This window comes from Eptesicus fuscus, chromosome 22, assembly GCF_027574615.1.
Source record: "Eptesicus fuscus isolate TK198812 chromosome 22, DD_ASM_mEF_20220401, whole genome shotgun sequence".
NCBI classification, from domain to species: domain Eukaryota; kingdom Metazoa; phylum Chordata; class Mammalia; order Chiroptera; family Vespertilionidae; genus Eptesicus; species Eptesicus fuscus.
The window spans coordinates 38,351,600-38,495,778 of record NC_072494.1 but is presented as its reverse complement, the minus strand read 5'-3'; the positions used below and the strand labels follow the sequence as shown (position 1 = coordinate 38,495,778).

At 40.9% G+C, this 144,179-nt stretch overlaps 3 protein-coding genes and 1 pseudogene across 6 annotated transcripts; 1 reads left to right on the top strand and 3 right to left on the bottom strand.

Moving 5' to 3' along the window:
- Window positions 1–31,898: 31,898 nt before the first annotated feature.
- On the bottom strand, window positions 31,899–45,851 carry LOC103304872 (olfactory receptor 10J1-like). Its single transcript, XM_054711979.1, has 2 exons — window positions 45,366–45,851; window positions 31,899–32,846 (listed from the first exon to the last, which is right to left on the bottom strand). Exons 1-2 carry the CDS (start codon window positions 45,849–45,851, stop codon window positions 31,899–31,901), a joined length of 1,434 nt encoding a protein of 477 aa, XP_054567954.1.
- Window positions 45,852–57,545: 11,694 nt separating this feature from the next.
- LOC103297540 (olfactory receptor 10J3) lies at window positions 57,546–83,080 on the bottom strand. Of its 2 annotated transcripts, XM_054711630.1 has the most exons (2): window positions 82,592–83,080; window positions 57,546–58,493 (listed from the first exon to the last, which is right to left on the bottom strand). In XM_054711630.1, the coding sequence occupies exons 1-2, from the start codon at window positions 83,078–83,080 to the stop codon at window positions 57,546–57,548; spliced, it is 1,437 nt and encodes a 478-aa protein (XP_054567605.1). The 2 variants fall into 2 exon arrangements, with proteins under 2 accessions (XP_054567605.1, XP_008152486.2); XM_008154264.2 differs by lacking the exon at window positions 57,546–58,493 and having other exon boundaries at window positions 82,139–83,080.
- FCER1A (Fc epsilon receptor Ia) lies at window positions 73,028–78,920 on the top strand. 3 transcript variants are annotated; one of them, XM_028129384.2, is made up of 5 exons: window positions 73,028–73,132; window positions 73,568–73,588; window positions 74,642–74,896; window positions 76,424–76,681; window positions 78,423–78,920. In XM_028129384.2, exons 1-5 carry the CDS (start codon window positions 73,078–73,080, stop codon window positions 78,620–78,622), a joined length of 789 nt encoding a protein of 262 aa, XP_027985185.2. In that variant the 5' UTR covers window positions 73,028–73,077; the 3' UTR covers window positions 78,623–78,920. The 3 variants fall into 3 exon arrangements, with proteins under 3 accessions (XP_027985185.2, XP_054567606.1, XP_054567607.1); XM_054711632.1 differs by lacking the exon at window positions 73,028–73,132 and adding an exon at window positions 74,442–74,500; XM_054711631.1 differs by lacking the exon at window positions 73,568–73,588.
- Window positions 83,081–134,260: 51,180 nt separating the features above from the next.
- Window positions 134,261–136,197, bottom strand: LOC103297582 (pre-B-cell leukemia transcription factor 3-like; annotated as a pseudogene).
- Window positions 136,198–144,179: the final 7,982 nt, after the last annotated feature.

Below are 144,179 nucleotides of genomic sequence, written 5' to 3'. Positions count from 1 at the left end.
AAATCCTCTCACCTGTTCTCATAGACCCACTTTTCCTACTATTTGGCTCACAGTAGGTTCTTCCCAACATCTTTTTCATGGGGCAGAGGCTCAGAAAGATCCAGAGGGGAGTCTATGCCAGTGGTCGGCAAACCGCGGCTCGCGAGCCACATGCGGCTCTTTGGCCCCTTGAGTTTTTAGCAAAGGCCAGCTTAGGAGTACCCTAATTAAGTTAATAACAATGTACCTACCTATATAGTTTAAGTTTAAAAAAATTTGGCTCTCAAAAGAAATTTCAATCGTTGTACTGTTGATATTTGGCTCTGTTGACTAATGAGTTTGCCAACCACTGGTCTATGCAGTCTTTCAGGCTGTAAGACCGTCTGCAGGCACAGGCCGGAGGTGGAGAACATAAAGGAGGGGGTCCCTGATGTTCTCCCCGGCGTGGAGACGAGAGTCTGAAGTACTAGAACATCAGTGTTTTTCTTCTTCGGGTTGTTAAGTTGGAGGAAAGACCCTCATTGCTGGTGATTCTTGGGAGTTTGAATACTCAGCAAGTAAGTTAAAGGAGAGAACTATTTTAGCAATTTTATTGATTCCTATTTTCCTATACTAATTTGCCGATCAACTAATGGACCAATAAATATCTTCTGTGTGCCCCAGTTAGCCCTGAGCCTACTAGCTGGACCATAGCAGGCATTCAATAAATACTTGCTAATTTTGTGGATGCAGTAGAGGTGCTGTATTAATTGTGATCATGGGATTCAGAAATTGAACATGTACAGGCCCTTCTGAGGTATTTTAGTAACAAGATAGGAACATTCCTTGGCAAATAGAGTGTGGGAACTGAGACAGGTAGCTGAACACACTGGCTGAGCAATTTACAGCAGATGCAGAAGGTCACCTCCCTAAAGGCAACATCTAGGCCTCAGATCTATTTCAGCTCCAGGCCCAGAAAGGCAGCAAAACCAAGTGGGTGACGCCCGGACCAGCTGCAATGACTAATGACCCCCTTGGCACTGACCGATCCTTGGAGACCACAAGGCTGAAAGGGCACACCTGGAAAACCGACGAATATTCTGCTAAAGGCCTCCCCTGAGACCTACCCTAAGATCCCTGCCTGCAAGAAAGATAAAAAACCCTCAAAACAAAGTGCTCTGTCTCCCACCTTTCCCTTCTCCCTCTTCTTCCCCCACAGGTGCGCACCTCCTAAACTCTAAGGGTCCCCACAGACTCACAACCAGGGGAGCATCGGGCAGCAGCAGCTCGTCTTGGGCTAACCTGAACCTGTCTCTGGACCCCTTTGCTCTGGCTTCCCAGTGAGCTAGAGCAGCACCCCCCCTCCCCCAAGGTCGCTCCTGTTGCTTCTTCTAGGCTGGGCCCTTCCTTGTCTCACTGCCCCAGCTTTAATAGACGCTCAACCACTGGGCTCACCTTGTGAAATGTTTCCTGCAGGAAGCCAAGAGCCCACACACGACTGGCCGGCCCTGGGCAGACCTGCTCAGAGCCAGGTCCCCTGTCTGGTAACACTGGTACCTCGGGGCTCAGAGACTGTAAAGAGATTTGAGATATTTTATTAGCATTTAATAACCGAAGGAATGTAATACAATTGTTGAGAGCACAGGCATTGAAGTCCAAGATCAAAGTTGAACTCCCAGCTGTGTGACCAGGGACAAGTCACAGAACTTCGCCGAGTCTCAGTTCCCACGGAGAGTGGGTTAGTAAGTACCTGTTACACAGGGTTATTTGGAAGATTAAATTGGCTCACATGTAAAGAACTTAACACATTGCTGAGGAAGACGTCAAGATGTTAGCTAAAATACACGGAAGGCATAATTAGGTACCGAAATACATGATTTAGAGTTGCACAGCTTTTAGAACGAGATAGAACCTCAGACACCCTCTATTCCAATGTTTCCCAAATAATGCTCTCTGGATTACTGCCAGTTTGTGCGGAATTTTTTTTTTTTTTTTTTTATCAGTTTGTAGCAAAATGTAGAAAGAAAAATATAGTGTAGTAGTCGACTATTTTTTTTCTTAGGTTTGCAGTTTCCCTTCTTCAATGGGCTGGTAAAAGACAGATGGTAAGAGTGTTAATACTGCCGGAACCGGTTTGGTCAGTGGATAGAGCATCAGCCTGTGGACTGAAGGGTCCCGGGTTCGATTCCGGTCAAGGGCATGTACCTTGGTTGCGGGCACATCCCCAGTAGGGGAGGTGTGCAGGAGGCGGCTGATTGATGTTTCTCTCTCATCGATGTTTCTAACTCTCTCTCCCTCTCCCTTCCTCTCTGTAAAAAATCAATAAAAAAATATATATATTTTAAAAAAGAGTGTTAATCCTATGCCAGTCCTCCACTTATTACTGTTCTGTTCATGCCGTTGAAGTCTGAGGACTGCTGTTTTATCAGACCAACCTCCCATCAGCAGAGCAACCTCACATGCCAATGTCTCGGTCCCACTGGAACAATTTCAGGGCCGGGGTACTGTCCTGCTGGAAAACCCCCGCCCCTCCCCCCCCCCCCCCCGCTTTAGACCCAGATAGAGCGAACAGAACAAATCTAATCCCTGATCTACACGTTTGCACTTGAGAAGGCGGAGGCAGCAGCCACTCAGGAGCCTGGAACAGTGAGCAGAGCGTTTGCTTTATGCTCGGTTCCAGTTCTGAGCATGTTGGTTTCTGCCTTTCAACTTCGGATAAACAGGCTCAGGAGCATCTCCTGCTGACGAGTACTGTGGGGATCTAGGAATATAATCCAGAACTGAGAACAATGCAGGCAACTCTGAGGAAAAGTGAGACAAAGCTGGGCTGGATGGCCTTAAGGGGTTTGGGTTTTCTGATTCTCACTCCTTTACCCTCACAGCACAATCGTGTCTTGTTTCTCTCTGGCCGCTTAGCATTTCCAGAATCCTAGGGCAGCTATTATTTTGGAACAGCTAGAAGCTTTTCCTTTCACTTTGGCTCCAGTAATACAGCAGTGTTTATAATTTATTCTTTTTAACTAAACAATCTTCTCCTTGGAGAAAATGGCACCAAAATAAGATATTAAAAGGACTGCCTTTCCTTTGACATCTGTTCCCATTTTATTACCTCTATTACGCCCATTATTACCTCCTTCTTCTTTTTTCATGGAATATTCACTTTAAAAGCCACATGCGGACCTGTGCATTCTGCTCGTTAACCTGCAGATAGAAGTAGAGCATGGAGGTTAAGAGCATCCACTCCGGAGCCAGCTTGCTTAAATTCAAATACTGACTCTGCTACTTGCTGGGGGTTTTTTGTTTGTTTTTTGTTTTTGTTTTTGGAACCTGGGTCAGTACTGAACCAGTTTGTTTCTTAGATTCTTCACCTGTATAAACAATTTTATACTTACTTCATATTGTCCTTCTGAGGAATCAATGAGTTAATGTGTGTGAAGTGCTGGGAACAGTACCTGGCACACAGTGAATCCTCAGTAAATGTGGGGCATTAATGTTATGACTGTTCCTATAAAACCATGTGAACTTTTGGATTTGTTGTGAGTTACGCTTTTCTTATTGTATCTCTTATGCATGTCTTTATTCAATCTAAGATCATCTAAGAGCTCTTCATGAGGTCCCATAGGTTTTGTTTGCTGCCTTCTCTCTCTCTCTCTTTAAAATCAGGATGACTGAATAATTTTATTTGAATTTCATTTTTAAAAGAAATGCCGAGTCCATTGAAGAGTGAAGCTCCATCACTATTTTGCATCATGGGTCACAAGATCATAATCCTTTTCTCTGAACTTTTAGAAATCTGCTCATCTGGTGTATGAAGGACACTGATTTAAATACTTTAATTTATTTATTCATACATTACCTGTTTTCCAAACAGAATTGAGATGGTTGCCATATCTATACTAATAAAAGGGTAATATGCTAATTAGACCGGGAGACCTTCCGGACAAAGCCATGGTGGTGGGGGGCCGAGGCTAAGGCAGTTAGGGGCGATCAGGCCGGTGGGGGGTGGCAGTTGGGAACAAGCAGGCCCGCAGGGGGGGGGGCAAGCAGGCTGGTGGAGGGGGGGGATTGGGGTTGAGCAGGCTGGCGGAAAGGGGCAGTTGGGGACGATAAGGCCAGCAGGGGGAGCAGTTGGGGGCAAGCAGGCTGGCAGGTAGAGTGGTTAGGAGCCAGTGGTCCTGGATTGCAAGAGGGATGTCTGACTGCCAGTTTAGCTGCCAGTCGGACATCCTCCGAGGGGTCCCAGGCCAGGCTGAGGAACACCTCCCCCCCCCCCCGTGCACGAATTTCATGCACCAGCCCACTAGTTTTATTATAATAAGAGGCCACCCTATAATTTGTTAATAGTTTTTAGCCCAACCAGTGTGGCTCAGTGGTTGAGTGTCAACCTATAAACCAGGAGGTCATGATTTGATTCCTGGTCAGGGCACATGCTCAGGTTGTGAGCTCGATATCCAGTGTGGGGTATGCAGGAGGCAGCCAATCAATGAATCTCTCTCCTCATTGATGTTTCTATCTCTTTCTCTCCCTCTCCCTTCCTCTCTGAAATCAATAAAAAATATACTTAAAAAGATAATTTTCAGAAGTGCCATGGTCACTTTCTTGTTTCCTACACCACACACGCCATTATCCAGGTCTCCCTCACTGGTCATAATTAAGTCCTGATTAGCAGTTTCCCTCATTGCTTTTCCTACCTACTGAGAGATTAAGTTGTCAGCAAGGCAAGGCAAGAATTCTTCAGATGCGTGAGACTTCCAGCAAGTGTCCTGCTGGTTGAAGTCCCTCATCACCTCTAGGTCTTGCCTCTCTGCCAAATGTTGCAATTTGGAGAAAAGAGGTTACAGATATCTCCATGCCAGTTGCACATGTGCCCACCTCATCTCCTCCGTAAGAATGGCAGTTCTCAGAAGCCTCTATTCAAAACACCCTTTATGCATTCCTAAGACTCTGATAGATTTTTTAAAATCAACGCTTATCTAGATTTTAGGATTTTCCCTCAGCATGAAGCCACTTTGAAAGAAGTGCCTGTTAAACACTCGTTTGGTATCTCACTCTGTGTTCTGTGGGTCACAGTACATGCCACCCCTCCACAATCTGTGTACCTCATGTAGAACCCTGAAAAAACGTATAACACCTGAGCTCCTGGTGGATGTTCTGTCATAGGTCTCTGACCAATGCTGAATCATCACAGCTGGCCGTTCAGTTGATCTGAGCTATTGGTTGTTGGTTTGCTCCATGTGTTTCTATATGTCTTCCTTCTGGATCGTAATTCTTGGTGCCTCATCTACCCCTCCTCTCAGGAAAAGATCACACTCTTCATAGTAGTAACAGTCAAGGTTGAGCTAGATATAAGTTCCTTGAGGGCAGATGTTAGCTCTCCCGTTTACTTCAGATATCAGAGGAGATCTGTGAAATGCAGTAAAACAACAATAATCCTTTATTGAGTATCTCCTCTGTGTCAGACACCGTTGTTGGGATGAAAAATACAAAACTTAATAAGACATAGCCCCTGCTCTCAGAAACACATAAGCATGGTGGAGATAGCGATATAAACAGATCTTTGCAACACAGTGCAGTGAGCGCAGTGATAGAGCTGTTGCCCTGCCTATTGCAGGGCACAGGGGAGCAGCACCCGGCCCAGCCTGAATGGAGTGGGAGGGATGCTGCTTGTACTAGTAAGAGTGGCTTCTGATCAGCAGTGATGTTGATCTAAGTCTTAAAGCTTAGCAAAACTCCCGGGTGTAAATGTCATCGATTTCTTTTTAATCAGAGAGATCTATAGCTGTGGCATAAAATAAACCCCTTTGCGTTTGAAGGCTGGACAAGAGACATGGCCAGGTATCTGTAGATGGCCCATAGGCTTTGGGGGCAATGTTTGGGCCCTGACAGGCCAATATTCCTATTATGGAAGGAAGGTGGAATCAGACATTGTTGGAGAAGACTTGGGAGAAGAGATGATGAGAGAACCTGAGGGAGACACAAGCAAGAGAAGTGTCGGGGTACCAAGTCCCTGATAGAATAGTTTCTAGAACCTGGATATGAGGCCAGAAAAGGTAAGGTTAGGGGACAAGAGAGCAGGCATCCTAGAAGTAGTGCCTGCTGGGGGCAATCCTCCCAGAAGGGCAGCTGGCCTGACCTCTCTGGAACCTGACTATTCTTGTTCCCCGAGGATTCAGAGTCACTGTGTGCACTCTGGTCTCTGCCTCAGAGATGTCACCCACAGTTCCTCCGTCACTGCAACGGATCCAGCAATGCTGTGGACTCCCTGACGTGACTCACCTAAGCAATGCTACTGGAGACGTCAAACCTTTAGAAACTCTGCTCACCTAATGAGGTGGTGGTAGGGTTGTTTGTTCTATGGCCTTCCATTGGGTAAGGAGCTCAAGAACCTGTACTCAAGGGATGGACTGACACAACCTGGAGACAGAGTGAAATAAATCTCTGTTACCAAAGGCCAGATAGAGAGACCCACCAGGTGAGAGAAGGGGGGTGGGGGCTGCAGGCAGAGAGGAGAATGTGAGCCTGCACAAGGAGGAAGGACATCAAGGCCTGAGCAGAAAATGGAGAGCAGGTGTGCATTGCTGTAGCACAAAGTGGGAGGCAGGGAGTGACCAAAAAATGAGGAGGAGTTAGATCGTGGAGAACTTTGTAGAACAAGTTAGAGAGCTTTCATTTTACCTGGTAGACAATGTGGACTCATGGGTACAGTTTAAGCAGAGAAATGTGATGAACTCGTTTGTTTTTTAGATATTGCAGGCAAATCACTTTGGAGGGGATAGGAAGCAGCTCTAATCAGCTAGATAAGAGCTGAGATAGCCTGAGCTCAGAAAGTGATGGAAGGGATGAGAAGGGGATGGGCCTGAGGAGTATCTGGGCAGTAAAGTCAGTGGGACATGATGGGAAAGGGAGCAGAAGGAGGAGACTGAGCAGAGGATGCCTGGGTCTGTAGCTTGGGTGAAAAGTCATTTTCACAGTGTCTGCCACACAATGGGTGCTTGGTAAATATGTTCACTGTTATGATGATTGCTGTTTCTATCGTTAGTACTATTATAAAATGTACTCTTAATAGGAAATCAAGAGATTAAGATTCTAGTCTTAGTTCACTCACTGTGTGATGTTGAGAAAGTCACACTGTGTATCCTATAAAATGAAAGGGTTTGACCAGATAAATTCTGAAGTCCTTTTCATCTATGAATTTTCTAGCAAAATATAGTGGACAAATATTGGAAACAGACCATATTCTATATAATAAAAGCCCAGCAACCTAACAGTGGAACGACCAGAATGACCAGAGACCAGAACAACTGCCACCCCTTACCCCGGCCGGCCCCGCTCCCCAGCGGGTACCCCCACCCCAATCGGGGTCATGGCTGGCCTGCTAACTACCCGTGGCCCCTTGCCTCAGCTGGCCCTGTCCCCCAGTGGGGACCCCCACCCCGATCCGGGGCCCCCATCAGGGCAGGCTGGCCAGCCCCCACCGGTGCACTGGGCCTTTATCTTATATAATAAAAGGGTAATATGCAAATCGACCCTACCGGCTGAATGACCAGAACAACTGCTTGACCAGTTCACTATGAGGCACACTGACCACCTCTCGGTTCCTTTCCCTGGCCAGCAGGCTCCAATCGCCCAATGGTGAATGGGGAACCATGGGTGGGTGGCGGGGGATGCAGGTGGTGCCAGGCCAAGGCCCCCACCCCACCAGTTGCCCCCCACACAGAGGAAAACCCGCGGTGGGGGTGGGGATGGCGAGCAGGCGGAATGGCCGACCTTTCAGTTCCTCTCCCGGCCGGCAGGCTCTGATCACCTGATGGCGAATGGGGAACTGGGGGTGGGTGGCGGCAGGGTGCGGGGTCAGCTTCGTGCAGCCGGGGAAGATGGCCCTGATCACAGGCCAGGCCTAAGGACCGTACCCGTGCATGAATTTCGTGCGCCGGACCTCTAATTTTGTGATAATGTTTTCATACGTGAATGTACTCCAAATCCCAAATAACTAACTTAAAATGAATTTTTGGAAACCCCTTCTAATTTAAGGACTGCCAGTACTCTTTTATATCATTTTCTTTTTTCCCCCTGAGGTATAATTTCTTCATGAATATATGTCTTGCCTGTCCAAAAGTGTTTAAGAGACTATGACATATGTTTTAGATCACCTATTATATATGGCTCAGCGCCAGGTACATTTTTACCATGCAAACTTTACTTGAGTAGAATTAAATCATGTTTCTCTGAAGGGGCTTGCTTCTGATCTCAAATACTTCACTACTTTAAATATTACATTCATTCATTCATCCATCTAGTTCATCAACAAATACTTATAGAGTACATAATCAGATTCAAAAAGAATAAGACAGCAATAGTTTACTCAAGGAGCGAGCATGTAGCAGAATAGATAAGATATTTGTGCAGGATTCCACAACTGTCCTGGGAAGTGAATGATGCTTTATAGAGGAGGTACATGCAAACTGATATGACGATTTATAAGAAAAGACTAATTTCTTCCACTGAAAACAGAGTAAAAGCAGCTGTCTGGGAGGTACTACACTAGCTTGGTACATGGAAAATTGTATGGCTATTTGTCCTGGTTGCAGGCCCTCAAGTGAGAGCTTTGAGATGGCTGGTGGGGGCTGGCTGTGCCTTCAGACCTAGTAGGCAGATTCTGTTGGAATGAAGCTCATAAGAGCAGCCAAAGGTCAGACTCTAGCCCTTGGTTTCACCTGGAAGGCAGAGTATGTAGAGAGATTACTAGACTGGAAACTAGAATGCCGGGTCTTCTCTCATCACCAGACACTTCTGAATTGGGTCACCTTTGGCAATTTCCTCTAGTTGTTTCACCTTGAGGGCTCACTGGAAATGTCTGTTTACCCTTATGAAAATAAATGGACATGATGATAGTAATTAGCATTTATAGCGAATGGTCACTAAGTACTTCCTATGGCTGTGCAACTGTCTGAAGCATCTTAAAGTATTCATTCACTTAATCCAGTAGTAACCCATTAAGTGAGCATTCCTGCATTCCTTTTTATACAGTGACACCACCGAGGCACCAGTAACTGTCCCGAGAACATACAACTATGAAGTAGTGAGAAGGTACAAACCCAGGCAACATGACTCCTGAATTCACACTCTGATCATTATGCCTTAGTGCCTGTCTTCCAGCAGAAAGCACTCTGTCAACTGTGATATGACATTCATTGTGAATGGTAATACTGTGTTAGTGATATAGGCTAGTGAGCCCAGAACAAAGAGATAAACAGAGGCAGTAACTTGGTTAAATGTGTCACAGGCACATTACCTAAACCTTGATATTTGGAACTAGTCTACTTATACTCTCTTCTTGATGGGTTGCTGTCTTAGGAGGTAAAATTACAAATGATATTAATTTACATAAACACTTAGCACTTGAAAGTCCTGTGGTGATTATCTAGTCTAACCTTTTCACTGAATGTTTAAAGCTATGCCCAGAAATTTAAGTGACTTGGCTAAGGTCACACAGTTGGTAAAATAGAGAATTTTCAAACTACTTGGTGATTATAGAATTTAAAAAGTGTGGGATGTTCTTACATGCTAATGCTACATTTCTGGTGATTGGTGAACTGACCTCTTGTGAAGGGATATTTATCAAGAATTGAATAATCCAACTGTTTCTCTAAGTCGACATTCAAGACATATACCCTTCACTTGTAATGCTTCTTGTAGAAGATAACCTAGAGTAGAACCTGTATTTGTATTATATCACTTGCCTTGTGACTTGGATAGTCTACGAATTTATCTTCTTTCACATTCACAGCATTTAAAGGTGCTACTTCTTCCAAGTTATAAGAATAAACTCCATATCCTATGGATAAATTGTTGTTTTCTCATTACAGTCATTCAAGGGATTTGTCTTTTTTTTTAAACTAGGGAATTTGAGCCTCTTGCAAGCAATTCTTTGAATGCTCTTCACTTTAGGAGCTAGGAAAACATGTTCTATTTACTGGGTTTCTCTGTTCCGCTACTTGGGTCTTCGTTCGGCGATTAGAGCCGATCTGATAAACTAATCTAAACTGTGTTCTTGAGAAGGGCTTCTGTGTGGTTTTGGTAAGCCCTTCTGTGTTCTTGAGAAGGGCTTCTGTGTGCTTCCACAGGAGTTTCCCCAAAGGAAGGGAGTGTCCCGGGACAGGACCCGCAGAAGTGGGGATCCAGGGAAGGGTTTGTAAAGTAAAACAATCATAAATGAAAAAGAGTAAGAAAAACATAGGCAAAACTAAATGCTTGATCTGTGCCAGGAACATGGATTCTGAAGAGGATTTCCTTAAAGAAATAAAAAGAGAGTGAACTAAAGATCAGACCATTTTTTTTCCTGACTTTCATTATTTTCTGTTGTTAGAGTATGTTTGTATGCAACCTGGAGATAAGACTGGGCCACCTAAGGCTCCAGGATTTGTACATATTATTTTCAATTTCTCAAAATGAGTTTGGGAGAAAAGGGAACTTTGACTTTGGGTGGGCCAGCGTTAACATAGACCTAAGTCTTACAAAAGCCAAAAGTTAGGTTTAGTAGCCATCTTTTAATTAATTAACTAATCAATGAGTCAACTCTTTCAACAAATACTTATTATGCATTTTCAAGATACCAGAAACTGAAGAAGATTTGTTCAAAAGAAGACTAAGTCCATTTTCTGGGTTGGAGGCTATACTGGTTCAGCCCCAGATAGACCTCAGAAAAGGGAGGTATTGGTTTTCCCCCACAAGTGTCTGAGCTGTGGCCCCTCTCCACACAGAGAGAGCAGAGTCAAGGGCATGGAAAAATGCTTTTGTTCAATGGCAGGGCTCAGACCCACAGCTATGCGTTAGTCAGGACATAGCCCTTAGGCAACTGCTCGATGCCAACAAATTTAGGACGTTGGCACAGATCATCCATCTGGGCTGGTAGCATCCATTTGGGCTGGTGAAAGTACATGATCTCTTGAGCATGTGATAAAGCAGGTGCCCAGAGCGGCTCCCCAGCAGCAGGCTCTTGTGGCCACTTTTGCTGCCAAGTACATTTCCACTGACTGACACCACAAAAGGCGAGAGGGAGTTGCTTCTCCAAAGGTCAGGCCTCAGAACCCACATCCTTTCCCCTTCACTCCTCCTGCCTACTCCTCCCCCAAGGCTGTTCCAGAGTACATACACTTTGGTGCAATATACAAAGCTCTCAGGACACAAACGACATCTGAGAGAATCATTAGAAGTACAGTTTTATTACTTTAGCTTGGCATTTGCTGAAACATAAAGAAAGTCTTCATTGTCATCTCCATACTGCTTTCTAATTTTATCCGTTGTTCTCCCCTCACATCCCTCCCCCCTCCAGGCTCCAATCCCAGAGTTATTTTCTTTGCTTCCCAGGATCACTGAAGAAACAATGGCCTTTCCATCTTGCCCTCAGGTCCACACCACAGGGCGAAGCCAAAGCTTTCATCCTTATTTATAGATTCCAACCTAGTAAGCCCACCCTTTCTACCCTCAGATTCCCTGGGAAAAGTTGCTAAATGGCACATTTGGTAAAGCTTTAGGGGTCTGGCAAACACAATATGAGTAAGTCCTGATTAGATGACAAAAATAACCATGCAAAAGGGAGGTGGCCAGTCTTTATAATATCTCATTGATTGTATCTTATTTGAAATGTTGGTTAACTGTGGGGAACAATAAAACTGGTAAGTATGGAGAGTTAGGGACAGGAATAGTGAGGGTCTGGAACCACATACTTAAAAAAATACTTATTACAGACCTCTCTGTTAATAACAGCTGATAGCAATAGGCATTTCTGAGTGCTTAATGTGTGCCAGGCATTATGCTAAACACTGTCTATGTTTAGATCATCTGATTTGATCTTCACAATGACCATATGAGAGAGGAATTAGTCTCATTTTTATTAAAAAATAAGGAAATCAAGAGTTATGGAAATTAGGTGGCTTTCCAAGGTCAGAGAGCCTGTATATATTTAAGCCAGAATTTGAACTCCAATTGTGTGGCATTAGAATCTATGTATGTACTTAATACCAGGTACAAGGTCATATGCTTTGTGCTGGGCATTAAAAAATAAATTAACAAACAAGACAGATATTGTTTCTGCTTTCATGGAGTTTACAGCCTAATTGTGCATGTAAACAAATAAGTTAATGTTGCACATTGTGGTAAGGGCCTGTGGGAGAACATCACTCGTGTTTTTGCTCTCTGCTTCTTTCCCCTCTTCGCCATTATGTAAATGAATACCAAATTAATCTTCCTGAGAAACTGCATCTTCATACTTATCAGACTACAGTAGCCTAAACCCTCCTCAACTGGAACATGTTTTGGCAAGAACTAAAAAGGTGACTCTATGAAAGAGAACTCTCAAGGAGACCACAGTAGTTATGTTTACAGGCTGAAGGAGCTAGCTTATGGAGAAGCAAGAATCAATGGCCAAATAATTCCCAACACGAGTCCTTAGCCTAGAGTGCCTACCATATGCCAGGGATTATGCTTGGCTCTGAGGATACTGAAAAGAATCCTAAAAGGATACTAAGAAGTATGAAAGGCACACCTGAAAACTATCAACTATTAAACTAAATGGTTTTCACACACTAGGGAAAGATCAATAATCTCTTTGAGAGAAGTGAATTGGGAGATACGGTGGGTACAAAGAATCATGGAACCATGAAGAGAAAGGCAACCAAGAAATAACTGGATCTAGGGCATCTGAAACAAACAAATACTGTTTTGTTGTTGTTTGGGGATTCCCCCTCCCCCTCCCCCCCCCCCCCGCCGAAAGTTAGGTTTTGGACTCAGTCCTTCCAGGCTTCAAAATCTGCTTCAGTTGCTTGCTAGGTGTGTGATCTTGCAAAAGAGACTTCAACTCTGTGAGCAGACATTTTCTCATTCATAACTATGAGGATAATAATTCACATCTCAAATGAATTAATTAAACAACAAAGGATGTGATAAAACTTTTATATCTGGGGGTGGAGGGGAACCCTCAGTATGTCATTGTTAGCTTTATTCACTCTTTTATTCAGTGTCACAGAGGCATGTATGAGGAAGACATGTTGAAAATGCTGAAGTAAATTTACATAAAAGAATAAGACCAGAGTCAGGTGGGAGGAAGGAGGTGCATTATTGGAAGCATTTTGGTTATAAATGACAGAAGTTTTACCTGAATTAGATACAAGAACAAACGAACAAATAAAACAAGAATGAAATTGTTCAGATAACTCAAAATTCCATAGTAGCTGAGCCTGGATAGAGGGGCTCAAATGACATCGTCAGATGCCTTCCTCTTCATCTCCTGGCTCTTATTCTTCTGTGTTTCCTTTTTGTCTTAGCCATTCTCTTGTTTGTAGCAAAAGTATCTGAGAGCATCTCTATGCTTACATGGTCTCTCCTGCCTACAATTTAAAGTAGGAATATCTCAGAGATCATATGATCTCTGAAAAGCCCTCTCTGCTGGGGCCACATGCCTACCTCTGAACTAATCATCATGTCTGCAGTAGGGATGGCAACTCTGATAGATCAATGTGAACAGCATGCTCAACATGGTTGTAGGATCCCATCTCTCCCAAGGCTGTGTTGGGCAGATAATGCAGGTTGAGCAACCAGAATATTTACCCCCTGAGTACAGCCCAGAGTTGGGGGGGTGTGGTTCCTAGAAAAGTAGAATTTTATTACCACAGGCAGAGAAAAAGGTAAAGAAAACAAGCTTAAAAAGAAAACAACTAATGTGTACAACTGGAAAGGAGATTGAAATTCAAGATATATAATAAGGCTGTTCATGTTTTAGCTGTCAGTTGAGGTAAAAACCAACAAGAGCTTGGCTTCTCATCACTAATACCCAGGCTAATAAGCTAAACCAAATATTTAAGACAACCATTAGTGTCAGTAACACTTTGATTCTGGAAAAGGGATTTTGTCCTGGTTCTCACATTTTAGAGGTACTCATATCAGAAACACAGCAAAAATAAATTTATTTAAAAACACAATGGTGTTTCTGCCCCGGAGAGCCAGTGTCCAGTGATGGACAAAGGACATGCAATCCGAAATCTGCTCTAATAACTAATAACTTTAACTCTCCCAGAGAAATGCTTTTCCATGTCTCTTGTCCTTTGTCCTCAGAACTAAAGCCAATTGTGTCTTACTGTTGCCAGTGGAAATGGGGTCCTTTTACGGAGTCATAAGGAAAGCATTTCTGGGGACCCACCCATGGGAAGATGAGGTTTAGTGGTAAGATTTATGGGGATTAAAATAAATAGCTGTGCCCAGGTTCCTGATGCCTCCTTTCTGTCCATCCCGCTATGGAAAAAGTGCAACCTTGTCTTCATCAGGCCCAGAACAAAGACCAGTGTCCAAAAATTCCATGTCATGCCAAAGCTTAGTCCAGGTTTGCCTCTGTCCTTGTCCGGCTAGCATCGCCTCTGTTCCCAGCGGGGCACCGGCTGGCACTGCCTCACTGTACCCAGGCTCACACTTGGAGCCCGGCTTGGAGTCTGTGCAGCTGCCAGGCACCAGGTGGTTGCCGGCCCCATGGCTATTGTGGGGGAGTGTATGTTACCAGGCAAGAGGGAGAGCGAGCTTTGTTAAGCTTGAATTATATTATCTCGGGCTTGGGAAGGACCAGGTGTCCTTTCAAACTAACCAATCAACTATCCAATCTTTTGCAGGCTTGCGATGGGTACTCCTCCTAACCTATCCATTTCCTAGGTGTTCTGGGGTTCTGTGTCCCTTATCCAATCTGAGCCTTTTCCCAGGCCTGGCTCCACCCATTATGGTTGCCGTCTTAGTTCCTGCTGCTTATTGTCTGACTCAGCTCCCTTGTTTTCTATCTATCTATATATAAAAGGCTAATATGCAAAGTGTCCCCGTGAAAGTTTGACTGGGAGACTGGGAGTTCTATTGTTTGCTATGACGTGCGCTGACCACCAGGGGGCATCTTGGAATGAAGAAAGGCCCTGGACGACAGCCAGAAGGAAGACCCTGATCGGCCCTGATCACTGGCCAGGCCTAGGGACACTGACTGTGCACGATATTCGTGCACTGGGCCTCTAGTGTTTAATAATGTCTGACTCCCTTTGCCACCTTCCTTTACTAATGTATAGCTACCGATGCTAACATCAATACATTAAATGGGTGGATTGTGTCACGTTGAGGTAGATACTGGGTAGCATGAGAAGAGGTTTCAGTGGCAGACCTCTTAGGACAGAAAACAACAAAATTAATTAATTTGTCAAATTTGTCGCCTCTGATAAAATGAATGCAATCAGTTCTTGTATAAAAGATTATCATTTCCCAATTGTGTCAATTGTCCATTTTCTTGCTCCTCTTTGCATTTCAATTTGGAGTTCCACAGAGACTCACCAACTAGCACAGGTTACACAGGACAGATGAGAAATGTTTTGCTGTGTTAAACAATACACATTATTTTTAAGTTTAGATACATGTAGCTAACATAACATGCATAATATTCAAATAGCATGGCATCGATTCCTTACACTGGCAAGTAAACATACATTGAACTTTAGAATTGTAGATACCTTAATTTTTATAAAAATACTCAGTGTGATTTAAATAAAGTTTCAAATATTTATTAAAATTTTCAGCTTAAAATATTTAAATTACATTTTCATATTCATTAATTATAATTTATGTTTGCCTTATAATTTTTAACATGTTTAAATGCTTTAGAAGAAAAACAAAAAGTGTATACTTTGATTTTATATACACAGGCACCCACACATGCACAATGCCATGAGAAAGACAGGAATCCTGCTATTTGCAACAATTAAATGAAATTTGAGAGGATTATGCTAAGTAAAATAAATCAGGCAGAGAAAGACAAATACTGTGTAAAATATTTTTAAAAACTGAACTCACACAAACAGAACAGATTGGAAATTGCCAAGCACTGGGGCAGGTTGTGGGGGAGGGAATAAGGAGATTGGTCAAAGGGTTCAAACTTGCAGTTATAAGATGAATAAGTTCTAGGATCTAATGTATGTCATGGGAATTATAGTTAATAATACTGTATTATATATTTGAGAGTTGCTAAGAGAGTAGATGTTAATGTTCTCATCACACACACAAAAAAGATAATTATTTGTGTCAATGTAAGAAACATTCAAACCTGTAAGAATTTTTATGAGTTTATTAGATCCAAACTGACAACAATTTGCTGGGAAGCAAAATCTCAAGAGATTGAGAAAATGCTTATAAAAAATGGTAGTTTACCACTTATTTTATGCATCCAAACCAAAGGGGCAGAGTAAGGGTGTTTAATGAACTCTATTGGTGATAGATTGGGCAGGCAGGAGAAAGCAAAGTCGGGGGGAGGTGGCGAGGAGAATCTCTAGGATTAGATGAAAGTAAGATGAATAGTCATTACCAGAACATAATCGTCTCAGCCAATCTTGCCCAGCCCCATATGTACCCCATACTCAAGAAGAAACTTTCCCTTAATCCTCTGTGTTTGGAATCAACCCCAGCCAGCCTCAGCTCATCCATAAAATTCTGGATCCTTTAGCCTATTTTTTTTCTATTTCCTACTCTGTAAAGCTCTTGTTAGGATATTCCAGCAAGAAAATTATATTACTTTTCTAAATCTGTTGTAACAAATCATCATAATCTGAGTGGCTTAAAACAACAGAGATATATTCTGCCACAGTTGTGGCGGCTAGAAATCGGAAGTCAAGGTGCTACATGCAATGCCACGCTCCAACAGAAAGCTCTAAGGGGGCACTCCTCTGTCCCTCTGCTCTGGGGGACCCTGGTCTGCCCTGACTGTGGCAGCATACATCTAATCTGCACCTTTGTCTTCATACAGCCTTCTTCTCCTGTGTGTAACTTGTCTTGTCCTTTTTTTTCTATTTTCTTTCCTTTTCTTTTATTTGTTAATCCTCACCCAAAGATATTTTTCCATTGATTTGTAGGGAGAGTGGAAAAGAGAGGGAAAGAGAGAGAAACATCAATGTGAGAGAAACATATTGATTGGTTGCCTCCTGCAAGAGCCCCGACCAGGGCCTGGGCCCGGGGAGGAGCCTGCAACCAAGGTATGTGCCCTTGACCTGAATTGAACCCAAGACCCTTTGGTCTGCAGGCTAACACTCTATCCACTGAGCCAAACCGGCTAGGGCTGTAATTTTATTTATTAAATTGATTGGGGTGACATTGGTCCACATGAACATATAGGTTTCATGTGTGACTTTCTTGTCCTTTTCTGTCTATTGTAATGACACATCATTAGATTTACCTTTATGGTAGGATAAATCCCATTCCATGATCCTTACCTTAATTATAATGGAAAAAACCCTTATTCCAAATAAGCATATTTTGAGATTCTGGGTGGCCATATCTTTTGGGTGAGCACCATTCAATCCACTATAGTAATCAGTATAAGTTCTGTCTCTGAGCTTACAATCATTTTGCCTGCGGAAGACCAAATATATTATTTTATATATCTCAAATGTCCTAAAAGAAGTTGTATTTTTACCTTCTGTAAAGTAGTATAGGTTTATGACATGTCAACGTTCATTGTTTTTGCTTAGAATTACTTCAGTTAAGTTTGGTAGCACTTGTTTGGAAGCCTTTGATTTCTTTTTAATGAGAATGAGTTATTTAAGAAAGAAAATTTATTTGGCAAAAGAAACTTATTTTCTGTAGGAAATAATAAAACTGGCCCTTTCTAAAGGTAGTAAATTGAATATCCTAATCTGATAAGCATTCTATCTATCTATCTATCTATCTATCTATCTATCTATCCATCATCTACCTATAATATCACCAACTCTTAACATCTAATGCTTTTTATAAGTGTGCTATCTATATCATACTCTTCTGATAAGCATTAATTAGTATACTTTTCTTAAAAACATGTTATCTATTTTATACCCTTGTGATAATCCTTCCTATAACCATGCAGTATTTATTATATTATCAACACTTAACATCTAGCTCTTTTTATTAATATAAATAAACAGAAGGGAACTCCCCCTAAAATAAAACCAGCCACCTCACACAATTGGAGCTGCTTTATTTTAACTGCAAACCTGAATGAAAAAAGATTTGTTTAATCAGAAATTCCTAGAAATTTTGTTCTAACAAATGGAAAGCCATCAGCAGTGTGTTTGCCTACTATATTGAATAGTTTCTGATCCTTCCTCCCCACCCCCTGCCAATAAAAGTCAATAAACTAATTTGAAACAAACAAAAAATGGGTAGGAGTTTTTGGATAATTAAGAGAAGTAGTGATCTCAAGTTTGGTAGCTTCCCAGCCAAAGGGAGTTGGTGGCAATAGGCATCATCCATTAGGACTTAATTAGGGTGAAGAATCAGGAAGACCCTGGGGGATTGTTATTCTGTCTAGATAGCAGAGGAAGTCATATTGAGGGTAATCAAGGAGAATTCTTTAGGGGAAGGAAAAAGGGCAATGCTTCTTGAATGGCAATGGAAACCAGGCCATGATGTAGAGTTACTAAGCCATAGCTATGATCAAGAGCATTTGTTGATGACTCAGATAATAAACCATATGCCCCAAGCAAAACAAAACAAAACAAAAAGTGGGTGTCCTGTAAGAAAGAGAAATGGAAGGGTTTAGTCCTTGAATTAGTCCAATGAATAGAATTCATTGAAGAGCGGACACTTGAGCCAAAACTCCTCCCCTGCCACCCTCCCCCTCCCTGGCCCCAGCTCTACACACGGTATTTCGTTCACTGCTGTAGGTTTCCATGCTGTACGTCTATTTCTAACTTTCTCAAAAGGGAAACCAACTGGAGGCATACATGGATTAAGGATGCAAGTTTCCCCTCCCCTTAATGGCCATTGTACCCCACCCCCATTACCTCAGGGAAGGTAATCTAAATATTTACTAAAAATATTCTGGTTGTCAAATGTTTGCTGATTTTTTTTCACATACATAATTATCCCAGATGTCAGTTAAGGTCAACCCATTTTTTGATATATATATTTGAATTTGATTCAAAACCATCATTCTATATTTGTCGGAAAATCTAAAACCCTCTTATAATTTCTGCAAATTCGTCAGGATTTTTATTTTCATGCTTGTTTCTAATTTATTGATTCCATTTGATCTTCTTGCCCTTATTTACTGTGAATATTGTCTTTTCTTGATCCCACACCAACACAGAAGAGGAATCCAGCCACAAAGTAGTAATCAGCCAGATATTTGTTCTTGAAGCAGAACTAATAGCATGAGGGAATGGAGACAGGTTACATTATAGCACTTCATTGCAAACTGCTACAATTTTAATACCTTATCATTTTTCTTAAAATTCTTCAACAATCTCCATTCCAAACAATCTTTCATTGTGCTGTATTTCCCTTTAAAAATCCTTACCTGAGGATATGTTTATTGATTTTAGAGAGAGGAAAGGGGTGGGGGGAGAGAGATGAAATAAGATAGAAACATGATTGGTTGCCTCTTGCACTCACCTCAACCAGGGACTGAACCAAAACCTAGCTATGTGCCCTGACTGGGAATCAAACCCAAGACCTTTCCATGTACAGGACAACACTCCAACCAACTGAACCACACAGACCAGGGCTCATAGGTCATCATATATGCCATATTGCTCACCTCTTTCTACACCTTCTCTCTGTTCTCTTCTGTTTCCAGAGAGCCACAATAAGTCAGGTCATTTCTCATAAACAACAGCTTATTTGTCCTGCTCCAGACAATGACCTGCAGTGTCCAGGAAGAAAGAGAAAGTTGGAGCTCAACATTGTGGCATAAAGAGGCCTAAAAAGGCTTTAAAAATTTTTTTTTTATTGAAAAGAACATCTCTGCTTTAGATAGAAGGGAACAAGTGAGTAAAGAAAGTGTTGACAGTCTTTGTAGGTATTTGGGGACTTTGAAAGACTTATTCTCCACCTGGCACAGTGTCTCCAATCTTTATACCACCTGGTAAAGAAAGGTCATGTGTGAGAAAGGGGATAAGGGTAACAAGCCTCTTTTGAGAAGGCAAATTGCTAGGGAAGTGGATTAAAGCTCTAGGCATCTCCCAAGCAGGGCTACCATTGGATTTAGGTGTGTCTGTGACTCCCGAAGGCGTTCGGTGGGGACTGTGGCAGAGACAACAGAAGAAGAAAGTACCCCTAGGATTTTGGTCCCGGCTCTGGAAGGAAACAGGCACCCAAAATGCCCCATATGGCAGCAGCTCCTAGCAGTGCACACAGCGCTCCTTCAGGTAGAGCTTCTCCTGAGGAACAGCAAAGCAGGGTGAGAACTTTTCTTTCCATCAAAGAACGGGTTGAAAACAATCTCCCACTGCCCAAGCTGGTTTGGCTCAGTGGATAGAGCGTCAGCCTGCGGACTGAAGGGTCCTGAGTTCAATTCCAGTCAAGGGCACATGATGGGGTTGTGGGCTTGGTCGCCAGTAGAGGGAGTGTAATAGGCAGCCGATCAATGATTCTCTCTCTCCCTTCCTCTCTGAAATCAATAAAAATATATTAAGAAAAGAAAACCATCTTCCACCGACCCACCTCTGCCATGGTTCACCTTCCTATTGTGACGAAGTGCATGCCCACTCGCTGCACAGGAGCACAGTTCATCAGCTCACTCTGTCTGAACATGCAGGTGCTGCTGGGCTCAGTAGTGTATGTAGATCCTTCAGATGCCCCACTCCTATTCTTTTTTTGTTTTTAATTTTTTTATTGATTTTTTTACAGAGAGGAAGGGAGAGGAATAGAGAGTAAGAACTATCAATGAGAGAGAAACATCGATCAGCTGCCTCTTGCATACCTCCTACTGGGGATGTGCCCGCAACCAAGGTACATGCCCTTGACCGGAATCGAACCTGGGACTCTTCAGTCCGCAGGCCGACGCTTTATCCACTGAGCCAAACCGGCTAGGTTCCCACTCCTATTCTTGTAGCAACCCCTGGGACCTGTAGAGAGAGCGCGGGGAACATTCCTGTTGATGCCTCCAGTTCAGATTCCTGGAAACAGGATGAACTGCAGCAGCCAGTGGGCGGAATTCAGTGCCCTGCACTTGGGACTGTTTGGCTGGTAATTAATTACTCATGAGCCCTGGCACACAGTCATGTTGGGAGCGAGGAGGTGGAAAACTTTTCCCTGTCAAGCTTTCGGGTCAGTAATGGGAGTCCCTGAGACTCGAGCCCCCCCTGAGCCTCCTCCCTGTCATGTCAGGACCCATAATCCGGGTGCCCTGAGGTTTTTAAAAAACTATAAATTTCATCTCTGGGCTGTTTTATTTCATGGACCAAACAGACCAGAAGGGAACACTGTGTGTGTTTCCTGTTCAGTGTGTGTGGTCAGAGGCAAAAAGGGCCTCTTTTGTTTTCTTTAATGAGTGAGATTCTTAAAAGGCAGAAGGAAGGAATACCCCTGCTGAGTAACTCAAACATGGCACTTTCATTATTCCCTTGCTGGGGAAATCCAAGTTGAGAGATGTGAAAGTATACAATTTTCAAACTACCCACCATTTTAGTCAAAGCCAAACAATTTTACATTTAAGATGTTTTACTTAGTCATTATCAAAGGCACACGATCTGATAGGCCTGACCTCAGACTTCAGCTATAAGCCAGGCATCCTGGGAGCCCAGGCCTGGTTCCTAGATCTACTGCTCAAATACATTTATCTCAAGTTCCGTTTGCTCTAACCACTCTATGGCATAAGCTTCGACTCATAAATGTAACCAACACAAGCAGAATGCCCACAGACTTAACTGTGGGGTGGTGATTTCCATTATCCTGGTGTAGTAGAGAGGTGGGAATATTCGGCAAATTGACAACCCTCAACACCACTGTGTGTCTTCCTTTCCCTCCTAGCTTTCTGGACAAGATTGATGTCATCAAGCAGCAGGTTGACTATGTCTCCAGCGATCAGGTATGCAGAAGTCCTCAAGCTTGTCAAGAGTTTTACTCTAGACTGGTGATTTTGGTGAGAGTTTTACTCTAGATCGGTTGGTTTTGGTGAGATCCATTGACCTTGATTATGTTTTAGGGCCTGCTTTGCTGCCATGTGTTGACTTCTGGAATCTTTGAGACCAAGTTCCAGGTGGACAAAGTCAACTTCCATTGACAATTAGGCTGTTCTAAAGAGATTAACCCTATGGCTTGGACAATGGGAAGCCAAGAGGTGGATGACAATGAATAAACCCTTGTGGGGTCAGGATATATGGAAAGATATTTGAGATTTTCCTGCAAAAGTCTGAGGCAATCCTCACTGTTTTCCATGTCCCAGCTCATAAGTCGCTGACAATCAGGAAGTTGATTCCCTAGCAACTGACTCTTCAATAGATACAGCAGATTGGGTGCATATCTTAGCATTCATATTGCCAAAGATGCTGTATTGCCCTTGAAATACAGTGACTTGATTAATGCAGTAAAAACATGTCTTATGTTTTCTAAGCAACACTTAAGGCAATTGCCAAAGGAGTCTGGAGCCATTCACCCAGGAGCCATTCACCAGCCATTACCTGGTGAGGATTGGTAAATTGATTGCATTGGTACCCTATCTTCAAGTGAGGCTCCCTAAATATGCCTTTGTTGTGCACACACCATGTCTGGTGTAACCCAAGTTCTCCCTGCTATGGAGCAAACCAGGCTGATACCATTAGGGGGTTAGAGGAGCTGAGTACCATGTAGTGCCATATATGGACAGCCTCCTCAATTAGATAGTGATTGACCAGGGACAGGGAAGTCACATTTTAACGGTCTTGATGTGTAAGACTGGTCAAAAGAACGTGACACTGAATTGAGTTCCCATCTCCCTATAACCCACAAGCATTCGGGTGGATGGAAACAGAATGGAATTTTAAAGCAGCATATTAAATTACTAACAGATAAAACCACCTTGGCTGGGTAGACTGAAATACTGTCCCAGGCTTTAATACCTCTTTATGGACAACCAGTAGGGTGTGTTGTCCCACATTCCAGACTGGGTATGTCTGCTGACCCAGTACCATATTATATGGAAGTCTTGGGAGACAGCCATTGCCCTGACTCTCACTGTAGACCAATATGCTATACTGATGAGAACACCAAGCCCCATCATTCCTGAAAGAGGTGTTATCTACTGGAATTTTCAATGAGATGTCTCACTAGGATGGGTGAGTTACTTTACACCCCTGGAAAACTACTCAATCTCCACTGAGATTCCTTTGTCCGGACATAAACTAGACTTGTTGAAACATACCATACTTGTAATGGAACATATAACATTGAAAGAGGAGAGAATGTGGAGGCTCTGGTCTGGCATGCTGTCTTCCCTGGCCAACATGTATGACATATACAACCAGCTCAAGTTCCTAAAGTTGCCAACCTCCCTCTCCTCACGAGAGGTGGAGCACATTCTCCTTTCCATTGGTATGATCATGTGTCCCCTCCAATGTCCTGGGAGACTTTATAACACACATAGAAGCGCTTACGAAATTCTCCTAGCAAGCCTTAAATGACAGCCAGCAAAGCCAGTCCTTACTAAACTCTGAAATGTGTCTAATGAGAAAATGGACATTATTACTGCCTCACAAGGAGGAAGCTGTGCCATTGCTCAAACAGAGTGCTGTGTGCTCATACTTGATGAGTCTGCTAGTATATCATCGAGTTTATTAAATCCCATGAGGACACAAGTGAACACCCTGAGTGATCCGACCTCTGGCCTACTGGACTTAAATCAGTGGTCGGATCATGGGGCTTTTGATAGGGAAAAAAAGTCACTTACTTGGGAATCATTGTCTTAATCTATTTTCTCTTGCATGCCCCTGTATTGTTCCTGTGGCGTCTGCTGCTAGTGTAGCCAGAGAGCAGCCAAACCAGCCACCTTCATTCTAGTGAAACCTCTTGCTGACAGCCAAGGGTATTGTGGAAGAGGGGGGCATGGAAGATTATACGAGCCAGTCATACGGGGAGGAATATTGAAGGAGGTAATTGAGGGAAGTCATGAGCTGAACCTGGGCAATCAGAAGCTCCTCATTTCCTCTCTTGTCCTTGGAATGTGTACTCTGTTACCATTCACACAATGGGAATTGTTCCAGGGACATAGCCAGGAGAGGGTAAGGTGTTGTTGAGACCATCTGGCCAGTATAGATGATTGAACCCAGTTAAAACCACGAAACTTTTAAAATTCTGATGGGTAGCGCAGAGACCCACCCAAGACAAGCCTCATATGTAAGTTGCTTATTAAATCTGCCACCTACCACCAATCTGGAGTGGTCTGCTTCTTTCTTTGGTGTCTCCTTGCCTTCTGTGTACAGAGGACAGTTGATGAACCAACAAGGCCCCAAACCATTTCTCATTCTCTTAAACTAGAGGTAACAGTGTTCCCATCTAGTAACCAAGCCGACTCTCCTTTCTCTGGCCCTAGGAATCCCTGGTGCTTGAAAAATCATTTCTCCAATTTTTCTACCACCTCTTCCTTTCTTCACCCCAACTCTCTCCTCCTTTAAAAGACACCCTGTCTCTCCCCGTTTCTATTGGTTGCAATATTTCACCCAACTAGGCCTCTCTCTTATGTGAATACCGAGAACTGAAAATAGTCTCAAGGACTGGAGAGGTTCCAGCAAAGGGGAGAAACTCACACCTGACTTCTTACCCTCTTCTTTCAAGGACAAGGTCTTTTTTTCTAGCTAACAGGGGTTAAATTTAGATGATCAAAATATGTAAATATAAAGAAAGAACGCTTTTTACTCCTTGATCTCTCCTTTCACCTGTTGTGGTTGCCCCAATCTCCCATAACTTCCAATTTCCTACTTTTATCTGAGGAAGCTTGGACATGTTAGACAAGGAAGCAGGCGCCATGTCTTCATGAGGGTACAGGCTCTTTGACATTTACTATCTGTGTTTCCAGGTCTTGGGATAATGTCAAAATATGAAGGACTGGTATCTTATCAGAAAACTGAAATCATGTACTATGCAGGTCAGCTGTCCGTTCTGAAATGGAAGCTGGGGGAGGGGAGAGGAAGCCCTCTATTTCTTGACCATGTTCCTTTAAAATAGAACTCACAGTGGAAATCAATTGAGCAGGTCTGATACTTAGTGGAAGTCAGAAGTGCCTGCTTTTGACTCAACCACTCCAAGAGTTTATCACTGCAAACCAAGTTGGTGGTTTTTACTGTTGCACCATTTTACATTTTTTCCCCTTAGTCATACATTTGCTTCATTTATAATTATAAGTCATTAGTTAAAGTTATGGATCATAATGAGCATTCATGTTGAAATATAACACGTTAATGAGGAACAAAAAATGATCACTCAGAATTCACCTGGAGATTACTTTTAAAAATAATGAGTGTGAAAATTTTAAATTTATAAGTCAGTAGAGAAAAGTTATAAATTATATATCAATTACCATGCATTTGCCATGCCAATTTGTCATAACTGTTTCCTATCTCTGTTTTTAAAATAACAACATTTATGGAGACAATCAGAAACACACACCCATCCTTTCCCTTTCCTTACGTTCTCCTTCCTCAGAGGTCAACAGTCTATTGAGTACATATGTATTATTCTTTTACATGTTTATACATTAATACATATGTCTGTATTTATAAACATAGGGTATTATTTTAAATTTACATGTTCTCGATTTCTGAATTTTATTCATATTGGTTGTCCAAGAGATCCCAATCTAATAAATATTCTATAGCACATCAAGATATCTTTAGCACTTAATTAGACTCTGAAAAATAATTACTTGGAAACTAAGCATGGATATTATTTACAAAACAGTTGTGTGTGTGTGTGTGTGTGTGTGTGTATGGGGGGGGGGTAGATTCTCTATATCAGAAACACAATTCAAATCATTAGATATTTTTGTATATTTCTGATATAACAAAAATAGTTTCATTTCTATCTTTATTTTAATGAATATATATTTATCCTAAGTGAAATGTGGTTTTTAAAATGCCATTTGAATATGTCCATAAATTATATTCTGTCATAGTTATTTTAATTCAATAATGTGGAGCACTTACTAAATGTGGATATGTCAAATTTGTCTTCTTAAGGTATGTGTTATGGATATTATTAAAGACTTTAATAAAATTAACTTACCTGGAGCTGTAATATATCAATATAAAGTAAAATATTTTATGGAAAATAACTTATTTATTTAGTATTATACAAAATGCACTGTGAAAATGATTTGAAGATATTCCTTAGGAAATTTTTGATGTTATGTTATTATAAAGTTTTAAAATTAAAAATGAAAAATCAAGATTGATTTAGGCCAATTTAAAATTATACAAGCAAGACAAGGATCTTAAAATGCTTTAATTCCCATCACCCCATTTCTGACTCATATTATGTTATTGTCCAAAAGCTAACTGACTTGCTGTTAATCACCCTCTGAAATCAAAACAATCACTAAGCCCAAAGCAACCCACAGACTCATGAACTAAATAGATGTTTACTGTTTAAAAAACTGAATTTTGAGGTGGTTTATCATGCAGCATAGTTAAGTGGATATAGACTACTACAATTACCTACAGTGGCTTTGGTTGTTTGCAACTGGGAGACTTAACTCACACAACTTTATTAATTCTAATCAAGTTGAAAAAACCCAGGTTACTTCATTCCATAAGTAGTTTTAGGGCTGTTACTATAAATTAATCACAGTGATAGCTGACGGAGAATCAGCTATGAGGGTGAAATATACATGACCCCTATGTTCTTGAACATTAAAGTCTTCTAATGTGTAATAAATAAAAATGGAAGAACGGATACAGCAACTTACAAAGTTTTTATTGGAGACAAAGAAACAAATACCTGGATATCATGTTTATAAACAGTCAGGCCTGGCTGGTGTAGCTCAGTGGTTGAGTGTTGACCTATGAACCAGGAGGTCATGGTTCGAACCCGATCAGGGCACATGCCTGGGTTTCGGGCTCAATACCCTGTGTAGAGTATGCAGGAGGCAGCCGATCAGTGATTCTCTCTCATCATTGATGTTTCTATCTCTCTCTCTCTCTCCCTCTCCCTTCCTCTCTGAAATCAACAAAAATATATTTAAAGATAAATAAATAAGTAGTCAGGTTTGTAAATCATAAATTGAGGTGATAACATAGTATCCAAGCACTTTTCCATGTCCCACTGAGAAGGGCTCAGCTATTCATCTTCACAAACACATTCGTTGAGCTCTTAATGTCCTAACCATGTCCTGTTTCCAAATGAAGGGCTTCATCTTAACCCAACATCCAGAAGCTCCTTACAGGGAATTTTGCAACTTCATCCTCAAGATCACGAGAGCTAGCTCTCCACTCTGTCTTGAGCCACAGAGTCTTCATCTCACTATTTTGAAGTAGATAGCCCTCTGAAGCAGTGAATGTGCTTAGTGTACTGGAGATACCCCAGCCTCTAAACATGGGAAGAAATGGTTCCTGCAGCAGCTAGCTCTACAAAATGTGCTCAAATGGCCAAGACATGGAAACACCCCAAGTGCCCATTAATGACGAATGGATAAAAAAGCTATGGTACATTGACACATAGAATACTATATGGAATACTATATAGCAGTGAAAAGGAAGGATTTCTTACCCTTTGAGGCAGCCTGGAGGGACTTGGTGAGTATTATGCTAAGTGAAATAAGCCAGTTAGAGAAAGACAAGTATCACATGATCTCACTTGTATGTGGAATCTAATGAACAAAATAAACTGATGAACAAAATAGATCCAGAGACATGGAAGCATGGAACAGACTGACAGATCTCAGAGGGAAGGGAGAGGGATGGAAGGAAGAGATTAACCAAATAACCTATATGCATATATGCATAACCCATGAACAGAAGGCCTGGGGAGGGGGCAGGAGTGGGATGGAGGTGGTCAATGGGGGGAAAGGGGAACATCTGTAATACTTTCAATAATGACAATAAATAAAAACAAACAAAAACAAGACATAGGTAGGCCTTTCGGATTCATTCCGTATTGTGTAAACATTACTTTGGGTAGATTATGCCATTATTTTCTGCATTACCTAACTGTAGGATCAGAGGGGAACACACTGCTTTCCATATGGGTGCCAATCTTATAACACCCTGTACAACTGCAGGAGGTTTATAGGGTTCTGTATGCAACAAATCAACAATCTATAAAAATAGCATCACTGTGGGCAGAGGCTTTCAGGAATAGGTTACTGTAGTCGGCAGGACTCCCAAAGCCAGAATCTCAAATGGGGCTTTATCAGAAGTAGGGTTGTAAGAGTTTTTCCCTTGAACCTACCAAGAAAAGATGCAGAAGTGTTCCCAGGGAACGCAGATAAAGGCAACATAAAGCTTTCCAAAAGGTCCTCTTCACACTCACTCTCAAGTTGCTCTCTTGGAGATAGCTGTTCTGAGGAGGTAAATCTTTTTTTCAAGGCAATGCTCCATAAACATGAATAGTTGCCTTATTGGCCCTTCTACTATCAGGGATTCCCAAGTCCTGGGTTTGACATGTACTTTCAATGCAGGTTTGGACTGTCTTTAAGCAGGAGAAGGATGATGAGTGGCAGTACAGATTATTATTAGTATTATTTTTAAACACCAGCCCTTTATGTACCAGCAGTCATTTGGCAAGTTCTGCCTCACTTGACTCAAGGCCAAATAATCCTAAAGCCTTTAACATTTTTCACATATCAGTACAATTTTCCCCTTTAGAAAGCAAAAACAAGACGAATTGAGAGATTCTCAGACTTGTTTAGACCAAGTGTTTAAACTGTGAGTTTAACCTAGGTATCCAACTGTTCACAGAAAATGAGTCCAGTTATGTAGAAATGACGAGGGTCAAGGCAAGACAAGGGTACCAGCTCAGGTTCCACATAGGAAAGACTGAAAGTCATGGGCTAATTTTCAAATCTGAGACAGCCAGAGCTGGTTGAGAGGTGGAATTAATTAATTTACTAATTTTAAAAACATATCTTCAGATCTCTCTACACTGTGAGTACAGAAGAGCATATGCATCACTTGGTACAAAGCATATATAACTGCAGAGAAATTCAGTGGCTGGATGTAACAAGTTACTTACAAACATGTATATATATAAGACTCACCAAGGAAATAGCTCTAATATGAGCTTCATCAAAATTGGTAACCTGTTCCATCTAATAAAGAGGAATATGCTAATTGACCATTACACCCTCACAAAGATGGTGGCACCCACAGCCACAAGATGGTGGTGTCCAGTCCCCTCAGCCCCGCCTCACCCAGTCCCTGCAGCATCCAGCCTCATCCAGCTGGAGTCCCCCAGTCCCCTTAGCCCTAAAGGGTAAGGCAGTTGGAGGCAATCATGCCAGCAGGGGAGAAGTTAGGCATCAATCAGGCCGGCAGGGGAGTGGTTAGAGGGCTATCAGGCTGGCATGCAGAGTGGTTAGGGCAGCGGTTCTCAACCTGTGGGTCGCGACCCCTTTGGGGGTCGAACGACCCTTTCACAGGGGTCACCTAAGACATCCTGCATATCAGATATTTACATTACAATTTATAACAGTAGCAAAATTACAGTTATGAAGTAGTAACGAAAATAATTTTATGGTTGGTGGTCACCACAACATCAGGAACTGTATTAAAGGGCCGCGGCATTAGGAAGGTTGAGAACCACTGGGTTAGGGACAATCAGGCAGGTAGGCAGGCGAGTGGTTAGGAGCCAGCAGTCCCGGATTGTGAGAGGGATGTCCAACTATTCTGATAGGTGTGCAGTGATTTCTATTGTGGTTTTAATGTACATTTCTCTGATGATTATTGATATTGAGCAACTTTTTATGTTTATTGACCATCTGTATGTCCTCTTTGAGAAATGTCTATTCAGTTCCTCTACCCATTTTTAAATTGGATTGCTTATTAATTCATTCATTAATTCATTTACTTATTGCTGTTACATTGTATGAGTTCTTTTTACATATTGAATATTAATTCCATCACTGGTAAATATTTGTATCACTGGCAAATATTTTCTTCCATTCAGTAGGTAGCCTTTTCATTTTATTGATGGTTTCCTTTGTTGTGCAAAAACTTTTTAGTTTGATGTAGTCTAATGTGTTTATTTCACTTTTGTTTCCCTTGCCTGAGGAAACATCCAAAAAAATATATATTACTGACAGCTTTGTCAGAAAGTTTACTGTTTTCTTCTAAGGGTTTTATGGTTTGGGGTCATATATTTAAATCTTTAATCCATTTTGAGTTTATTCTTGTAATGGTGTAAGAAAGTGGTCTAGCAGAATACAAAATTAATCTTCAGAAATTAGTTGAATTTTTTTTGTTAATCCTCATCCAAGGATATCTTTCCATTGATTTCGATAAAGAATGAGAAAGGGAGAAACAGAGAGTTTCTGTTTGCTTAATTGGTTGCTTCCCTCACATACCTCAACCAGGCCCGGGGATCAAGCCTGCAACCGAGGTATGTGCCTTTGACCAGAATCGAAACCTGGACCCTTCAGTCTGTGGGCTGATGCTCTATCCACTGAGCCAAACTGGCTAAGGCTGGTTGCATTTTTAACACTAATAACCATCAGAAAGAGAAATTAAGAAAACAATCACTTTTCCAATTGCAACAAGAAATACCTAGAAATATATCTAACCAAGAAAGTAAAAGATCTGTATTCAGAACATTATAAGACATTGAAGAAATAAATGGAAGAAGAAACAAACAAATGGAAGTATATACCATGCACACAGATAAAAAGAATTAACATGGTTAAAATATCCTTATTACCAAAAGCAATCTATAGATTCAATGCAATCTCTATCGAAATAACTTTGGAATTTTTCAGAGAACTACAACAAGTGATCTTAAAAGTTACATGGAGGTCTGGGAGAGGCCAAGCGTCCCTGGGTCCGGGAGAGACCATGTGTCCCTGGATCCAGGTGAGGCCTTGTGCAACTAAGCCCGGGTGAGGCCACGTGCCCCTGGGTCTGGGAGAGGCCAAGCGTCCCTGGGTACGGGTGAAGCCAGATCCTGGGTCCGGGTGAGGCCGTGCACCCCTGGATCCATCCGGGTGAGGCTGGGTCCCAGGCCCGGGTGAGACCACGCGCCCCTTGGGTATGGGTGAGGCCACGTGCCCCTTAGTCCGGGTGACGCCGTGCCCCTGGGTTCGGCCGAGACCAAACCAGAGGGAGTCGGACCTCCATTACCACCATTTGTCCACCATCCAGAGCTGAGGGGTCAGTGCTGACATGTACACATAAGGAACTACTGGACATCGAAATTGGGTCTCAAAAGAACTGTTGGTCCAGGGGGAAGCTCGCTACAGATTGATTCATTTGCCTGTCAGCATAAATATTATTGCTCGTCTCACATTCAGTTCTTATTAGTATATATCTAGTGACATATGATCTCGTTCATCTAGAGGAAATGATGAACAACATAGACTGAGGAACAAGAACAGAACCAGAAGCAAGGAGGCATCGATCGGACTATCGGGCCTCAGAGGGAGGATAGGGGAGGGGAGGGGGAGGGTGGGGGGAGGGGGAGAGTTCAACCAAAGGACCTGTATGCATGCATATAAGCCTATCCAACGGTTAAGTTCAACAGGGGATTGGGGCATGCGTGGGGAGAGGGGTGGGATGGGAATGGGGGGATGAGGACAAATATGTGACACCTTAATCAATAAAGAAATTTAAAAAAAAAAAAAAAGTTACATGGAAACACAAAAGACCCTGAATAGCACAGCAGTATTGAGAAAGAACAACAAAATTGGAGGTATGATGTTACCTGATCTCAAATTCACTACAAGGCCATAGTAATCAAAACATCATGGTACTGGCATGAAAACGAACACATTGATCAATGGACCAGAATAGAGAGCCCAGAAGAAAAAACACCACACACCTATATGGTCAATTAATCTCTGACAAAGGATGCAAGAATATACAATTAGGTAAACAGTCTTTTCAACAAATGGTGATGGGAAAACTGGACAAATGCACACAAAAATTAAAATAAGATAATTTTTTTTCAGATTGCAAAAATACCCTGACTATGATAGGTTATATGCCAAACTACCTAAGATCCTAGGCAGGAGGTTTTCTGCTGATAGCACGGTGAAGGGCATTCTTGACCTCCTTGTTTCTCAGAGTATAGACCACAGGGTTCAGGAGAGGAGTAAAGATGGTGTAGGCCACTGAGATCAGCTGATCCTGGTCTTTGGTGTTCTCCGACTCAGGCTTGAGGTAGGCAACGGAGGCACAGCCATAGTGGACAATGACCACAATGAGGTGGGAGGCACAAGTTGCAAAAGCCTTCTTTTGGCCCTCACTTGAGGCAATCTTGAGGATGGTGGAGATGATAAGGATGTAGGAGATGAAGACCAAACCCATGGGCACCAAAATGACAAGTGAGCTGATGATTAAAGTAATTATGTCATGTAGATTGGTGTCAGCACAGGAGAGTTTCATAACTGGGCGGATGTCACAGAAATAATGGGCCACCTCTTTACCACAAAAGGGCTGACTGAACACAGAGGAAATCTGAATTATGGCCACAAGCAGGCCAATGCTGCAGGCCCCCCAAACCAGCTGGGCACACACCTTCCTGTTCATGATGACTGTGTACCTCAAAGGTTTGCAGATGGCGACATAGCGGTCATACCCCATTGCTGTGAGGAGAAAGCAGTTGTTGATGGCCAAAGTGATAAAAAAGAACATCTGGGTGGCACAGCCAGCCAAGGAGATGGACTGGCTTTGTCCGATGAGGCTGGAGAGCATCTGTGGTACAATGACCAATGTGTACATCGTTTCTGAGGTTGAAAGCATACTGAGAAAGAAGTACATGGGGGTGTGAAGGTGACGATCAATACTGATAATTGTCACAATGATGACATTGCCAGCCAGGGTTAAAACATACAAGGTGAGAAATATTGCAAATAGAGTAAGCTTGTGTTCATGAAAGCTGGAAAAACCCTGGAAAAAAAATTCACTCACCACTGTGTAGTTCTCTCTCTTCATCGATAAATTCCACGTCTGAAAGCTGCAGACTTAGGCCAATCAGTCAGAATACATCCGTGCCCGATGCTTTGAGCAGGAGAACTCTAGAAGTAGATAGATAATAAGGACCTGTTTCTGGATGGATGCCGGGTAAATGGAGACCACTGCTCACTAATAGGTGAAGACAGAAAAACACAATCAGGAAGTAATTCCATGTATGCAGATGTATGTACAACAGTAAAGAAGAATACACAGAGTTGTGACAAGGTAGAAGGAAGGATAACTGGGCAAGTTTAGAACAGATTTCCTGATGAGTGAGAACACAGGTGTTAGGGAAATACTGAGGCTAAAGAAATAGAAAATGCATAGTTAAGGTTTAAAAGCATTTTCTCCTGGATTACAGTTGCATGGTTTTGTTTACCTAAAACAAGCAATCTATTCTACTTTGTTTAATGCACAATTTTGATCTTAAACATCTTCCCTTCTAAACTGCCAAGCAACAGATAAGTGTTTGCTTTCTCCCTGTTCCACTTGTCTGCATCTTCCATGAATATTTTCACAAATCATTCAATAGCCTCAAACCTGACTGCCGTCCCCATTCTGAAAAAAAGTTTTTATTGGGGCAACCTTGGTGAATAAAATTATTTAGGTTTCAGGTGTACAATTCTACAGAATATCATCTGTATATTGTGTTGTGTATTTACCACCCAAGACAAGTCTCCTTCCATCTTCATTTAATCTCCCCTTTACCCTCTTTACCTCCTTCCAACCCCCTTTCACTCTGGTGATTTACCATACTGTTGTCTGTGTCTATGACGTTGTGTGTGTGTGTGTGTGTGTGTGTGTGTGTGTGTGTGTGTGTGTGTGTATTTCTTAATCTCTTGCATTGGTTTTTAATGAAGCATGTATTTCTCTTTAGTCAATACTTTACTCAAGTCTCCTCTTGCACAGAAAGACTTCTCAAACCTATCAATCCAAGCCCTTTCCAATTGCTAGTGTTGCTCTGTAACTAATTCTCACAAAATGTGTGTTATTTTTCTGTGTTTTTTAGCTTGTACTTGCATATGAGTTTTTACAGGTCGTCTGACTCACTACTCTACTCTGAACTCTCTTTTCTAATTTCTTCAGCATTATGAACTGGGTATCTGGGGAAACCAGGTTGCACATATCTCCTATTTTCTATTTGAGGGGTAATTGGGGATCACAAAGTTCTCATTTAAAAAAATTAATAACGATAACAACAAAAATAATAGTCCCTTATTGCAGTTTTTAGTTTATAAAGCATATTCATATATATTATTTAACAGTATAACCATCCCATGTGATAAGTAATTATTATCTTCATCTTGCAGTTGGAAAATCTAAGACACCTAGGATTAGGTGATTTGTCTAAAATTTAAAAAATCATGGATTCAATCTATTAATTCTAAGGCCAGTGTGAACAGATAAAAAAAGAAGGCTATTTTGGTGTCTATTAACAAGTATTAATACATTTGCCTTACTCTAGGAATGAGATTACATTGAGGAGTAAATTGGAAAAGTTGAAAATCATTAGGAAAACTGAAAAATTTTTAGGGTTATCTGGTTAAGTAGGTAAAATATTATTGTATTAATTATAACACATACCCATTCTCCTTGGCTTAATATTTTCACTTCCAATTATTTACTTTAAAGAAATAATCCAAGACATATATCAGGATGCATGTGTAAGAGGGTTTTATAATATCATCTATAATAATAAAAATGTAATATGCTAATTAGAATGGACAGCCTTCCAGACAACCTTCTGGACGATGCTGGGGCTGCGAGGGCCGAGGCAAGCTACAGCAGTTTTGAGGGCCAAGCCCCTTGCACAGATTTTGAGCATCAGGCCTCTAGTTTATAATAATAAAGACCAAAACCAATGTAAATAAAAAAGGAATGATTAAATAAATTATATCATATTCATTTAATGGGAACTATGCACCATACATACATAGTTACATAAATACATAGGTAGATACAAAGATACCATAATTTTGTAAAAGTAATACAAAGAAAAGAAAACGAAGGAAGAAAGAAATGAAGGTAATGCATTCAATGGCACACCTGCCATGAAAAAAGGACTGGAAAGAATGTACCAAAATGCTAAAAATAATTTTTTCTAGGTAGTAAATGGAGAATCTTAACTTATCTTTCTCTATATATAATACATATTTTCTTCTTAATTATTATCTTCTAAACACAGCCAAATTCTGTAGTTCTGCTACAAAAAGGAACTCTATAACGAGATTGCAGAGAGGCCTGAGGAGAACAGGTGAAAGTAGGGGGTTAATTTACGGCCAAGACAGGAAAGCTGACAGAATGGGCATTTTATAGCCATTGGAGCACCTCAGCACCACATCTGGAGGAAATGAACTCCAATTTGTAAAGGAAGATGGTGGTTGGCAGAGAGAAAGCCTTTCTGAGAAGTGCTGGAAGTACAGGGCGGTGAGTGAGGCGCTGGTCTTGGGTGCAAAAGTTAAGGGAGCCCCAAAAAAGTCAATAATCAAGATGAATACAAGTTTAATGCAATAGTTTTTAAACCTTAATGCAAAAATCCATGATGAAAAAATACTAAAATTTTTAATAACCACAGGGTCAAACCGGGTATTAGTACAGTGAAATGTAAATAGTTGGGTGAGGTCAGATTTTGAAATTTTCTTATTGTGGATTTTTAAGAACAAAAAAATATAAAATATTTCAAAATTTAGAGAAGAATATACAGTACAATATGCATGTGTTAATTTTCCTCTGGCATGTGGGAATAAGCTAGTCCTTAAGCATTCCTGTTTTACTGTGGTTCCTAATTTAGTATGGAACAAAACTCAGATCTATGGAAGAGGAAAATCAATCCTACCTACACTAAACGGAACAGAAAAACTCAGCCAGGCTATGGAAGAGAAAAGACTGAACTGTGCTTGTGCATCACTGCAATCACGTTCCCTCTCTCATCACCCCCCAGGAAGACAATGACTCCTCCAATGGCGAAGACCTGATGGGTGATAGCACCAGGACTGCAATATGGTCATGATCCCTGAGACCACATAGCAGCCTCCGCCTGGGAAACCATGTCACTGAGAAACGCAGCATTTGACACCATTTTGTTTCTTTATATTCTGGGTCTTTAGTCTAAAACATCTCTCCACAGTTTAAAAAATGAGAAATTACTACCTTCTAGAGAAATCATTTTCTGCTGAGACCTGACAAGCAATCCTGGGCAAGGGGTTCATCTAATCCATTTCGTTATTCAGATCTTTCCAGTTGGAAGCAAGCTGGAAAAACTCACATTCTTTGTAGCTTTAAGTTCCTTCATTAGAACTGAATCATAGAACTTAGAGTTAGGCTGTAACATTAAAAGCCCAGCATTGCTCACAAATAGTTCACCAAATTCTGCTTCAGTGCTTCCAACGATAGGAAATTTATTATCTTACAAGTTAGCACTCCTCTTTTTTTTATTTTTTAAGATACTAAGTTTACTTAAAAATATAAAAGTAGGCTTTTTTTGTTGTAAAAATGCTTAAGGGGGAAAAAGCCATCTGTAAAGTAGAGTATAAATGGGAAAGGTAGTTTTCGCCTTCTGTAATTTGCATTCTTTAGTCCAGAAGTAAACATAATTCATGTTTGTTTTTTAAATTTCTTTATTTCTGCCTAGAAATTTTGTATGTACAATTATGCATATTTCCGTATCATTTCAATTTTATACAAATAAAATTTTATGGGACACACCAATTCACAAATAGTTTTTTTCACTTAAATATTATTTCTTATATAATAACATTATTATATTATAGCATTATTTCGTAAATGTTATTTCCATAACAGTACTATAAATCCACATCACACTTTATTTTCAATGGTGCATAATATTCCATTTATATTCGTATAAATATACTGTCATTAATTATATTTTTGAGTGACCTTAATTCTTAGAAAATGTTACATTATATTGATTCAATATCTGTCTGCCTGCAACTTTCCACCTCCCCACAGTAGCCTACCTTCTGTTTCCTTTCCAGCCAGATAGTATTTAAAATATTTGAAGGTCATTATCATATCTGCTAAATTTCATGTCCTTGAATCCATTACCACAGCAAGATGAGCATAAAGAAATAGAATATCAATGGATATGAGAATCAATACAAGCAAACCAATACTGAAAACCATAGAGGGAAAAGAATAAGATTTTGAAAAATATACATGGCATTCCATTTTCATTTCGTTCTGCCAACAGCAACTCACTGCTTCTGACCTTGGCAATAGGAAGGAGCCTCTTTCCAGATAGTGATCTTTCAAAGGAATGGAAGGGGCCGAATCTATTCAGAGGAAGCCTAGGAAAACACTTTGTTGTGGAAGCCAAAACCAAGAAAGCAAGGGAAAGTCAGCTTTCTCTGGTATCAGAGAGAAGTTCAAGTAACTGCTGAAATCCTTGAGGCTGGGGCATTGGCTTCTTTGGCTGGGGAAGTGGCACAGGAAAATTGCCATCTCTTAAACTCCAGATTTCAAGGAGCTTTGGATATTTATTTTCCCCAAGAGGAGAAAATCCCTTTGCCTCTAGCCTCCTGGGAACACGCCTTTGAAAATCCCTCGGGGTACTAAGAGGTAGAATGCAAGGATCCTAGAACATGTCTCAAAGGTTTCATTAGGAGCCCAGGAAGCAGATGAGAGAGAGGTTGCCATGTGTTTACTCACTATTGGGGATTGTTGATGCTTCAGAAACTTATACTGCCTTGAGTTTTAATCAAGAAAACCTCTAAGAATACTTAGTAAGCTTACACCGAGAAAACCCCATATTTTAGATTGTTTAGGATTTGAGAGAAACCAACTTCCCGTAACTTATTCAAATAAGATGAGGCGCCCTGGCTGGGTGGCTCCATTGGTTGGAGCATCAATTAAATGTTGCCTGTTCCCTTCCTGGTCAGGGCACATACCTAGGTTGCAGGTTTGATCCCTGGTTGGGAGCATATGAGAGATTGCTGATTGATGTTTATATTTCTCTCTCTCTCTCTCTCTCTTCTCTCTCTCTCTCTTCTCTCTCTCTCCTTCTCCCTTCCTCTCTGAAATCAACAAAAATATATTTAAAAATAAATAAATAAATAGTCAGTTTTGTAAATCATAAATTGAGGTGATAACATAGTATCCAAGCACTTTTCCATGCCCCCCTGAGAAGGGCTCAGCTCTCCATCTTCACAGACACACTCGTTGAGCTCTTAATGTCCTAACCATGTCCTGTTTACAAACGAAGGGCTTCATCTTAACCCAACATCCAGAAGCTCCTTACAGGCAATTTTGCAACTTCATCCTCAAGATCACGAGAGCTAGCTCTCCACTCTGCCTTGAGCCACGGAGTCATCTCACACTATTTTGAAGTAGATAGCCCTCTGAAGCAGTGAATGTGCTTAGTGTACTGGAGATACCCCAGCCTCTAAACATGGGAAGAAATGGTTCCTGCAGCAGCTAGCTCTACAAAATGTGCTCAAATGGCCAAGACATGGAAACACCCCAAGTGCCCATTTAATAGATGAATCGATAAAAAAGCTATGGTACATTGACACATAGAATACTATATGGAATACTATATAGCAGTGAAAAGGAAGGATTTCTTACCCTTTGAGGCAGCCTGGAGGAACTTGGTGAGTATTATGCTAAGTGAAATAAGCCAGTTAGAGAAAGACAAGTATCACATGATCTCACTTGTATGTGGAATCTAATGAACAAAATAAACTGATGAACAAAATAGATCCAGAGACATGGAAGCATGGAACAGACTGACAGATGTCAGAGGGAAGGGGGAGGGATGGAAAGGAAGAGATTAACCAAATAACCTACATGCATATATGCATAACCCATGAACAGAAGGCCTGGGGAGGGGGCAGGAGTGGGATGGAAGTCGTCAATGGGGGGAAAGGGGAACATCTGTAATACTTTCAATAATGACAACAAACAAAAACAAGACATAGGTAGGCCTTTCGGATTCAATCCATATTGTGTAAACATTACTTTGGGTAGATTATGCCATTATTTTCTGCATTACCTAACTGTAGGATCAGAGGGGAACACACTGCTTTCCATATGGGTGGTAATCTTATAACGCCCTGTACAACTGCAGGAGGTCTCATAGGGTTCTGTATGCAACAAATCAACAATCTATAAAAATAGCATCACTGTGGGCAGAGGCTTTCAGGAATAGGTTACTGTAGTCGGCAGGACTCCCAAAGCCAGAATCTCAAATGGGGCTTTATCAGAAGTAGGGTTGTAAGAGTATTTTCCTTGAATCTACCAAGAAAAGATGCAGAAGTGTTCCCAGGGAACGCAGATAAAGGCAACAGAAAACTTTCCAAAAGGTCCTCTTCACACTCACTCTCAGGTTGCTCTCTTGGAGATAGCTGTTCTGAGTGGGCAAACCTTTTCTTCAAGGCAATGCTCCATAAACATGAATATTCCCCTTATTGGCCCTTCTACTATCAGGGATTCCCAAGACCTGGTTTTGACATGTACTTTCAATGCACCTTTCAATGCAGGTTTCGACTGTCTTTAAGCAGGAGAACGATGATGCATGGCAGATAGGAATTATTATTAGTACTAGAGGCCCGGTGCACAAAATTCATGCACGGGGTGTGGGGGGTTATGTCCCTCAGCCCAGCCTGCATCCTCTCCAATCTGGGACCCCTCCGGGGTTGTGTGGCTGCCGGTTTAGCCCCGATCCCAACATCCCCCTCACAATCCGGGACTGCTGGCTCCCAACAGCTTGCCTGCCTGCCTGCCTGATTGGCCCTAACCACTTCTGCCTGTCAGCCTGATCACCCCCTAAACACTCCTCTGAAAGCCTGATCGATGCCTAACTGCTCCCCTGCCAGCCCGATTGCCCCCAACTGCCGTCCCCTGCCAGCCATCTTGTGATGACATGGGGGCAGTCATCTGTGATGACATGGGGCGGCCATCTTGTAGGAGGATGTGATGGTAAATTTGCATAATACCTCTTTATTATATAGGATTATTTTTAAACATCAGCCCTTTAGGTACCAGTAATCACTTGGCAAGTTCTTCCTCATTTTACTCAAGTCCAAATAATTACAAAGCCTTAAACATTTTCCACATATCATTACAATTTTTCCCTTTAGAAAGCAGAAACAAGAGGAATTGGGAGGTTTCCAGACTTGTTTAGATAAGTGTTTAAACTGTGAGTTTAAACTAGGCACCCAACTGTTCACAGAAAATGAGTCCAATTATGTAGAAACTAGCAGGCCAGTGCACAAACTTGTACACGGGTGGGGTCCAGCCAGCCCGGTCCCAATCAGGGAAGACCAGGGCTGCGCCTGTCAGGAGGAGGAGATGGAGGGAGGTTGGCCAGCCAGCCCACCCGCCCCAATCGAGGCCCAATTAGGGCTGGACCAGCTGGGGGGGAGGGCGGCTGCGGGCGATTGGCAGGTGGGCCCCACCCGCGATTGGGGTTGGAGGGCTTATTGGGGACAGGGCCAGCCATGGGGAGGGCCTGTTGGTGGTGGGCCAGCCAGCTTCACCCCAGAATGGAGTACAGTGCTGACCGGGGCCAGCAGCTGGGGAAGGGGTCATGCATGGTTGGTCATTCGTCCCTGACCCTGATCGGGGTGGGGGGCCAATCTGGAGTGGAAATGGGTTGAGGGAGAGGCTGTGGGCCTATCATGGTGGTGGGGTCCCATCAGGGGCAGGGCCAGCCAGGGGGAGGGGCTGCAGGAAGTTGGCAAGCTAGCCCTGCCCCCTATTGGGGTGGGGGTGCGATCAGGGGCAGGGAAGCTTGGGGGTGGGGCTGCAGGAAGTTGGCCGGCCAGCCCTTCCCCCTATTTGGGTTGGGGGGCCAATTGGGGGCTGGGATGGCCTCGGGGAGGGGCCCTGGGATGTTGGCCAGCTGGCCCTGCCCCTGATCAGGGTGAGGGAGCCAATCTGGGGTGGGGCCAGGTGTGGGGAGGGGCTATGGGCCTATCATGGTGGGGCAGGCTGATCAGGGTCAGCTAGCTGGGACAAGGGGCCGCAGGAGGTTGGCCAGCCGGCCCCACCCCCTGATCAGGCCAGTTCACTGGCCACAGTGGGCATCATAGCGACTGGTCATTGGTCGTTCCGGTCATTATGGATGCTGGCTTTTTATATATATAGACTAGTGGCCTGGTGCACGAAATTTGTGCGGGGGGGGGGGGGGTTGTTCCTCAGCCTGGCCTGCACCCTCTCCAATCTGGGACCCCTTGAAGGATGTCCGACTGCCGGTTTATAGGGATTGGGCCTAAACCTGCAGTCAGACATCTCTCTCGCTATCCAGGACTGCTGGCTCCTAAAGACTCACCTGCCTGCCTGCCTGCCTGATTGTTCCTAACCACTCTGCCTGCCGGCCTGCTCGCCCTCAACTGCCCCCTGCCGCTGGCCTGCTTGCCCCCAAATGCCCCCCCTGCCAGCCTGATCACCCCCAACCATCCCCCGTGCCAGTGTGCTCACCCCCAACTGCCTCCCCTGACAGTCTGCTCACCCCCAACTGCCCTCCTGCTGGCCCCCTGCTGGCCTGCCCACTCCAAACTGCCCCACCCTGCTGTCCTGATCACCTCCAACTGACCCCCACTGATGGCCTGCTTGACCCCAACTGGCCCCCCTGCTGGTCTGCTTACCCCCAATGGCCCCGCCCCCCACCAGCCTGACAACCCACAATTGCCATCCCCTCTTGGCCTCTAACTGCCTCTACCTCGGCCCGCCACCATGGCTTTGTCCAGAAGAACATCCTGGAAGGTCTCCTAGTCTAATTAGCATATTACCCTTTTATTAGTATAGATAGAGGCCTGGTGCATGGGTGGGGGCTGCCTGGTTTGCCCTGAAGGGTGTCGCGGATCAGGGTGGGGGTCTCACTGGGGTGCCTGGCCAGCCTGGGTGAGGGGCTGAGGGCTGTTTTCAGGCTGGCTACATCCCCTTCAGGGTGTGGGTCCCCACTGAGGTGCCTGGCCAGCCTGGGTGAGGGGCTGATGGTTCCCAGCCCCTCCTTTTTTTCTTTTCTTTTTTTTTTTTTCAGTGCCTCCTTGAGTGGAGGCCAGGGCCAGCTGGAAGCAGGTATCTGGGATTTATTTATCTTTTATAATTGAAACTTTGTAGCCTTGAGCGGAGGCCAGCACCAGCCAGGGCGTGCGGGAAGCTTGGCTTCCTCCATCACCAGGGAAAACCCAAGCTTCCTGGTCGCTCCAGCTCCATGGCTGCCGCCATGTTGGTTGGGTTAATTTGCATACTTGCTCCTGATTGGTTGGTGGGCATAACGGAGGTATGATCAATTTGCATGTTTCTCTTTTATTAGATAGGATGATGAGGGTCAAGGCAAGACAAGGGTACCAGCTCAGGTTCCACAAAGGAAAGACCGAAAGTCATGGGCTAATTTTCAAATCTGAGCCAGCCAGAGCTAGTTGAGAGGTGGAATTAATAAATTTACTAATTTAAAAACATATCTTCAGATCTCTCTATACTGTGAGTACAGAAGAGCATATGCATCACTCGGTACAAAGCATATATAACTGCAGAGAAATTCAGTTGCTGGATGTAACAAGTTACTTACAAACATGTAAACATACAAGACTTGCCAAGGAAATAGCTCTAATATGAGCTTCAACAAAATTGGTAACCTATGTGATTAATAAAAAGCTTAGGAGAGTGTTGATAAAAAAATTCAAGTCAGGGACACTCTTGATTCTTTAATGCAGTCTTACCACCAAATTTTGCAGCTGTATTATTGGTAGAGAATCTATTTTTTAAAAACTTTTTTCTATTACAGTTGGCATTCAATGTTATATTAGTTTCAGGTGCACAGCATAGTGGTTAGACATTTATGTACTATGTGAAGTGATTCCCTCTAATAAGGTTAATGCCTGCCTGACACCAAACAGTTATTACAAGATTATTGACTATATTCTATATGCTGTCCTTTACAACCCAGTAACTATTTTGTAATTGCCAATTTGTACTTTTAATCCCTTCACCTTTTCACCCCGCCCTCCAACCCTCCTCCCCTCTGGCAATCATTAGTTTGTTCTCTGTATCTATGATTTTCTCTTTCATTTGTTTGTTTCTTTGTTTATTTATTTAGATTCCACATATAAGTGAAATCATATGGTATTTGTATTTCTCTCTCTGACTTATTTCACTTAGTATATTACCCTCTAGATTCATCCATTTGGGCTAAGTATTATTCCATTTCATATATGTACCACTTCTTTATCCATTCATCTATTAATGGGCACTAGAGTTGCTTATATATTTTGGCTATTGTAAATAATGCTTCAGTGAACATAGGGATGAATATGTTTTTTCAAATCAGTGTTTTGGATTTCTTCAAATAAACACCCAGAAGTATAATTGCTGGGTTATAAGGTGGTTCAATTTTTAATTTTCAAGGAACAGCCAAACTGTTTTCTATAGAGACTGTACCATTTGCAAATCCATCAACAGTGGATGAGGGTTCCTTTTCTCCACATCTTCACCAATACTTATTGTTTGTTGATTTATTGATAATAACTATTCTGATAGGTGTGCAGTGATTTCCCATTGTTGTTTTAATGTACATTTCTCTGATGATTATTGTATTGAGCATCTTTTCATATGTTATTGACCATCTGTTTGTCCTCTTTGAGGAATGTCTATTCAGTTCCTCTACCCATTTTTAAATTGGATTGTTTATTAATTCATTAATTTATTGCTGTTATAGTGTATGAGTTCTTTTTTCATATTGAATATGAATATCATCACTGGCAAATATTTGTATCACTGACACATATTTTCTTCCATGTAGTAGGTTGCCTTTTCATTTTGTTGATGGTTTCCTTTGTTGTGCAAAATCTTCTTAGTTTGATGTATTTATTTTATTTTTGTGTTTATTATATTTTTGTTTCCATTGACTGAGGAAACATATCCAAAAAAATATTACTGACAGCTATGTCAGAAAGTTTACTCTTTTCTTCTAAGGATTTTATGGTTTGGGGTCATACATTTAAGTCTTTAATCTATTTTGAGTTTATTCTTATAATGGTGTAAGAAAGTGGCCTAGCAGAATACAACATTAACCCTTTGCACTCGCTAACCCTTTGCTACCGATGCTAACCGTGTCGAGTCACACTCGACATCCGAGTGCAAAAGGTTAATATTCAGAAATTAGTTGAATTTTTTTTGTTAATCCTCACCCAAGGATATCTTTCTATTGATTTCTAGAAAGAATGGAAGGGAGAGGGAGAAACAGAGAAAGAGAAATATCAATGCGAGAGAGACACACTAATTGGTTGCCTCCTACACATGCCCCAACCAGGGCCAGGGATCGAGCCTTCAACTGAGGTATGTGCCCTTAACTGGACTGGAACCTGGGACCCTTCAGTCTGTGCGCTATGAACTGAGCCAAACCGGCTAAGGCTGGATGCATTTTTATACACCAATAACAATTGGAAAGAAAAATGAATAAAAACAATCACTTTTCCAACTGCACCAAAAAATACCTGGAAATACATCTAACCAAGAAAGTAAAAGACCTGTATTCAGAACATTATAAGACATTGAAGAAATAAATTGAAGAACATACAAACAAATGCAAGTATATACCATGCCCACAGATAAAAAGAATTAACATGGTTAAAATATCCTTATTACCAAAAGCAATCTATAGATTCAATGCAATCTCTATCGAAATACCTATGGAATTTTTCACAGAACTACAACAAATGATCTTAAAATTTACATGGAAACACAAAAGACTCTGAATAGCAGAGCAGTATTGAGAAAGAAGAACAAAATTGGAGGTATGATGTTGCCTGATCTCAAATTACACTACAAGGCCATAGTAATCAAAACATCATGGTACTGGCATGAAAACGAACACATTGATCAATGGACCAGAATAGAGAGCCCAGAAGAAAAAACACCACACACCTATATGGTCAATTAATCTCTGACAAAGGATGCAAGAATATACAATTGGGTAAACAGTCTTTTCAACAAATGGTGATGGGAAAACTGGACAAATGCATACAAAAATTAAAATAAGGTATTTTTTTCAGATTGCAAAAATACCCAGAGTATGATAGGTTATATGTCAAACTACCTAAGATCCTAGGCAAGAGGTTTTCTGCTGATAGCACGGTGAAGGGCATTCTTGACCTCCTTGTTTCTCAGAGTATAGACCACAGGGTTCAGGAGAGGAGTAAAGATGGTGTAGGCCACTGAGATCAGCTGATCCTGGTCTTTGGTGTTCTCCGACTTAGGCCTGAGATAGGCAATGGAGGCACAGCCATAGTGGACAATGACCACAATGAGGTGGGAGGCACAAGTTGCAAAAGCCTTCTTTTGGCCCTCACTTGAGGCAATCTTGAGGATGGTGGAGATGATAAGGATGTAGGAGATGAAGACCAAACCCATGGGCAACACAATGACAAGTGAGCTGATGATAAAATTAATTATGTCATGTAGATTGGTGTCAGCACAGGAGAGTTTCATAACTGGGAGGACGTCACAGAAATAATGGGCCACCTCTTTACCACAAAAGGGCTGACTGAACACAGAGGAAATCTGAATTATGGCCACAAGCAGGCCAATGCTGCAGGCCCCCCAAACCAGCTGGGCACACACCTTCCTGTTCATGATGACTGTGTACCTCAAAGGTTTGCAGATGGCGACATAGCGGTCATACCCCATTGCTGTGAGTAGAAAGCAGTTGTTGATGGCCAAAGTGATAAAAAAGAACATCTGGGTGGCACAGCCAGCCAAGGAGATGGACTGGCTTTGTCCGATGAGGCTGGAGAGCATCTGTGGTACAATGACCAACGTGTACATCGTTTCTGAGGTTGAAAGCATACTGAGAAAGAAGTACATGGGGGTGTGAAGGTGACGATCAATACTGATAATTGTCACAATGATGACATTGCCAGCCAGGGTTAAAACATACAAGGTGAGAAATATTGCAAATAGAGTAAGCTTGTGTTCATGAAAGCTGGAAAAACCCTGGAAAAAAAATTCACTTACCACTGTGTAGTTCTCTCTCCTCATCGATAAATTCCACATTTGAAAGCTGGAGACTTAGGCCAATCAGTCAGAATACATTGGTGACCGATGCTTTGAGCAGCAGAACTCTAGAAGCTGATAATAAGGACCTGTTTCTGGATGGATGCCGGGTAAATGGAGACCACTGCTCACTAATAGGTGAAGACAGAAAAACACAATCAGGAAGTAATTCCATGTATGCAGACGTATGTACAACAGTAAAGAAGAATACACGGAGTGGTGACAAGGTAGAAGGAAGGATAACTGGGCAAGTTTAGAACAGATTTCCTGATGAGTGAGAACACAGGTGTTAGGGAAATACTGAGGCTAAAGAAATAGAAAATGCATAGTTAAGGTTTAAAAGCATTTTCTCCTGGATTACAGTTGCATGGTTTTGTTTACCTAAAACAAATTTGCCAATCTATTCTACTTTGTTTAAAGCACAATTTTAATCTTAAACATCTTCCCTTCTAAACTGCCAAGCAACAGATAAGTGTTTGCTTTCCACTTGTTCCACTTGTCTGCATCTTTCATAAACCATTTTCACAAATGATTCAATAGCCTCAAACATGACTGCCCTCCCCATTTTGAAAAAAAAGTTTTTATTGAGTTTATTGGTGAATAAAATTGTATAGGTTTAAAGTGTACAATTCTACAGAACATCATCTGTATATTGTATTGTGTATTTAGCACCCAAGTCAAGTCTCCATTCATATTCAGTTAATCTCCACTTTACCCTCTTTATCTCCTTCCAACCCCCTTTCACTCTGGTGATTTACCATACTGTTGTCTGTGTCTATGAGGGTGTGTGTGTGTGTGTGTGTGTGTGTGTGTGTGTGTTTTAAGCTCTTGCATTGGTTTTTAATGAAGCATGTATTTCTCTTTAGTCAATACTTTACTCAAGTCTCCTCTTGCACAGAAAGACTTCTCAAACCTATCAATCCAAGCCCTTTCCAATTGCTAGTGTTGCTCTGTAACTAATTCTCATAAAATGTGTGTTATTTCTCTGTGTTTTGTAGCTTGTGCTTGCATATGAGTTTTTATAGGTCGTCTGACTCACTACTCTACTCTGAACTCTCTTTTCTAATTTCTTCAGCATTATGAACTGGGTATCTGGGGAAACCAGGTTGCACATATCTCCTATTTTCTATTTGAGGGGTAATTGGGGATCACAATGTTCTCATTTAAAAAAATAATAACAATAACAACAGCAAAAATAATAGTCCCTTATTGCAGTTTTTAGTTTATAAAGCATTTTTACATATATTATTTAAGAGTATAACAGTCCCACATGTTAGGTAATTACTATTTTCATCTTGCAGATGGAAAATCTAAAACACCTAGGATTAGGTGATTTGTCCAAAATTTTAAAAATCATAGATTCAATCTTTTAATTCTAAGGCCAGTGTGAATAGATGAAAAAAGAAGGCTATTTTGGTGACTATTAACAAGTATTAATACATTTGCCTTACTCTGGAAATGAGATTACATTGAGGAATACATTGGAAAAATTGAAAATCATTAGGAAAACTGGAAAATTTTTAGGATTATTGAGAGAAGTAGGTAAAATATTATTGTATTAATTATAACACATGCCCATTTTCCTTGGCTTAATATTTTCACTTCCAATTATTTATTTTAAAGAAATAATCAGAGATATGTATCAGGATGCATGTGTAAGAGGGTTTTATAATATCATCTATAATAATAAAAGCATAATATGCTAATTAGACCAGACAGCCAAATGACCAGACGTCCTTCCACACGGCCTTCTGGACGAAGTCAGGGCTGTGAGAGCCGAGGCAAGCCTCCACAACTGGGAGGGCCGAGGCATGCTGCCAAGGCTTCAAGGGCCAAGCCCCTTGCACGAATTTTGTGCATCAGGCCTCTAGTTTGTAATAATGAAGACCAAAAACAATGTAAATGAAAAAAGGAATGATTAAATAAATTATATCGTATTCATTTAATGGGAACTATGCACCATACATACACAGTTACATAGATACATAGGTAGATACAAAGATACAAGACAGACCATAATTTTGTAAAAATAATACAAAGAAAAGAAAAAGAAGGAAGAAAGAAATGAAGGTAATGCATTCAATGGCACACCTGCCACTAAAAAGGACTGGAAAGAATTTACCAAAATGCTAAAAATAATTTTTTCTAGGTAGTAAATGGAGAATCTTAAGTTATCTTTCTCTATATATAATACATATATTAATCTTAATTACTATCTTCTAAAGACAGCCAAATTCTATAATTCTGCTACAAAAAGGAACTCTATTATGAGATTGCAGAGAGGACTGAGGAGAACAGGTGAAAGTAGGGGGTTAATTTACGGCCAAGACAGGAAAGCTGACAGAACGGGCATTTTATAGCCATTGGAGCACCTCAGCACCACATCTGGAGGAAATGAACTCCAATTTGTAAAGGAAGATGGTGGTTGGCAGAGAGAAAGCCTTTCTGAGAAGTGCTGGAAGTACAGGGCGGTGAGTGAGGCGCTGGTCTTGGGTGCAAAAGTTAAGGGAGCCCCAAAAAAGTCAATAATGGAGATGAATACAAGTTTAATGCAATAGTTTTTAAACCTTAATGCAAAAATCCATGATGAAAAAATACTAAAATTGTTAATAACCACAGGGTCAAACCGGGTATCAGTACAGTGAGATGTAAATAGCTGGGTGAGGTCAGATTTTGAAATTTCCTTATTATAGATTTTTAAGAACAATAAAGAAGAAAATATTTCAAAATTTAGAGAAGAATATACAGTACAATATGCATGTGTTAATTTTCCTCTGGCATGTGGGAACAAGCTTGTCCTTAAGCAATTCTGTTTTACTGTGGTTCCTAATTTAGTATGGAACAAAACTCAGATCTATGGAAGAGGAAACTCAATCCTACCTACACTAAACGGAACAGAAAAACTCAGCCAGGCTATGGAAGAGAAAAGACTGAACTGTGCTTGTGCATCACTGCAATCACGTTCCCTCTCTCATCACCCCCCAGGAAAACAATGACTCCTCCAATGGTGAAGACCTGATGGGTGATAGCACCAGGACTGCAATATGATCATGATCCCTGAGACCACATAGCAGCCTCCGCCTGGGAAACCATGTCACTGAGAAACGCAGCATTTGACACCATTTTCTGTTTCTTTATATTCTGGGTCTTTAGTCTAAAACATCTCTCCACAGTTTAAAAATTACTACCTTCTAGAGAAATCATTTTCTGCTGAGACCTGACAAGCAATCCTGGGCAAGGGGTTCATCTAATCCATTTCGTTATTCAAATCTTTCCAGTTGGAAGCAAGCTGGAAAAACTCACATTCTTTGTAGCTTTAAGTTCCTTCATTAGAACTGAATCATAGAAACTTAAAGTTAGGCTGTCACATTAAAAGCCCAGCATTGCTCACAAATAGTTCACCAAATTCTGCTTCAGTGCTTACATCGATTGGAAATTTATTATCTTACAAGTTAGCACCCCCTCTTTTTTTTTTTTAAGATACTAAGTTTACTTAAAAATATAAAAGTAGGCTTTTTTGTTGTAAAAATGCTTAAGGGGGAAAAAGCCATCTGTAAAGTAGAGTATAAATGGGAAAGGTAGTTTTCTCTTTCTGTAATTTGCATTCTTTAGTCCAGAAAAAAACATAATTCATATTTGTTTTTTAAATTTATTTATTTCTGTTTAGCAATTTTCTATGCACAATTATGCATATTTTCATATCATTTTATACAAATGAAATTATATGCAACACACCAATTCACAAGTAGTCTTTTCACTCAAATATTATTTCTTGAATACTTTCCATAATAGTACTATAAATCCATCTTACACTTTATTTTCAATGGTGCATAAATTCTATTTATAGATCCATATAGATATACTGTCATTAATTCTATTTTTGGATGACCTTAATTCTTAGAAAATGTTACATTATATTGATTCAATATCTGTCTGCCTACAATTTTCCACCTCCCCACAGTATCCTACCTTCTGTTTCCTTTCCAGCCAGATAGTATTTAAAATATTTGAAGATCATTATTATGTCTGCTAAATTTCATGTCCTTGAATCCATTACCACAGCAAGATGAGCATAAAGAAATAGAATATCCATGGACATGAGAATCAATACAAGCAAACCAATACTGAAAATCATAGAGGGAAAAGAATAAGATTTTGAAAAATATACATGGCATTCCATTTTCATTTAGTTGTGCCAATAGCAATTCACTGCTTCTGACCTTGGCAATAGGAAGGAGCCTCTTTCCAGATAGTGATCTTTCAAAGGAATGGAAGGGGCCGAATCTATTCAGAGGAAGCCTAGGAAAACACTTTGTTGTGGAAGCCAAAACCAAGAAAGCAATGGAAAGTCAGCTTTCTCTGGTATTAGAGAGAACTTCAAATTATTGCTGAGCTCCTTGAGGCTGGGGCATTGGCTTCTTTGGCTGGGGAAGTGGCACAGGAAAAATGCCATCTCTTAAACTCCAGATTTCAAGGAGCTTTGGATATTTATTTTCCCCAAGAGGAGAAAATCCCTGTGCCTCCAGCCTCCTGGGAACACACCTTTGAAAATTCCTCGGGGTTCTAAGAAGTAGAATGCAAGGATCCTAGAGCATGTCTCAAAGGTTTCATTAGGAACCCAGGAAGCAGATGAGAGAGAGGTTGCCATGTGTTTACTCACTATTGGGGATTGTTGATGCTTCAGAAACTCATACTGCTTTGATTTTTAATGAAGAAAACCTCTAGGAATACTTAGTAAGCTTACACAGAGAAAACCCCAAATTTCAGTATTTTTAGGATTCAAGAGAAACCCACTTCCTGAGACTTATTCAAATAAGATGAGGCGCCCTGGCTGGGTGGCTCAGTTGGTTGGGGCATCATTAAAAAGTTCCCTGTTCCCTTCCTGCTCAGGACACATACCTAGGTTGCAGGTTTGATCCCTGGTCGGGAGCATATGACTGATGTTTCTCTCTCTCTCTCTCTCTCTCTCTCTCTCTCTCTCTCTCTCTCTCTGCCCCCTCTTTCTCTCAGAAATCAACAAAAGTATATTTAAAAATAAATAAATAAGTAGTCAGGTTTGTAAATCATAAATTGAGGTGATAACATAATATCCAAGCACTTTTCCATGCCCCCCTGAGAAGGGCTCAGCTCTCCATCTTCACAGACACATTCGTTGAGCTCTTAATGTCCTAACCATGTCCTGTTTCCAAATGAAGGGCTTCATCTTAACCCAACATCCAGAAGCTCCTTTACAGACAATTTTGCAACTTCATCCTCAAGATCCCGAGAGCTAGCTCTCCACTCTGCCTTGAGCCATGGAATCTTCATCTCACTATTTTGAAGTAGATAGCTCTCTGAAGCAGTGAATGTGCTTAGTGTACTGGAGATACCCCAGCCTCTAAACATGGGAAGAAATGGTTCCTGCAGCAGCTAGCTCTACAAAATGTGCTCAAATGCCCAACACATGGAAACAGCCCAAGTGCCCATTTAATAGATGAATCGATAAAAAAGCTATGGTACATTGACACATAGAATACTATATGGAATACTATATAGCAGTGAAAAAGGATTTCTTACCCTTTAAGGCAGCCTGGAGGGACTTGGTGAGTATTATGCTAAGTGAAATAAGCCAGTTAGAGAAAGACAAGTATCACATGATCTCACTTGTATGTGGAATCTAATGAACAAAATAAACTGATGAACAAAATAGATCCAGAGACATGGAAGCATGGAACAGACTGACAGATGTCAGAGGGAAGGGGGAGGGATGGAAGGAAGAGATTAACCAAATAACCTATATGCATATATGCATAACCCATGAACAGAAGGCCTGGGGAGGGGGCAGGAGTGGGATGGAAGTCGTCAATGGGGGTGAAAGGCGAACATCTGTTATACTTTCAATAATTACAATAAATAAAAACAAACAAAAACAAGACATAGGTAGGCCTTTTGATTCATTTGGGTGAATCATGCCATAATTTTCTGCATTATCAAACTATAGGATCTGAGGGGAACACACTGCTTTCCATATGGGTGGTAATCTTAAAATGCCCTGTACAACTGTAGGAGGTCTTATAGGGTTCTTTATGCAACAATTCAACAATCTATAATAATAGCATCATTGTGGGCAGAGGCTTTCTGGAATATGTTAAGGTAGTCGGCAGGACTCCCAAAGCCAGAATCTCAAATGGGGCTTTATCAGAAGTAGGGTTGTAAGAGTGTTTCCCTTGAACCTACCAAGAAAAGATGCAGAAGTGTTTTCAGGGAACGCAGATAAAGGCAGCAGAAAACTTTCTGAAAGGTCCTCTTCACACTCTCAGATGTGTGGGGACAGGTTTGGAATTGAAATGGGGGGATGAGGACAAATATGTAATACCTTAATAAATAAAGAAATTAAATAAAGACACACACACACACACACACACACACACACACACACACACACACACACATGAGATAGAGTTAGAAACATCGATGAGAAAGAAACATCAATCAGCTACCTCCTGCACACCTCCAACTGGGGATGTGCCCACAACCAAGGTAAATGCCCTTGACCGGAATCGAACCTGGGACCTTTTAGTCCACAGGCCGATGCTCTATCCACTGAGCAAAACTGGTTAGGGCTAAATTTACTAATTTCTAAAACAAATCTTCAGATCTCTCTACACTGTGAGTACAGAACAGCATATGCATCACTCGGTACAAAGCATATATAATTGCAGAGAAATTAAGTTACTGGATGTAACAAGTTACTTACTCACATGTAAACATACAAGACTCACCAAGGAAATAGCTCTAATATGAGCTTCAACAAAATTGGTAACCTATCCAATATAATAAAGAAGGAATATGCTAATTGACCATCACACTCTCACAAGATGGTGGCACCCACAGCCACAAGATGGTGGTGCACAGTCGCCTCAGCCCCACCTCATGTTCATCCTGCTGGAGTCCCCGAGTCCCCTCAGCCCCACCTCACCCAGTCCCTGCAGCATCCAGCCTCATCCAGCTAGAGTCTCCCAGTCCCCTCAGCCCCACAGGGGAAGGCATTTGGACGTGATCAGGCTGGCAAGGGAGAGCAGTTGGGGACAATAATGCCAGTAGGGGAGCATTTAGAGGGATATCAGGCTGAGTGGTTAGGGGCAATCAGGCAGGCAGGCAGTCAAGTGGTTAGGAGCCAGCAGTCCTGGATTGTGAGAGGGATGTACAACTGCAGTCAGACATTCCTAAGGGGTCCCAGATTGGAGAGGGTGCAGGCTGGGCTGAGGGACATCCCCTCTCCCCCATGCACGAATTTCATGCACCAGGCCTCTAGAAAGATTAATAAAAGTCTTAGGATAGTTATGATAAAAAAAATTCAAGTCAGGGACACTCTTGATTCTTTAATGCAGTCTTACCACCAAATTTTGCAACTGTCCTTTTGGTAGAGAATCTATTTTTTAAAATTTCTTTTTTCAATTACAGTTGGCATACAATATTATATTAGTTTCAGGACTCCAGCCTAGTGGTTAGACATTTATATACTTTGTGAAGTGATTCTCTCTAATAAGGTTAATGCCTGCCTGACACTACACAGTTATTACAAAATTATTGACTATATTCTCTATGCTGTCCTTTACAACCCAGTGACTATTTTGTAATTGCCAATTTGTACTTTTATTTATTTATTTATTTGTATTTTTTAATTTAATAAATCTTTATTGTTCAAATTATTACAATTGTTCCTCTTTTTTCCCCCCATAGCTCCCCTCCACCAGGTTCCTACCCCACCCTCTGCCCTTAAACCCCCCCCCCACTGTCCTCATCCATAGGTGTACGCTTTTTGTACAGTCTCTTCCCGCACCTCCACTCCCCTTTCCCCCCAAGAATTGTCAGTCCACTCCCTTTATATGCCCCTGATTCTATTATATTCACCAGTTAATACTGTTCATCAGATTTTTTATTTCCTTGGTTTTAAGATTCACTTGTTGATAGATATGTATTTGTTGTTCATAATTTTATCTTTTTCTTTTTCTTCTTCTTCCTCTTCTTAAAGAATACCTTTCAGCATTTCATATAGTTCTGGTTTGGTGGTGATGAACTCCTTTACCTTTTTCTTATCTGTGAAGCTCTTTATCTGACCTTCAATTCTGAATGATAGCTTTGCTGGGTAGAGTAATTTTGGTAGTAGTTTCTTGCTATTCATCACTTCGAATATTTCCTGCCATTCCCGTCTGGCCTGCATAGTTTCTGTTGAGAAATCAGCTGACAATCGTATGGGTGCTCCCTTGTAGGTAATTAACTGTTTTTCTCTTGCTACTTTTAATATTCTCTCTTTGTCTTTTGCTCTTGGCATTTTTATTACGATGTATCTTGGTGTGGTCCTCTTTGGATTCCTTTTGTTTGGGGTCCTGTGTGCTTCCTGGACTTGTAAGACTATTTTTTTCACCAGGTGGGGGAAGTTTTCAGTCACCATTTCTTCAAATAGGTTTTCAGTATCTTGCTCTCTCTCTTTCTGGACCCCCATAATTCTGATGTTGGTATGCTTGAAGTTGTCCCAGAGGCTTCTTATAACATCTTCAACTTTTTGAGTTCTTTTTTCTTTTTGCTTTTCCGGAGGAATGTTTTTTGCTTCTTTGTATTCCAAATCTTTGACTTGATTCTTGTGATCCTCTAGTCTGCTTTTAGGTCTCTGTATAATATTTTTTATTTCAGTCAGTGTATGCTTAATTTCTAGTTGATCCTTTTTCATATCCTCGAGGGTCTCATTAAATTTATCAGTCTTTTCTAGGAAATTTTTGAAAAACCTTATAACCGTGGTTTTGAACTCTATACTTAGTCTTTTGCTTTCCTCCATTTCCTTCATTTGTGGCCTGCCTCTTTGTCTCTGCATTTTAGCTGCTTCCCTGAGTTGATGGAGTGGCTTTGTGTGCTAGGTGTCCTAGCAGGGCCCTGTAGCTCAGCTTCCCTAGTTACCTGAGGTAGACACTCCTGGTGCACCCCTTTGTGGGCTGTGTGTGCAGTCTTGTTGTAGTTAAGCCGTGATTGTTGTTGGTATCACAGGGGAGTTGACCTCCAGGCTAATTGGCTGTGAGGATCAGCAGTGTCTCTGCTGGGAGAGCTTCTGTGCTCAGCTTGAGTGGGGCGGAGTCTCAGGTTGGAGCAGACAGCCTTTGCTTCCCATCAGCCCCACCCTAAGAGGCCCCTGTGTCTCAGTGTCCCAAGGCAATGGTTGCATGCAGCTCTGAGAGAAGGTTGCTCTCGAGTGTTGCCCACTGCCAGACAGTCCAGTTTCTCCCCAAATGAGTCTGGTATCCAAATTCTCACCCGGAGCTGGATTTCAGTGCAGTCAGGAGGTTTTGTTTCCCTCCCAAATGAGAAAGCTAGCCGTGAGTTTGCTGCCCGGCCTCCCAGCGTGCTGCAAGTAAGCCAGCTGCATATTCAGCCGCCCGCCCTTTCCACGCGCACTGGTCTTTGCACCTCCACAGCTCCTCTGAGTCTCAGTGTCCTTTCCTCTTTCCTTCTAGTTGTATAATTTCCACTCAGCCAGCTTTCTGGTGGTTCTGGACTATGTCCGCTCTGTCTTCCAGTTGCAGTTTTGAAATTGTTGTGTGAGGCAGCAGTATAGGTGTTTACTTATGCTGCCATCTTTGTTTCTCCCCAATTTGTACTTTTAATTCCTTCACCTTTTCACCCCCTGCTCCAAACCCTCCTTCCATCTGGAAACCATTAGTTGGTTCTCTGTATCAATGAGTTTCTCCTTTATTTGTTTGTTCATTCATTTATTTACTTATTTAGATTCCACATATAAGTGAAATCATATGGTATTTGTATTTCTCTCTCTGACTTATTTCACTTAGTATATTACCCTCTAGATCCATCCATTTGGGCTAAGTATTATTCCATTTCATATATGTACCACTTCTTTATCCATTCATCTATTAATGGGCACTAGAGTTGCTTATATATTTTAGCTATTGTAAATAATGCTTCAGTGAACATAGGGATGAATGTGTTTTTTCAAATCAGTGTTTTGGATTTGTTCAGATAAACACCCAGAAGTATAAATGCTGGGTTATAAGGTAGTTTGATTTTTAAATTTCAAGGAACAGCCAAACTGTTTTCTATAGAGACTGTACCATTTGCAAATCCATCAACAGTGCATGAGGGTTCCTTTTCTCCACATCTTCACCAATACTTATTGTTTGTTGATTTATTGATAATAACTATTCTGATAGGTGTGCAGTGATTTCTCATTGTGGTTTTAATGTACATTTCTCTGATGATTATTGATATTGAGCAACTTTTCACATTTATTGACCATCTGTATGTCTTCTTTGAGGAATGTCTATTCAGTTCCTCTACCCATTTTTAAATTGGATTGTTTATTAATTCATTAATTTATTGCTGTTATATTGTATGAGTTCTTTTTACATATTGAATATTAATTCCATCACTGGCAAATATTTGTATCACTGACACATATTTTCTTCCATTCAGAAGGTTCATTTTCATTTTGTTGATTGTTTCCTTTGTTGTGCAAAATCTTTTTAGTTTGATAGTAGTCTAATGTGTTTATTTTATTTTTGTTTCCCTTGCCTGAGGAAACATATCCAAAAAAATATTACTGACAACTATGTCAGAAAGTTTACTGTTTCCTTCTAAGGGTTTTATGGTTTGGGGTCATGCATTTAACTCTATTTTAAGTTTATTTTTATAATGGTGTAAGAAAGCGGCCTAGCAGAATATAACATTAATCAATATTCAGAAATTAGTTGAATTTTTTTATTAATCCTCACCCAAGGATATCTTTTTACTGATTTCTAGAAAGAATGGCAGGGAGGGGGAGAAACAGAGAAAGAGAAATATCAATGCGAGAGAGACACACTAATTGGGTGCCTCCTGAACACGCCCCAACCAGGGCCAGGGATTGAGCCTTCAACTGAGGTATGTGCCCTTAACTGGAATTGAACCTGGGACCCTTCAGTCTGTGCGCTGACGCTCTATCAACTGAGTCAAACCAGCAAAGGCTGGTTGCATTTTTATACAAACATAACAATTGGAAAGAAAAATGAATAAAAGCAATCACTTTTCCAACTGCACCAAAAAATACCTAGGGATACATTGAGACAAGAAAGTAAAAGACCTGTATTCAGAATATTATAAGACATTGAAGGAAGAAATTAAAGATACAAATAAATGGAAGTATATACCATTCCCACAGATAAAAAGAATTAACATGGATAAAATATCCTTATTACCAAAAGCAATCTATAGATTCAATGCAATTTCTATCAAAATAACTATGGAATTTTTCACAGAACTAGAACAAATAATCTTGAAATTTACATGGAACCACAAAAGACCCTGAATAGCACAGCAGTATTGAGAAAGAAGAACAAAATTGGAGGTATGATGTTACCTGATCTCAAATTCACTACAAGGCCATAGTAATCAAAACATCATGGTACTGGCATGAAAACGAACACATTGATCAATGGACCAGAATAGAGAGCCCAGAAGAAAAAACACCACACACCTATATGGTCAATTAATCTCTGACAAAGGATGCAAGAATATACAATTGGGTAAACAGTCTTTTCAACAAATGGTGATGGGAAAACTGGACAAATGCACACAAAAATTAAAATAAGATAATTTTTCTTCAGATTGCAAAAATACCCTGACTATGATAGGTTATATGTCAAACTACCTAAGATCCTAGGCAGGAGGTTTTCTGCTGATAGCACGGTGAAGGGCATTCTTGACCTCCTTGTTTCTCAGAGTATAGACCACAGGGTTCAGGAGAGGAGTAAAGATGGTGTAGGCCACTGAGATCAGCTGATCCTGGTCTTTGGTGTTCTCCGACTTAGGCTTGAGGTAGGCAATGGAGGCACAGCCATAGTGGACAATGACCACAATGAGGTGGGAGGCACAAGTTGCAAAAGCCTTCTTTTGGCCCTCACTTGAGGCAATCTTGAGGATGGTGGAGATGATAAGGATGTAGGAGATGAAGACCAAACCCATGGGCACCAAAATGACAAGTGAGCTGACGATAAAATTAATTATGTCATGTAGATTGGTGTCAACACAGGAGAGTTTCATAACTGGGCGGATGTCACAGAAATAATGGGCCACCTCTTTACCACAAAAGGGCTGACTGAACACAGAGGAAATCTGAATTATGGCCGCAAGCAGGCCAATGCTGCAGGCCCCCCAAACCAGCTGGGCACACACCCTCCTGTTCATGATGACTGTGTACCTCAAAGGTTTGCAGATGGCGACATAGCGGTCATACCCCATTGCTGTGAGTAGAAAGCAGTTGTTGACGGCCAAAGTGATAAAAAAGAACATCTGGGTGGCACAGCCAGCCAAGGAGATGGACTGGCTTTGTACTATGAGGCCGGAGAGCATCTGTGGTACAATGACCAACGTGTACATCGTTTCTGAGGTTGAAAGCATACTAAGAAAGAAGTACATGGGGGTGTGAAGGTGATGATCAATGCTGATTATTGTCACAATGATGACATTGCCAGCCAGGGTTAAAACATACAAGGTGAGAAATATTGCAAATAGAGTAAGCTTGTGCTCATGAAAGCTGGAAAAACCCTGGAAAAAAAATTCACTCACCACTGTGTAGTTCTCTCTCTTCATCGATAAATTCCACGTCTGAAAGCTGCAGACTTAGGCCAATCAGTCAGAATACATCCGTGCCTGATGCTTTGAGCAGGAGAACTCTAGAAGCTGATAATAAGGACCTGTTTCTGGATGGATGCCGGGTAAATGGAGACCACTGCTCACTAATAGGTGAAGACAGAAAAACACAATCAGGAAGTAATTCCATGTATGCAGATGTATGTACAACAGTAAAGAAGAATACACAGTGTTGTGACAAGGTAGAAAGAAGGATAACTGGGCAAGTTTAGAACAGATTTCCTGATGAGGAAATACTGAGGCTAAAGAAATAGAAAATGCATAGTTAAGGTTTAAAAGCATTTTCTCCTGGATTACAGTTGCATGGTTTTGTTTACCTAAAACAAGCAATCTATTCTACTTTGTTTAAAGCACAATTTTGATCCTAAACATCTTCCCTTCTAAACTGCTAAGCAACAGATAAGTGTTTGCTTTCTCCCTGTTTCACTTGTCTGCATCTTTCATGAATATTTTCACAAATATTCAATAGCCTCAAACCTGACTCTCTTCCCCATTTTGAAAAAAAGTTTTTATTGGGGCAACATTGTTGAATAAAATTATATAGGTTTCAGGTGTACAATTCTACAGAATATCATCTGTATATTGTATTGTGTATTTACCACCCAAGACATGTCTCCTTCCATCTTCATTTAATCTCCCCTTTACCCTTTTTATCTCCTTCCAACCCCCTTTCACTCTGGTGATTTATCATACTGTTGTCTGTGTCTATGAGGGTTGTGTGTGTGTGTGTGTGTGTGTGTGTGTGTGTGTGTGTGTGTTTTAAGCTCTTGCATTGGTTTTTAATGAAGCATGTATTTCTCTTTAGTCAATACTTTACTCCAGTCTCCTCTTGCACAGAAAGACTTCTCAAACCTATCAATCCAAGCCCTTTCCAATTCCTAGTGTTGCTCTGTAACTAATTCTCACAAAATGTGTGTTATTTTTCTGTGTTTTTTAGCTTGTACTTGCATATGAGTTTTTGTAGGTCGTCTGACTCACTACTCTACTCTGAACTCTCTTTTCTAATTTCTTCAGCATTATGAACTGGGTATCTGGGGAAACCAGGTTGCACATTTCTCCTATTTTCTATTTGAGGGGTAACTTGGGATCTCAACGTTCTCATTTAAAAAAATTAATAATGATAACAACAACAAAAATAATAGTCCCTTATTACATTTTTTAGATTATAAAGCACTTTTACATATATTATTTAACAACATAACAATCCCACGTGTTAGGTAATTATTATCTTCATCTTCCAGATGGAAAATCTAAAACACCTAGGATTAGGTGATTTGTCCAAAATTTTAAAAATCATAGATTCAATCTATTAATTCTAAGGCCAGTGTGAACAGATAAAAAAAATTAATAACAAGTATTAACCTTTTGCACTCGGATGTCGAGTGTGACTCGACATGGTTAGCATTAAATCTCGAGTAGAAGAAAAAAGCAAGCAAGTGCAAATGGTTAATACAAATACCATACTCTTGGAATGAGATTACATTGAGGAATAAATTAGAAAAATTGAAAATCATTAGGAAAACTGGAAAAATTTTAGGATTATCTAGATAAGTAGGTAAAATATTAGTGAATTAATTATAACACATGCCCATTCTCCTTGGCTTAATATTTTCACTTCCAATTATTTACTTTAAAGAAATAATCAGAGATATGTATCAGGATGCATGTGTAAGAGGGTTTTATAATATCATCTATAATAATAAAAGCATAATATGCTAATTAGACCAGACAGCCAAATGACCAGACGTCCTTCCACACGGCCTTCTGGACGAAGTCAGGGCTGTGAGAGCCAAGGCAAGTCTCCACAACTGGGAGGGCCGAGGCAAGCCGCCCCAGCTTCAAGGGCCAAGCCCCTTGCATGAATTTTGTGCATCAGGCCTCTAGTTTATAATAATGAAGACCAAAAACAATGTAAATGAAAAAAGGAATGATTAAATAAATTATATCGTATTCATTTAATGGGAACTCTGCACCATACATACACAGTTACATAGATACATAGGTAGATACAAAGATACATAGACAGACCATAATTTTGTAAAAATAATACAAAGAAAAGAAAACGAAGGAAGAAAGAAATGAAGGTAATGCATTCAATGGCACACCTGCCACTAAAAAGGGCTGGAAAGAAATTTACCAAAATGCTAAAAATAATTTTTTCTAGGTAGTAAATGGAGAATCTTAAGTTATCGTTCTCTATATATAATACATATTTTCTTCTTAATTACTATCTTCTAAACACAACCAAATTGAATAATTCTGCTACAAAAAGGAACTCTATAACGAGATTGCAGAGAGGCCTGAGGAGAACAGGTGAAAGTAGGGGGTTAATTTACGGCCAAGACAGGAAAGCTGACAGAACGGGCATTTTATAGCCATTGGAGCACCTCAGCACCACATCTGGAGGAAATGAACTCCAATTTGTAAAGGAAGATGGTGGTTGGCAGAGAGAAAGTCTTTCTGAGAAGTGCTGGAAGTACAGGGCGGTGAGTGAGGCGCTGGTCTTGGGTGCAAAAGTTAAGGGAGCCCCAAAAAAGTCAATAATGGAGATGAATACAAGTTTAATACAATAGTTTTTAGACCTTAATGAAGAAATCCATGATGAAAAAAATACTAAAATTTTTATTAACCACAGGGTCAAACCGAGTATTAGTACAGTGAGATGTAAATAGTTGGGTGAGGTAAGATTTTGAAATTTTCTTATTGTGGATTTTTAAGAACAATAAAGAAGAAAATATTTCAAAATTTAGAGAAGAATATACAGTACAATATGCATGTGTTAATTTTCCTCAGGCATGTGGAAACAAGCTAGTCTTTAAGCAATTCTGTTTTACTGTGGTTCCTAATTTAGTATGGAACAAAACTCAGATCTATGGAAGAGGAAAATCAATCCTACCTACACTAAATGGAACAGAAAAACTCATCCAGGCTATGGAAGAGAAAAGACTGAAATGTGCTTGTGCATCACTGAAATTACGTTCCCTCTCTCATCACCCCCCAGGAAGACAATGACTCCTCCAATGGCGAAGACCTGATGGGTGATAGCACCAGGACTGCAATATGATCATGATCCCTGAGACCACATAGCAGCCTCCGCCTGGGAAACCATGTCACTGAGAAACGCAGCATTTGACACCATTTTCTGTTTCTTTATATTCTGGGTCTTTAGTCTAAAACATCTCTCCACAGTTTAAAAAATGAGAAATTACTACCTTCTAGAGAAATCATTTTCTGCTGAGACCTGACAAGCAATCCTGGGCAAGGGGTTCATCTAATCCATTTCGTTATTCAGATCTTTCCAGTTGGAAGCAAGCTGGAAAGTTCCTTCATTAGAGCTGAATGATAGAACTTAGAGTTAGGAGGTAACTCTAAAAGCCCAGCACTGCTCACAGATAGTTCACCAAATTCTGCTTCAGTGCTTCCAACGATTAGAAATTTATTATCTTACAAGTTAGCAACCTCTCTTTTTATTTAAGATACTAAGTTTACTTAAAAATATAAAACTAGGTTTTTTTGTTATAAAAATGCTTAAGGGGGAAAAAGCCATCTGTAAAGTAGAGTATAAATGGGAAAGGTAGTTTTCTCCTTCTGTAATTTACATTCTCTAGTCCAGAAGGAAACATAATTCATGTTTGCTTTTTAAATTTATTTATTTCTTTCTAGCAATTTTCTATGCACAATTATGCATATTTCCATATAATTTTATACAAATGAAATTATATGGAACACACCAATTCACAAGTAGTTTTTTCACTTAAATATTTTTTCTTGAATACTTTCCATAATAGTACTATAAATCTATCTCACACTTTATTTTCAATGGTGCATAATATTCCATTTATATTCATATAGATATACTGTCATTAATTATATTTTTGAGTGACCTTAATTCTTAGAAAATGTTACATTATATTGATTCAATATCTGCCTGCCTGCAACTTTCCACCTCCCCACAGTAGCCTACCTTCTGTTTCCTTTCCAGCCAGAGAGTATTTAAAATTTGAAGATCATTATTATGTCTGCTAAATTTCATGTCCTTGAATCCATTACCACAGCAAGATGAGCATAAAGAAATAGAATATCAATGGATATGAGAATCAATACAAGCAAACAAATACCTAAAACCATAGAGGGAAAAGAATAAGATTTTGAAAAATATACAAGGCATTCCATTTTCATTTTGTTCTGCCAACAGCAACTCACTGCTTCTGACCTTGGCAATAGGAAGGAGCCTCTTTCCAGATAGTGATCTTTCAAAGGAATGGAAGGGGCCGAATCTATTCAGAGGAAGCCTAGGAAAACACTTTGTTGTGGAAGCCAAAGCCAAGAAAGCAAGGGAAAGTCAGCTTGCTCTGGTATCAGAGAGAAGTTCAAGTAACTGCTGAGCTCCTTGAGGCTGGGGCATTGGCTTCTTTGGCTGGGGAAGTGGCACAGGAAAAATCCCATCTCTTAAACTCCAGATTTCAAGGAGCTTTGGATATTTATTTTCCCCAAGAGGAGAAAATCCCTTTGCCTCTAGCCTCCTGGGAGCACGCCTTTGAAAATCCCTCCGGGTACTAAGAGGTAGAATGCAAGGATCCTAGAGCAGGTCTCAAAGGTTTCATTAGGAAAAGGGGAAGCAGATGAGAGAGGCTCCATGTGTTTACTAGTACTCACTATTGGGGATTCAGAAACGAACACTGCATTGAGTTTTAATGAAGAAAACCTCTACGAATACTTAGTAAGCTTACACAGAGAAAACCCCAAATTTTAGATTGTTTAGGATTTGAGAGAAACCAACTTCCTGTAACTTATTCAAATAAGATGAGGCGCCCTGGCTGGGTGGCTCAGTTGGTTGGAGCATCAGGTGAAAAGTTGCCTGTTCCCTTCCTGGTCAGGGCACATACCTAGGTTGCAGGTTTGATCCCTGGTCGGGAGCATATGAGAGATTGCTGATTGATGTTTATATTTCTCTCTCTCTCTCTCTCTCTCTCTCTCTCTCTCTCTCTCTCTCTCTCTCTCTCCATCATTCCCTCTCTAAAATCAATAAACATATCCTCAAGTGAGGATTAAAAGATAAAGATGGAGGCAAGCAGAGGTTATAGGGGCTAGAGCTTCTCTTCCTACAGCCAGTATTCTTAAGTCTCATTGGATATACACGTCAGCCCAACTCTCTCCTTTAGGGAGAGCAACCTCCCATTCTTGGCAACAGCAGACCTATTCCTCATGCTCCCTTCAGTTCATGCACAGATTTTGCTGGAGAGAAAATGAAACAGCAATAGATCGCTACTCCATCAAGTTCAGTTTCTGGCTCAGCACAGCTGCATCAAGATGACCTCTGCACCCACAGGAGATGTTTGAGGAGCCATGTTAGCCGTGGCCTGTAAAAGGAGATTGCTATAATTATCTTCAAACTAGATGAAGAATGTTCTGCCTAAAATAATCCTATTTTCTAATGAAAAAAAATAAGCCGATGAACAAAATAGATCCAGAGACATGGGAGAATGGAACAGACTGTTGAATATCAGAGGGAAGGCAGGGGAGGATGGGTGGGAAGAGATCAACCAAAGAACTTGTATGCATATACGCATAACCCATGGACACAGACAGTAGGGTGGTAAAGGCCTGGGGTGGGAGATGGGGGCGGGCTAGAAGAGGTCAATGGGGAATAAAGGGGGACATATGTAATACTTTCAACAATAAAGATCTAGTAAATAAATAAAATAATACTATTTTCCCTTTAATTAAAAAAGTAATTTATGTTCACTTTAGAAAACACAGAAGAGGAAAAAAATAAGATAAAGTAAATCATTTATGATCTCCAATTTAGAAATATCAACACAATTAACATTTTGATAAATTGTCTCAAATCTTTTCTCCACGCAGTCAGTCATATGTGTGTATCTGTTTACAGACACATACACTTAGATTTATGCCAAAAATAAGATCATTATTTTTGTATTCTTTTGTCCTTCTTAACAAAATGAAGTTTAGCAAACTTCTTATACCCATATTTTTTTCTCCTAACAATGTATGGTGAACCTTTTTTATATCAATAAACAATTTCCTCCCTTGTCATTTTAAAATAGCTGCCTTGCCTTTAATCATAGGATTGCTCTATATTACAGTGCGGTTTAAGGACCCAAACCAGCACCATCCATTGCATGTGGTTGTTTGTTAAGTCTTTAAAGTCTCTTTTAGTCTGGAAAAAGGTTTCCCAATAGGGGCACTACTGACATTTTGTTATTGTTATTTTTTATTTTTATTTTTTAAATTTGTCTTTATTGTTGGAACTATTACAGAGATCTCCTTCTTTCCCCCATTAACCCCCTCCTCTCCACTCCTGCCCCTCCTCAGGACCTCACCATCAGCTATGCATTTATGCATTGAATAAGTTTTTTGGTGAATCTGTCCCCCCAATACTTCCATCTGAAAGTCGTGTCTGTTCCATGCTTCCACGTCTCTGGATCTCTTTTGTTTGTCAGTGTGTTTTGTGCACTAGATCTCACATACAAGTGCGATCATGTGGTATTTGTGTTTCTCTGACTGGCTTATTTTGCTTAGCATAACACTCTTCAGGTCCCTCTATGCTGTCCCACAGGGTAAGAGATCCTTCTTTTTTTCAGCTGCACAGTATTCCATGGTAGAAATGTACCACAGCTTTTTTGTCCCCTCATCTATGGATAGGCACTTGGCTGTTTCCAGATCTTAGCTTTTGTAGATGATGCTGCTCTGAACACAGGGTTCATATATTCTTTCTGACTGGTGTTTCAGGATTCTTAGGAAATGTCCCTAGAAATGGGCTCACTGGGTCAAATGGCAGTTCCATTTTAATTTGGGGGGAACCTCCACACTGTTTTCCAAGGTGGCTGTCCCAGTCTGCACTCGCAGTGGCGCACTGGGGACCCTTTCTCCACATCCTCACCAGCACTTAACCTCCTTGTTGTGAGCGTGGAGGCAGGGAGGAGGTGAGCAGGGGAGGCTGTCCTGTGTGTTGTAAGATGTTTGGTGTTTAGTAGCATCTCGGGCTTCTGTTCACTGGATGTCAGAAGCATCTTCTCCCCTGCCCCCACTAAATTGGGGAAATCCAAAACTGTATTTAAATTTTATCAAATAGCCCCTGGGGATAAGCTCATCCTTCATTGCTTTGAGCATGGGTTGGCCACTACCACTCTCCCCCACCTTTTTTTTTACATTTCTTTGACATGTTTAAAACTAGGTCAAAGTCTCACCTTCTACATATCTGTTTACTCATTGCATCATTTAATTTGTTCTTCATATCCTGTATTTCCTATAGACTGGAAGTTAGTTCTAAAAGCTTAATTAGATGCAAGCTTGATTTATTAAATTATGTTAACTATATTATACTATATATTCTATAAACTGTATTATATACTATATTACTATCAAAAATTTTGCATGACATCTAACAGGGTTATCAGATTTAACAAATAAAAATACAGAATAGTCAGTTAAATTTGAATTTTAAATAATCAATAAATAATTTTTCAGGATAAGTATATTCCAACTATTGCAAGGTACATATTTATACTACAAATTATTAATTATTTATCTGAAATTCATTTTAACTAGCCATTTTGTATTTTATCTGGCAACACTAATCAAGAGGCAGATATTGTTTGATTATTCCACTCTAAGCAATGCTAAATTGATCAGTGTTTCATGTTGCAAGAGCTTGATGCTCTATTCAAAATTATCCCATCAATCTTTTATTATTTCATTTTTTGATGACTTCTGTCTGAATTATTTTTTAGTAAGGGTTGCAAACAGTGTTTTGCTAATCATGCCATTTCTTCTACATTTATTCCATGGATATTTATTTATTTATTTAAAGAAGAAGGTGTGTGTGTGTTTTTTGTCAATTAGGGTAAGAGTGCAAATCTCGAAGCTCATCTCCGAAGGAAGGCGGGGAGGTTGGGTGGGTGGGAGGTAATCAACCAAAGACCTTGTGTGCATGTATGCATAACCCATGGACACAGACAATAAGGTGGTGAAGGCCTGGGGAGGGCAGGAGGGGGGTCAATGGGGGAAAAAGGAGGACATACGTAGTACTTTCAACAATAAAGATTAAAAAGTAAAATAAAGTGTTTGTTTACAAAGAGACTATGACAAGTAGGTCTAAGAAGACTCTCTTAAGCCACGTGACTGCAGGGAAGGGTACCTATAAACCAGAATTAGCAGCGCAAGGAGTTTTATCTTCCTTTTAATTTGTTGACTTTATTATATTGTATTTCCAGATAATTAAATTTATAGTTAATGTCCTGTGGTTAGAATAGTACAAAAAAGATTAGAAGACCATATCTTTCCTATATTTTATATGTCTCAATAGGGCAGGCAGGCCATTAGTCATAAAAGAAAATATCCTATGATACTAATTACCATAGGAATTAATTGAAGAGTATGGTTTTGGGTGATCATTTTCCTAAGTACAAATACAAAGACAAGATCAATCGTTTTCATAAATAATGAACAATCAGAGAAAAGAGTTGTCTAACATGTCTCTAGTTCTTTAAGAGATCATTTTTTTTTTTAAAAAAGAAAATTGTCTCTAAGGAAGGGGAGAATGATTTATTAGGTGTGACATCATGATAGAAGTAGTCAATGAGCTAATTGCTTATCTGTATCTCTTAATTATTTATTAAAGATCTAAGTATGCCCTGCACTGTGCTAAGCACCAGGTAAAGAGCAACGACTCAAACATATACAGTATGTGATGAGGAGCAAGACAAGAAAAGATGCAACGTTCATGTATTGCGATACACGCTTTGATAGGGTAAGAATGAAACAGTAAGTAACATTCGGACATGCATTTTAATATACTAAATTATTTATATCCATCAGGAAGCAAAAACCACACGGAAAAGACTGGTCTGGTATATTTATCATTAAAAATGAATGAATTAGCATTTTGAGTTATCTTATGAGTTTGAGTAATGCCTCAGAGATTGGTCACTTTCGTGAGTTTACTGTCGAGATGAAGGGCCTCCGTGGCTGATACAGACTCTGGAAGACAGGGACTACACCAACATTTTTCTAATTACCAAACTCATCCTTCTCCTCCTACTTGGTAACTCTGATGTTCATCACTCTCTGCCTAGAAACTCTCTTGAGCCATGATTCCGTGGTACTGCTCACTCCTGCTATTTCTACTAGAGAGAAGCTTACCAGGGGTGGTCATTTAGCATAGAATATGCACCTGCCCACCTGTTCTGCAGAGAGGATGGTGAATATCATTTAATCTGATGATTTAGGGAACTTGAGGTTGTTGAGAGATTCTACTGCAGTTATCATCTTAGTATGAATAATTTAGTATTAACCTAAATACTTCACTCTTCATCACATTACTCTGATTTAACTCCCTGCCTGATATGTTTTTGTTTACTTATTTGTTCATACCTTTACTGTATTTCTTCTCGCATTGGATTACATAGTCCTTAAGAGCACTCGGTTCTCATCCCTTTCTCAGTTTTAAATTTTCAGCCAAAACAAACAAACAAACAAAAGGAAGCTTTTCATGTATATCTGTACAGGCATACCTCAGAGATATTTCAGGTGTGGTTCCGGACCACAGCAATAAAACAAATATTGCAATCAAGTAACACAATAGTTTTGGTTTCCCAGTACATGTAAAAGTTATGTTTAAATTATACTGTAGTCTCATAGTGTGTAACAGTATGTATAAAAAACAATGTGCATGCTTTAATTAAAAAATAATTTATTGCTAAAAAATGCTGTCATCTGAGCTCTTTGGGAAAATGGCACCAATAGACTTGCTTGTTGCACCACCCCAAGTCAAGTCTCCTCCCATCCCCATTAATCTCCCCTTTACCCTCTCCTACCCCCCGCCCCACCTGCCTTTCCCTCTGGTAATCACCATACTGTTGTCTGCCTATGAGGTTTTTGTGGTGGGCCTCATGTTGGTTCAGCCACTTTTCTCTATTTTAATGCATGTTCTTAGGTGCAACGAGACTTAATTTGATAGTCACCGGATGCAGTTGTAAATTGTAAACAAAAAATGCTAATGTAGGCACTGAAATCAAGTAGCAATTTCTGGTTATGAAATGGTCATCTGAATGAGTCATAATATATTTACATTAATTTTTTAAGATTATCTCCAATAAAAATGTACATATTTTTTCATTATGAGAAACTCTGGCCTATAGGAATGGCTACCAAAATGTCCTGAGTTTTCTGACACTGCACTATTTCCAATGTTCAGTCCAGTGTTTAGAACACACATTTTAATTTTGAGCAGACACTTACTATTCTGTTGTTTTCTTGAACCTCTTATAATAGTCTGGTTCGTTTTGAAGGAAAGGTCCATTGGGAACTTCCTCTATTTAGGCTTCTGTTTCCCTTTCTTCTGGCCCTTTCTCCTTCTTTAAAATGTTGGCCAGTGGTTTTCAATCCAGCCAGGCTCCCTTTCATGACCTACATTTGGAACATTTTCTTTGTGACCCTGAGAAGAAACCCATAGGTTATGAACTTGCCTACCAGAGATGGAGTTATGGTGTAACTAATGAAAGTTAAGCTTCAGGACACCTCCAAAACCCTGGAAAAGGTCATACGTTTCTGTAAAACTTATGAAACATATTTAACCACATTCTTCTCCCCCCCAGGCTTCCCTCTGTCACATTTTGGTTCCTATCAGGAGCATGATATTCGTTGCAGGAAGCTTTTGGGACCCAGCTAAGGTAAACTTAAGCTGAGGATGTTTACTTCTGGTTTCGAGTAACAGAGGTATGTGGTTCATAATCACGTCCAGGTTTGGTAAGGTACTGCGAGCCATTCTGGGGCGGAAATGGCTTCCAGAAAAATCCTCCCAAAGAACCCACTTTCCTGGCTTTGGGGCACAAGGTGAAGGGCCTAGGGCCATGTGCAGCATGAACCCCTGCTCCGGTACACTGGACATTTGTATGTGGTAAAGGAAAACCAAGGTTGAAATATCTGGAGTCAGAAGGCAATTTTGTCATTTTTTTTCCAAGCATAGAATGTGTGTAAGCAGAAAATTTGATTCCTTTGTGTCTAGTGAAAATGGAAGTTCTCTCTTACCAGGAATACACTCAATACAGAATATAAAATTATAAACACATCATGATGTTTTTGTCTCTTTTGATTGGAATAAGACAATGTAAAATTTATCAGAATTCTTGTGTTTGTAAGGCACAAACCTCTAGTAGTACTACACAAGGCAAGAATATCTCATAAGAATTGCATTTTTAATGCACTTCAACTATCAATAATAGAAAATAAATGCTGATCAGTGATGCTAGAGGAAAGAATGAATTATATTTCTAGTTTCTCTATAAAAATATTATTATGATAGCTGATGAGAGGATGTAGCAAAGATACGGAGGAAAAGGAAAGTATTGTAGCAGGGTGTCAAGCAGCACATGGTCATTTTTCCTGGGTTTTGTAATGTTCACGTTATTTTTCAGCTTTTGTATTTTGTAATTTGTTGTGATTGATTTTTTTGTTCTACAGAGTCATTCTAACATCGAGTATTATATTCATAATTTTCTATTCATTTTTTTAAGGACGGCCCCTAAAATTGTGGAAGTTTCAGGAGCCTGAAACTGAATCCACCTCGCCTACCAATACACATTTTTATTTTTTAAATCAATATAATTCCCAATTTTAATATAAAGAAGGATAAAATAACTTTATAATGAACAAATATATTCATGATGAATATGGTGATAACAAATACAGCCTGATATGAGGGTAAGGTGTCGGTGATACAAATCTAAACGGTGTAGCTGTTGGTGATCAGATTTTCTGAAATAGTGAACAATTTAATGATGCTGTTCCAGGAAAAGCAAAGAAAAGACTCCCCTCGATATACATGATGATTTCTTGGTTGTAAAATCTAGTATATGCAAAAAAATAAAAAACAACAAAATACTTTGCATTTGTTGGTCAAACCGGTTTAAGGCTCAAAGGCTCAAATAATTCTAAAAGAACTGACTGATCAATTTTTAATATGCAAGGCCATCCTGGGTATTACAGGACATTTGGCTGCCAGTAAATGCTGAAAATGTATCTGTAGACCCATCACTGAGACAAGCAACAAGCAATACTCATTGCCGCCCCGCCCCATCACACACACACACTCACACACACACACACACACACACACACACACACTCACACTCACATTTCCTCAAGTTCCTCTATGACCTGAGAGGTTCAGACAACTCCCTGGCAGTCCTCACTTCCCAGCCCCCACTCTTACCCACCCGCACCCCCAGAAACACACTGGTCACAGTGCTGTTCAGCCAGGTCCTAAAGGATTAGGGCTTCAAAATTTACCTATTAAAATGCAAATGTTCTTGGCTGGGCTAAGACCTCTTGTTCTTATCAGCTAACAACCTAAAGGAATCCCTTTAAGAGGAGGCTGTTTCCATTTTTTAACTGTGTAATTCTGTAAGAAAGCATAAAATAAACCTGGCCTACAGTACATTTGGCTTGACTCTGCAAGACTAGGGTTTCTCTGTCCACAACCACACCCAGGAATGATCTCAGAACCCCCCTAGAACAAAGTCTCCTGATGCAGGGAGCCCTGTGTGTGGGAGGCGGGCCCTGCCCCACTGATGCAATTGCTTCTGTGTGGCCTGGTTGCATCCTTTGGAGGATGTATGGACCCAATGATGGATTTTCCAGCTTTTGGGGTTTTTCCCCTGTGGTCTCTTTCTCTTCTATTTTCAAGTCCAAAGCTCTTTATAAAATAATCATAGTAACAGTAATGACTAACATACAAAGCATTAACTATCTGCCAGGCTCTATTCTAAACTTTTCACTGTATTAAATATTTTAATGTTCACAACAGATACTATTGAGACAGGACAAGTGGAATAGGGAAACTGAGGCAGGCAGCTGAACAAACTGGCAGAGCAATTTAGAGCAGATACAGAGGTCACCTCCCTAGAGATAACACCCATAGGAGGATTTTAAGCGACGGTGGCAAGATTTGTAGGCGCGCCCTTGGGAAGGCTGCCACCCTTGAGGAGGCACTTCCCCAGCATCAGCTGGTAGATCGCGCCCACTGCCCCCAGGTACACCTCGCCCAAAGTCTCATCCACAACCAGGTGGCTCAGCTCCATCTCACCGCAGAAGAAGTCCAGCTTCCAAGGCTGCAAGCCCACACGTGGGCCCACCAGGCCCAACCAAGAGAGTCAACAGACTCCAGAGCTATTATCACTCCAGCACCCAATGCTAACCTGGGGCAAGTCACCTAACTTCCCTCTGCCTCCTGGTCTATCTGCACGTCCGTCACCAAGACTCAGTGGCGCCTGGGCCGTGGTTGGCACTGCACACTCCAGCCCATGTAGCTGCCACCCGGAGACAGGCCTTTGACAGGCTTTAGTTATCTTTCCTTGAGTTTGGGAAGAGTCAGGCTTCTTTCAGACTCTATAGTCTCGTTCCTGGCTTTTCCCTGGCTCGTGTCTTTATCCAATCTGATCTTTCCCCAGATTTCCCTAGGGTTTTCTCCTCCCCTTCATGGTCGACACGTTGGCTTCTACTGTGCTTGTGCTTGTGCTAAGTGAAAAGACATCCTCTGTGCCATCTCTCCCTTCCCCCGTCAGTGGGGGGAGCTCCTCGGGGTGGCCGCGAAGCAACTTTCCTGCCTACTTGGATGCCTGGAGTGTCCTTTCCTAGTTAATCCAGCTGGTTCCACGTGCTCCCTTCTTTTTGTTAACGTCTAGCTAACGGCCTACTATACAAGTAGCTCTGGAGAACCACAACAGAATTTCAGCAATCGCTGGCCATACTCGTGGACATGCATAAACGGTATATTGTCATGATTAAGGGTTTTCCTCCAAGGCCGTGGTCAGCAAACTGCAGCTCGCAAGCCACATGCGGCTCTTTGGCCCCTTGAGTGTGGCTCTTCCACAAAATACCACGACCCGGGAGAGTCTATTTTGAAGAAGTGGCGTTAGAAGAAGTTTAAGTTTAAAAAATGTGGCTCTCAAAAGAAATTTCAGTCGTTGTACTGTTGATATTTGGCTCTGTTGACTAATGAGTTTGCCGACCACTGCTCTAGGGTTAGATTTTTAGCTGTTTGAATCTCAAATTAGCCATTTAGTACCTGCCCTAAGATAAGTTGCATAACCTCCCTTAGCTCCAGTTTTTCTACCTATAAAATGTAATGAAGGCACCTGCTTCATAGGATTATGATGTTTCCTTCATTTCCTTCAGTTGTGAGAAATGAAGGAAACATCAGCTGTACCCCACTTTCCTAAATTGCATTGATAGACAGTTTAAGAATGTCCTCTGACTGTGTGTCTAGCCCTGTATCTGTCTTTTACTAGATTCCAAGTACATCTATAGAGGTGGGATGGGGAGTAAGGAGGTAGATATAAAATTGCCCAATTAGGCACCACTCCAAATTTTATCTCCAGGAAAGGAGGCAAACCCAGGCATAGCTGATCAGGTAACCAGATAGGACACAGAAAACATTTCCTTCTCCTTTTTGGTTTTAAGTCTGTCTTAAGGCCCTAGACTTCAGCTCAGTCTGCACTTGGAGGCCCTAGGAGAGATGTCCACTTCCATGGGAGGCCCTGCCCTGCTGTGGACAGCGTTGCTGCTCTTTTGTAAGTAGAGGTTCAGTCACCCCTCTTGCAGCAGCCAACATGGATCTGGAAGCAGCTGGGGTGGGATTGCTGGTTTTGGTGCTGACTTTTCCTAGGCCATGCACAAGCCGTGGGGCATTTCCCAGGGATTCTGTAATGGAGACAAACTGGAAAGCAGAGGGAACAGAGCTGAGCAACATCTCAGCAAAAAGCTAGACTGAGAACCTGGTTTCTTGCAATCATTCTGGCATCGCCAGAGGACGGGGGAGGGGGAGACAGGAGGAGGCGGGGTACAGAAAGAAGAGAATCTCCTTATCTGAGGATCAAATGCCTAGGAAGATGGTTAGCCCTTAAAATTCCATGAATGTAGACGTCATCTACACCCCGGTCCCCAGTCCTCAGGAGCCTCAGAAGGCTGGGGATGGACACTAATGTATCCTCTCTGAACATTTGCAGCTCCAGATGGCATGCCAGCAGGTGAGTCCTCTGTCCTCGTTCACTCAGTGTTTCAATGTGACTGGGCATTGCCTGCCCACACTGTTTCCCTTCATTCCAGCATCTTTGTTTTCTAATGATGATTACTATTTTTCTACTGATTATGAATCTACAACTCCCTGTTCAACCCACTTCCCATGTCCACCTTGCCTTGTCTTTCTTCTTTTCTCTCACTCAAAAGCATCTCACATACCAGTTCACTCTCTCAAGTCACCACCTCCTCTTTTTCTGTCAACAACCACTTCTTTGGAACATTTAAATGTCTCAGCTTCTCTTCCAGGCACTATTACGTAATCTCACTCAATTCTTATATCACCATTCTTCATGTTGTTATTTTACAATTAAGGGTGCTGAAGCTCAGGTTTAGTGATTTTCTGGAGGTTACACAGCAAGCAAAGGACTGGATTCTAACACAAGTGCCTTGGATTCAAATCTGGCTCTCTTTCTACTGCATCACCCCCTGCTACTTCCTTAGCTTCAGTTCAAATTTTATCACATCTCTTGGTTCTTGGAAGCCTTTTAAGATGGATCCTCTTGGTCATTCTCGTTACCTTCCAGAATTGGCATATATTGCTTGCTGTGTAAACACTCACAACAGAGTTATGCATCCATTATTCACTCATTCATTCCATGTGCCAGCCATTGAGTCAAGCTAGGGTTGAATATGACAGACATTGTCTCTGCCTGAAAAGAGATAGCAGTTCTCATTTACAAATTCTGAAACTGAAATCAAGAGAATTAAATGAGTTCTCTTATACCACATGTTAAATTTTTGGTTTGTTTATTTGTTTGTTCTTTTTAATATCCTGGATTTTTGTCCTGTCTTTCTCCCCAGGTAGGGAGCTCCCTGGGACCACACCAGTTTTTCCTCCTTTTTAAAATCCTACCAAACAGGTTAGGGTCTTATCAACATCAGTAGAGGGTAGATGGACCATTGATTGACTATTAATATATCTGTATTTTGAAGCCTAGACAATTAATTTTCTATGATGTTTCCCTCTCTGTTTATCTTTTCACAATTTGATCTTCCCAAAGCCACCTGGAAATCTATGGTGTCCTTGAGTCCACCATGGAATAGAATATTTAGGGGAGAGAATGTGACTCTAACATGTAGTGCGAACGATTCCCTGGAAGTTAACTCCACGAAGTGGACCCACAACAATACCGTGCAAGCAGTGACAGCTCCAAGTTTGGACATTGTGCATGCCACATTCCAGGACAGCGGGGAATACAGATGTCAGAGCAAAAACCTTATCCCAAGTCAACCGGTGTATCTAGAAGTCTTCAGCGGTAAGTTCCAAGTCTGTGGAAATACAGATTTTTCCCAAGTGAAGAATGGCCTCTCTGATGATGGGGAGCAAACAAGTTATTCTAAGGCTTAGGGTACCAGGGTGGCACTCAGGGTCTCTCACTCCAGACCTGTAAATCTCTCTTCTTGCATCTCTACTCCTTCTGCCTGCTTTCAATATTCTGGACATCCTCCAACGGTATTTGTCCATTTTATCTCACCTCTGACTATCTTTTCTACATAGATTCAGATGCATATTATGTGATCACTGACATGTTGGGTATGTGACTATTGCAAAGAGCTATATATCTGAAATAGGATCACAGGTTTGATTTAAAGATTTGCTCTGCAATATCCATGTGCAATGACCTGAATATTTGGTTGTACCCTTCATTTTGAAAGATATCTGTGTACGCTCCTCAAGTCCTCCATTTTTACTTAAGAAAAAAGTTTATGTTTGCTTTTCATCTGCATCATTTTCCTGTTGATAATAATTAGTGAAGACTGCTTAGGCATATGTGGGTTAGTTAATAAATGCTGAATGAACAAGCTAATGTTTCATTTGAATGTCTAGGTTATTATTATATTTTGCTTTATATTTTTAAAATATAAATATATTTTAAAGTACAGACAAACTTTGCATTTTTCTCTTGAATGAAAGATGTTTTAACATCCATATGCAAATCGCAAATAAAAACGAAAGGAGTATAGAATAGCTTCTTTATTTCCTTAGCATAGATTCTGGTAAAGTCCTCAAGGATTGCTCATAAATAAAATATGTTTGCACAAACTAGCCACATTTCCATTTAACATTTTTCTTTGGTGACTGCTTTTCAATTCTTAAAAGGACAGTAGTCATGGAACCTAATTTTTCACGGGCTCATTACTGAAAAATATTTGTTGAGTACTTATCAACTCCTAGGTACTGTGTTAGGCACTGGGAATATAATGTAAGGAACAAACATGGCCCCAAACCTCTTGAAGTATAAAGCCAAATAAGGACAAGGATATTAAGTAAATGATTACGCAAATAATTAACAAAAATTGTTATACATGTTCTGAGGAAGTTTTAGGATCAACTATGAGTAAAAATAAAGCTGAAAGTCCCCATGAAGTAAGAGAAGACAAAATAGACACTGTCCTAGGCTAAGATACCTTAGGCAGAATAGGTTTGCTTCCCACTTAGAGACTAAAACTAACAACAATGGAGCTAAAGGGAATACTGGGTTTCAGACCTTCCTTGGATGGGCTCAGCAGAAATGTCAGAGAAATTTTATGGCTCCAGACTTACTTTTCAGGAAGAGAGAAGATTTATCAATATAGAAGTCCCGCTCTAAGCATTATTTTGTTTCCTTTTTATTGACTCTATGAGCCAAGAAATATATTAATGATGGACAATGGCTTCTGACACAGACTCAATGCAGGACCTCATTTATTTTATCCACCTGTTATTTGTCTATCCCCAATCTATCTATATCATCTATCTATTTGTTCATTGTTAAATAAGTAACATAATAAATGCTCTTCAGATTGGCTGCTCCTTCAGGCCTCTTCTGAGGTGGTACTGGAGGGTGAGTCCTTCCTCATCAGGTGCCATAGTTGGAAGAATAGAAACATCTTCAAGGTGATTTACTACAAGAATGGCCAAGCACTGAAGTACTGGTATGATAACTACAACCTCTCCATTACCAATGCCACCATAGAAGATAGCGGCAACTATTACTGCACAGGCAAAATTGGGAAGACAAACCATACCTCGGAATCCCTCAAGATTACTGTAAAAAAAGGTGAGTTAGGCCTGGCTGGCATGGCTCAGTGGTTGAGCGTTGGACCTATAAACCAGGAGGTCACAGTTCGATTCCCGGTGGGCACATGCCTGGGTTTGGGGCTCAATCCCCAGTGTGGGGCATGCAGGAGGCAGCCGATCAATAATTCTCTCTCATCATTGATGTTTCTATCTCTCTCTCCCTCTCCCTTCCTCCCTGAAATCAATAAAAGTACTGTTTTAAAAGGTGAGTTAGTAAAAGAAAGGGAAGGAGCCTATAGCAGAGGAAGGGAGAGAAGAACTCTCAACTTGAAATAGTAACAGCTTGTAAAAAGGGGGCAGCCATGATCCCTTAGAAAATCTACTCAACTTCCAATAGAGAGACATGGATTATAGTATCGTTCTCAATCTCTGGCTTAGATTTATTTTTTTGCTTATTTAATGGCAATAGTAATACCTGTTCATATTATGGCTTTTTAATAAAGATTAAATGTGGTAATATTAGTGAACTGGATTTGTAATTTGTTAAGCACTGCCCAAGCATAACACATTGCAATTAGTTTTGATCTCAAAGTCACCTGCTACTCCTTGTGGGACACTTATATTTATTAAATTGAAGGAAAGTATCAAAGTTGAAGAAACAAAGGCTGTGAAGAACTTAATCTATTTTGCCTAGGAGGGCTGGGTAAGAAAACCAATAATCCAATAGGCTGTGTGCCTGTATATTGGGGAGAAAAAAGAGAGGGCTTAATGAGGAAAAAAAATGGGCAGGTGGGCAGCCAATGAAAAGGACTGCTCTTCCCAAACTTCATTTAAAAGAGAGAGCCTTTGAAATAATTGCCTTACAAGGAGGAAATTGGCAAACTTGGCTCATACTAATGTCTTCAAAAGCCCGAGTCCAGAAGCTGGAATTAGGCTCTAGTGGCAGCTCTCTGTTAACTAATTTGAGACCTAAATACCATTTAATTGTTCAGTATCTTTGTCGATAAAATAAAGGGTTTGGTCCAGACTTTATTAGAATCACTTGGAGAAATTTAAAAACAATATTGATGTTCACATCTCATTTCTAGAAATTCGGACTTAATTGATTTGATAAGACATGCACACATCAGTATTTTTAAAAGCTCTCTCAGGTAATGGTAATGAATAGACAGTGTTCAGAGCCACTGATCTAGGTGAACTCTAAGTAATACCTGGCTTTAATATTCTGGGTCTCTATAATTCTAGAATAAGCACCAAAAGCCAAAAGGGGTACTTTGTAAAAAGAGTAACAGAGTCACAAAATAGTGAAACTGGAAGGAAACTTAAAGATGGTTTTGTTCAATATCTTCATTTTACCCAAAAGGCATGCAAGAATGATGACTGATTGATTGGTTGGTTGGTTGAGTGATTGATAAATAAGATACTGATGACCCCCTGATCTCACTTTGTCTCCTTTCTATCCCAAATAATATGTGGATATTGGTCTTTTCAGTTTCAAGAAAGGGGTTATTTTTCCTATTACCTTCCCCGTTGGACATACTGGCTAGAGAAACTGTCAGATAAGGACTTGGGGAGAGGTTCAGGACTCCCTAGGGCTCCAGGGAGCACAGTCTAAGGAACCCAAACTCAGAAGTGTTTTCTCCCTGCACCCGAGAAATGCCATGGCATGCTAGAATAGGGAAGACCATGCCAGACCCTTCTCTTGGGGAGGATGAAGCTCTGAAACTTGCTGTTCAACTCTTAATATTATTCAATAATGTTATGTTTCTTGTTGCACCTAGATTCCACCACATCTCACCAAAGCAGCTACTACTGGCAGCGACTCCTTATCCCCGTTTTGGTAGCGATCCTGTTTGCTGTGGACACAGGGCTGTTTATCTCAACCCAGCAGCAGTTTACATTCATCTTGAAGATCAAGAGCACCAGAAAAGGCAACAAACGTATGGACCCACAGCCCAAGCCAACCCCCCCGAAGAACTGATGTCACTGCTCAAGAAACATTTGCAACAGCAATTTCCTTCAGGCATCCGCAATGCTTCTGTTGTCACACCCCACTCACAATGTCCATAGAAAAATCTGTGTTCACCTGAACTGCTCACTAAACCAACTGCCACTGGTTAAGTGGCATGCAATAATAAGTGCTCAATAAACATCAGTTAGACGAGTAAAAGAATGTATAGATTCATTTATACACCTGTTTATACATTTATTTATATAGTTGTGAAAGAAAAATACAATTTTTATAAAAGCCATATGAAACCGTATGTTGCTTCCAAGTATCTGAGGCTTGCCAGTTTTTTTTTTCTTCTTTCCTACTTATTTTTTTTTTTCCTGGAGGCAAAAACCATGAGGTTTTAGATTAGGCAAGTTGTCTCTTGACCATTGTTAAGTATAAGCTAGGAATGAGAAGACATGGTGGAATGCTAGTGAGGTTGATCATTTTTATATTCTCTCTTCAATTTACTATCCATGAGCTTCTAGGTCTTGGCAGAATCTTGGGCAGTGTAAAGTCATAGAACTTAGGGGATGAGGCTCGGTCTAAGATTTCCTTGTGATTGTTTCCTCCATCTAACCCTTCCCTCAAACTTATATCTTTAATACCCTCTTACGGCACCTGAACTAAGCATCTTGTAAGGAAATTCTAGTAAATAGTAATAATCAGAACTCTCTGCTCTGAAAAAAGTCTGGAACGAAATAAATCTCAAGCAAAGAATTTAGACATTTTTGGTTTGTTGATTTCTCTTTTCATTTTTTTAAAATATATTTTATTGATTTTTTACAGAGAGGAAGGGAGAGAGATAGAGAGTTGGAAACATTGATGAGAGAGAAACATCGATCAGCTGCCTCCTACACACCCCCTACTGGGGATATGCCCGCAACCAAGGTACATGCCCTTGACCGGAATCGAACCTGGGACCCTTCAGTCCGAAGGCTGACGCTCTATCCACTGAGCCAAACCCGTTTCGGCTCTCTTTTCATTTTATGTCTTTATTATATTCATTGGAGTCCCAGGATTATCTCATGGAATAAATGGGACTAAGTTATAGCCTCTTCTAAGGCCACCCATTAGAAAGGGACTAAACTAATCATGAGACAAAATGGATCTAACAATAACATTGAAATTGTTCATAAAAATATTTTTGAAGACAAGGGGGTGATTTTTTGTGGATTCTGAGAAAAATTTATATCTTAATTTTTAACCTGTTTCCAAGAAAATAATATTTAAACTGCTGCCAACTGAACTGAGCCATAGCAAATACAGTTCAATTGATAGGATAAAATTTTTTTTAATTAAAATATAACTAACTGGCCTTCTGCCTTAGTTAGCAAATATCAACACTGAAAATTTGGGGCCCCATTGCCAATTCTAGAAATGGGGCCCTAAAATGTTGTAAATGGAGGCTTCCAGGAAACAGACTCTAAAACAGTGATGTGAATGCAACTAGTTTATTAGGGAGTGCTCTCAGTATCAACCCCTGCGTGAGCGTGAAGGAAGCAGGACTGGGCAAAAGAAATGTGACAGAGACACAGCAAAGGCCTTAAAACCCTCAAACCGTGACACAGCTGAGAGCCCTGGAACTGGGACCGCCCTTCCTGATCATCTTAAATTGAGGTATGGGCCCATGTTCATACCCTGAAATAGCAAGTCATGGAGGCCATCCATGTGGCTTTGGAGGAGGCAGCTCTTAGCAAGGGCAATTCTTGAAGGGGGACTCAGCTGAGAACTGTCAGCCCAGGACACTCCCAGCAGCTGGAGTAATGAATGTGGGTCCTCAAGGGGAGCAATCAGCCTAGCGTACAACAGCCTCAACTAGAAACCACTTCAAATAGAAGGAAGTGTGACACGGACCATCAGACTTTTACCTAACCTTTTTATCTAGATGAAGCAGATCTACTAAGGACTCAGTTTTTATAATGGTTCTATGACTATCCTCACAGAAATGTACTGGCTCTATCATTTCTAGAAATCTGGACACAAAGGCAAAGATAGCTTTTATCTCTCAGACTTGACGTGCCAGTGTTTTTTGCTAAGTGAGACATGGTAACTTTACTTCGGGGATTTGTTACCTTCCACTGACCGGTCCCAACCTCAGTGCCCAGCCGACTTCATGACACTTTCACAAGCTTTTGCAGGGTCATCGCTTGTACCAGCTGGGCACCGGGGCCTGTAAGAGCTCTGCGTGAAACTCAGGCTGTGCTTGATCCTCAGCATAGAAGGCCAGAGTGGAGTGGAAGGATGAGAGAGAGCGGATTTTTCCTCCCACCAGAGCATATGCGTTCACCTTCTGTGATGCTCACACATGAATTGCTTTTATCAACTGTGGTTTTAAGCTGAAGTATCTAAGGAGAAATTTCTGAAGATTAGCCTCTGCAGGCTTAGGAACTTACTGGAAATTCTTTTTAAGTCAAGCTTCAGACTTGCACTCATTAATAAATATTTTCAGAGGTTTTTAACGTGCTTATACTGAATACTCTTTCAAAGAGTTTAGCTTTATCTTGCAAAAGAAACTATATTTTTGCTTGACTCTTTCCAACCTCCCTCCTCTTTCACTCCTGAATTGGAAGTGTGAAAAGCATTGGGCTTTTCAGCATGTTCTGCTTGATAATTGGAGTTTTCTCACTCAGGCACCTCTGGACTATGAACAACCCACCTTTGGGCTCTCAGTAGCTGGTGGCTTTTGATTTCTCCCATTTGCCCTCCTCATTCCCAGGAATGGTCAGTTAGGGCAGTTCCTGTCACTTAGAAAGTGTGTGTGACATCTTTTGATGATTCTTCAGGCTGTGATAGAATCTTAGCAAGTGGCAAACAAATATTACAATAAAACCTTCAATGTCTACTGGAAAAGATACACAGGAATGTCTCCTCACTTAGTTGTTAAAATGTTTGCAAAAATTACTCCTACACCCATAATAACACACACACAGAAGTCTTTCTAATATGGTTTCTATTAGCTCTTAAGAACTTTGCTGTATTCTGTGTCTTAATGGAGTTGTATAACAACATATTCTCAGGGTGTGTATAGCTATGTGCATGTGTGTGTGAGAGAACATGGATATGAGTGGCTCAGGCATGTAAATCTTTCGCCTACATTCTTAACTGTATGTGAAGTCATTTTTTATCTTTTCTGAAGGAGGGCATTAAAGAACAGTGATTAGTTCAAATGGAAGCCTTCAGTTTTAACACCCAATTAAACTTAGTCTACCATTCTTTGTGGTTTTTTAAATATATCTTTTTATTGATTTCAGAGAGGAAGGAAGAGGGAGAGAGAGATAGAAACATCCATGATGAGAGAGAATCATGGATCGGCTGCCTCCTGCAAGTCCCCCACCGGGGATCGAGCCCACAACCCAGGGCATGTGCCCTTGACTGGAATCGAAACTGGGATCTTTCAGTTCGCAGGCCAACACTCTATCCACTGAGCCAAACCTATTGAAACAGCATTAAGATCAATACATATTGATAAATCAAATAAAAGGCCTTCACAACCACTCCTCATTAAGGGGAGCGGGGCTTTCGCCCCATGGCTCTGCACAGAGCATCTTGGACCTCCTTGTTCCTCAGGCTGTACACGACAGGGTTTAGCAGGGGAGTGATGACGGTGTAGGTCACTGAGATGAGTCTGTCCTGGCCTATGGAACTCTGGGACTTAGGCTTGAGATAGATGATGGAGGCACAGCCATAGTGGATGACGACCACTGTGAGGTGGGAGGCGCAGGTGGCAAAGGCCTTCTTCCGACCCTCAGCTGAGGCGATCTTGAGAATGGTGGCGATGATGAGGACATACGAGATAAAGACCAGACCCATGGGTAGAACAAGGACGCAGATGCTGACCACAAAGTTGATGATTTCATTGACCGTGGTGTCTATACAGGCCAGCTTCAGCAGGGGTCTCACGTCACAGAAGAAGTGAGAGATGACAAAGGCATCACAGAAGGGGAGGCAAAACACAGAGGTGACTTGAACAGTGGCCATGCCCAGACCAATTCCCAGTGACCCAGATACAAACCGCACACAGGCCTCTTTACCCATGATGACTGAGTACCGCAGGGGGTTGCAGATGGCCACGTAGCGATCATATCCCATGGCCATGAGCAGAAAGCAGTTGTTGATACCAAAGGTGAGATAGAAGAAGAGCTGAGCGGCGCAGCCTTGTTTAGCAATGGGTTGATGAGGACTCAGCAGGCCAGAGAGCATCTGGGGAATGATGGCCACAGTATAGCAGGTCTCGGAGATGGACAGCATGCTCAGGAAAAAGTACATGGGAGTATGGAGGTGACGGTCCATGCAAATAATGCTAACAATAATGGCATTGCCCGAGAGAGTCAGCAGATACAAAGTTAGGAAGACAACAAAGAAGACAAGCCTGTGCTGCCACCCGAAGCTGGAGAAACCCTCAAAGAGGAACTCGGTCACAGCAGTGGCGTTTGGTTTTGGCATCGAGGAAGGTCTAGGTCTGGAAGGGCTGCGCGAAGAAAAGAAATGTGTGATGAGTCAACCAAGAAAGAGAATGGGCTGGACCAAGGCCTTCATTAAAGGGCTGCCTCTCTTCTGAGCAATGCTCCAGACCTCGAGGGCCATCACTGTCCAGCTGTTGACTCTTTGCTCAGAATCATCACCTTTGTCCATCTTCTTCTTTGGTACTACAGACATGCTACCTTAGGACCCTGGGATTGAGGTCAGAGAGAGATCTGAGAGGGAAAGCACAGACAATTTAAAAGAGAGATTTTATAGAAATAATTACCCAGCCATTGAAGGAGTGAGTCCAGGTCAAGGAAGAAGCCCAGCGCTATAGGCTTCCTCAAACACATTTGATTAACCTCCTAAAGATTCAGTGAGGAACCGTGTCCGAGGTGAAGGATAAAAGATATATGAGGCTAATATCAACAGTCCGAATGCACTACCAGCAGCAAATGCTCGATGAGGGTCCTAGATTGACTTTTCCTCCTCAAAACCCTACGTCCTAGGCTTCACTTCCCTATGCCTTGCACCTACAATCCACTGTGATCATGACAGATTAGAATGGCACAGCGAAAGAAACTGTCAACAACATGAAAAGGGATCTCACTGTATGGGGGAACATACTTGCCAATTATGATAACATCTGATAAGGGGTTAATTTCCAAAATGTGTAAAGAACTCATACAACTTGACAAAAGGAAGACAAACAATCCAATTTAAAAATAGGCAAAAGGACGTGAATAGACACTTCTCCAAAGAGGACATACAGATGGCCAAGAGACATGAAAAAATGCTCAAAGTCACTAATCATCAGAGAGATGCAAATTAAAATGACAGTGAGGTACCATCTCACACCTGCCAGAATGGCTACCATCAACAAATCAACAAACAAGTGCTGGCAAGGATGTGGAGAAAAGGGAATCCTAGTACACTGTTCATAGGAATGCAGACTGGTGTAGCTACTTTGGAAAACATTAAATATTAAAAATGGAACTGCCATTTGACCCAGTGATCCCACTTCTAGGAATATATCCGAAGAATCCTGAAATATCAATCAGAAAGAATATATGCACCCCTATGTCCTTAGCAGCACTATTACAATGCCTAGAAACAGCCCAAGTACCTACCCATCAGTGGATGAATGGATAAAAAAGCTGTGGTACATTTACACCATGAAATTCTATGCAGTTTTATATCATTTCCCTTCCAATTGTTCATATGGACTTCTTCATGCTCTTTTAAATTTTTCATGAGGTACATTGACTAGAATCATGTATTGCTACATGTATTATCCTAATACGGGTGTGGATTAAGTGAGACAAGATTTTCAGCTCTGCTTCTAATCCTGTTCTTGAAGATGCCCAACATTTAACTTCTTCCTTAAATCATAGTAGCCTATCCAGCTAATATATATAAAAACAATAGGCACTGACATCTAGATTGTTTTCCTGGGTTATAACTGGTAGTTTGAAACCCATCTCTATAAAATTACAGTTTTCATTATACTTGAAAACTTGGTTTGAAATTCATCCAAGTTATACTTATAACTTAATTCCACTTTCTTGGTCAGAAGATCGTATTCATGCCTCTTGCCTAGAATATTTGTTTCCTTCCTTTTCCAACCATTAGTCAGCTCTAAATTGTTAACACCTTAAAACACTTTCCCAGCACCATCACGTGAGAGACAGATACAGCAAACAGCAAAGGAATGCAGAGTAGAATGGGGAAAGAAAAAAAAAATTGGCAAGAATAGGATTACTCATGTAGGGTGTAAGAAATATAATCGAGGAAGGAAAAATGAGAGAGAAATGTAGGTAGGGTACAGGTGAACAGACTATTCAGATAATGCCGTTGACCTTGGAGTTTTTACCACTCTTTCTTTCAAATAAATGACCAAAAAAAAAAAAAAAACCCAAAAAAATGTTATGGTACATTAGCACAATGGAATACTATGAAGCTGTAAAACAGAAGGATCTCTTACCCTTTGAGACAACATGGAGGGACCTGGAGATGATTATGCTAAGCAAAATAAGCCAGTCAGAGAAAGACAAGTATCACGTGATCCCACTTATACGTGGAATGTAATGAACAAAATAAACTGACGGATAAAATAGAAGCAGAGGCATGGACACATGGAACACACTGAAGAATCTCAGAGGGAAGGGGCGGTGGGAACAGGAAGAGATTAACCAAAGATCTTATATGCATGTGTGCATAGCCCATGGACACAGACAATAGTGTTGTGAAAGCCTGGGGGGTGGGGGAGGAACTGGGTGAAGGGGTGGGCAATGGGGAAAGAAGAGGGGGGCATCTGTAATACTCTCAACAATAAAGATAAAAAAGTTAAATAAAGCCTATCCCTGCCCTATTCATGAATGAATGCACTATTTACATGTTTTCCCAAACAAGAGGACTTATCTCATTGTTCCCTGATTATTTTTAGCCCCCTGTACATAATAAAATTTTGCTTCAAATTTAAGCAAAACCATTTCTTTTGTCATTCAATGTGTTGAGCAGTCACAACGAATAACTACTGCGCTGGCATTAGAAAAACAAAGATGACTATGACATAGACGGAGCTTCTCCTCAAGGATCTTATATTTTTGAACAGCCTTTTATGTTAAAGGCCCTTGAAATCATATGTCCCTCTTCTTAACATTAGTTTACATACTCATATTTCCAAAATCATAGAAATCACAATATGTGTTCTCTATGAGAGGTCTTTTCCCCCTTCTAGAGACTTCACTGACTGTGTGACAACTGAATATCTGTTATAATAAACGCCCCCCCATCCTCACACATAAGAAAGTGAGACTCACCAGTTAGCTTGTTTCTCTGGTCCTCTAGAGAGCTGTAGTCATGCCTGAGAGTCACATCCCCCACGCTGGAAATTTGACTGCCTGCAATAATAGGTTTGGATTTTTAAAAAAATTCTTTATTGATTAAAGTATTACATACGTCTCCTTTTTCCCCCATTGACCTCTCCCTGGCCACCCCTAACCCCCAGGACTAGATTTTGATTTTTACTAATAGTTGTACAATGTTTCCTAGACCTTCGTCAATGCCTTTCCTGAAGTTATTTAAAACTCATCAGTTACTTGAGTTTAAGCCACTTTGTAAAAACATTGCTATTTTATCAAATAGTCTACAAATGTTCTTATCTCAGGGCCACTAATGTCTTACTGAGCAGAATTATGGTTTACTAGAAGTCCCCCCACTGACTGGCAAGTCTTTAGATATGACTCAGAATGCGATATCTAAAAGAACTAGAGAGGAAGAAAATAATGCACAGCCCAGCCTTCCGGTGCCTGAGACTAGAAGTGAAGGACAGAACAAGTCACATTAATTTCCTTTAGGTTCTTACAGTCCTTCCTGCTGGAAGAAGCTCTTCTTGGAGTCACAAAGCAGTAACTCTGGCTTGAGGTTTCTTAATAAGGTGTAAACTGTTTGTCCCAGATTGCTGGGTCTCTTTCCCCAAAACAGCACTGACTCCCAAGTGATCAATAGCATAAGACACAATCCAAACATCAGAGTGCCTGGGGACCTCATTACTCAGGCAGCTCGTTTCCTAATCCCGAGGTGAACATTTTGGAGGGTAGAGTTGCCTATGCTATTAGGAGAAATGTCTCGGGTGAAAAGGCTGATTTTGAAATTTGGTAGTGTGGACCATGATCCTGCTAAGATACATATCATACTTTCTGTCCATTTCTCTGGCACCAAAGGAGGGTGGCTTAAGGCCTTAGGGAATTGCTCTTCACAAATGAGGAGAAGCAAGAATTTACAAGTAGGGTCAAGCATGGACCCCTGCTGCCAGGTACACAGAGGGTTGACAGTTAGGTTATCTGCCACTTGAAATCAGTTTGAAGTCTCAGGGTAGAATCATCAATCCAGTCCCCGAATTCTGTTGTAAGAACTTTCATACTTTTTTTTCTTCTTTTTTTCCCATTAATGTTTAGAGAGAGTGGATGACAGAAAGGAATATCAATGTGAGAGGAACACATTGATTGGTTGCCTCCTGCACAAGCCCCTACCAGGGCCCCAGGCTGGGGAGGAGCCTGCAACAGAGGTTTGTGCCCTTGACCAGAATTGAACCCAGGACTCTTAGGTCCATACGCTCTATCCATTGAGCCAAACCGCCTAGAGCATAACTTTTATACTTTTAATAACCTCTCTCATCTCTGCTTGGCATCATTTTAGATCCTACATCATTTTGGATCCCCTCGATCATCTTTCCTGCACTACATCATCTTATTATCTATAGCCCACATAGATGCTAATGAATGTCAATAGCCTTAATATAGTAAAAGTTGGCACTGAATTGCCACAATTTTTAACTCTTTAATCATTTTCTTTGCTTTGACCTTACATTCCAAACTCGATAGTAAGCATATTTAGAGAACTCACAGTCATCTTTTGTTTTCAGTGTACTTATAGCTGCTGCTACTAATAAAATAATAGACAATACTTTATTATATCTGCATATTATATACTAGGTTCAAAATTATTCAATGAGCATATACTGACTAACTAAATTCTAAGAAAAATATATAAAGTAGCATTATATTCATTTTCAGAGTAGAAAATAGGCATAGAGACATTATGTAACTTTCTTTAGAACACTGAGCTGATAAAGGAAAACCAGATCTTAAACCCGGGAAATTCAGCTTCAGAAATCAGACTAGTACAATTCTGGACACAAAATCATTCTCAATAAATATTTGGTTATATTGACTTTATTAAAATTGTGTGTGGTACTGCTACTGATAGCAATTTAAGAAGGCACCTTAGTGATGGTGAAAAAGCATTAGACTATTGATTCTGTTTAGTTAGGTTTTAGTTTCCATATCCACCGCTAACTTGATTAGTGTTTGGATAGACATTTATCTTATCTGGGCCTCTGTTTATTCATCTCTGAGTCATGATATGATAATGTCATGATGATGGTGATAATAAGAATGATGATGATGATGATGACAGTAATATCTAACCAGATTTTGCCTCTCTGCATCTTTCACATTGTCTGATGTACTCTCCCAATAACATGATGAAGTACATATATTTTAAATACTATTATCCCCATCTTTACATATAAAAGGCTAAGTGACCAACCGTCCATCTAATCATCTGACTGACCAACTAGCCCATACATATGACATGCACTGGCAATTTAAAAATAAACATTGACTCGCGCATGTGTGATACATATAAAGCTCTTGGAATGTATATTATTGAAATCCCCTGTGAAATGATTTGTAACGGATCTATTATTGAAGCTACCTTTGGAAATAGTATATCTATATATATAAAAGACTAATATGCTAAGTGTCCAACCATCCGACCAGTTACTATGACACTCACTGACCACCAGGGGACAGATGCTCAAAGCAGGAGCTTCCGTGACATGCACTGGCCAGTTACAGAGAAAAGGCACCACAGACCTGGTGCCCACAAAGCAACACTCAGCTTCCCCCAGTGGGACACAGGCCCCGCCACCACCCCCCACCAAATCACAGCCAATGCTGCCGAGACCTCATGGCACAAAATGCGGCCCACAGCCCAACCCAGAAACAGTGGCTGTGGGTACTGGGTAATGATGTCACATAGCAACACCTGGCTTCCTCTCCCTAGCGACTAGCCTCCTTGGAGTTTCTTCAGCCCAGGAACACGACTTGCTTTATAGCCAGGTGGAAACATTTTAAACTTTACAAATGTCTGTGAAGCATTTTCTTGTGCCTCATCTGATCATTTGATCCTCACAGAAGTCCTGGAGTAGGTGGATAGGAGACTCAGTGGAATCCTATTTTCTTTTCATTAGCTGGAAAATGGAGATTTAGAAAACTTAGAAACTTGACCCAACTGAAAAGAAGTAAGAAATGGTAGACCTTGCAAATGACTTCAGGTTTTCTCACTGCACAGAATATAGTCAAACACTGCTGCAGTTAAATATTTTACCCTTTGTTCTCCCTACATGATCTACAATAATAATCTGCTTCATGTTGCTATTTACTGCTGTGTTGTTGACAATTAACTGAAAGAGAAGTTGGGGTGCTCCACTGGGCTGGAAAAAGTTTAGCTAAATCAGAAAGCAGGTCTAATTAAGCAAGTTTATATACATATAAAGCTCTTGCTGGTGCCAATTGTATGCATGTGTTTCCATCTGTCATTGTCGATTGTGAATTTGGTTGACATTTCTATTATAGAGAAAGGGAAAATAGTGATATTAAAATATTTCTTCTAATTAATTTCCTTTTAATGTGCATGAATTCATGCACCAGGACACTAGTTTGTAGATAATATTAAAAATATATCTAAACATGTGATTCTTTGTCCTAAAAATGAGCATGTTCATAAATTAAATGAAGAAATTTTGAATATACTTGATGGAGATTTTCACACATATTTGAGTGATGATTCCATTGATTCAATGATAATGCTGAAAAGGAAAATTTTCCCATTGAATTTCTTAATAGTATTACTCCTTTGGAAATGTCGTGTCATAGATTAAAATTGAAAGTAGATGTAATTATTATGCTACTGAGAAATCTTAATAGTAATTGGGGCCTTTGTAATGGTACTAGATTTATTATCAAAAGATTGTGCCCTAACATAATCGAAGCTGAAGTATTAACAGGATCTGTGGAAGGAGAGGTTGTTCTAATTCCAAAAATTGATTTGTCCCCGTCTGACAATGGCCTCACATTTAAATTAATTTGAAGACAGTTTCCTGTGATGCCAGCATTTGTGATGACTATTAATAAACCACAAGGACAAACTCCAGTCAGAGTAGGAATATTCCTACCTGAACCTGTTTACGGACATGGTCAGTTATATATGTTGCTTTCTCTCGAGTTCAAAGAGCATGTGACATTAAAGTTAAAGTTGTAAATACTTCATCACAAGGGAAATTAGTCAAGCACTCTGAAAGTGTTTTTACTCTTAATGTGGTATACAGGGAGACATTAGAATAAGTTTAATAAATTTATCAGTCATCGTTTTTATCAATGTGGTTTTTATATCATTTTTTGTTGTTTTTATATCATGTTGTTGTTTTAGATCATGTTTTTGTTGTTTATTTATTAATCAATTTACATATTATTTCCAAATACATTTTACAAATTTTCTTTCATCTCTGACACTTCTATTATAGAGAAATGGAAAATAGCAATATTAAAATATTTCTTCTAATTAATTTCCTTTCAATGTGCATGAATCCATGCACCGGGCCACTAGTTTTACGAATAAAGAAACTAGGGCTAACAGACCAGGAATATGTTACCCTTCCCAGAATTCTTTACAGTAAGCTACTCTTGAAGGGTAGAATTAGTTCTACTTCATCTTTAAAATAATGTTATAATAACTACGATGTGGATGCAACTTCTAAGTCAATGAATAGTTGAGAGGTCATGATTCCAGAAAAAGATATGTAGAAATGGTAGCCTGCCACCCACTTCTTTGCAGTTTCCTCGAAGAACTGTAATTCATGTTTGTAGTCTTTGATCAAAAGACTAAAAAAATGAGCAGAGCATGTGGCAGTTTCCATATACTTGAGGGCTACCCCCTAGGTGAAAGGATAAAGTAGAAGTAAATTAACTTTCACATAGACTGAAACCAGCTTTGATTTAGTTTAATACAACCACCTGAGTTTGGAAACGAATACAACTCCAGAAACTAATACAAGCTCCAGAAACGAATACAACTCAGTTGATACTTTGATTTCAGGCTCTGAGCAGAGGACCCATGTAAGCCATGCCCAGGTGATCTGACCTATGGAAACTGTAATATAATAAATGTGTGTTGTTTTAAGCTTTTCAATTTGTGGTGATCTACTTTACATAAGAAAATGACTGAAATATGCTATATATTTTTAAATTTTGGTGATTTGTTATGAAGCAATAGGTGATTATAATTTTTATTGTATTGAAGAAAATAGATGACAAATTATAGAACAATAACTGAGAATTGGAAAAAAAAAGTATTTTTAAAATACAGTAAAAACATCAGAAGTCAAAATCACAATAACTGAAAATAAGCACTTAAAGTGTTTTAACAGCACAACTAGAGGTAAAGGCCAGGGTTGGGGGAGAGCTGAATGTAGGAGGGCACAAGAGGAGAAATGGGGAACATTTGTAATAGTGTCAACAATAAAAAAAAAATCAGTGAATTACAAGCATCTCAGTAGAAATACCCAAACTGAAATACAAAGAGGAAAAATTGCAGAATATGTAAAAGAGCATACAGACCCCAGTGAAAAGGTCTAGCCTACGTGTATTTGGAGTTCCAGGTGGGTAGAATAAATAGAAAGCATCAGAATCAGAATATGAATAAACAATTGCCACAGTTTTCCAAACCTGAGGAAAACCAAGACACAGATTCAAAAATCACTCTGAATTACAAAGCAGGGTATATAAACACACATTCCACACAAAATGCATGTAAGCATATCATGTAAAATGGCTAAAAAATATTTAAAAGTGTCTTAAAAGTAGTTAGAGGAAAAAAGATGCATTACTTTCAAGAAATAACAATAACATTTTAAACTGACTTCTTAGTGGCAGTAATGGGAAACAGAAATCAATGAAATGACATCTTCAAAGTGCTAAAAGAAAATAATTGCCTAACTAGAATTCTATACTCAGGGAAAATATCTTTTATTAAGAAAAGCAAAACAAAAACAGTTTCAGACATAGAAAAAGATGAAAGAATTAACTACCAGCAGACCTGCAGTAAAGAAATATGTAATGGAGTTATCCAGGTAGAAGGAAAATTCATCTTAGATGAAAACAAAAATTTTAAATAATTAAAATGAATAAAAAATAAAAACACAAGCAAATGTAAATTAATATACTTAATTAATATTATTCAATAATTAATGAGTGTCTTGTGATTTTAAAAATATTTATAGAATTAAAATAAGCAATAATAACATTAAAGTAAGACAAATGTAATGTAAGATACTTTTATTGTACCATTTCATCTTTCTCTTAAAATGTAACTTTAACCATTAAAATGATGTATGAGTAACAAATGGAGAGGAAAAAATAAAAAATAATTGATTACTTTAAAACAAGACAAAAAGATGAAAGAAAATGTACACACACATAAAAGAAGTAAAACAGAAAACAAATCCCAACATGGTATATTTAAACCCAAGTATATCAGTAATTCCATTAAATTTAAAATGTACATTTTATTAAATGTAAAATAAGAATCCAATTAGTAGATAAAGATTGTTAGACTGGATAAGAAAACAAAATTTGTTTATAGGGACACACCTTACTTATCAGCAAGATGGAAAAGAGTGGAAAATACTAGTATATCATGCAAACATTAACCAAAAGGAATGTATTGCTTTATGTTAATAAGATTTCAATTTTTAAGAATTTATTGAGGCTATTTTGTGACCTAACATATAATCTAGCCTGAAGAATGTTCCATATATACTTGAAAAGAATGTGTATTCTGCTTTTTGTGTGTGTTTTCCATAAATGTCAGGTCAAGTTGGTTGATACCATATTTCAAGCATTCTGTCTCCTTACAGATTATCTGTCTAGTTGTTTTATATATTACTGAAACATATTTCTTGAACTCCAGCTATAAGATGAATTGTCAATTTCTCCTTTCAATTCTGTCATTTTCATTTCATGGACCTTGGGGCTCCATTGTAAGGTTCATATACATTTATAATTTTATATCTTCCTAATATATAGGCTCTTTTATCATAATTAAATATTTTTCCCTGTCTCTAGTAATATCCCTTGTCTGAAAGTTTATTTTGTGTAATATTAATATAGCCACTTCAGATCTCTTATGGCTACTGTTTGCATAGTATACCTATTTATAAACTTTTACTTTCAAAGTATCAAAAATAGAAGACAACTCCCAATTGTCTTTGATTTTAAAGTATATATCCTGTCGACAGCGTATAGTTTGTTCTTGCTTTTTAAAATCCAATCTGACAATTTTTCCCTTTTGATCAGAAGATCTAATGCATTCACTTTACTATAATTAATGATGTGATTGGATTAATGTTTTCCATTTTGCTCTTTGTTTTCTGTTTCATGTCTCATTCCATTGTTTCCTTTTTTACTGCCTTCTTTTCTGCTAAAAGATACTTTTATTGTACCATATTCATCTTTCTCTTGATTTTATAGACAAAAATTTTAGCAGTTGTTTTATGTATATTTCAATTATCACAATCTAGTTCAGGTTTATACTGATTTTACTTCAATGAAATATAACAACTTTATCCCAATATGACCCATTTCCTCCTCTCTCTCCTGTTGTTAACAAAATCTTCATTTTTTATAAATAAAAAAAATACAGTGTTATGATTACATAACTGTTTTAAACAATGTTATGTTTGTTAAAAGAAATTAAGGAAAGAAAATACACTCCTATTATCCTCCTGTGTTACATAGTAGCATATTTTGTTTTCTTCATTCTTTCCTATGGATACGAGGTACTGTTGATTGTAATTTCCTTTCAGCCTGAAAAAACTTCATCTTGTATGGTAGGTCAGCTCATAACAAATTCTTTCAATCTCTGTTTATCTGAATACACCTTTATTTGCCTTCATTTCTTGAAGGATATTGTTGCTGACTATAGAACTTTTTGTTAAAACATTTTATTTTTATTTTGCCAATTTAATTTTTTTCACTGTATTCTAGCCTCAATTTCTTTCTGCTAAGAAGTCAGCTGTTAATCATTTTGTTTTTCCTTTGTACATGATAAGTCAATTTTCTCTAGTTGTTTCCAAGATTTTATCTTTGTATTTGGCTTTCAGCAGTTTGATTCTGATGGGTCTACATCCGGCTCTCTTTGCATTTATCCTACTCAAGATGCATTGAGCTTGTTGGGTCTATTAAGTTAATGTTCTTCATTGAAGTTGGAAAGTTTTCAGCTATTATTTATTCATTTTTTTCTGCCCCTTTATTTCTCTTCCTGGGAATACCAATATACTTATGTTGAAATATTTACTTTGTCCTACAGGTCTCTGAGTATCTTCATTATTCTTTTGTGTCTCTGTTCTTCAGACTGGACAATTTCCATTTACTGATTTTCAAGCTCAATGATTCTTTCTTCCATCTCAAATCTTCTGTTGATATCACCATTTCAGCTACCATACTTTTCAACTCTAGAATTTGCATTTGCTTCTTTTTTATAGTTTCTATTTCTTTTTTGAGATTCTCTATTTGCAGGGCCAGTGTCATTATATTTTCTTTTTAATTTTTGAACATAGTGCCCTGTAATTCCTTCAGTATATTTATAAAATCTGCTTTTGTGACTGTTTATTAAAGCCAATATTCAGCCTGTTCAGAACCAACTTCTATGAACTGCTTTTTTCCCTGAGTTTGGGTCACACTTTTGTTTCTTTACATGACTTTTAATATTGGGTCAATAACTGAATATATTGTAGCAACTCCGGAAAATTTATATTTTCAAATGTCATCATTGTTCTTGTACTTTTTAAATTGCTTTTTTCAACTTAAATGTGGAACCTGCTGTGTATGGATGCTGATGTCTGCTCAGTTTCCCAATTGTTTTTATTGTTTAGCCCAGGAGTTTCCCTCTGACTACACAGCTTAGTGGTTAGCCAATGATTTAGCAGAGATTGTATGTGAATGTAGAGCCCGTAAGGTTTGACCCTGTGCTGATCAACCTGTGTGCAGATTGTGGGATGCATTCGAAGTTCCAGCCAGTTCTCACTCAGCTCTCACTCAGCCAAGTTTTCTCGGGTCTTCCTTGTGCATTCGTAGTGTCTATGCAGCCAGAAATGTGTGGGGAGCTCATCTCAGCTTTCTACAGTTCTCTTATCTTCAGGATCTTCCAGTGAAGTTCGTGGCTTATTTGCTGCTTGGCCAGAGCCAGGACAACATCAGAGAGGCAGAACTGTGGGTGTTCTCTATCCCTTCCCAATTGGCTCTGCCCCATTGAGCCAGCAGAGCTGCAGGTTTTTGCCCAAGTACCACTGCAAATATAGACTGCCCTCTCTGGCACAACAGCTGCTGGTTAATACCGCCAACCCTGAGCGATTAACACTAATGTTTTACCCACTGAACTGTGGGGGGGCGAGGGGTGTGGGAACCATGATGGCGGCATCCCAAGACAAAAAGGCAAGAGACTCTTGCTTGTTACCTTATGCTCTAGCAATTTCTTTTTAACATAAATTTTTCTTAACTTGTTATCTCCTTTCAGTCAATTTCTGGTACCCTGAAATTGTTGTATAATAAAAATATCCTTCATTTCTCTACTTTTCTTTTTCTTTTTTTTTTGCAGAGGACCTAGAAAATGTGTGTAGAAATATATTCTAAATTTGTTAGAGGAGGAAGAAATATATTGTTCAAATAGAGGCAACACTTAACCAGATGTGTGCACTGAACCAGAGATTCTGGGCTTTAATGTATCTGTTCAAGGATATGAGAGTAGCTCTGACAGTCTGCTCAGTTGGTTAATTAAAGTATGGACTCCACAGTTAAGAGGGTCTGCTCCCTGCAGCCGCTGATTGAATTGGGAAGGGATAGAGAAAATGCACAGTTCTGCCTCTCTGATGTTGTCTTGGTTCTGGCTGAGCAGCAAATAAGCCATAAATTTAACTGGGAGATCCTGAAGATAAGAGAGCTGTAGAGCGGCTGAGACAAGGCCATTGAATTGGCTGATTAAATAGGGAGTGACATGGGTAACAGCAGTAATCAGAACTGCTTGCTCCCAGAGCTCTTCAGTGCACCTAATTGAACATGGCATTGGGAAGACTGAAATAGAATGGAAACTGAATCTGTGTAATAGTAATGATACATCTTTAAAAATCTCTAGGATTCTTTTCAAAAGAAGACAGAAGGAAGGCCAAGAGACACATGAAAACATGCTCAACGTCACTAATTATCCGAGAGATGCAAATTAAACAACAATGCGGTACCATCTCACACCTGTCAGAATGGCTATCATCAACAAATCAACAAACGACAAGTGTTGGCGAGGATGCGGAGAAAAAGGAACCCTCATGCACTGCTGGTGGGAATGCAGACCGGTGCAGCCACTGTGGAGAACAGTATGGAGTTTCCTCAAAAAACTGAAAATGGAACTCCCATTTGACCCAGTAATCCCACTCCTGGGAATATATCCGAAGAAACTAGAAACACCAATCAGAAAGGATATATGCACCCCTATGTTCATAGCAGCACAATTCACCATAGTTAAGATTTGGAAACAGCCTAGGTGCCCGTCAGCAGATGACTGGATCAGAAAACTGTGGTACATCTACACAATGGAATACTATGCTGCCATAAAAAAGAAGGAATTCTCATCATTTGCAGCAACCTGGATGGAATTGGAGAACATTATGTTAAGTGAAATAAGCCAGTCAATGAAAGAAAAATACCACATGATCTCACTCATTTATGGATAATAAAGAACATTATAAACTTGAACAAAAAGATAGATACAGAGACAGTAAAGCATCAAACAGACTGTCAAATTACAGGGGGAAAGTTAGGGAGAGGTGGGGGAGATAAGAGATCAATCAAAGGACTTGTATGCATGCATATAAGTATAACCAATGGATGTAAAACTCTGGGGGGGTGAGGGCATATATGGGAGTGGGGTGGGGGGTGGCAATGGTAAGATATGTACACATATAATACCTTAAAAAAAGTTGAAAAAAAAAAAGTAAAAATCTCTAGGTCTTGACTTGAGTCACCACCTGGAGAATCATGGCCCCTCACCTAATGCCCAGGCTGGAGCCAGTTCACATTCCCAGAACTCCTTAAGTGGCCATATCCCACTGAGGATTTATCCTGTGGCGTTGCCATTCAGACAAACTATAAATTTTCTTTGTAAGTTTCTTTAAAGAAACCTTCATTTATTTGATGGACACTACCTCTGATCTGACATTCATCCTCTCCATAGTAAATAACATGGATACAATGTACTCAATGAGAGTCCATTTTTAATAGAGATTGAGAATTATAATGTGTATATGTGGCAATGTCAATGGGTCTGTCCTCACAGACACATGACTACCCCTTTGTTTAAGGGCTCCAGTCAGAGAACTGTTGGAGGCAGCGATGATTCCCCGTCGTGGTGAATCAAGTCAGAAGTCCGTCATGACCCCATGGAGGATCACAGTGCAGAATCCTCAGATTTCAGTAAAAGAACAAAACCAAAACTTTGAGTAATGGCACCTAAATTACTTCTGAGTCGTGGTAAAAGCAGGTCACTTGACCATGTGTCTCAGATGCCTATTGTGAATTGGTCTGACAGGGACCAGCAAGCCAAAGTCATCTCCGTGTCCACCACCCTAGCTCCAGCTCCTGTGGGGTTCCCACTGGAGTGCTGCAGCAGCCTTTTAATGGGCCTTTCTGCTTCCAAGCTCGATCTTCTCTAATTCACTTTCCGCATTTCAATACAACATTATGAAAAGCACATCTGATTGTGCACAATCTCATCCTCTACTGCCTCCTAATGTCATCTCTTCCTTGGATTCTCAATGTGCAATTTGGCTTTCTTTTAGTTCTTGGTTAAGTGATTATCATTAATGTATCAAGTCCTTTACTCGTGTTTTTTCTCTCTGCCTTAAATTCTCTTCCTGAAATTCTCTTAGTTGACTCGTATTTATGTTAAAGATCCAAGCTCAAACATCATTCCTCAGAAAAACACTTAGATTTATCAGACTAGCAAAACTTGCCCCCTTTTATTATTTGCACACACAAGAGTTTTATCCTTGTAGTATTTGTTTTTGTTTGTAATAATATATTTATTTATGAAATCATTTGTTTGAAAACTATATGGTGTGCTGGCTGTGCAATGCACAAGGATACCTAATCAAGAAGACGAATGGGTGAAATCCAGCCCACAGACCACTGACAGGTCATAGAGTGTGGTATAGAGCTCTATTTATCCATATGAAGAGAGGCCCTTTTGCTAACTGAGAAAAAATATGTTGTCTACTCACCAAATGGTATGCACATGGGCTGCATCTACTTAGAGGAGGTTCCTTTTTCTAATTTGCACAAAGATACCCAATGGATTCGCTATAGCTCTGTATGCTCCTTCCGTGACAAACCCTTTGAGAGCAATCACCATTTTCGTTTCTACCATGCAAGCTGCTCTTGTGAGTTGGGTAACCAAAGGCAAAGTTTTGTTCTACTGAATGCCAAGTTCCTAATCAGGCCCCTGGGATATAGCCTCAAGCGATTTCCCTGATGCTTGCTGTACCCTGGAATAATTCTCAAGGAGAAGTCCCTAGAGTTCTGGATCAAATGGATCCTGTGCTCTTTCAGAAATAAACAGACAGAGTTCCTGGATTGGGGGGTTTCAAGAGGTTTCAACTCTGAAGGGAGATCCTCTCAGACCAGAAGAGTCAATGATCTGAACCTCGGGCTGGTCACCACGCCCTGAGCTTCCTTCTGGCACTCTGGATATGCTAAACTGCTGGCTTGAGGTTTTCAGTTTCTCCCTTTCAAGCCTCTTGGAGAGAGTCCTATCTCTGTTCTTCTTCTCCTTTTTTTTTTTTTTTTAAGTGTTGATGCACCAGCAATTCAGATAATTAACACACATTTATCATAGACACTTTGGAAAATTCAGGAGACAGTGGAAATTTACTCATAATTATATCATGCAAAATCATGCCCTACTGTATGTACATTTAGATGATATCCACTTAGCATTTTTAAAATATCTTCCTAACGAAGGCATATCAACTTCTGTGTACCAGGGTTACATGCATCAGTATCTCAGTTGAGATAGAAAGAATATTTCCAACCCGTATTGAGTTATTTCAAGAGCAAGGCCAAAGTAAAGAGGCTGGCTTCCTGAGTTAGCTCTGCCATGAACTTAATGTGTGATAGGCGACTCCTTTGTCCTTTTTGGAATTAAGTTTCATCACACGTCTAGGACATATGTTTGAGTGGTGGATGTATTAATACTTTAAAGAATGAAACTATGAAATGCAAAAAATATGTAGAATTTCTACCATCTTTTTAGAGAGAAGAGCTCTTCACCAAAAAGTCAGATTAAGGATTAGAAAACCATATTAATTATCTATGTTCCTTCTTCCAGATAATGGTTTGGCAATGTTTATTTCATTCATCATGTTTTCCTTTGTTGTTCATTTATGTCCTTTTTCCTCTGGCAGTCTCTCAATTTCTGCAACTTAATGAACTTTATTGACTTTATCCTTTCCCATCTACCTGTATGCCAGATTTTCTCTTCCTTTGCTTGAGTGTTTCATATGCTTCATTAGCCTGAAAATAAAATGAATAAGAACTCCAGATGACAGGAAGCACAAACAGATTGTGAACAGATTTTTAACGTCGTCAGTAGCCAGGGATAAAATAAGACCATAGACCACAAGTTAAGACCATACCCACCAAACTGCAAAAAATTCAGGGTATCTTAGATATAGTGCAATGGAAACTCCAGTTTCTTACTGGAGAGAGAATATACTGATACAATCATTTTGGAAAACACTTTGACATTGCCTGCTACAGGTGAAGTGAGTATGCTTTATGAACCAGCAATTTTTTCATTAGATATGTAATCCAGAAAGACGAAAGAGACACATGCAAGAGGTTTAAAACAGCTTTGTTTATAATACAAAAATAAAACTGAAATAAACCAAATGTTCTTCAAAAGCAGAAAGAATATTTAAATTGAAGTCAGTGCTCATGATGAAATATTTTAGAGCATTAAATGAATTAATTATAAAGCAGGGATAGGCAAACTACATCCATAGGCCAACTACCTGTTTTCATAAACAAATATTTATTGATTACCCATTTGTTTATGGGGTATATGTTTATATGCTGTTTACGGCTGCTTTTGCACTATATCAGTAGAGTTGATCAGTTGCAACAGAGACTGTGTGGCCTGCAAACACTAGAATGTTTTGTAATGTTTCTTCCAATGAATACTATCAGGAACACTTTTTGATGTGTAATATTAAAATTTTTATTGCAAAATGTTATACATTAAGAAGAGTGTATAAAACAAATGTACATTTTAAGAAAAATAACAAAAATGTCTCATGCCCAGGCTAAGAAATAGTCCAGCACCATAAATCTAGAAACCTCATATATCCTCTTTTCAAATATTTCAAATATATGACAAATAGTCACTATCATCAATTTTAGGTTAAAGCATTTGCATGTTTTTTAAAAAACAGATTACCCCTAAACAATGTATTACTTAATATTGCCTTCTTTTGAACATTATATAAACGGGATACATACATACACATGTGTGTGTCTATATGTGTGATTTCTTTCTATTAGCAGTATGATTTCGAATTTTTTCCATGTTTATTTCTAGAAATGTAAGTAATCCCTTTAATCTGTAACAGGAGCCAGCAACCCAGGTACATGCCCTTGACCGGTAAGCAAATCCTTCGGTGAGTGGGCTGATGCTCTAACCACTGAGCAACATCAGCCAGGGTGAGTAAGTGATTTTTTAAAAATAGAAATGTATCCATTTCATAGAAGTTTAAAAATGTATTGAGATTTTAAAAATGTATTCAGATAAAGTTGTTCATAATATTTTGTGTCTGAAATTATGTCCCTTCATTAATTTACTAGTATAATAGAGTTTATTTATGTTTTCACTTACTTTTCTTGGTCAGTATCACTAACAGTTTACCTAAAGTTTATAAACTTTTACACTTGTGGATCTTCTCTATCTTTACCTCTCTTTTACATATCATTATCATATGTTTCATCATTATTCATTATTGCTTTTTCCCTTCTACTTTCTTTTCTATCTTGATTTGATAACTTCTTAGGATGGATGCTCAACTTATAACTTTTTAGCCTCTTTTTAAAATAACAAACAAGCACTTTAAATTATAAACTTCCGTCTAATAATGTTCTAAATACATTATGTACTTTTTATTACTGTGAATCTTTTATTACTGTTTAGTTCTAAATATTTCATAATATCCATTATAAGTTCCTCTTTGAACTATCAATTAGATTATCAAACATTTGCAATTTTTCAAGTTATCATTTTTGGTGACAATTTCTAACTTAGTCACCCTGTGGCCTCAGAATGTGGTCTATATTTTAAGAAAATACAGTTCTAAGAAATTTTTGAGACCAACTTCATAAACCATACAGAGATGGTCATTTTTCTTTTAATGACCTAGGTATACTTGAAAAGAATGGTTTACCTCAAACTTTTAAATCATATTGCTCAAACTTTCTGTACCTTTACTTCAAGTTCTACGACCTAGTCTTCCAAATCCCTAGATTCATGAAGTTTTGAACTGGCTCTTTGTGATATTGAATCTTTGCTCTGGACAGTGTTCTCCATAGATCAGGGCAGTCTCAGGTGCGAGAGAAGGTACTGACCTTCTCTTTATCTTTCAGCCCTGAGATCCTCAATGAGGAAAGTCAACCATACAGAAGTAAGAGAGTTGGATTTTCTAGGTCTCTCCAACTTCTGAGAACAGCAACTCACACTCTTTGTGGTGTTTCTTGCCTTGTATATCTTAACTCTGGCTGGCAATGTCATTATGGTGACTATTGCCTGTATTGAGCATCACCTCCACATCCCCATGCAGTTCTTTCCAAGTGTCTTCTCCACATCAGAGACTCTCTACTCCCTGGTCATTATCTCCCACATGCTTGCCAGTCTCATAGGTCTGAGCCAATCCATCTCCTGGGAGGGCTGTGGGGCTCAGCTCTTCTTCTTCCTTGGTTTTGTTATCACTAACTGCCTTCTGCTGGCAGTCATGGGGCATGACCGCTAGGTGGCTGTCTGCAACCCACCTCATTAGTCATCATGGTGAATTGGAGGGTCTATGCCATGATGATACCCTCTGTCTGTGCCACAGGGTTCTTGCTCTCACTGGTTCCGGCTGTGGCTATTTCCAGTCTACCCTTTTGCAACACATGGATTGAGCATTTCTTCTGTGGTGTTCGACCTGTGCTGGATCTGGCCTGTGCTACTCCAATCACCAGTGATATCCTGACCTTAAGTATCAGCCTCTTGGCCATCACAGTTCCTGCCACCTCCCTCTTTATCTCTTATGTCCTCATTATTTCCACCATTCTCAAGATTGCCTCCGTGGAAAGCTGGAAGAAGACCTTTGGTACCTGCACCTCACACCTCATATGGCTGTGTCTCCATTGCCTACTTCAAGCCCCAGTCAGAGAACACCGAAGGTCAAGATTAGTTCATCTCAGGGACCTACTCTGTCATAACACCTTTACTGAATCCTGTGGTGTATAGTCGGAGAAACAAAGATGTTCAGGATGCTCTGTGGGGAGTGGTGGATAGGAAATCCCTTTCTTAAGATGAAATTCCTACCCAAATAGGCATTCATATCTTCCAAACGAAAGCTTTAGGTAAAGTTACAAAGCTCGGTTTTCAAGAGATTGGAGAAGTCTCATACATTATAATCAGGGCCAGGGCAAAAGTATAGCCGGAGTAGCCTCTAATAATTAATTCTCACTTCCTCAATTATTTTGTTAACAAAGTACAGATCTGAAGACAAACACCCACTGACCTTATTCCAGGAGATGGTGACAAGGTCAGGGTGTGATCTAGTGTTCATCTGAAGCTTACATTTAAAGTGACTGGTCCACTTTGCTGAAGTATAAATCACATTAAAATTGCAACTTCACTGAATCTTCTTTTAACGTAAACTTGAAGTTTGAACAAGGGGTTGCTGGAAAGGAAATTGTGCAAAAATTTAATTGCCTTGTGTTTTAATAAGATAAGCAAAGCAAAAATATAGATATGTTTTAGGAAATGGGTTTAGATTGAGCTAAAAACCTTCTAGAGAGAACATTTTCAAACAACCCACTGCAAGTCTCCTGTCACATGTGGATTCCAGAGGAAATGGAATTAGGGGGTAGGCATGGGGATAAGGGGAGTTAGTGGAGAGGACTGCTAACCACATATGACAGCCATGAAGCTCTGGTCATGTGAATACAGTTCACATGACTTGGTCTGAATCTTTGCTTCTGCTGGCTGAGGATAAGCCACATGAAGAAGTCCTTGCAGCACTAAAAGAAATGTCTCCCTCATGGACAGAATAAACACCAGGCTCAAAGGAAGGAAGACAGGTGGCTCAGGGAGCAGACTGCTGGAAGAATGCTATGTAATTGGATAAGAAAAAAAGATTAGATATTGTAACATAGAAACCCATACCTGAAACCTACTAGTATATGTTTATGTTGACCAATGTCACCCCCAATCCTATCTAATAATAGAGTAATATGCAAATCATCACTCTGCTACACTCACAAGCCACGCCCACCAGCCACGCCCCAGCCACGCCCACCACCCAATCAGAGTGAGTATGCAATTAAACTGAAAACATGTGGGTCGCGACCCTGGTCTTAGCATCATCCTAATGCTAATGATGGTACTTAAGATTCATAACAGTAGCAAAATGACAGTTATTTCGTAGCAACGAAAATAATTTTATGTTTGGGGGTCACCACAACATGAGGAACTGTATTAAAGGGTCGTGGCATTACAAAGGTTGAGAACCACTGCTTTAGGACATCAGATTCTGGTCAGCATCAAACTGTCTTAAGAACGAAGCCTCAGGTATATTGACCACAGAAACAGATTTGGTCAAGCAAGAGACAGCATCTTGACTTCAGTTGTGTGTCACTCTCAGGCCCATGAAAGCAGAGTGACCTGTGGACCACACACTCATTCTACCAGGCAGAACAATGACATGGCTGACCTCCCTACCCGGGCCCTAATCAATTAATAGAGCCCAACTCCTTTCACCACTATGATTAACTTTTCCCCTATAGAACCCAAACCCTGGAGGCCATTAGGGAGCCAGGTCTTTGAGCATTAGCTTACCTGTGACTCCCAGCTTGGCACCATTTTCTCAACTAATAAACCTCTACTTTCTCTCCTGCTAACTCCTATTGGCAACTTGTTGGGCTTGGATGCTCACAGGTAAATGGACCCTTTCAGTGTGGTAACAATGTTGGCACCTAATATAGGGCTCCCTTTTGCCTGTGGGTTGGGAAACCCCAGCCCAGGGCCTGCCTCCAGGCCCCTGCCTGCTAGCTACCTGACCTGTTGTCTCAGAGGCATAGACTGGACTGTGGCTCATGACTGGGCGCCCCCTGACTTACAGTGCATTCGTTTGCAGCATAATAAACAAAGTTCCAGATTTGAAATTTGTTCTGGATTTGGAAATCAAGGATTTCTTCTGTTAAGGTTTTGTGAGTGATAAAGCCCCAAATAACCACCCTCTCCTGGGCTCCACGAAACCTGAATGGGAACAGGGGGAGAAGCAGTTCCTGAGAAATCTTAGCTAGTTTGTTTGATCTCATGGGGAAACGCAGCAAGAAAGATTATTTGTCTAGGTTCCCTCTTCCACACTCGGGGAAACTTGGCGGGAACCAAGAGGAAGAAATCTTGTAAATTTGTTTTGCTAGTCTCTCTCTCTCCCAGAATCGAGGAAACTTGGTGGAACCAAGAGGTCTTGTTTATTAGTTTGCTTATTTGTTATTTGTCTGAGCTTCATGTTCTGGGAAGGGGGCCAATCTGATGCGTTTCAGCAAACCTGGAAGGAGTTGGCAGCAGAAGCTCGTCCTAGCCTAATTCGAGGCAGCTGTTTGTCTCACATCCACCAACCTGAGTGGGCCTCGTGTTTGTCCCCTCTGAGTAAATAATACTCGGGGTATGAGACATAGCAGAAGTTTAGGCCACACAAGCTTTCCTCCTCTCTTATCTATTGTGTCTGACTTGTTGCTGTTCAACTCATAGAACTTACAACTCTCTACTCACTAGCAACTATCTAATCCTAGAACGTATCCAACATCGCTCGAGCTAAAATAAGTAAATGTTTTTGTTATAGGCCTTAATGATATGGGTACCTCCATCTCTGTAGCTCAATGTAGCCCCCAGGGCTATGTATTACAGAACTGGGAAACATTTAGCTATGGAACCATGAAAAGGAAAAGAATGATTTTTGTATGCAGACTGGCATGACCACAGTATTCCTTAGACTCAGAGGAATACTGGCCAGAGGATAAACACAGCTAGAGAGCCCATATGTCCAGGCATCCATGTTAATGTATCAGAACAGACCTCTTCAGAGAAAATGTAAAAATTTGGTACAAAAGACAGGGAAATTGACTGAGCCTATTCTGTTGGAAACCCCTTAGAGGAAGAGGATTATGATTTTACGAAGCAACTGATTTCAGCGTCAGTTTTTGCCACCTCACCTACCCCCATCCCCTATTGGGAATAATAAAGTTGCAGTGCAGGCAACACCCCCTTCCCTTCTGTAGGGTATTCCAAAACTGTAAATACAGGAATGGCTTCCCCTTTCCATACCAAAAGGGGTACCCAATTTGGTCAGGAAACTTTCCCAATCCAGGCATGGCAACACCCTTCAAGACAGATGCCAATAAGAGAGCAGAATGAAAATGGCCACCTGGCAAGAATGCTTTGGGTATACACTTCTTTCTCCTCCTCACACCTCATTACCTGGAGAAATACTGTACTGCATACAGAAAGGACCTTTTAAGAATGGAAAGTCTCTTTGCTTCTATCTTTACTTCTCATAGACCAGCCTGGATAGACATTCAGCACATGCTGCTCTCCTGACTGCTGAAGAAGACAAACCATTTTAGAAAAAGCTAGAAAGGAGGCTAATCATCTACACAATAAAAACCCTCCATATTAGATTAGGGCTGAAGCCTCTGTAGCCATTCCTACAATTAACCCCTGATGGAATGCTAATGATGGTACTTACCAAAGCTTGAACATGATAGGGTTGTGTTCTGGCCTAAGAAGGGAGTATGGAAACGAACAAAAACTTTCAGTAAAGTTCAAGTGCTCATCCACTGAGCTGAGGAAAACCCTTCAGAATTCTCGGAGTGGGTTTGTGCAGCCTACTGTTAGTGCACTGACCTAGATTCCACTGCTCCTGAAAACTTAATGGTCATTAACATGACCTTTACAACTCAGATTGCATCAGATATCCATAGGAAACTTCAAAAGTTTGAGGGTGCTTATGGGATGCCAACTTCACAATTGGCAGAAATTTCTTTCAGGGTCTTCAAGAGCCAAAACCATGCTTCAAAGAGGGAAAAAAGACAAGAAATAAAGCGACATGCCTAAATGCTGGCTACAGCTCTGAAACCAGTAAGACATGAGAAGATGACAAACAAGGTCAGACCTGCCCCCCAACCTAAAGTGTTCAACTCTAGAGGACGCCCCAAACTAGGTCCAAATCGGTGTACCCATTGCAAACAGGAAGAACACTGGAAAAAAAATTGCCCGATTCTGACTCAGGATCCAGGACACTCGAAAGCCAACTGAAATGCGCTGCAAACACACCAGATTGCACAGTGTCCAGGAATGATGAGATCCAGGGGCTCCAGTAGAAAGCAACAGCTCTTTTAACATCAACCACATGGACCCCCAGGGCATCCTAGAAGTGGAAAAGCAATTTATTGACTTCTTAATCAACACAGGAGCCACTTACTCTGTATTAAATACAAGATTAACAAAACTATCACAGGAAAGGATGTTAATAATGGGGGCCTTAGGGAAGCCCCAGCAAAAGCTGTTCCTCCAAACTTTGGACTTCAAAATGGGAGAAAAATGTACCTAAGACAGAGCTTCCTATATGTGCCTGAGTGCCCTATTCCATGCCTAGGATGAGATTTACTGACCAAATTGAATGCAAGGATAATTTTTGCCCTTGACTGAATAGACATTAAATTTTTTTCCAGAAAATGCCTGTGCTTTACAGGTGGCCTTATTAAGCTCTGGGAGCAAGACCATCCTTAAGAAAATCCCAGATATTATCTTGACAGTAGTTAACTTTGAAGGTTTGAGCCTAAGGCAGGCCAAGACAAGTCAAGACAGCTGTCCCAGTGCAGATCCATCTACCGGAAAAGGCCATTATTTCTCACGTGAAACAATAGCTAAAAGAACAAGCAAAGAAAGGAATTTAGCCCTTGATAATGGCATTCTCCTTGTACAGAAGCCAGGCACTAGTGAGTATGGATTTGTTCAGACTTACAAGCTATAAACCAAATAGTAGAGGACATATATCTGGTGATCCCCAAACCTTACAGATGACTAACCACCTTATCTGAGTGTTTTGCTGGTTTACAGTATTGGTTGTGAAAGATGCTTTCTTCTGTATACACGTAAGCCCTGTATCACAGGAATGTCTTTGCCTTTGAATGGGAAGACCCAACCTCCAATACAAAAACAAAACAAAACAAAAACAAAAACCCTTTTGCTGGATAGGGCTTCCTCGGGGATTTAGAAACTCCCCCACCCTATTTAGGAAAATTTTAGCTAGAGACTTGAGAGACTTTAACTGGCGAAAGGAACTCTGCATGTTGATGACATGTTTATTGCCAGCCTAAATGAGGGGGCCTGTAACAAGAACATCACGTTAACTGAACTTTCTAGCTGATCTGGGATATAAAGTCTCCCAGAAAAAGGCTCAGATACCCCAGCCCAATGTAAAGTACTTGGGATTTGAGATCACCCAAGGACAGAGAAGTCTACTCCCAGACAGGAGGGACCCTACCTTTCAGGCAGCCATATCAGCCACTCGTCATCAATTAAGATTTTGCAGGATACGGATCCTCAACTTTGAACTGATTGAAAAACTGCTTTATGGAGCTTTAAAGTGAACAGACCTAGAGTCCCTAGACTGGAATAGAATTTCCAAAAGGCCTCCTCCTCCTCCTCCTCCTCCTCCTCCTCCTCCTCCTCCTCAGCACCCCTCCTAGGAGAGGGGGGTCTGTGTGGTGGGGTTCCTTCACCAGCTTCCTTGGCTGCTTCCTATGGGCAGCGGGAAGGGCACCTGCCTGTTCCCCCCTCTGCCCACCTGGAAGCGAGACGCGCTCCCTTCTCCCCCTCCCCCTCCCCCTCCTCCTCCTTTCCTTCCCCTCCTCCTCCTCCCCCTCCCTCTTCTCCCCTCCTCTTCTCCCTTCCGCCTCCCCCCTCCCCCTCCTCCTCCTCCTGTTCTTCCTCCTCCTTCATTCCTCCTCCTCCTTAATGATTTTATTGATTTTACACACAGAGGAAGGGAGAGGGAGAGAAACAGTGATCAGTTGCCTCCCACATGAACCCACAACCTGGGTATGTGTCCTTACCAGGAATCAAACCAGCAACCTTTCGGTACACAGAATGACGCTCATCCACTGAGCCACACTGGCCAGGACCCAAAAGGCCTTCTTAACTATTAAAGAGAAACTCATGACTGCTCCTGCTCTGGGTCTCCCCTCCCTAAGAAAGCCATTTGTGCTTTATCATACTCTACAACCTTTTATTTAATGTATTATTTTTCATTTTTTACTGAATCTTTCCTTCCTCTCCCTGTGAGCTGCAAAGAAATTCTTTCCATTTATTTTCATTAACTTCATATCTTTACAACTTTGAGGGGTGTACACATTCTCATTAAGATAAATAACCATATATCCTTTATTACCAAACTCTAATCTACCCATATTAGATAAAGGTTTTTAATTATTTTAATGGCTCAAATTTTAGAGATAGAGCTTTTCTAAGTTTTTGAAACCAAAATTAAATTATTTGTTTAATTTATATAGCAAATGGTTCATCTAGCCTTTTAAAGAATACATTCCCCATATAAAAGCCACGCTGTTTTCTCCCATATGTGATGCTCAATGCATTTATACTTCATTATTGAAGCCAACATTTACCCCCACCCACTACAACACACAGCACAGCATCCTTCCCCATGAGATTTTGCTGTATATATTCGAACTGTGACAATTCTCCTTGGGTCTCTTGTGTTCTGCATGGCTTGTGAGCAGAGGCACTGATTGCTATTGCTCTGGGTGGTTATATCAAGAATATTTGTATAGTTAACGGCCTTAGAAGACAGAGATAGTATCTTCCTCTGAAGCAAAGAATAGGCACGTTTAATGAACATTACAGCAGACTCAAGTTCCCCAAAGTCAGAGTTCCACATTTCTAATGCAATTCACTGCATATTAAGGTATTTCCAGGCTCCCTTTGTGTTCTTCTGTAAGAACTGGTGCAAATGACAATACTATTGCTGTGAGTAATAATGCCTCTTGTCTCAGACCCAGGAGTTTCATGCCTTCTGCCTGAGTTTATGAAAAAGTGGAAGGCAAAATTGTAAGCCTGCAAGTAAGGTAAATCTCAGACACTTCACAGTTCTTGGCGATGGCTTAATTCCAATTTTCTTAATTCTCTAAATATGGTTCTTCCAGAATATACGGAGTGGAAGGTTTCATTCTTACTCTGCATAGTAAGGTCAATGCCTTTCTCACATTCAAGTAAAATACTGGAGATTTATATTTTCCAGAGATATTTGCAGAACTGAAGGGAAATACTAGTAGAAAATAAAATAATTAAGAAATATTTTAGGAGAAACCAAGATGGCGGCATAGGTGAAACACCTAACCTGCAGCCGGGCACAACAATTTCAAAGGCACAACTAGAGGTCAGAACGGACATCGTCCAGAACCACAGGAGAGCTGGCGGACTAAAATGCCCACAGCTGGGGGGAAGGAGAAGGCCACGGAGACAATCGGGGGAGCCGTAAAAGCCTGAGGTATGGAGAAACTGGCGGAGACACGAGCACGCGCACCTGCGGGGAGGATGGAGCCGGAGAGGAAGGGGCGGCTGACGGCCTGGCCGGCGTTCACTGGCAGGAAGGAGATAAAGGCTCCGGAGTGCGCTAAGCGCCGGCTCCGACTGCACTGAGCGCCAGTTCCGGGCGAAACCCTGGGAAGCCAGGCGCAGGCTGGGGGAATGAATCTGGGCTGTGGGGCGCAGGCACAGAGGAGCGGGGGAAGGCAGAGCTCCAGAGGCGCGCACGGGAAGGGGCACAAAGGACGGACTGTTGCCTGCGCCACTGAACTGCCCTAGCGGGAAGGAGACATAAGCTCAGGACCGTGCTGAACCCCAGTTCCGACTGCACTGAACCCCAGTTCCGGGCGAATCCCTGGGAAGCCAGGCGCACGCTGGGGGAATGAATTTGGGCTGTGGTGGCGGAGGCACAGAGAAGCGGCGGCTCCAGACGCGAGCACTGGAAGGTGCGCAGAGGACGAACTTTTGCCTGCGCCACTGGGTGGCCCTGCTGGGAAGGAGACAGGGACGCCAGACTTCGCTGAGACCCAGTTCCAACTGCACTGAAGCCCAGTTCCAGGCGAGAATCTGGGAGTCCAGATTCATTAGGGGAGGGACTGGACTGTTTGGCAGTGGGCGAAACTCCAGGGCGCGTTTCTCTCAGAGGTGTTTGCAAGGAATACAGAGGGACACAGACACAGGAGCCTCATAGGGCGGGGCTGACAGGAAGCCAAGGTTGTAGGCTCCACCCTGTAGCTCCGCCCCAGCCAAGCTGAGCAGAAGCTTTTTCCTGCTGAGTGCCTCAGGTAGTGGCTGACCCACACTGCATTGGAGACCCAGAAACGAGGGCATCTAGTGGTTGGTGGGAGATGACACCAGATTTCAATCACTTGCATAAGGGAGGCATTCTAGAGGCAGACTCAGTGAGCGCCAAGGCATTGCTGCATCAAGACCCGGCCCACAAACATGTCTCCTGCACAGCAACTCTTCCTATATGGACAAAGAGGGTCCTCACGGCCAATTGGCCTGGAGGACAGTTCCTCCCAGTGACACCAACAACAATCAAGACTTAACTGTACAAAGGAGGACCAAGATGGAGACATAGGGCGGCAGCCTGATCGTTGCCTACCACAACAATATTGAGACTACGACGGGAGAGCAGAGCAGACACCAGCCAGAAAGACCGGGGGGCTGGCTGAGCAGATGCTCTACAACTAGAATAAAAGAGAGGGGTACGCAGGATGATGCTGATGCCGGTGACCCAAAGTCCACACTTTAAGAACTATGGCTCAGGCAACACAATGGTGGCCAGGAACGTGCTCGGCGCAGTTCCCCCGGCGGTCTCCGGCTGAGGGGACGGCTCCACTCGCTGCCGAGCACGGACAGACGAGCCCCTGGGAGACATGGGGTGGGAGACTCCGTGCTTGCTGACCTCCGAGTCCTTCAAGAATCTCAATGCCCCGAAGTGGCCAGGTGCGCACGCTCAGCGACTGGCCACCGTTGCAGACCCAAGGGCCGACGCAGCGACACCGGACCAGCCCACCGCCGGGTACCGGGCACACCGGAGCCTTGCCGAGCCCGCCGCCCAACGAGTTCTGCGGCAGCCGCCCTGGAGCTCTGAGAAAATGACCGAAGGAATTGCTGAGAGGGAATTGACCAACAGGAATTGGGATCAAGAAGACGAAACCCCGCTGAGACCCGAGTCCAGGCGAGCCTGCGAGCCTCTGGGCTCAGATGTGGTCACACGCCTCTGGGTCTAGGTGAGGCCTCACGCCCCTGGGTTTGGGTGAGGCCACGCGCCCCTGGGTCCAGGTGAAGCTGGATTCCGGGTTCGGGTGAGGCCATGTGCCCCTGGGTCCGGGTGAATCTGAACCCTGGGTCCGGGTGAGGCCGTGGGCCCCTGGATCCAGGTAAGGCTGGGTCCCGAGTACGGGTGAGGCCGTGAGCCCCTGGATCCGGGTGAGACCACGCGACCAGGGCTCTGAGAGAGGTAATGCGCCCCTGGGTCCGGGTGGCTTCGTGCACCTAGGTCCAGGTGAGGCCACGTGCCCCTGGGTCTGAGAGAGGCCACGCACCCCTAGGTCCGGGCGAGACCATGTGTCCCTGGATCCGGGTGGGGCCGCGTGCCCCTGGGTCTGGGGGAGGCCAGGCGTCCCTGGGTCCGGGTGAGACCGTGTGTCCCTGGATCCGGGTGAGACCTCGTGTGCCTAGGCCCGGGTGAGGCCACGTGCCCCTGGGTCTGGGGGAGGCCAGGCGTCCCTGGGTCCGGGTGAGACCGTGTGTCCCTGGATCCGGGTGAGACCTCGTGCACCTAGGCATGGGTGAGGTCACGTGCCCCGGGGTCTGAGAGGCCAAGCGTCCCTGGGTCCGGGTGAGACCATGTGTCCCTGGATCCGGGTGAGGCCGCGTGCACCTAGGCCCGGGTGAGCCCAAGTGGCCCTGGGTCTGGGAGAGGCCAAGCGTCCCTGGGTCCGGGTGAGACCATGTGTCCCAGGATCCGGGTGAGGCCTCGTGCACCTAGGCCCGGGTGAGCCCAAGTGGCCCTGGGTCTGGGAGAGGCCAAGCGTCCCTCGGTCCAGGTGAGACCATGTGTCCCTGGATCCGGGTGAGGCCGCGTGCACCTAGGCCCGGGTGAGCCCAAGTGGCCCTGGGTCTGGGAGAGGCCAAGCATCCCTGGGTCCGGGTGAGACCATGTGTCCCTGGATCCGGGTGAGGCCGCGTGCACCTAGGCCCGGGTGAGCCCAAGTGGCCCTGGGTCTGGGAGAGGCCAAGCGTCCCTGGGTCCGGGTGCGACCATGTGTCCCTGGATCCGGATGAGGCCTCGTGCACCTAGGCCCGGGTGAGCCCAAGTGGCCCTGGGTCTGGGAGAGGCCAAGCGTCCCTGGGTCCGGGTGCGACAATGTGTCCCTGGATCCGGATGAGGCCTCGTGCACCTAGGCCCGGGTGAGGCCACGTGCCCCTGGGTCTGGGAGAGGCCAAGCGTCCCTGGGTACGGGTGAAGCCAGATCCTGGGTCCGGGTGAGGCCGTGCGCCCCTGGATCCATCCGGGTGAGGCTGGGTCCCAGGCCCGGGTGTGACCACGCGCCCCTTGGGTAAGGGTGAGGCCACGTGCCCCTTAGTCTGGGTGACGCCGTGCCCCTGGGTTCGGCCGAGACCAAACCAGAGGGAGTCGGACCTCCATTACCACCATTTGTCCACCATCCAGAGCTGAGGGGTCAGTGCTGACATGTACACATAAGGAACTACTGGACATTGAAATTGGGTCTCAAAAGAACTGTTGGTCCAGGGGGAAGCTCGCTACAGATTGATTCATTTGCCTGTCAGCATAACTATTATTGCTCGTCTCACATTCAGTTCTTATTAGTATATATCTAGTGACATATGATCTCGCTCATCTAGGGGAAATGATGAACAACATAGACTGAGGAACAAGAACAGAACCAGAAGCAAGGAGGCATCGATCGGACTATCGGGCCTCAGAGGGAGGATAGGGGAGGGTAGGGGGAGGGTGGGGGGAGGGGGAGAGTTCAACCAAAGGACCTGTATGCATGCATATAAGCCTATCCAACGGTTAAGTTCAACAGGGGATTGGGGCATGCATGGGGAGAGGGGTGGGATGGGAATGGGGGGATGAGGACAAATATGTGACACCTTAATCAAAAAACAAATTTAAAAAAAAAAAAAAAAAAAAAAAAGAAATATTTTATATACCAAGCAGAGAGACTTTCTTCCTAGTCTCCTTTTCCTCCTTTGACTCTTACAATCCTGCAACAAGATGTTCAGAAATTAGAAAGAATATTAGAGAAATGCTGTATATATATATATATATATATATATATATATATAATTCTTTAAGAGATGAAGGAATAGAGTGCATCAATAAAATAAAAACAGGCTTCAATAACAATAAATATTTTTTAAAAGACAATTTATTTAATTAATAAATTCAAAGATTGGAAGAGAATGTTGAGGAAATCTTCCAGAAAATATAGTAAAGAATAAAAAAGTTAGGTAATAAAAGAAGGAAAATAGAAAATGTCAGGATTGCTAGAAGAAGTTTAATGTCCAACAAATATGAGTTCCAAAATGAATAGAGAAAATAAAAGAGAGAAAACATCAATAAAAATTATATTTCAATATATGGAAGATCATGAATTTCCAGACTGAGTGACTAGCATACTGAGGGGAAAAAAGTGTTTACACATTGAAGAATATCATCTTGTAATACCCAAACTCTAAGGATAAAGAAAAATTCCAGAAGTTTCCAAAATGAGAGAGATGAAAGAACATTATATTAAAAAGACTAAAGAAATTGGATGTTTTTCCAACCACACAAGAAGTTAGAAAACAATGAAGCAGTGCCTTCAATTATGAAGGAAAATAATTTCTAAGCTAAATTAACATTCAGCAAACTATTTCCAACATATTTATAATAATAAAAGCATAATATGCTAATTAGACCGGACAGCTGAATGACCTTCCGGTATGGTGGGGACCAAGGCAGAGGTGGTTAAGGGCGATCAGGCAGGCAGGCGAGCAGTTAGGGGCTATCAGGAAGGCAGGTGAGTGGTTAGGGGTGATCAGGCAGGAAGGCAGGCAGAGTGGTTAGGATGATCAGGCAGGCAGAGTGGTTAGAGGTGATCAGGCAGACAGGCACGCCTAAACCGACAGTTGGATATCCCCCGAGGGGTCCCGGATTACGAGAGGGTGCAGGCTGGGCTGAGGAACCCCCCATGCACGACTTTGTGCACTGGGCCTCTAGTACAAATATAAGAAAGATACTTATAAAGAAGTAATATTGTATAAAATTTACATTCCATATTCTTGTTCTCAGGAAGTTATTGAAGAGGTGTCCCAAAAAATGAATGAAATAAAAGGCTCCCAAGCTCATTATATGAGGCCATCATTACTCTGATTCCAAACCCAGAAAAAAGACATTATAAGGAAAGGGAAAAGTATAGTCCAATAGCCCTGATGAGCTTAAATGCAAATATCCTCGACAAAATGCAATAAAAAAAATTTAGGAATACATTAAAAAGAATGAATATACATTGGTTCAATATCTGAAAATTGGTTCAGTATCAAGCACTTTTGGGATTTAAAATTGGTGAAGCCACTATGAAAAGTAGTGAGGTTTTTTTTGTGTTTTTTTTTTCCCAAAAAATTAACAATGGAACTACCTCATGACGCAGCAATTGCACTTCTGGGCATATATCTGAAGAAAACCAAAACACAAATTTGAAAGATATATGCACATCTATGTCCATTGCAGTGTTATTTATAATATCCAAAATATGGAAGCAACCCCAATGTCCATTATTAGACAATTGGATAAAAAATAGTGGTACATATATACAATGGAATATTTCTCAGCCATAAAAAGAATAAAATCCAATGGACACAGACACTAGGGAGGGTTAGGGCATCAGCTGGGGGTGAGGGGGCAATGGGGGAATAAGGACACATATGTAATACCTTAATCAATAAGGAAAGTTAAAAAAAGGGAGAAGATATTAATGACAATAAATTACTAAGCACCAAAAAAAAAATAAGAAGAATAAAATCTTATTATTTGTGACAACATGGAGAGATCTGGAGGGTATTATGCTAAGTGAAGTAACTCAGACAAATACAAACATATGATTTACTTATAAGTGGAGTCAGCAAAAACCAGAAAAATAAAACAGAAATAGACTCATAGATACAGAGAACAAACAGTACTGTTAAATGAGTGTGGGGTAAGTGGGAGCTGGTTGAAAAAGATGGATGAAGAGATTAAGAAGCTACAAAATAGTGATGGGAATGTAAAGTATAGCATAGGAACTATAGTCAGTAATTTTGTAATAACTATGTATGGTACCAGGTGGGTACTAGAATTATCAGGGGGTTCAATTTGTAAATTATATAATTGTCTAACCACTATGTTATACACCTGAAACAAATATAAAATAACATTAAATGTCAAATGTAATTGAAAAGTTAGAAAAAAATAAATATTAAATTAAAAAGTTAATAACTAGCAGACCAATTAACTATGATGATAGATAGATAGATAGATAGATAGATAGATAGATAAAAATGACTTGAGAATATTACCTGACACGTTTGACTATGATAAACTATATATAAAAGGTTTTACTATTCTGGTGAAAGATTTGAAGCTTGATTAAATATAGATACCTGAAAACTAAACAGGTATAAAGGTTAAATTACTAAAATTTAGTGAGAGAACAAAAATTGCATTGAAAGATATGCACACATTATATGCTGCATGGCTCAGTTATAAAAATTTGCATATTGTAATAATACTAGAGGCCCAGTGCACGAAATTCATGCACTCGGCGGGGGAAGGGGTTGTCCCTCAGCCTGGCCTGTGCCCTCTTGCAGTCCAGAACATCCCTCTCGCAGTCTGGGCTCTCGCAGTCCAGGACACATTGTTCCTTATCGCCCGCCTGCAGCTCCTGCCACCGCTGCTACTCTCGCCAGCAGTGAGCCCAGCTTCTGGATGAGCTTACCACCAGGGGGCAGCTCCTGCATTTAGTGCCTGCCCCCTGGTGGTCAGTGTTGGGTCGATTTGCATATTAGGGTTTTATTATATAGGATATGTTCTGAACATTGATTTAATTTTGACTGGGAAAATGACAATAGAAGTATGTGATTATATTTGTGCTAATGTGTATATAGATATTGTTATAAGTGAGCTAAAAAGTCGAGAGATAATGCCTAGAATTTAGGGAGTATAAAATACTGTCATATGCATTTACATATAATTCGGCAGAAATATGCAGGTAAGTAACATGAAAAACAGGTAAAAGAGTTCAAAGTAGTTGCTTCTAAGAAGCAAGCATCTTGGGTAAGTAGAGAATTGCATGTTTTAATAATGTAGTACTGTTTTGTATTTTTATTTCTCGATTCGGATTACTTACCAAAAATAAAATTAAATTGTAAACATTAAGGTTAACTGTTGTATAAATAGAAATGGTGTATATATAACTTTCTAAATAAAAAATAAAACAAAAAAATTAATCAAACAGAAAACTGGCCAAGAAACAAATAGGGTAAGAAATTTTAGTAAATAGAAAATAAAAAGAATATATTTAACAATTTCTAGAATTATAATAAATGAAATAAATTAAATGAATCAATTGAAACACAGAGGCTTTAAGACTAAATTTTAATAATCTGACACTACACCATTAATATAATATGCTACAGAAAGTTTGAAAATGAAGAGTATAAAGTGGTATCCAGGAAAATGCTGACAAAAAAGTTGTAATATTATTAAAATTAGACAAAATTTTCTTCTAAGTGAAAACCACTAAGGAACTTACAATATTTATACTAACCCTATAATTCATCAGGAAGACATTTCATTGATAAATTTATAAGATCCTAACTGCATAGCTTCAAAATATATTATTTAAAAAAACCTGATAGCCCAGTCGGTGTGGCTTGCTCGACCTGTGAACCAAGAGGTTGTGGTTCAATTTCCAGTCAGGTCACATGCCCAGGTCGTGGGCTGGATCCCCAGTGGGGGGTGTACAGGAGGCAGCTGATCGATGATTCTTTCTCATCATTGATGTTTCTGTCTCTCTCTGCCTCTCTGAAATCAATAAAAATGTAAAACAAAAAACTTTGTAAAAAACTGATAAAACTATAGGGAGAAATTGACAAACACCCAATAGCACATTTTTCTTGGATACTGACTAAGAAAACAATCTATGGGTTAAGAGAGCTAAAAACGTTACAAGTAAGAAGCTTAATCTGAAACTCTAACCTTCATACAGAGAATGTTCACTATTTTGACCTCAGAGGGTGCCTCAACAAATTCTGAAACACTGATATCATATAAATAATTTTAATGAACCACGATGTCATAAAATAAGAAATCAACCGCCCGAGTAGCCAAAACCTTCATTACCCCTCAGCACTTTATGAAGTACTGAAAATTGACTTCATAAACACTTACATAGTACTTACTATAATATGCCAGCCATTATCCTAAGCACATTCAATATTTACTTATTCTTTACAGCAATTGTTTGAGGGGAGTACTATTATTCTCCACTTTTTACAAATAAAGAAATTGAGCCACAGAAGCATTAAGCAAAATGCCCAAGTCAGATATTAAGTGGCAAAGTGGGACATAACCCAGGCATGCTGATTCTAGGACCTGAGCTCTTGACTTTTGTATCAAGTTTATTCCCTTAACATAAACATCTAAAGAAACTATTAGTTTGAAAAGAAATAAAAATAAAATTTTAAAAATATATGCCAAAGCTTAACAAAAGCACTACACAACAAAAAATTGAGGACCACCTGAAGCAGTTCTGAGAAAGAAACCTAACGTTATGCATTTACTATAAAATAAGAGGAGAAATAAATAAACAAAAAGAGCCTGAAATAGAATAACAAAATATTCCCAAATAAGGTAGAAACAAATAATAATAAATAGAAATTATTTAAATCAGAAAAGTAAATATAAAATGATAGAAATTATTTTTAAATTTTGGAACTTTGGAAAAATCAATCTATAATAATAAAAGCATAATATGCTAATTAGACCCGACAGCCAAACGACCTTCCAGACAACCTTCCAGACAAAGCTGGGGCTGCGAGGGCCGAGCCCCTTGTACAAATTTCGTGCATCAGGCCTCTAGTTTAAAAATAAAACCTTCAGCAACTGTGATGAATCAGAGAGATAAAATGAACAAAACCAGGAGGCTTTCCGTCAAGGGGGTGGAGTAGTACACATGTCCTCCCAAGAACACATCAAAATAACAGCTAAACAACAGAACAACCACCATTCTGAAGTCTAGTTGAAGAGGAGTCCTATAACCAAGGATATACAGAGCCACATCGAGACTGGTAGAAGTGGAAATGATGGAGGCAGAAATAGAATATCGGGGACCAGCTATAATTGTAAGAAATATTAACCATGCTCTGTTAACCATGATTGTTTTGTTCTATTTAAAGAAAGCACATTCTAACCTGGCTGGGAGTTGCATGAGGGACCTGGGAGCTCCCCCGGAAATGCGGCCCATCCTCTCCATCTGGGAGCTGCCTATTATCATGGAAAGATTAACAGCCTTGTTGCAGAAACCAGAGGTGCCAGCCCTTTGAAAACCCCCAGCCCTTTGAAAAACCCCAGGCCTTTGCAAACCCCCAACCCACATTGCCTGTAAACTGCCCATTTTACACACCCATACTTATCCCTTTTGCCTGCCTCCCTATGTAATCTTTGTCCTCCTACTTAATATAAGCAGCTGGCTGATGGTGGGGGCAGAGTTTTGTGGATGCCTTGCGGCTCTCCCATACTGCCGGCATTATTGGAATAAACGCTCATACATGATTCAACCCTGTCTCCGCTTACAGGCAGTCTAGACCCATTGATTGTCCGGTTTCAGAAGCATGGAAAAGGCTGGTCCTACACCCCTGTGTGGCAATTAAAAATCAGGAGGAATGTCTCAGCTGTGATGGTCTCCCCTGAAATGTGAGAGGCCCCAGGCCCACACCGGGCTCCCCAGCCCAGTGTTCTAGTGCTGGGAAGAGAAGCCCCCATAACTTCTGGCTGTGAAAAGCAGCGAGGACTGTGGCTGAGTGAGATGGAAGCTGCTGGAATCCCAGGCATGCCCCCGAAAGGACCCGTGCAGGTTTACTCAGACTCCATCGCTTTAAGTTCCAACACGGGGTGACAACCCAAAGGTACCAGGGACATTCGGAGAGGAACTGAATTGTCTGTCTTTGAGGGAAGGGTTGGGGGAGCAGATTTCTCTCAGACAGAAGTGCTGGCAGGGGCCATGGTTTCTTGCCTGAGCCCTCCCCCCACAGAGCCAGCAGGCAGGCACCAGACCTGAGTCTCCATCAACCTAGCTGACACTATTTGCCTTAAGAGGTCATTCCCTGAGAGCCCTGCCCCATGCAACTGGTGGGCCCTCCAAAGCTGTTTCCAGTGGCTTTTTCATACAAGCGGCCTGTCTTTGCTCATGCTGTGGACTTTTCCAAAATCTTTCAAAAATTAACAAACCCCAAATAAATAGCATCTAGCCCAAGGTGCCCCCTGCCACTAGCTAAGAGGCACCAGGCAGGGCCTCAGTGCACAACTTGGCCTCTCCCAGACACCTCCAAGGCAAGCACAAGTGGCAACTATTTACAGATCACTGTGTTTCGTACCAAGTGATGGCTTATGGTGGGGGCAAGTGTAAATGGGCAGGGCAAAGGCAGTGGCAACCTTGGCCTGCACCTCCTAGGAGGCCCCGGAGCCAGTATACCTGCTAGATGGATAGTTTCACACGGAAGTACCACCCAACCACACCCACGAGTGACACATTAAAGGGGTAAAACTCATTAGGCATCAGAGAGCCCTGCTGAGACAAGTCCTGCTCCAAGGGGATTACTAATATAATCAAATCAGTAATTAAAAAACAAACAAACTCCTAATAAGTGTAAGTCCTGGATCTGAGAGCTTCACAGATGAATTTTACCAAACATTCAAAGAAGAATTAACACCTATCTTTTTCAAACTACTCCCAAAATTGAACAAGGCCAACATTACTTGATACCACAACCAAAGACCTTACAGAAAAATTACAGGCCAATATTCCTGATGAATACAGATACAAAATTTTTCAACAAAATATTAGCCAACCTAATTCAGCAATGCATTAAAAAGATCATACATCATAATCAAGTGGGTTTTATTCCTGGAATGCAAGGTTGGATCAATATCCACAAATCAATTAATGTGATAAACCACATAAACAAAATGAAGGGTAAAAACTATATGATCATATCAATAGATACAGATAAAGCACTTGACAAAACCCAATGTCCATTTATGATAAAAACTCTCAGCAAAGTGTAAATAGAGGGAACACACCTCAGCATAATAAAGTTCATAGTTAAGGTTATACTCAATGGGGAAAAGCTAAAAAGTGTTTTCCATAAGATCGGGAACAAGACTAGGATATTCATTTTCACCACTTTTTTTTCAACATAGTGTGGATGAAAAGAGGCCACATGCTAACCTGACTAGCTCAGGAAAGGCCTGCATGGCGGTCTTGCAAACTGAGACCTAAAGTAACCACAAAGGATGGTCTGAAATTAAAATGTTTTAATTAAAAAGCAGCCTGTGGTGGGTAGTCATGTCCTAGGCTGGTATCTTCCCCGACAAAGATCATCTTTGATTTTAACTGAGCTTATTGTCTTTTTGCATCTAGATAACATACCTTTGGAATGTCCGGGTAACTTGTAACTTCCCTTTTTCCGGACCCCTCAGGGCACAACCAATGCACCAGGATGTCAGGGCAGAGATGAAAAATTCCCTTATTGTTATTGTTATCATGTTAATTGTTGACTGTAAACTATCCTATGCCCACCTATGTAAAAGAAGCATGTGTCTATCATTTTACTCTTTATTCAATCCCAGTGGTATCCCTTCTTTGCTTTCTCCCACCTCCCTAATCTATCACCAATGGATTTCATGTAACCTATTTATGGCTCCTCCTTTGATGGCCATTTATAAAAATAGGTGAAAGACCACCATTCTCTGGAGCATTGTCTCAATGCATTGAGATTCTACTTCTTGGCAATTGTCAACAGTTTGGCTCAAATAAACTCACAAAAATTCTTTACAGGTTTGAATGTGTATTAAGTTAACAATAGTATTGGAAATCCTAGCCACATCAAACAAGAAAAGGAAATAAAAGGCATTCAAGTTGGAAAGGAAGTAAAACTGCCATTATTTGCAGATGACATGATACTTTAAATAGAGATTCCTACAGATTCCACTGGAAAAAAAATTAGTTCAGTAAAGTAGCAGGATACAAGATTAATATTAATAAATCAGTTGCCTTTTTGTACAGCAAAAACCTGATATTATCAATAAATCAACAAACAACAAGGATGTAGAGAAAAGGGAACTCTGTTGGTGGGACTGCAGATTGGTGCAAGCCACTGTGGGAAAAAAATTAAAAATGGAACTGCCTTAGACCCAGAGATTCCACTTCTGGGTATTTATTCAAAGAACTCCAAAACACCAATTTGAAAGAATATGTGCACCCTTGTGCTCATTGCAGCATTATTTACAATAGTTCAGATATGGTAGCAACCTAACTATACTTCAATAGATGAATAGATAAAGAATAAGTGATACATATATAACAGACTATTACTTGGCCATAAAAAATAATGAAATCTTACCATTTGTGAAAACATAAATGGACTTGGAGGGTGGACTTGCTAAGTGAAGTAAGTCAGACAAAGAAAGAAAAATTCCATATGATTTCACTTTTATGTGGAATCTAAAAAAAGAAATGAATGAACAAGACAAACAGAAACAAATCATAAATATAGAGAACAAACTGTTGATTGCCAGATGGGAGGGAGGTTGAGGGGCTGGGTGAAAAAGTGAAGGGATTAAGACGTATAAATTGTCACAGGAAGTAGAGTACAGCATAGGGAATATAGTCAGTAATATTCTATTTTTTTAAATAAATAATATTCTAATATCTATGCATGATGTTAGGTGGATACTAGACTTATTGAGGGGATCACCTCATCCTATATAATAAAAGGCTAATATGCAAATTGACCAAACAGCAGAACAACTTGTTGCTATGATGTGCACTGACCACCAGGGGGCAAATGCTCAACGCAGAAGCCGCCCTCTGGAGATCAGTGCACTCCCACAGCGGGAGCACTGCTCAGCCAGAAGCCCTGAGTTGGGCTTACGGCTGGCAAGTGCAGCAGCAGTAGCAGGAGCCTCTCCCACCTCCCCAGCAGCACTAAGGATGTTCGACTGATGGCTTAGGCCCGCTCCCCACGAGGGCTCCCAGACTGCAAGAGGGCACAGGCTGGGCTGAGGGACCCCCACCAAGTGCATGTGTTTTGTGCACTGGGCCTCTAGTAAGTTATATAAATGTCTAACCACTGTGTTGTATACTTGAAACTAATATAATATTGTCAACTGTAATTGCAAAATAATTTTTTAATTTGGAAAAAGACCAAAATGCTTGTAATAAATGTAGTATTTTATATTGTATTATAGTTCATGACTAAATGTAAAAGGTCAAGAGAGATGAGATATATAAAAAAATAAATCAGAAATGAAAATACAAAGTTGCCAAAAGACATAGATTATGCAATCCTCAATATATTTTCTCTTTCCAGAAAAAAAAAAAAAATCATCTACTCCAGACACTTTTTTTCAGACTTTTTCAGATAAGTTTTTAAAAATTCAGTCATTTTCAGTTTGTAATTTCAATATTATGGTTTCCTTTCCTTTCTGATGGGTTGGAACTCCCTTCTACTTCTAACTTCAAATAGCTACACATTTTAATAAAGCTACCAGAAAATCTGCAAGGAGCCCAGCCGGCGTGGCTCAGTGGTTGAGCATTGACCTATGAACCAGGAGGTCACAGTTTGATTCCCGGTCAGGGCACATTCCTGGGTTGTGGGCTTGATCCCCAGTGTGGGGTGTGCAGGAGGCAGCCAATCAATGATTCTCTCTCATCATTGATGTTTCTATCTCTCTCTCCCTCTCCCTCTCCCTTCCTCTATGAAATCAATAAACATTTTTTTTTTAAAAAAGAAAGAAAATCTTCAATGAAGGGGTATCCACAAATAAGGCTTAAGATTAACTGATTATTGTAAGACCTGATTATTGTAAGCCTTCCTTTAACTGCTCCCTAAGGATTTCAAGGAGTTCTAATGAGGTTATGTACCGTCTGTTCCCAAGCACTGATAAATATATTACATATCTATCTCTCTGCTTTGGGTCTCTGGATCCTAATAGCTTATGAGCCTGTGTATTTCCATTTTCTTAAGTTTATTTTTTATTGTTGACATTATTACAGATGTCCCCTATTTTCACCCACTTCCCCCCTTCACCCAGCCCTTGCCCCACTCCAGGTCTTCACCACACTATTGTCTGTGTCCTTGGGGTGTGCATATATGCATATACATTCTTTGATTAATCTCTACCTGTTCCCCCCGCCCCCTCGTGATACTTGTTATTCTCTGACTGGCTTATTCCACTTAGCATAATAGTCTCTAGGTCCATCCATGCTGTTGCAAAGGTAAGAGATCCTTCTTTTTCATAGCCACATAGTATTTCATTGTGTAAATGTACCACAGCTTTTTTATCCACTATCTACTGATGGTGCTTGGGCTGTTTCCAGATCATAGCTATTGTAAATAACACTGCTATGAATATCTCTCATCTATAAAATGGGGATAATACCACTGATTTAACAGGGTCATTAGGAGGATTAAGTAAGAAAAAAAACACTTGTTGAATTGTTCATTAAATGCTAGTTGACTCTGAAGCTGAATACCTCTTGTTTTACCCCAGGTACCACATTTTTATACCACCTACCCAGTGCCCCATTTCCAAAATCCAACTTGTTCCAAAAGAACATTGAGTTATTTTGCTCAACTCCATTCCTTTTTTATTGAGATCCTATAGCCACCAATCATCCTATATAATAAAAGGGCAATATGCAAATTGACTGAATGGTAGAACAACTGTCGCTATGATGCGCACTGACCACCAGGGGGTAGATGCTCGACGCAGGAGCTGCACCCTTGGGGTTAGTCTGCTCCCACAGGGGGAGCACCACTCAGCCAGAAGCCCTGAGCCAGGCTCATGGCTGACCAGTGCAGCGACAGCACTAAGGATGTCCGACTGCTGGCTCAGGCCCGCTCCCCGGGGAGCACACCTAAGCTGTCAGTCAGACATCCCCCAAAGGCTCCTGGACTGCAAGAGGGCACAGGCGGGGCTGAGGGACCCCTCTGAGTGCACGAATTTCATGCACCGGGCCTCTAGTATCTAATGATAGACTATTTGATATAGAAATCTTTTTGTTTGACTTATCTGTTAAAATAGGAAGCTATACATATTTATGAACAATTAGGGAGTTGAACTTGATGAGAGTAGTTCATAAAATTATTGGTTTCCTCTCCCCTGATCCACACATCGATTCAGTTATAAGCCCTATTGATTTACCTCAAATGTCTCTAACCTCTGTCTCTGGGCCACTGCCATTCCTCCAGGTTAATTCAAATTGATTTCTGGCCTGATTTGTTATATCAGCAGTCTCCCTGGCCTTTCTCAACAACCTTAAATCCATCTTCACACTGCTGCCCAATCAATCTACTGAGTCCCGGTGCTGAAGTATGTCGTTTCCCCACAGAGAAGCAAAATCACCAGGTAGCCAGGAAGAGGGTTCAAGGTAGCTGGTTGTAAGGCTGGTGGTCCTTGTGAGGTCAGAGGCTAAGGGACTTTGAAGACTATGAACAGGAGGGGTAAAGTGAAATCACCCGAGAGGCCCTTAAAAGTGGTAAAGTGTAATTACTCTAAATACTTTTATGGCTCAACCTTACTTTACCTACAGAATTATTTCCTATAATCAATCTGAGTCTAATCAAGGGCCATCTCCTCACCACCCCACCGACACATGGTATTTATTTCATTTTATTATAATGTCTATCACCTACCACCAAACAGTGATCTCCTCAAAGGCTAATGAGCATCTCATCATTTCTGCCTTCCCGGCAGCTAGCACAGGCCCCACACATGCTGAGTGCTTGAAGAGTGAATGGCCACAGGTAAGCGCTGCCTATGAGACTAAGAAAACGCTAAAGAAGCAATAAACTAACTCGCGAGAAGTCTCCGAGGGAAGTGTAGGCTCTCACATAAAGAAGAGCAGGTAATTCTGGGTAAACTGAGCAGAGTGATCAGAAGTGCCTCTCGGTTTCCTAGCACCCAAGAGAGGACCCTGGGGCTAAAGACGGTGTTCTTTGGATTCTGGATGCCAGAAGGGCAGAAAGACAGGCAGCAAAAACTGGCCCCTGCACCGCCATGGCCATATTTGACTACTTTTATTCCAAACAGAAAGCCAGACTTTTAAACTGTGTAAAGTTCCTGCCTATACAAGAAAAAGGGCCTAACCTTGCTAAGATCCATGGTATAATGGCTCTGTGCTTAAGCTGCCTAGATTTGTAAACTACAAATTTTCAAGGCACAGATGAAAAGCAGCACCATAGGATGCTTATTCAAACAAATAAACTTCACCTAAATAAACCATCTTAGAGCCTCTAGTGCTGTTTCTTCTTGAAGTACAAACTTCCCTCAGGCTCCCAAAATGCTAAGCCTGGGATTGGGCCAACGAACCCCACCTAATGAGTTCTCCAGGTACCTGCTGTCTGCCTCCTCCCAGCCCCAGGGTGGCTCTCAGGTTGCCTTCAGAGAGTGAGAACCAGGATCCCACTGGCTACTCCTGAGAGAGCATCTTCTCTGGCTTCAAAGACTTCTCCACACAGAGGGGTTGTCCAGGACGCGGCACCTCCCAAGCCTGACCCCCTTCCTGCTGGAGGGTATGCATCTGCTGCCTGCTCAGCCTCAGGCCCTGCCATAGGCTCTTTGGATCACCTTGCTCTCCCCTGTGCATGCATATCGTGGCCAAGCGTGCCCACCATGCCAAGCTTCACTTCTCAGACGCCTCCAGCCAGCTCTCCTGCTCTGCCTCAGCACTAGACAGACACATGTTTCTCAGAAAGGAAAGGAAATGGTTTGTATCGGTCATGGGCTGGCTTTACTTTATTGTATAACAGCTCTTATCACAGTTGGAAACGGGCTTCATAAGGTTTGTTCTTCCTTCCCTTGATTTCCTTAGAAGTATAGGTTCCCAGGGGTGGAAAATGCTAACCAGGTCATAGCAGATGTTCTTCTAATCAAGACCAGTAGACTTCAACCAGGTCAGATGATTCTTTTTTTATTGATTAAGTTATTACATATGTGTCCTTATCACCCCATCCCCCCACCACCACACCCCTGTGTCTGTGTCCATTGGTTAGGCATATAGGCATGCATACAAGTCCTTTGGTTGATCTCTCCCCCTCCCCTCACCCTCCCCTGCCTTCCCTCTGAGGTTTGACAGTCTGATCGATGCTTCTCTGTCTCTGGATCTGTTTTTGTTCATCAGTTTATGTTGTTCATTATCAGATCAAATGATTCTTTAGCTCCAACATGGAATGGAAACTCTGACTCTGGTTCTAGCTTTCCTGAAGGGCTGTAATTCCACAGAAAGAAAGCGTTCTACCATATCTAATCCTCCAGGGGCCTTCAGGAATGCTACTCCAGAGGCACTCCACCAACCCCACTCCCACCAGCCATGGAGAAAGACCACCCTGCTTTCCTCTGCTAACAGATGGCAAATCAGGAACTGATAAAAAATACAGGGAGGCCCTAGCCAGTTCGGCTCAGTGCATAGAGCTGCAGGCTAAAGGATCCCGGGTTCGATTCCCAGTCAAGGGCATGTACCTCCATTGCAGATCCATCCCCGGCCAGGGTGCATGCGGGAGGCAACCAATCGATATGTCTCTGTCTCTCCCCCTCCCTTACACACACTCTCTCTCTGAAAATCCATGGAAAAATATTCTCGGGCGAGGATTAACCAAAAATAATACAGAGAGGATTGAAGCAGGAAAACCTCTTTTTTAACCCCTGGCTGGCACCTGGGCTGCAGTGGGAAGGACAAAAACCTGACCTGGATTCTGATGACAAGAAACCCCCCTCCCTCAACGCGGTGGGGGGCAGGAGGGGGGCGGTCCATTTCCTTATCTCAGCCCTGCACTGCCTTTGGCCCTGCCGGATCAGGTGTGCCCACCCCAGCTCTGGCGGCTGGGCACACAGAATCAGGCATTGTGGGGAGGGAGGGGATGGCCACAGGAGATGCCTTCTTTGCAGGCGGCACCTAAGACATCCCTGCTGCTGAGCCCTGGGAGGTTGGGGAGGTGGAGGGGGCGGGGGTAAGGAGCGTAAAGGAGACTCCCAGCCCTGCCACTCCAGCCTCTTGCTTCCCTCAGCCTCCCATCTCCCTTCTGTTCTGCCCTGACAGTGCTCCAGTCACCACAGGCTTGCACTTCGAGGGCACACAGCGCTGGGGGTGGGGGTGGGGGCTGCAGGGATGGTCACCCGGCTGAAGCTGCTGCTGCGAGCACAGAGTTCTGACCCTGCAAATTCTTGAGCCAAAGTGCCCCTCAGACCTGGTGGCCCTGTGCTGGGGACGGGGAGGACACCAATTAGATGCTTCGTCCAGATGAATTTTCCTGGCCAGCAGAGAAAAGCTGTGGCAGGTCCCGCCCCTGGCAGGCCAGCACTATAGGCTGCCAAGGCCCGTCCCCTCTGCTGGTTGCTAAGGGGAGGGGGACACAACATTGCCAAGCCTGCTAGTCTGCTTTGGCAGCCATTTTGCTTGAGGGCAGAAGTTGTCCCTGTAGCCACCTAGGCAGCCATTTTGCTTGAGGGCGGAATTTGTCCTTGTGCTGCTTTGGCAGCCACTTTGCTTGCAGATGGAAGTCCCGCCCCTGGCAGCCATAACGCACGGGAAGCTGTAACCAGGCAAAGGGACTGAACTGTTGCAAATCTTTCTTACCTGCACTTGTTAGTAATACTGTTTCTATTGCATATATATTTTTTAAATAGATATTTATTGTTGAAAGTATTACGTATGTCCCTTTTTCCCCCATTGACCCCCTCTACCCTGCCCCAGGCCTTCAGCACCCTCATAACTGCTATATTTTAATTCATGCAAATGTTGCTGCTTGTCATGTAATGCTTCTTCCACAGGTATAGTTAATACAGAAAAAAAACCTCAAAATTAAATTTCTGTCCAGCCAAATTAACAGGGAATGCTCGTTGCCCATTTGTGGGAAGCTGTCTCACACTGCCAAGCCTCACACTGACCTAGGCTGTTAGAAAGTATAAGGGACAGCAACCGGCTGCTAGCCCAACTCTTAGAGGCAAGTTAAAAAGGCCAGACTTTTTTATCCCAAGACAGTAAAAGGTAAAAGCCTCCAGTAAGGTCAGAGACCATCAGAATCACCTATGTGGGATTAAATACACCAACTGAACAGTGCCTGATCAACACGGACTGTCGGTAAAACTCCACACCTGGGGAGAATTGTGTTCCTGCTTGAGAAAGGTCTCTTTCCCGGGTGTGGGAAGAGGCTTCGGACTGTGGGTAAATGCAGTCCCCCAGTCGGCTAAGGTTGGACAGGTTGTGGTACGCCATGGCTGAGAGACAGGGATCTAGGGAGCATAGAACACCTTCATACCTCCCCCAACTATCGAATCTCCCTCTTTCAAGAAATAAAAAAAAGGATGAAAGTTATTTATTTTAGGTTTTTCTTCCCAAAATAAATGGTAATACAGTCTCTATTCCTCAAGAGTACTTATTCTGGCAATGAATTTTATTCTGGGTTTGTCAAAGAAAGGACTGTCTGCCTCTAAAATGCTAATACCTAGTCTCAAAGAAATCTTATCTGAGCCATCTGTGGAAATGCTCATTCTGAGGAATAGATCTTATCTGAGCCTAAACTATCTAAGCCAATCAGTTTAATTCAGTTCACCTGTGAATTAGTAAATCAGTAAGTTTTGCTGTATACCTGTCTCCATGGAAGTATGTCTCTTAAAGTGTCCGTGTGTTTGCCAATAAAGAAGCCTGTGCTTCTAAAAGTTATGAAATATGTTTGCCAATCTGGGGAATGCTAATTACTTACTTTTAACATTTTCTCCTTATCATATATCTCCAGAATTTGGCATTTCTTAATGAGTGAGTCATGGCTATGCATTTCTTTGCATAAATCCAATAGGACCAGTTACAAACTCTGTGGTCTTACTAACGAAGACTTTGACTAAGAGAGACTTGCCTAGACTCTGGATATTACCAGAAAGCTTTAAGGAATTGAGACTGACTCTTGAAACTAATCAAAGCCAATGTAAGCCACTTGCAAAAATGGCCTGATACCTTGCTTGGTCGAGTGCTTCATGACAAACTTTCCAGGGGAAGGAACAAAGATTGCTTTCCTGATAGATGGAAAAAGAAACCTCAGGACACCTTTGGAGACCTCAAGGACTTGAGGACTTGACCCAAGCCGACAGGTATTGCAGGCAAAGCCTGATGGCAGCTGTGGCTTGGCTTCTCCACCCTGAGTGGCTGACTTCTCACTAAAGGTCAGTCTACAGATTCCTTATGAAAATTCCAGCCAAGCAGATTTGAAAATGTCTGTGTGATCTATTTGATCAGTTGCTATCCATGTTGGGTTTGTGTGAAAAATCTGACCAAACTAAAACTACACTTCATGCAGTATCTAAAAATAATCAAATGACAATTACTATGCACTATCAATAACCACTTTAATTGTAAATGGATTAAATGTTTCAATCAAAAGACATAGTGTAGCTGAATGAGGAAGAAGACAAAGCCCATACATATGATGTTTACAAGGGAGCCACTTCAAATTCAAGACACACAGAAACAGAACATAAAGGGATGGAAAAAAAGATATTTCATGCAAACTGAAAAGAAAATTGTTAGCAATTCTTATGTAAGATAAAATAGACTTTATAACAAAGTCTATGATAAGAGACAAAAAAGGGCATTAAATAATGATGAAAGGCATTAAACAATAATGATCAATCCAACAATAAGATATAAACCTTGTAAACATTTATGCACCCAACATACCACAAAAATATATAGAACAAATATTGATAAACATAAAGAGAATGATCAATAGTAATACAGTCATTGTGGGGACTTTAACACCACATTCACATCAATGAATAGACCATCCAGAGAGAAAATCAAAAACAAAACAGCAGCCTTACATGACACACTAGACCAGATGAATTTAATTGATATTTTTAGGATATTTGACCCCAAAGCAGCAGAACATATATTTTTTTTCAAATGCACATGGAACATTTTCAAAGATAGAATACATTAGGCCACAAAACAAGGCTCAACAAATTTAATAAGATATAAGTCATAGCAAGCATCTTTTCTGACCATGGTGGTATGAAACTAGAAATCTATTTCAAGAAAAAAATTAAAAACACACAAACATATTGAGGCTAAATAACATGTCACTAAACAATGAATGAATTGACAGTAAGATCAAGAAAGAAATCAAAAGATACTTTGAGACAAATGAAAGTGAAAAAACAACCAAAAATATATAAGACACACCCAAAGCAGTTCTAAGAAGAAAATTCATAGCAATACAAGCCTACCTCATAAAACAAGAAAAACATCAAATAAATAATCTAACCTTATACTATAGGAACTAGAAAAAGAACACAAACAAAGCCCAAAGGGAGTAAAAGGAAAAAATCACATTAAAAATAAATGAAATAGAATCTTAAAAAATATTTAAAAATCAAGGAAACCAAAAGCTGGTTCTTTGAAATGATAAACAAAGTTGATAAACCTTTAACTAGAATCAGTAAGAAAAAAAGAGAGGAACCAAATAAATAAAATCAGAAAAACCAAGAGGGAAAGGGACAATTGACACTACAGAAATTCAAAAAAATGTATAAGAAAATACTATATGCCAATAAATCTGCCAACAAACTTGACAATCTGAAAGACATGAATAAATTCCTAGAAGCATACAATTTCCAACACTGAATAAGAAACAGAAAATCTGATGAGACTGATAACTACTAACAAAATTGAATTAGTAATCAAAACAAAGAAAAGTCTGGGACCTACACTGCACAGGTGAATTTTACCAAGCATTCAAAGAATAATTAACACCTATCCTTCTCAAACTATTCCAAAAAAATTCAAGGGGAGGGAAGGCTCCCAAGCTTGTTTTACAAGACCATAATTTATCCTAATTCCAAAACCAGACAAGGACACCACAAAATAACAACAAAAAAACTATCGGCCAATATAGCCTAATGAACATAGATGCAAAAATCCTCAACAAAATATTAGCAAATACAATGCACCAATACATTAAAATGATTATACATCATAATCCAGTGGGATTTATTTCTGGGATAAAGGTTGGTTTAATATCCACACATTAATTAATGTGATAGACCACATAAACAAAATGAAAGATAAAAATCATCTGATCACCATTCCAGATAACATGTGAGAAAAGACCTGAATAAATTGAAGAGAAAATGAGAATGTGTTTTTGTCTTCTCTCACTTTCACCAGTAAGTTTTCCAAATCAACTGCATTACCAAGAATATTAGGGCACTTTGACATGGGTTCCTCTAAATCTCTTCTCTTAACTCAAATATTTCTTTATATTAGTCTTCCTTTCTTTGCCTGTGTCCTCCCTGGAGAACAAGAGTCTGCTCCCATGCCTAACACTAATCTCCATCTCTAACTAAAGAAAAGCAATGTAGTGGTGTTCTCAGCTGCATATATACTAGTATACATTTCTGCCTCCAGGAAACACTGCCACATTCACAGAGTATAAGTCTGAAACTGTTGATGCTTCATAAAATAACACAGATAGATCTCAGTGACACATTTCAAAAGGACACGTTCATTAAAGTGTTGATTCCCTCATCACATAGTGAGCACCTACTTACATGCCTGGTTTTAGCAGTGATGATAGAAAGACAGCCAGGATGCCAAATCTTTGACCAGCTGTCTCTTGCTTATATTCTTCATAGGGTATATTAAAATTTCACAATAGATCTTATTCTTTTATATTCTTACTAGAGGCCCGGTGCACAAAATTCGTGCACAGGTAGGATCCCTAAGGCCTGCCCGGCAATCAGGGCCAATCTGTGGGGTGATTGGTGGGGCGATCAGGGGGCTTGGCTGGCCTAGGACCTGGGCTGGGGGCAGCTCCTGTGTTGAGCATCTGCTCCCTGGTGGTCAGTGCACATCATAGAGACCGTTGCACCGTTTGGTCGATTTGCATATTAGGCTTTTATTACATAGGACTAGGGCATATTTGTCACAAATGACACTACAGGGAAGTGCACACTTGTTCCCAAATAAAATACAGTGTCTTCTTTTGATGATCTGGGCTGGTTCACATGTCCTATCTACAGTGTTTTTCAGCCAGTCTAACTTAAAGTCTTAGGATGACTTTGGGGCTTTTTCTATCATGTCTACTCCAGGAATTTGACAAGCTGTTCTCTTTTTTTTTTTTTTAATGAAATAGTAAAATGAAGAACAGATAGATGATCTTAAGTGTAAGAACCTGTCTTCCTAAGGCCCAGAGTAAAATGACTCAAGGAGCTCACTCTATCTAGACTTTCCTCTATGCCCATCCCAGTACTGTTGGCTTTTCCTGCTGCTGCTCCAGCCCCATTGGAAATAAGAGATGAGGGATATAATAATCCCACTGACAACCTTCTTGACAAAACATATCTTCCCTGTTTGATCCACCTGTTGAAAGATACACCTGCTTCTCCCATCTTTTCTCTCCAACATAAACACTGAATCATAGATCCCTAAGAAACTTTAAAATGTCTCTAATTTTACTGTAGGCTGATAATTTCTTCTATTATCAGGTGTTTATTCTGCTTTCCATGACCTATCAGAAAATAAATAACCATATGATAAATAATTAAGAAATCAATATTACATAAAGTCCATCTTTTTCTATGTCTAATGTATCAGATTTAAATCCAATTAGTAGTCTTGCCATTGTTGGCTGGATAGCTTTGAAAGGTTGTCTCCACTTACAGACATTACCCACTTGCAAAATACAACTCCAGTCTCTTCCTCTCTCACACACAGTTCTGCCCCTATTTTGAAATTATAATTTTCTGCCAGTTTTTACTGGGAAACCATAAAAACTTTGGAAGCCATGGTTATGAACTCTTAGGAAATCTTATTTACTTCACAACTGGATGAGTTATCTTCTATTTCCCATTTTAAAAAATGTCAAGTCTGCTAACTTTTCCAAAACCTAGACATAGCACTATAAACTTTAAAGCAATTCCTTCCATTTGTAATGTGTTTGTAAGCACAATGTCTACTCTGATCCTCAAAAAGCCTTGTGAAGTGAGCAGAGCAGGAAGTACTAACACCATTTTATAGAAGAGAAGTGTGGTGCACATTGTGGCGAATTTGCCAAACTCCAAATTCTTTCTTCAGTGTAACTGCCTTTATCCCCAATCTATATGGTCTGATCCGCAAAGCCCATTTTTGTATAAATATGATCCCAACTCTGGTCAAGGTTGGTTGAATCAGGAAGTATCCCAACTGGATTACTTTTATCTTCTTAATTAAAAACCTGGAACTGGGACAGAAATAGAGATTGCAGAGAGAAATGTGTAGCCGAAATAGGAGAAAAAGACAAGAAGTGGGAATGATGAAATGAAGCTGTCCATGTAGAAGGAATTATAACATTAATTTTTTTAACAGAGATAGCCAAGCAGGTTCTTTATTCCAGCTCCATAAGCAATATGAAAGAAAGATGATCAAAAGTCTAGGATGGAGAATGCCAGGAGTTCTATTTAGGTGAGGTAAATTTTTGCATCAGCTTTAACGATTGAGGTTTAGCATATATTGTACTTTTTCACCCTTAAGGCCAAGTAATTGGCAACTGTAGAACCATGAATGTAAAATATTGATGACAAATTATGATAAAATAGCCACAGAACTATCAACAATGTTAAATCTTGGCCTCATTGGATAAAGTGCTTTTATAACATTGTGTGTTTTTAAGTATAAATACAAATGATTATGAGTCCTTAAAAAACAGATTACCAAGTGCTCTAATAAAAGAAGGTTCTACAGGAAAGCTGTAGATGGTCGGCTACAACAATGCTTTCCTTTCTCCCATATTGCCCTGAATGCACTTCCAAGGCCTGTCAGCGCAGGGAAGGTGTTGCCAGAGATTAGAGGTATCAGAGTGCACACTTCCGAGGCCTTCTGTAGAAGTCACAGAAGATGGAGTTGTTATGTCCTGCAGCCTCCATTAGCATTTAATCCTCAGCCAATGAGTGAGAATATTTTTTCCATAGATTTTTTTTTTTTAGAGGGAGTGGAAAGGATGGGGGAAGGGAAGAGAGAGAAAGAGAGAGAAAGATCGATGTGTTAGAGACTACTCTCGACCCAACCAGGGATGGAGGATTAAACCTGCAACCAAGGTAGTGCCCTTTGGTCCATGGGCCAATGCTCTAACCACTGAGAAACTGGTCAGAGAAAAATCGTACAGTGACCTTCTGATTCATAGGTCAACACTCAACCACTGAGCCATACCAGCCTGGCCCCATTAGCAGTTAAATTATGTGGACTGTACAGTGAATTTCCTCCAAGGCCATCACTGCAGCCTCCCCTCTGGGGGATCACAGGATAGAGGGTGCACCTGTGAGTGCACATTGACTCCGACTTGGGACCTTCGGTAAGAATCTCCGTTCAGACTGCATGTTCATGAACATGTCCCGGAACCTGGGAGAAAAAGAACCAGAAGAAACAGATTTGGCGAGGTGGGCGACTTGGTCTGGTTGTTCTGCACAGCTGCAGCCACGCGTGTGCGGCTGGCACGGCTGTCTTTGCAGCGTAGAGGTTGGCTTCTTCCGGAAACTTGCCGATAATCTTCTTGTACCTGATTCCTTTGTCGCCAAACCAGTTGGATTCCTTGGTCCAGGCATGTCATTTGATGTTCTCCTTTCCTGCTGTACGAGATGGGTCTGCAGGGCTGGGGCACTGACACGGCGTTTCTGGGCCAGCTCCTCTTTGGCTTCCTCACTGGGATAGGGGTAGCTGAGTAAAAATATTCACTCAGGATTTCTGTGGCCTGTTGACTGAAGTTATGCCTTTTTCGTCCGGCATCAAGGAATCGTGATCTTAAAATCATAACTGCTTCACAGCCTTTGCATGGGCTGCATCTGAATGGAACAAAACGTGCCTGCAAGCCAACCAGCACCAAGAATTGCCAGCAGCCTCTAAACCTCTAGAAGCCAGCAGAGAGGCATGAGATGGACCAACCCTGTGGGGCCTTGATTTTGACGTCCAGCCCCCAGAGCTGTGAAGAATAAAATTAAGTCACCGTGTTTATTGATCTACAGGATTCCTCATTTTATTGAGCTTCACTTTACTGTGCTTCACAGGTGTTGCGTGTTTTTTACAAATCGAAAGCAAAGACCCTTCACCAGCAAAAAGAATAGGACTCGCTTTATTGCCATACACACTTTATTGCGGTGGTGTGGAGCCGCAATATTTCCCAGATATGCCTGTAATCTGTTATGGCAGCCACAGGAAACTAATACAGTGATTAAAAGTATAGGTAAATGTAAAGAATGGAAAGAAATTAGAGACTGATAACTTAAGAATAAATTATGAAATATCACATGATCTCACTCATTTGTGGAATATAATGAACAACATAAACTGATGAACAAAATCAGATCCAGAGACAGAGAAGCATCGATCAGACCGTCAAGCCTCAGAGGGAAGGCAGGGGAGGGTTGGGGGGAGGGGGAGAGATCAACCAAAGGACTTGTATGTATGCATATAAGCATGACCAATGTACACAGACACCAGGGGGGTGAGGGCACGAGCAGGGGTGGGGTGGGGGGCAATGGGGGGGATAAGGACACATATGTAATACCTTAGTCAATAAAGAAAATTTAAAAAGAAAGAAAAAAGATTTTAAAAAAAGAATAAGTTATGATAGTCTTGGATGTTTAAACCACAATGTCCACATGAAAAGGCTAGGAGTGAATACTCACTTGATCCTGAATTGGTCATTCAGCTTTTATTTAACACCTATTACGTGCCAGGGGGCAGCACCTGTTGAGGATACAGAGCCCTTGGCCTTCAGGAGCTCGCCACTTGTGAGCCTGTGTTGGAGTTGAGCTTTTGAAGTCTAAGCTAGTAAAGGGTAATTATTATTCTAAAGTTTACTTTTACCATTTTTTAAAGGATTAATGAGGTGTTTTGTTTTTTCTTTTACCTGCTATGGCTTTATCAGGGGAAAAAAAATATCCTTTTTCCTTCCTCATTAACACCAACATATATACTATCTGCTCTTCCCCCACCCCAGTCAGCCCAAAAAAGAAACAGTAAGATGTTTCTTACTCTGGAAGCTTCTTGGTGCAGGAAAGAGAAAAACAGCACTTTTCGCATAAGTTTCAGAACCAGAAGGCTTTGTGTTTGAAAAATTGAGCCCACTCGGGAAACTAGGACAGTGGGTCCACAAGTGGGAACGGGTGGACACTGTGGCTTTAAGGGAGAGTGGGTGGCACAGCTCCAATGCAGCTTAATTTCCATAAAGAAGAGAGGATTCCATGAATTGAAAGCACTTGGTGTTATGGAAATCTGTATGCTTCTCATAAACAACACCCCATAAATAGATTTCAGAGGGAAAACAGTTGTCTGAACACCCATGGAGACTAAAGTCTCTCAAAAAAAAAAAACAGTTTCATATTGTTTTGAAATTAGAATATCTAAGGGCATCGTTTATTTGTTGCTTGCTAAAAGGAGAAAAAGTAGATCATGGGACATAACAGGTTTTCTTCCCCTCCTCCTTCTCTTTCACTAAAAAAGAATAACCTATATGATTTACAGAGCAACGAGTCAGATTAACATACAGCTCATAGTTCCTTTTCAATTTTTTAAAATACATTTTATTGATTTCAGAGAAGAAGGAAGAGGGAAAGAGAGATAGAAACATCAATGATGAGAGAGAATCATTGATTGGCTACCTCCTGCAGGCGCCCCCTACTGGGGATCGAGCCCACAACCCGAACATGTGCCCTGACCAGGAATTGAACCATGACCTCCTGGTTCATAGGTTGACACTCAACCACTGAGCCACGCCGGCTAGGCCATTTTCAATTTTGATGAAAAGCGTAGTTTTCTATAATGTAAAATGTGTAATGCATTTTAATACATAAAATAAACAATGTATATGTTTAAATGTTCCCAGGTGATGGTTCCATCTGAGGGGAATTTACATAACTTATATAGAAGTTAGGTATTTAATGAAAAAAATGTTCTAGAAGGAATTTGTGGCAAACGGCTCCAGAAGAAGCTGGGAATATCTCAGTAAGCGCCTCGCTTCTTCTTAACAAACAGAACCTGAGACACAGCCTGTATACAGCTAAGATCCCCGCTCCTTCAGCGCTGTGTGCTCATGAAGTTGCCGCATTGCGGAGGCCCCACCTCTTCTCGTTTCACTTACTAAGAGAAGAAACAGCCAGCTCTGTATGTTGCAAATACAGACAATGTGACACAACAGGACCATTTCCTCCTGGGGTTTTCCATGGTGAGTCATACTTTAAACATTTTTTTGGATCACGGCTAACTGAAAGATTGTAATCTTATAATTTCTACCCATAGAGTTCCCCACAGCCAAGCTGGCCAAGAAGGCGTACAACTTCAAATTGACTCCCAGGTGTGGGCATGAACGCTTTGGATCACTGTCCAAATCTTAGCCTCTTCACACTTTCCTGACCTGCGGAAGGCTTGAGTCCCAGGACAATCCAGTGGTGGGAAAGGAACTGACATTGCAACTTTTCATGGGCTGCCATGAGTGGGAAGTTGGTAACAACATTAATTTGATTTATAAAACATAAAGAAATGTGGCATTTATTGGCCTAGAGATAGGTGAATTGATTTAAGCCTATTACTGTTGCATGTGGAGCATCTATGCATAAGAAGGGTCTATATTACTCAAAATATAGGGTAATTTGAGGAAAGTTTGAACAATATTGACTAAAGATGCATCTTTTAGTCTTTTGTAATGAATCATTCATTACATTTAACTTAAAAAGTTTAAACTCCACATGATTTGTCCATACTTTAAAAAATGTGATCTGCTATCAGTCTGTAAATTCTCTTTTCTTTAGATCTTCTAAGAGTGCATGTGTGGCCCAGTGGATAGAGCGTCGACCTGCGGACTGAAAGGTCCCTGGTTCGATTCCGGTCAAGGGCACGTACATGGGTTGCGGGCACATCCCCAGTGGGGGGCGTGCAGGAGGCAGCTGATCGATATTTCTCTCTCATCGATGTTTCTAACTCTCTATCTCTCTCCCTTCCTCTCTGTAAAAAATCAATAAAATATTAAAAAAAAAAAGAGTGCATGTGTAATCCATACTTCCCCAGTCACCAAATTAGTAAAGAAAACCCACTGGTACCCTAACCACTTGTACTAAGCTGCGTTTTTACCCTTGTAATTACTGTCACCCCCACTACTCTCTCCTCCCAAAAGCCCCTGGAGCAGCTTGTCATCTCTGCGTGTTATGGTGGCAAGTGCTGGTCACTCTCGGATCACCAGCTGAGTCCCTCAGGGCCTTGAGCTTAATTAAAAGTTGGTTTTCCTGCTGATTCTCTCCTTCTGGTTGCTGAAAACACAATCCTGCAGACTCAGTACTGTAAAATGCCCTATTTGCCTTTATTGCTGCTTCTGCTACTCTCTTTCCCCATCATCCCAACAGGCCTAACTCTTATCTAGGAACTGAATCTCAAATATCCAAGATCCCAGTCCACCTGACCAAGTCCCACTAGAAAGCTGCCGGTCCCTTTGTTCAGGTTTAGAAAATGCATTTATTACAAAAGTAACAGTTGCCTTAAACACAATAAAGTCCTGAGAAGTTTCTGTTGCCTTGCCTTTAAAAAATGTTTTTTATTGATTTTAGAGAAAGGAAGAAAGAGAGAGAGAGAGAGAGAGAGAGAGAGAGAGAGAGAGAGACATCAATGATGAGAGAGAATCATCGATCAGCTGCCTCCTGTATGTCCCTTACCAGGGATAAAGCCCAAAACCCAGGCATGTTCCCCAACCAGAAATCAAATTGTGACCTCCTGCTTCACAGGTCAACACTCAATGACTGAGCCATACTGGCCTGGCTGCCCACCCTTTTAAAAACTACTTATTGAGCACCTAGGGTTCTATTAGTAAAATAAATGTGCTGTGCATATTTTTGTTATGACCAATGTATAAAATGCACAAAGTCCCTGCTATTTTTTTAGCAAGTGGATATAGACAATAAACAAGTAGCAAACCTATAATAATAAAAGCATAATATGTTAATTAGACTGGGCAGCCGAATGACCTTCACGACGTCCTTCTGGACGAAGCCGGGGCTGCGAGGGCTGGGGCAAGCCGCCGTGTATGCAAGGGCCAAGCCCCTTGCACGAATTTCATGCATCAGGCCTCTAGTAAATAAATAATATGTAAGATGGTAATAAATGCTTAGGAGGAAAACAAAGTAAGAGAAAGGAAATAGGGGGTTCCTATTTTACATGGGCTAGTTTGGAAAGGCATTACTAGTAGAGATGATAGAGAAACTATTCCAAAGACCTATGGCAGAGCTGTGCTTGCACACGTGGGAGGGAAAGCAAAGACTAGCAGACAGTAAATAGACCAGGGCAGTGGTCCTCAAACTTGGCTGTACATTAATCACCGGTGGAGTTTCAGAAACAAACAGACTGATACCTGTGTCCACCCCTTGAAACTGTGATTTAATTGGTCTGTGAGCCTGGCCTGACATCAAGAATTTTTAAAAACTTGCCCAAGAGAGAGAAACAATAAAGGTCACTACACAATACTAAAGGGATCAATCCAACAAGAGAACATAATTCTGGTAAACATATATGCACCCCATTATAGGAGCACCTAAATATATATATTGAAAACATAAAACTTCTGGAAGACTTTAAGGGACTGACAGCACTACAATCACAGTAGGGACTTTAAAATCCTGAGGACTTCACTGGGTAGATCTTCCAGAGACAAAATTAACAAGGAAACAGTGACTTTAAATGATACCCTGAATCAGATGGATTTAATTGACATTTATGGAACATTTCACCCCAGAGCTGCAGAATAGACATTCTCAAGTGTACATGAGTCATTCTCAAAGATAGATGTTTGAACACAAAACAAGTCTCTACAAGTTCAAGAAGACTGAAATACCAAGCATCTTCTCAGATCCCAATAGAATATTTACAATAGCTGAGATCTGAAAACAGCCCAAGTACCAGCATCAGTAGACGAGTGGATAAAAAAGCTGTGGTACATTTACACCACAGAATACTCTGCATCTGTGTAAAAGAAGGATCTCTTACCCTTTGAGATGACATGAAGGGACCTGGAGAGTATTATGCTAAGCCCGTGGTCGGCAAACTGCGGCTTGCGAGCCACATGTGGCTCTTTGGCCCCTTGAGTGTAGCTCATCCACAAAATACCACGGTCTGGGCGAGTCTATTTTGAAGAAGTGGCATTAGAAGAAGTTTAAGTTTAAAAAATTTGGCTCTCAAAAGAAATTTCAATCGTGTACTGTTGATATTTGGCTCTGTTGACTAATGAGTTTGCCGACCACTGTGCTAAGCGAAATAAGCCAGTCAGAGAAAGACAAGTATCACATGGTCTCACTAATATGTGGAATCTAATGAGCAAAATAAACTGATGAACAAAATAGATCCAGAGACATAGAAGCCTAGAACAGACTGCAGAACCTCAGAGGGAAGGTGAGGGTGAGGGCGTGGGGGGAAGATGGGGGTGGGGGGGGGGAGGAAGAGATCAACCAAAGAACTTGTATGCATATATGCATAAGCCATGGACACAGACAATACGGTGGTGAAAGTCTGGGGCTGGGGAATGGGGAGTTGGGCTAGAAGGGGTCAATGGGGGGTGGGGGGAACATATGTAATACTTTCAACAATACAGATTAAAAAAAAAACAAAACACAAAACACTTGCCCAAGAGATTGTAATGTGCAAGACGCTTGAACTATGGAAATACGGTAAGGTTGCTTAGCACTACTTTGGCCCATAGAGGCTCATAGGCATAGAGAGATTAATCAGAGTGGTTGTGCTCTCCAATCAGTTCTGCTGCATGTACTAGATATAAAGTAGTCTGAAAGCTGGATTTAACTGGACTTGAAAGTTTGCCAGGTGAGTGCAGTGAATATGGATAAAAACAAGGAAGGTGAGACAGATGATTATAATCTGGGTCCAAGGAATCTAAGTGGGGTAAGGAGAGAAGTTAAGAATGGAGGGGAGTAGGGAACAGTGTTTTGATCAATGAACCTATACTTCTGCTTCCAATTACTTTTTTTTTTATCACACCATCAAGCACTTCTTTAATGCCAGCTGAGTGTCCTACAAATTCAACTCAATTCTGACACTGTCTACCTGGAGATAGCATCAGATTCCACAGGTTAATGGTTCAGTCCCTCAAGATTGCCCTACACTTCAAATGTCTAGGCTGTCACCTGTCTTTATGACCACCCAGCTACAGATCAGAGGTTCCAATGACCCCCTCCCTTGGGTCAATTAACTTGCTAGAATGGTTCAAGAATTCAGAGAAAAATTTAATTGACTAGAGTACCCGTTTATTACAAAAGAAAATAACTCAGAGACAGCCAGATGGAAAAGATGCTCAGTGCAAGATATGAGGAAAGGGCACTAACCACCAGCTTAACTCGTCAGCCAGTGAGTCAGACAACATGGAAACATCCTCCAGCCCTGGTCAGGCCTTCAGATGAGCCCAGGCCAACACCTTGACTCTGAACTAGAACCACCCAGCACAGCCACACCCAAGGTTTCGTCCCACAGAAACCAGATGAGATTATAAATACTTATTGTTGTCTTAGGCTGGTAAATTTTAGGATAAATTTGTTATGCATTACTAGATGGCTAATATAGTATGTTTGAGCTTTGATGCCAGAGTTAAATATTCCAAAGTTAAATATTTTTAATAGAAATTTTTCCTCATCCCCTTTCTGGGCATATCACATTATCCCCTACATCTTCTAAAACTGTATGAATAGCAATTTAGGAACGGGATGGAGATGGGGTGGGAGTATAGATCTCTCCTGATGTAAGCCGTGCTCAGATAGCAGAAGGTTTGTCATTGCTGTTTATAACACCCCTGAAAGCATGGGGGGGAAAAAGGGGTTTCTTAGTGTAGTAATATTCAGGAGTTTTGCTAAGAGGTAGTCACTCTTGGCAGTATAAAACTCTGACTGTCTATAGATGTTTGACCCTGAGGCCATATTGTCCATGGCTTCTGTTTTGTTGTTTTTATTTCTACTACAATTCATTGAATTTTTCTTTCAAGCTACAAAAGCAGTATCTATTTTTTGCAACAATAAAACAACTGCCAGTGTGTAAAGAAAAAGCCAACAATCTTCTATTTTCCTCATTCCCAAGGCAATCAATGTTAATGGCTTATTCTGTATTCTTTTATCCCCTTTCTCTATAAAGATCAAGCTACAGTATATCTAGCCCGGCCATCGTGGCTCAGTGGTTGAGCGTCAACCTATGAACCAGGAGGTCATGGTTCCATTCCCAATCACATGCCTGGGTTGCAGGCTCGATCCCCAGTGTAGGTTGTGCAGGAGGCAGCTGGTAAATTATTCTCTCTCATCTCTCTCTCTCTCTCTCTCTCTCTCTCTCTCTCTCTCTCTTTCTTTCTCTGCTCCCTCCCTCCTCTCCCCTCTGAAATCAATAAAAATATATCTTTAAAAAAGATACAGTATATCTAAACTTTGGTTTTCCACTGTTTCAGTTATCCATGGTCAACCACCATCCAAAGATATTAAATGGGAAATTCCAGAAATAAACAATTCGTAAGTTTTCAATTGCGTGCCATTCTGAGTAGCATGATGAGGTCTCATGTGGTCCCACGCTGTCCCACCCTGACCTTGAGTCATCACTTTGTCCAGTGTATCTGCTTCACTTCATCTCATTTTGTGGGCATTGTATCATTTGACATCATCACAAGATGGGGTGAGTACAGTATAATAAGTCATTTTGAGAGACAGATTACATTCACATAACTTTTATTACAATATATTGTTCTAACTCAATTATTTTATTATTGTTAATCTTTCACTGTGTCTAATTTATAAATGAAACTTTGTCATAGGTGTGTATGTATATGAGATAACCTAATATATATAAGGTTTTTTACTATTCGTGGTTTCAGGCACCCACTGTGGGTCTTGGATGATATCCCCCAGAGATTGGGGGGGGGACTACTGTAATTGGGTTTTTTGTTTATTTTATTTTTACATGTCCTACACCACATGCATTACTCTGCAATATTCATTTTTTTTACTTAAAATATGTTACAGGTGTCACTTCATATTAATACAAATAGAACTAACTCATTGCACAATATTCCATGGTATGAATGGACTGTAATTTATTCAACCATTCTCCTATTGACAATTAAAATTACTTAAGATTAAAAATATAGTGTAATAACCAGCTTTTCAAATATGTATTTTACTTCCTGGGACTTATATGTCTTTAGACCTTATTCCTCAGTGATTTCTGAGTCAATGAGTGTTTCTTATTAATTTTATAATGATGTTCAGGCTAATTGATAAAAATGTTTGTAGCCTTCCACAGTTGTACCACCAATGTATAGAAGTTCCTGTGTCTTTGTATTCCTGCTAGTGCTACTGAGTTATTCTGAAATTTGGGGTGAAAATGATATTCCAATACTGCTTTGGCTTGCATTAGTCATATTTAATATATTTTCATCTGTTTTGGACACTGGCCATTATTTTTGTCTTCTACAAGGTTTTCGGAAAATGATAACAAAAGTAGGTGGTTGTTTTGTTTTGTTTTGTGCATTTTTAAATTAGCAGGCGTTAGTGTTTAGAGCAGTTTTAGGTTCACAACATAGTTAAGCAGATAGTACAGAAAGTTCCCACACATCTCCACCTCCTCACACATGTTGTACCGTACTCACCCATCTTGTGATGATGTCAAAA

Bases quoted from the DNA above. Each gene is read 5' to 3' on its own strand.
- FCER1A (XM_028129384.2), top strand. From the start codon at position 73,078: ATGTCCACTTCCATGGGAGGCCCTGCCCTGCTGTGGACAGCGTTGCTG. The intron at 73,133-73,567 runs GTAAGTAGAGGT...GAACATTTGCAG, and splicing joins GACAGCGTTGCTGCTCTTTT to CTCCAGATGGCATGCCAGCA. The intron at 76,682-78,422 runs GTGAGTTAGGCC...TGTTGCACCTAG, and splicing joins CAAGATTACTGTAAAAAAAG to ATTCCACCACATCTCACCAA.
- LOC103304872 (XM_054711979.1), bottom strand. From the start codon at position 45,851: ATGAGGAGAGAGAACTACACAGTGGTAAGTGAATTTTTTTTCCAGGGT. The intron at 32,847-45,365 runs GTGTTCAGTCAG...TGCAGCTTTCAG, and splicing joins CCATAATTCAGATTTCCTCT to ACGTGGAATTTATCGATGAA.
- LOC103297540 (XM_054711630.1), bottom strand. From the start codon at position 83,080: ATGCCAAAACCAAACGCCACTGCTGTGACCGAGTTCCTCTTTGAGGGT. The intron at 58,494-82,591 runs GTGTTTTGCCTC...TGCAGCTTTCAG, and splicing joins CCACTGTTCAAGTCACCTCT to ACGTGGAATTTATCGATGAA.